The sequence below is a fragment of the Manis javanica genome, chromosome 7, assembly GCF_040802235.1.
Source record: "Manis javanica isolate MJ-LG chromosome 7, MJ_LKY, whole genome shotgun sequence".
NCBI classification, from domain to species: Eukaryota; Metazoa; Chordata; class Mammalia; order Pholidota; family Manidae; genus Manis; species Manis javanica.
In genome coordinates, this window is record NC_133162.1 from 106,180,637 (window position 1) to 106,324,815 (window position 144,179).

Consider the following 144,179-nt stretch of genomic DNA (forward strand, 5'->3'; position numbering starts at 1 on the left):
TCACACTCAATAACTCACCCACAGCAATTACAGGTCTTTGCAGGTCTCCTTAAGTGTCCCCTTGTGTTAGGAAATCAGAACTCCAGAAGTATCAAGGGCTGTTTCCAGGGCCATGAGGTGTGATGATAGTGTAGTGAGGTGAAAGCAAATTACAGAGTCTGCAGTTCAGGGGGATATAGGTCATCAGTGGAGTACAGGCATACCTCGTTTTACTGCACTTTTCTTTATTGTATTTTGTAGATGCTGCATTTTTCTTCTTTTTTTAACAAATTGAAGGTTTGTGGCAACCCTACATCGAGTAAATTATTGGGCACCATTTTTCCAACAGCATTTGCTCACTTTGTGTCTCTGTGTCACATTTTGGTAACTCTCACAATATCTCAAACTTTTCATTATTATTTTATTTGTTATGATGCTCTTTGACCAGTGATTATGACTCTGAAAGCTCAGGTGATGGTTAGCATTTTTTAGCAATAAGGTATTTTTTGATTAGGGTATGCACATTTTTTAGGTAAAATGGTATCGTATACTTAATAGACTATAGCATAGTGTAAACATAACTTTCATATGCACTGGGAAACCAAAAAGTTCGTTGTTGACTTGCTTTATTGTGATTTTCACTTCACTGTGGTGGTCTGGAACCAAACCCGCGACAGCGTTGAGGTGTGCTTGTAATGGCTGCTGAGGAGAGCTGGCCTCAGCGTGAAGACGCTTGTGAACAGAGAGACGGATGTGACACGCTAGCCTTCGAGAGTTTACCTGTGCATGGAATACTGGTGAAACACGTTGAAGAATGGAGAAACACAGAAGCTTGGACCCTTACAGTCCCCACCAGACTTTGCACCAGCTTTGGTTTCTTGCTGCATGATACACATCACCGAGTCAGGAGAAAAGCAAAAGCTGGAGCCTGCCTGCTGCTTAAAACTCTCCAACGGCTTTCCAGAGTCAGTAGAATAAAAGCCAAACTCTCGCTCTAGCTAGTGAGATCCGTTATTATCTGACCCTGCCTTCCCAGGTGCTCTCCTTTTTTCCTCTGACTCCACCTGCTGCTTCAGCCGCTCGGGTCTTCTTTCAGTGCTGGAAGCTGGCTCTTGCTCCTTTGCATTTGCTGCCTGGAATGCTGCGTCCCAGAACTGTGCTTGGCGCTCTTGCCGTTCAAGCCTCAGTCAGAGGCCACCTGCTCTAAGCAGAGATTCCAAAGCCTCACTGCCTGGCTTCCGTTCTTGGCTCTATCATGTGCTGGCTGTATACTATTCAGCAAGCACTGAACTGTTCTGTGCCTCATCTGCTCAGCTGTGAATGGGGATTGTGATAGCCTTATATCATGTGGTTGTTGTGCAGTTTATGGAAGTTAGTATAAATGATGCCCTTAGGACAGTGCCCGAGACCAGTCAGTGCCACAGAAGTGCTAGTGTCCTTGTTAGAGGAGCCCTCACTCACAGTGACTGTCACTGAACCTGGTATGTTTTCTCTATAGCAGTCATCACTGTTTGAAATACTTTATTTGCTTACTTATTGTCTCTTTCTTCCAGGCTATATGCAGGATGAATAATTGGAACTACGCAGAACTCAAAGTTAATTCAGTAGATAGGGGAGTCTGGAGTAAAGCCTCACCAATGGCATCCTCACAGCCCCCCTCCCCGACCTGTGTGATGGAACCGCATCAGGGGCTTTGTTGGGTATTTGAACCACCCAGGGGGCCTGTAAAAACCAAAGGTGCCAAACAGAGCTACCATAGAGTCCAGCAATCCCACTTCTCGGTATATCGCCAGAATAATTGAAAACAGGTCTTGCAGAGATATTTGCACACTAATGTTTACAACAGCCAAAAGCAACCCAAATATCCATTGACAGACAAGTGGGTAAACAAAGTGTGGATTATACACATGGTGAAATCTATCAGTCTGAAAAAGGAAGGAATCCTGTCACATGCTACAGCATGGGTGAACCCTGAGGACATTATTCTAAGTGCAATAAGCCCGTCACAAAAGGACAAATCCTACATGATTCCAGTTATTATGTGGTATCTAAAGTAGTGAATATAACTAACACTACTGAACTGTACACTTAAAAATGGTTAAGATAGCAAATTTTATGTTCTGTGTTTTCCTACCACAAAATAAAAACTTTGCTTAACCTAGATTCTGTGTAAATAGACTGTAGTGGGTAGGGCATTTGCATTTTTAAACTCTCCCTTGGACAGCCTGACACCCACCAAACTTTAAGAACCCTGGGTAACATCATCTTTAAAGATGCATCTGTGGTTTGGATTTAGAGCCTTTAAAACTTGCACCATCCCTCATATAAAGCCTTAATTATTTGGAGGAAAAAATGATCCCCGAATCCTCCTCATGGGTTCTCTTTAATTCTGCCAAATTAATCTGCTTCTCATCTGTGTTCATCACTCGCTTCTGTCTGTGGGCACATGGCATCTGGAGCCAGCCTAGGGTGTTTTCCTTGTAGTGTCCACCAGGTGGCAGGCCAGGCACTTGGATCGCACAGCCCAGGGCGCGCGCGCCGACTGCCTGGAGCGCCCGGGGAGCTCGCTACTGGCCTGCCAGGGACCCCACCCACCGTGGGCTGTGGGGTTCCCGGTGCTGCGCAGGCTGGAAACGAAGCCGGCGGGTCAGGTTCCCGGGAGCAGACGTGCGTTTGTTCTCTGGGAAAGGTGAGCAACTCCCTGTCCCTAGGCCCGCGGACGGCCCGACTGCTACCCGCTCTGGGGCTCAGGAGCCTCTCTCCGGGGAGGTCGGCGTCTGAGTGTGTGCGTGTGTGTTGGGGAGTAAATGTTCACAAGCTGTTCTTTTTATTTGGAGGGAGAGCAATGTTTCAGTGATATTTTCTTTCAGATAATTAAAAGGCCTGAGGTAGAATAGGAGATGTTCTGAGTTGTCTGAAAACTCCTAAGTGATGGGGGAGGGTGACTCCAGCTAACACGCACTAGCTGTGGGATATTTAATGGACATCTTAAAATTATTGATTTGCTGACCCACTGCAGGCCTAGCAAGGGGTCACAGTCCACAACAGTAAACAAGTTAGGGTGGTTTGGTGACACGTTGACATGAAAACGGGGGGGCTTTTGACTGTATCTCAAGTCAGGACTATGGTTTTCAACAATTGCCAGATGTTTGCAGGTGAGGAGAAAACACACAGGGGAGGAGGCGGTGCCCTGCAGCATGAGTGGGAATTGGGGGTTTGGGACAAGTCCCCTCACACTCTCTCTGGATAAACTGAGGGTTCCCAGGGCCAGGATTCTCACCTGGCCCTGGTCGGCTTGCTCACTACACACATGTGGGCAATAGTGACTCTATATGAACAGCTCCATCCAGTGCTCGGGGCTGCACAGCGGCAGGAGAGCAAGGGCTGAAGTGGTGGCAGCAGCGAGGATGGCTGGGGGGCAGAGCAGCCCAGAGGCAGAGACCAGCCTGCTGCAGGCAGGCTCTCTCTGAGGGGGGTGGAAAAACCTTTCACTCCAAGAGCGTTCCATTGTCATCTTTCAGTATCACCGAATCAAGAGTGAACTTGCCTGGGGCTGAAACCCACTGGCAAGACAAACTGCTACTGTAAAGTGTCTAGAACACACAGTAGGTACTTAATACCTGCTGTTTCCTTTCCTTTTTGAGAGCTGAAGTCACTTCACAGACTGTTTGTCCAACAGTGACAAACATCTTTGAAGGGCTTAACTACAAGAATGAGGGAATGAGGACACTCTTCAGAGGAGGCACAGGTGTAAAGTCAGCATTCAGTCTGCTGCACTTTTTGTTTCATTTTGGGAGGTCTTGTCACATTCAGAGTGAAGTTCTAGCTGCAGCAGCCCAGAGGCTGAAGTTACAGTTTGTATGCAGGCTTTTGACTGTCAGCCTTGCTTGGCTCATTCTAGAGAACCACATGCAAATCCCTCTCCAAACTACCATTTCCCCACAAATAATAGAGAACTATTGTTAGGAGGATAGTGAGCCTGGAGTTCTATAATAATAGCATTTTCATGAAGGAAAATTACATCCCCACTGTGAGCACAGCTGAGAACATGAAACCTACCATTGAGACATTCTGGTTAAAATGAAGCATTATCCCACAAGATGTGCCTGTCCATAGGGATCTGTGGGAAGCCAGGTGAGAGGGCTTTGCAGGTCCTGTTGGAAATAAGTAGGTAAAAAACAACCGTCCATTTGAGGGTGATTAATCTCAATCATGGGACTCTTAGCAAGCTCTGGCCTCCTCTTCCTGGCAGGAGGCAAAAGTAGATAATTTCTGTCACAAAGAGGCAGCCTAGGGAGAACGGTGTGGGGGTGGCAGAGTAGAAGAGGTGGGGGGCTGCAGTGTTAGCTCCACACTAGAGAACTCAAGGGAATGGCCACATTCAGGGACCTTCCTTCTAGGGGCTTGAGGGTGGGGCCATTTGTAGTAATACAAGGTTGATATGGTGGCACCATCTCCAGTACCTTATGCAGGCTCCCATCCTGCTTCAGGAACCAAGAGATGGGGAGACAGCTTCAGTAGGGGTGGCCTGGGACTAAGGGACTAAGTGGGGACTGGAAAGTCCTCCATCCCCAGATGTGTGGGGGTGGAGTGGGTCAGGGCTGGCCCTTGCCCTCATATGTAAAATGACATCTGTCCCCTTTGCACTTAAAAAAATCCACTTTCATTCTGCAAATTTTCAGATATACTCAGAAGTAAAGAGGTGTATAACCCATTTATTTCAGCATATTTGAATCACTTGGGATCTTTTAAAAATGTCAGTGCCAAGCTAGCCTCCCAGACCATTTAATTCACAATCTCGAGGGGGCTGAAAATTAGGTATTGGTATTTTTGAAGCTCCTTGGCTAATTGCCATGTACAGATAAGTCTGGGAACTCCTGTGTGGATAAAATGAGAGGTCCTGTGGCTAGGATTCTCACCTGGCCTTGGTTGACTAGCTCACTGCACACCTGTGGGCAATACATGGCTGTTGACTCTATAAAAAGAGCTCCACCCAGTGCTCTGGGTGCCACACGGTGGCAGGGCTGCAAGGCTGCAGGAGAGCAGAGTAGAGGCTGGAGTGGTGGCAGTGCCGAGGACAGAGGCCCAGAGGATGGCTGTGCGGGATGACTATGCAGAGAGGCCCAGAGGATGGCTATGCAGGACGACTGTGCAGAGGGGCCCAGAGTATGGCTGTGCAGGACGACTGTGCAGAGAGGCCCAGAGGACAGCTGTGTGGACAGAGGGGCCCAGAGGCAGAGACCTGCTTGCTGCATAGAGACTCACTCTGAGTGAAAGGGATTTTAGTGACTGACCTACCACCTTCAAATAAAGTTGGGTATAACCCTTTCACCCCAAGAACGTTTTGCTGTCAATTTCTTTGGTCACATTGAATCTGTAGTGAACATGCCTGGGGTTGAAACCCATTGGCAAGACATCCAGGTCACCATGTCACCTGGCTTCTGCAAGTATTAACAGGTGGCCAGATTTGCTGAACCAGTCACCCTATGTCCTAGATCCCCAATTTTCCATTGCCCTCAGATTATTTTAAAACAAATGACAGATTATGTTAGTTCATCTCTAAGTGCTTCAGTGTACAACAGGAACTTAATGAAACATAAGCACAATAACATTATCACTGCAAAAAAAGTGATTCCTTAGTCTCATCTAATATTCACAGGTGCTCAGTTTGCTTTTGGGACATTTCTTTCTCTCCGTTATCTTTGATTTAATTTGATTCCAAAGGGATAAATAATGCCCCATTCCCACTTTTGAAGTTACAGAGTTGGTTAAAGGGATGTACAGCTGGCTTATGTGGTTACCCATCCCTTTTCTTTAGCATGATCCTGGGTTCTGAATCCCTCAGGGACAGCCCTGCCCATGTTTGTAGGTGGGGGGACAGTCACAGTGGAGGTAGATGCTCATATGTTCATTCAATGACTGTTGATAGGAGCCCCTTGTATGTCCAGGCACTGTGTTAGGTGCTGGGGAATGGGAAGGTCTGTCTTTGTCACCATTATGTTCTGTTTAGCACAGAGTCTAGCACATGGTAGGGACCTAAGAAATATTTAGTTCAGTGATGAAAGGGTGTGTTTTGTTACCATTACGGTGAGATGACCTAATGCCAGTACCTTCGGTCCTGGTATGCAGCACCCCTTTATGAATCATATATGCACCAACTTCTCCACCTTACCTCTTAAGGATCTGGGAATGATTTTTTTCTTATAAGTTTCACTGCAACATCAAAGAGGTTCCCCAAACAAGATGAAACAGCGTGGCAGAGTTAAATCTTAGTAGCAGAGAGTAGGGCAACCCGAATAGTTGAAATGCAAACGTGCTTTCTAAGCTTCATTTCAGCTGCGAGGTGTCAGCCTTCTTTTTCTATTGAATCCTTTCAAAAGACTGCTAACGGGCAGCAGAACTTGACTGGTTTGAAGCTGACCTTCTTTTATTTCCTTTGCCCAGGCTTGAAGTGAAATATTTGGAAACCAAACCAATAAAATGTCCAGAAGGCAACCAAAATAGCCAAGGAAGACAGGGGGATCTCACTGACCCACACATTTTTGTAAAAGAGTATTTTTCTACTTATTACACTAATATATTTACTATAGAAAATTTGAAGAATATAGCAGACAAATATGAAGAAATGAAATCGCCCATATCTTACCATGCAGAGATAACCGGCATTCTCTGCCAGAGATAATGGGTCCTTTTGGTATACTTCCTCCTAGTGCTTTCTTTCGTGTGTGCCTGAATACACAAAATATACTCTCACTTAGTTATTGTTAATTTCTTTAGCTTAAATGTGCTTAGGCTTTTAAAAACAATTTTTAGTCTGTTTCCTCCTTGGTTTCTCATTATAATTCTGTAAAGGACCTAGGGATGATGTTACTTGCATTTTACAAGTGAGAAATTAAGGTCTGGAAGGTTAAGTGATTTTTCTCAAGGTCACACAAGTGGCCCAGTACTCTCATTTATAATCTTCCTGATCTCAGTCTTCCCTGTGTGTAGAGGTATGACCTGTCTCTGGGGTGGCCCTAGGATTATTTGTGGCCCTGGGACTGACTGTTATTTCCTTCCCCATGTCCAGAGGATTTAGGTCAGAGGCTAAAGATCCACAGTCTAATTATGGATGCAGGGAGGAAGGGTATAAGAGATTAAGTGCCATCATTTATGGGGCAATCCAACATGCATTCTGGATAATGTTTTTGTTAGACACTTATTGACTATTCAATATATAATGATCTTTGACCTCCAAATCCTTACCTCCCCGTGCCCCCTTCTAAAGGAGGCTGTGCAGCCATCACTGCTGCTGCCTCAATGTCTGGTGTACCCTGTCCTCAGCCCACCTTATCGGTGGCCTGGAGATGGAGCCTGACACAAATGTCACCAGGCCATGGTGGATTTTGGTGTGACCTGGTGGTAAAAAGATGAGTGAGAGCAACTGGATGTTCTTTCTCAGGAAAATAAACTACTAAGTATGTGGAGGATTTACTAGTGATCTGCTGTGTGGAGTCAGGACACAGTCATGGCCACAGCCACGTTTAAAGGGAGATGACAATGGAGCAGAAAATATGAATATGTTGGCAGGGGGACAAGAACTGTGTGTGTGGCAGGGAGGATCAGAAGTGCCATAGAGGAGAGAGAGAGAGAGACCCAGAGGCGAGCCCCACGCTACTGCTTCCTGGGGTTTCTGGGCTCTGTGGATCTGACAGTAACTCTCTTCACCCACCCTGTCCCTGGAGATAACTTGCTTGGATCTCTCATCTTTGCAACCAGATGAGACACCTGTCTGAGCAGTCACAATTCCACAGCCTGATGGGCTTCCAGAAGGCCTCCCTTGCCCTCCCAGTTTTGTGATGACAGAGCTGAGGACTTGCCCACGGTCAACAGGTCTCTTGACTCCAACCTGGGTTCCCTGCTGTCTCCAGGTCACATGCTTCCTTGATTTTTTTCTTGCATCCCAGCCTTGGCTTCCTGCCATGTCATTAAGCTTGAGGGTTGGGTTCATGCTTCCAACATGCATTTCCTCCATTTCCTCCATTTCCTTTTGCTGTGTATGTTGCTTAACACTGAGTAGGTGTTCAATAAATACTCGTTAAATCGAATCAGAGGATGCTCTAGATTTGAGGCAGTGAGGAAGGCAGCCATTGGTGAATGCTCCCTTGAATGATGGGCAGGTGGGCATTTCAGATAAGTTTGAGGCAGGACCCCTCAGATCCTAGGCAGCCATTAGTCTGTGAGGTTGGAGGAGGCTCTTCATACTATGGATTTGCCACAGCAAAACTGAACAAAGAGGATGGTTTCTCCTGTGCTTGACAGGTCAGAATCCATTGCCAGCAGCCATGTATCCAAGAGAAAGCAGGTCCAGAGAACTTGTGCGCATCTGACTGTATATCTGCTGGGAAAAAATGCATGTGGTACATTGCAGTTATTGGTGGCTTGGATTCTCTGTATCATTTTTTTTCAACAGTGTAACCGGGATTTGACCTGGGGGGACTAGGAGGGGAAAAGGAGATCAAAATGGTATTTTAGACTGATGTCACATAAGCCTTCATTCTTTTTTCAACAAACATTCATTGAGTGTCATTTATGTACCAGGCATTATTTTAGATGTGGGAATACAGTAGTGGTCTTGAACCCACAAAATCCCTGCTCTACTTGAGCTTACATTCTGTTGGAGTTGGAAGGATGGTTAAGGGAAATGTGGCATGTATGAGTTTGCCAGGATTGCCAAAACAAAGCACCATAGACTGGGTGGCTTAAACAGCAAATATTTATTGTTTCACAGTCATGGGGCCTAGAAATCAGAGATCAAGAAATCTGAGGCTGGAACTCTAGAAATCTGGGCAGGATTAGTTCCCTCTTGAGGCCTCTCTCTGCACTGGTAGATGGACATCTTCTTCCTGCTACTTCACAGGGTCTTCCCTCTCTCTGTGCCTGTGTCCAAATTTCCTCTTCTTAAAGGGACACCAGTGATATTGGATTCGGGCTCCCCTAATGGCCCTGTTTTGACTTAATTAACTCTTGAAAGACTCTATCTCAAAATGCTGTTACATTCTGAAGTACTGAGGGTTAAGGCTTCAACACAACAGGAGGGAGACAAGTCAGCCCATAAAAAGGCATAAATAAAAAAGTGATATTGATGCATCATAACTCAGCATAAAGATTTTGTGTTGCTTTTCCAAACTGGGAAGGGTTGCTTGTTCGTCCATGGTGCCTGTGGCCAGTGTTGGCTTGGAGGGACTGCTGACTGGGCAGCAGAGTGACCTGAGGTTGTGCACTGAGTTGCCTTCAGTAATAGCACCCAGACCACGTGAGAACTGAACCACTGGCCTGTACTTAATTAGTTCAATAATCTAAACAACTTAGAAGAAAGCCCAGGCCTTCTCTCTATATATATTTTAGCATAGCTTGCTGGAAATGATTGGAGAAAGACTGAAGCCATTCCAGGCGAGAGCATTAAAGCAGTTTGTTTTTCTTTAATCACATCCTATTTTCCTAATGGAATTGGAGTGTGTGTGGTTCCTGCTGTTTTATATACTTTGTTCCCATGTAGCCATTGCTTTCTCTTTTCATTTAAGCTTTTGTGGTTTTACTGAACAACGACCTTCTGTGTCATAATGAATTCCTGGATCTCGACATGCTGAGCATAAATCTGCCAAATCTGGATCTTTTTGCTATGGGAGATTCAGTGTTGCTTTTGAAATAAGGTAAAGGTGCTGAAATATTGGTCAGGAATGTAGGAGAAAGGCTCATGGTCCTCCAGGGGCTCTGATGCAACAGGTGCCTGGCCCAAGTGGTGGTGCGTGGGGCTCAGTCTGTCTGTCAATTCAGAAAAACCTTCCATCTGCCAATCTGACCATGGGGACATTTCTCATGGGCACCTGGGAACTGTTAGAAAAGAGCTTTGCAGGCCAGAGTCCCAAGGAGAGTTGGGGAAGCATTCAGAAGGGTACAAAGGCTGTGTCAGGTTTTTACCAGAGGAACCCGTTGAAAATGAAGGATTTAGAAAAGCAGGGGAAGCAGCTGGACTGTCTAGAGGCAAGATTAGGGAAAGAAGTTTTTCTTAATGATTTCTTTGCTTTTCTTTTCCAGTGCCTTAAGAAAGTATTTGTAGGAAGTTCTCTCCATGTTCATTGACTGATTCCCTCATTCCTATATTTGTTAATTTACTGAACATCTATTAGGGGCTGGGGTAGTGTATGATCTCTTCTTTTAAGAAGCCTGCATTAGGAGATGACATTACCAAGGTGGTGGAGTAGGAGACCCTGGCCTTCATCCCTCCACAAAGATCAACACTCAGGCAACTACCCAAGAAAAAAAGAAGCCCTGGAAGAGTTGTGGCGTCCACTTAAGAAACTTCAGCAACACAGGAGAATAAAAAACCTGAGAATAGCAACACAAAAAGGGGTGGAAGAATAATCATTTTGTCTGCATCATTCCATCCTCCAGGCTGAAACTGCTCCGCACTAAGAGAGACATCCCCAGCTAGAAAGAGCTCCCCTCACTGGTAAAGGGGGGAGTGAGGTTCCCAGTCTTTTAGAACACTGCACAAAGGACCCACTTTGGTTTTATCCTACCCCAGATCAGCAAAGTGAGTTGTATAGACACAGTTGGGAACAAGGAAGAGAGTAGAGGTTACCAGTGTCAGGCACACAGCAGGAGACCTGCTCTGCAGTGGATCCTAAGAGCTTTTGCCACAGAACAAAGAACACGGAGCTCTTTGAGGACCATGAAACATGTCTGTATCCACATGTTCTACAGGTTAGGGTTGCATTAAAATGTAAGTGACAGAAAATCCAACAACAGTGTTTTAAACAAATAGATATTCGCTCTGGCAAGAGACTGTAGAGGGGGGATAGTTGGCAGGTTCAGTGGCTCATGCCAGTGCTGGATTCTCTGCAGTTCCCTCGGCCATTTGCTTAAGAGCTGACAATGGTGGCTGCTGTTCTGGCCATTTCAGCTGCATCGGCTGCAGGAAGAAGGTAGAAGGTGAAAGGCAGCACGGGCAGATATTTGGTTATATTTCATTGGCTAGAGCTGTGTCACATGACCACTCCTCATGGCACGTGAAGCTGTGAAATGAACATTTAGCTTTGATACATTTATTGAACAGCAGGCAAGAGAGAGAGGCCTGAAATTGGTGTTGGGTAGATGGAACTTAAATGTCTACCACAGAAACAATGATGCAATTAGTATTCAATATTCATGTAGAGTTAGGATTACTTTCTTAGGATTATTTCTAGATATGACATTTATGGCTTAAAGTCATTTAACCTAAAAATGGTTTGAAGAATTACTTTGGGACTATGTTGATAGCAACAATGAAACATGGCTTTTATTCCATGTTCAACAAACCTAACATTGGTATGTAATAAAATGTAGTTTTATTTTCGTCCCTTTTTGTCCCTTTAAATTTTATTGGGTGGAGTCGGGGGATGAATTTCCCTTGCCTGTGATAGAAACTTTGGTAGGTCCATGGCTTTTCTGCTCACTCTTAGGCAGCAGACAGGCCGATGGTTATGTTAGTTGCAAACACATTTCAGAAACTAGGTTATCCAGACCCCAACAGTAATCAAATCTCTGAATGTAATTAACATGCATGAGGTTGTATGCCTCTCGAAGTTGGACCCTCACTGTGGCTGACCCCTTGCTAGAGCAGTGGTATGTCCTTTTTCTGTCTGCATGGGGTGGGACTCCTAGGATCTGAACAATTCTCTTCAAAGTAATTGCTTCACGAATTATCCCTTCCTCCACACTTACAGAATTTTATAATCCCAAAGAAATTAAAGGCCTCTGGGTGAGGGGTTCAGGAGTCATGAAACTGGTTCCTAACCATTTCCTATAAATTCTGTGCTGGAGGCTCATCTTAGCCCATTTGAGCTGCTGGCATAGAATACCACAGACTGGGTGACATATGAACAACACAGATCTGTACCTCAGAGGCATGAAGGACAGAAAGGCCCACAGTCAGGTCGCGAGCAGACGTGGTGTCTGGTGAGAACCTGCATTCTGGTTTATAGATGGTTGTCTTCTCTCTGTGTTCTCACATGGTAGAAAGGACAAGGTTACTCCCTGGGGTCTCTTGTATAAGGTACTAAGCCCATTTCTGAGGGCTCTGCCCTCATGACTTAAGTGCTTCCCAAAGGCCCCACTGCCTAACAACGTGTGTGTCAGGATTTCAAAATATGAGTTTGGTGGCGCACAAACATTCAGTCTATAGCAGGGCTGTTTTACACTCACTCACTCTATATATGGCTGTTCAACACCACAATCTGTGGTACCAGCCTCTTGGTTGATATAGATGGGGAGAATTCCAGCCTAGCATCTTCCAGATGAATGCAAAGCTGTGCAGTGGTGAACTTCCCCTCAAGGCTTCTCTAGAATCAAGACAAAGTTCCCACTCTCCCTGGAACTGAAAAAAGAAAAAGCTAGCAATTGTTCTGGTAGTAAAAGTATGTGTAGTGATTTGCATAATCCCAATGTCTGTGAGAGCTGAAAGCTGGCTGGTACAAAGAGGTTAGGCAAATCCTTGCTAAGGAATATAATGCTACGAACTGTCACTGTCTATTTAAACTCATGGGGAGTGCCTTATGGAAGAGGCAGCTGGAATTGCTATGTTCTTTCAGAGAATAGTGTGTGATGGCTTCTCCTACTTAGAGCTGTCCAAAATGCAAATCCAGTGGCTGCCCTGGTAGCTCTGTGCTGGAGGGTGTGCTGAAGGCCCAGTAGTGGGTCTCTGCATCATGAAGAAAGATATGATCTGGTTACAAGATCAGTGGCCCTGCCTAATGGCAACTCTTGTAAAGTCCCCACTATTGAGTTTGGGGAACTTGCTCCATGCAGGACAGAAATGCTGCCTATGGGCTTCTGTGGCTATCCTTGTGCCAGTGACTTGGGGGAAGCACAGCCTTTGTGGTGGAGGGCTGAAATTGTCTCTGTTAGCTCATATTCCTTTCCCTCTCCAGGAATCCTCCCCTTTTCTCCCTCCATCCATGCAGCCCAGCTGTCTTCTGAGCCTTGGCTTACAGCCTCCTCCTCCATTAAGCCCTCACTCACTTGCCTGCAGGCCATCTCTCCCTGTGGTTGTGCAGCAGCACCACTATTTACTTCCTGGCATTGTTGCTATGGATGCTGTGTGAGAACATCTCTGCCGTTACCTTATGTGCCTTTAGGAAGAGCTGACAATGCTCACATGAAATACAAGAACCCCAGGGTCCTCTCATGAGAGATAAGCCCTAAGAAACCACCATGGGGCTGGGACCCTCCTCTGTGAAATTCATCCTTGTTGAATAATTGACCACTGTCCATCTCAGCTTGAAGGCTGCTGATCATGCCTTTCATTTCTTTACCTTCAACAGGTATTGAGTTCCAACTATGTGTCAGGCTCCCGGCTCCCAGGACACTTTAGGAAGGGCTGTGGTACTTGTTCCTCCAGGTACCCAGTCTTGGGGAAGCCTGGCAGGTGGGTGCGTGTAATTAGGTGGAGAATTCCATTCACTCAGGTCTAGAAGGTGCTTTCTGGCCAGATGAGTGCTCAGAAGCTCAAGAAGAGCTACCCTTTCCCAGGGGATGGGTGTGGCAAGGAGGGTCTCGCATCAGAAACCAGGGCACTGGAGCAGAGAAGGCTGGTGTGCATGGGAACCGATGATCTAGCAGGGAGGCTGGTGAGAGGAGGGATTTTTGGCAACTGGTAGTTGCCAAACTAGTTAGTGGGAAGCTTTGAAGAGGACAGATATCTAAAGGGCATTTTTCTGATGCTTTTCTATGGATCGTTCTGTGAAATCCTCACCCTAGCCGTGTCCTTTAAGGAAAACATGGTGGGTTTGGGCAATGGCAAGTCCTTGGTATGACTGTGCTTAGAGTGCTTGACAGTGGCAGTGGGAAGTGAGGTTGACCAGGAGGCCTGGCCAGGTCACGTGTGTGTCAGCATCCATATTGCAGCCTGTAGTTCTCCGTTCACCCTTTGGTTAGATCATGCTTTTGGCAAAATATATGCATCCTAAATAATTTTTATTTCACTATTTAATTTTTTAATATGTTCCATTAGCTAATCTTATTTACTTTTGCCTTTTTATTTGCAGTTTTTTATTGTATTATCTGTTTTTTTTATGATATAATCTTGCTGTTTAGTTTACCTTGGCCATCTTTTATAGTTCTAACACTTTAAGTACACACTGTTCAACTCTTCGAATTTATTTTCCAGCACAGTTTTGTTGGTATTCTTTCCAGCATATTTTAAGCTCATGTTTACTTATGGCTTTTACTTTTTCAGAACTATTTTTGTCGTTTTAGCTTGTTCCACCTTATTACTGTCATAGATAGTGGTTCCAATGTCTGGCCTCATGTCACAACTGCTTGGTCATCCCCATACAGTCCCTGCCATGCCACAGGCAGAGTGGGTGGCCCTAAGTCTTTACAGAGGGAGTGATTGAATTCATGATTCATTTGTGTTGAGTCAATTGCCAGGTCCTGGCCATTTTACCTCCTGAACATTGAAAATCCACCCCTTCATCCCCTCTGCCACTGCGTCAGTACAGGCTGCCCCCATCTCTCACCTGGGTCCCTGTACAACCTCCTAATGGCCTCCTGTTTCTTCTCTTCTAATTTACTTTCCACCCTGCATCACAGTGACATTTTCAAAATGTAGAAAAGATACATAAACATGCTCCCATTTATTTTTGGCTGATGACTTAGGATATATAACATTTTTTAAAAATTGCAAGAATTAAATAAACATGCTTCTGATTTAAAAAAATAATTCATGTTAGCTTTAAAAAATGTTTCTACTATGGAAAATACCAAACCTTAATGAAAATAGAGTAGTATAATGAACCCCCATGTGCCCATCACCTGCCTTCTACTGTTATCAACAGTTCACCATTTTCATCAATCTCTCTTTTTGTATTTGCATTTTGCTTGAACAGCAAAGTTTTATTTTGTAATTCCTGGTCACCATGTCATTTCAGTGCAGTTGTTTTTTAACACAAACCTGGAATTGTCACCTGCCTACCTAGAACCTTTCATTGTCACTCCAAGGTTGCTGGATTGGGTGTAAATGCTGCAGTCGGCACTCACCTCCTGGCCTTAACAGCAGCCCTATCTATGGTTTCTCATCTCATCTCTCCTACTCCATGGAGCCCCTTGCTTTTCCTGAGCCACCTTTTCTCTCTGCCTGCAGACCTTTGTACTTGTTAACATCTTTACCTGGGGTGTCCAGTCTCTCTACCCCACCCCATACCCTGTAAACCTCTCATTTCCTCCTTGCATTTTAGATCCTGAGCTCTGGGAAGCTATCCTGACTCCCCTTCTCTGACTCCTCTCCTACTGACTTGTCCACCCATAGCCCTGTACATTCCTGTCATAGCATTACCTACACTCTTTTGGAATTGTCTGTTTACATATTTATTTTCTCCCTAGTCTCTAAGCTCCTCGAGGATAGGATGTTTATTCTTCCACCCCACTTTTAATTATGGGAAATAGTGAATGAAGAGGTATTTGACCTTGTCCTTGGGAATGTTCTGACTGCCTGGGGTTGGGGTACTCCTGACACCCCTCTCTCAACCATTCCTTGCTCATGTCACCATTCATTGTCATTCACGTGTCACCGTCTTTTGTACTCACTTCAGCTTGGGACAACTTTGGGGAGAAGTGAGGGCAGAGTCAGAGCATCCAGGAACTCGTACTCCCTGTTTTTATGCCAGATTGGGGGCTTTCTAAGAAATGGGAGTCTGGGCAGCCCTGAAAGTATGGGGCTGCTCTGTGCCAATGCCCTGTCCTTGTCCAGGACCTGGAGACTTGGGCTTATGGGCCACGTCTACACACGCAGGTGGCAATGGACAGAGACACAGGCTGGCTCTTCACTGAAATGTCCAAGGCTGCCGGCACTCAGGAAGTTGGTCAGAAGTCTGATAAAGGGCTCCAGAGTCTCTGTGGGACTGCTTTTTGTTAGGGGCATACACGTTAGACTGCTTACTGCTTTGGCCTTTGTGTAAGAGCAGAGCTGGGTTCTTCAGTGGGCTGTGTCCTACCCATTCGCCTTGCACACAGTTGTATCTGGATGGATTAGGTGAGTCCAGTGAATGGTCTTTCTGCTTCTCTGAGATAGGGCAGAGTTTCACACCCACAAGTAATCTCTTTTCTGAGAATATTGTCCAAAAACTAGGTCATCTATTGTAAAAGAAATTAGGCAGTAATTAAATTTAACTGGAAGTTATAGTATTGGTGGTTTCATTTTAGAGGGAGTGTGCCTCTCTAATTACTTTATTGCTGCAGTTACACTGGCTGGGCTTTTTTTTTTTTTTTTTTTTTGGCAAGGAGTGGTGGTGGAGGAAAAGGTTGTATTTAGTAAATTATATGGTGATTATTTCTGGACTTGAAATTTCAGTCCGCAGAGTCCCTCTTCACTGTGGGTGCTGCTTCCTTGTGGCCTTCTCAGGTCTGCCTGGTGGGAGCTGGTTCCCCTGCATAGGCCTTCAGCTCGCCTGCCTCTGGATATCTTTTGGCAAAAGAGCTTCACAGACAGACAAGACCAGGCTAAGGAAAAAGCAGCTATTTTTTTTTTCCATATATGTGGTTAGTTGCCACAGCTGGATGGGATATAAGTGATCTCCCACTGTTCCCCCTCCTTTTATGTTCTGATTGAAAAGGGCCCAGAGAGGCCAGTCCTGCAGGAGGCCAGCCTCCTAGTTGAGGGGCAGAGCTGGCAGGAGAACCCAGGTTCCATGACTCTTATTCAGCGGCCCGCCACGTGCTCCCTTCCCACAGGGAAGCCTGAGGTCCGGGCAGGCAGGGACAGTGGGGCTCCAGCTGGAACTGGGTGCCGTCACATGGGCAGAGAATGCTGAGTTGAATGCATGCTGAGTGGTGGGGCCACTGGGGACTGTCTGGCTGCACCCTCGGTGTGTGGATCATGGGGCCTCCTCACATTTCCTTTAGACCTAAGATCCATGTAGGTCATGTGCAATGATCATCCATTCCATCACCTGGGCCGTAGTCCCATGGTGCTCTCAGATCACCACCAGCTTTCCACCTTGCTCTTCACCAAATGGCTTTGACACAAGCCTCCTCTCTTTCCTTCTGCTTAAACATTCTGGACAAATCAACCAAGACCCATAAAGTTCCCAGAGGTTGCCATTCCTGTTTTCCTGTGACTTCTTTACTGGGGACTGTTATTAGTGTTTGCGAGGAAAGCCCACCATTACATCCATAGCTTGCTATGTTCCTTAAACAAATTTATTTCTTCTGAAGGCCCACAGATATGGTCCAACATCCATTCCCTAATAAGTATTTTTCATGCTAACTGTTCCTTAATTAGAAGGTACAGACGAGTGGGCAGCCAGCCCAGCAAAGTGTGGCATGTCTTTGTACAGACCTCGCTGGCTTTGGCTGGGCACCTTGCCAAGGAGGATGATACCAGGGTTGTGCCTCAAAGCACCATCTTGGCTTTGTACATGTGAAGTTCTCATAGAGCTGGACAATTTTTATGAGCAAGAAGAAAATCATAAGCAGTGAAATAATAGCTCAGCTCTGGAGATTCCTTAAAGAGCAAAGAAAGATCCCATGGAGCACATTTCAGCTGGTTAATAAGGAAGGGTCTGTATATAACCAGCTCCCAGATTCTATCAATATATAATTACTACATATTTTCCAATCTGCCTCTGGGAAACGTGGCAGGTAAAATAGGTTGAGAAGAAAATAATGGTGCTTGTTGCGCCGTATATTAGATTGATACCTGCTAGTACTTGAGCAGGCTCTGCAGGATGATTGGAGGGCCCCAGCACTCTCAGGGCAGGCAAACCAAAGTAACTCTTTAAGCTCTTTGATCTTTTAAATACCTCCATACACACAGGCCTCTGCAGCATTCAGAGCAAGCAACTTCTTTAAGATTCCCTGTCTTAGGGATTGGAGGTCTTGCTAGACCTGACCAGGGGAAGCCTATGGGTTATGTGGAAAAATGATTTGTGTCCACCTCTCTCCACTGCCCCCCAGTGCCAGGGGCAGCCCTGCAGGCTTTTTCTTCCCTGTTGGGGTTGGTGGGAGCCTTGGGTGGGGCCCTGTGATGCTGGAGTTGCTGTCATGCAGGTTACTGTCCAAATAGTCTCTAGTCTCAATTTTTCCCTCTTTGTCATTCTTCCTTATTTAAAAACAAAAAATTATTTGAAAAATGAAAATACAAATCAGTCACCTTGAATTCAAGGATTTTTTTTCATATTACCTTTTGGTTTTTGTTCTCATAAACATAGTATACATATATGTTTTTAAAATTATATTTAGTGTACACTTACTTTCTGGAATTATCTTTTTCCCCACATACCATGTTTTCCTCATGTTTTACTCAGTTTTGACATCAGTGATCTTAAGTTAAGGCTACCTAACATTTCATCATGCTGACGTGTCAGAATTTAGGTAAGCACAGATACACATATGAAGTACCCAGCATGATACTTGTGGTTTATTTATTAATTCATTTGTTTATTCATTCATTGACCAAATACTTATCAAACATCTGTTTTGTGCCAGCATTGGAGAAAAGGAAGTAAATTTGACATAGTTGGTGCCTTTAAGGGGTTTCTAAGCTAGTGATATAGAAACTAAGGAAGGCCATTCAAAGTAAAAGATTTTTTTCTACTTAACATTAGTTTGACACCAAATGTGTGGGAGGTTTTCCTAAACCAACCAATTTACAGCTCTCTGGATGCCCACTGGGTTTCTTATAATTCAGTTCTGACACTACAAGGAGTTAGCATAGACCCCACAGATTAGGGGCTCAGTCCCATAAATAAGACTGCCCCCACTTCAGATGCCAATCACAAAAACAGTCCCCTGCCCCCACCACTTCTGACTGACCAGCTGTGAGTTGAGAGTTCCCGTGACCCACTCCTCAGGTTTGATAATTTGCTATAATGGCTCACAGAACTCGGGGTAACACTTTACTTACAATTTCCAGTTTATTACAAAGGATACAACTCAGGAACCACCAGATGGAAGAGATGCATAGGGCAAAGTATATGGAAGGAGCCTGACCATTCTGGGCATGTCACCTTCCAGCACCTTGATGTGTTCACCAACCCAGAAGCCCTCCAAGCTTCTGGTTTAGAGTTTCCACTGGAGGTCCCATATATAGGCATGATTGATTAAAACACTAATCATTGGCTCAATCCCTAGCCCTTCTCTATTCTTAGAGGTAGGTCAAGGGTGGGGCTGAAAGTTCCAATCCTCTAATCATGAAGTTGGTTGCAGCCTGCATCCTCCAGGAGTCACCTCATTTTCATACACTCAGAGATGATGGAATGGGGCTGATGTGACAGACAGAAGGCACTCCTCTCACACTACCACTCAGGAAATGCCAAGGGTTTCAGGAACTCTGTGCTAGGATCTAGGGACAGAGACCAAATATACTATTCCTTGATATGTTACAACATCACAGCTATCCACGGGGGTACAGTTGAGAACAGCATTATATACTCTCTGTGGCCACAGGTCCATGGTTTAAAAGATGGAGGAATTCTCTCACCTGGAGTCATCAGAAAAGGTCTGCTTGAGCTGGGCCTTGGCAGACAAGTGGGGGTTCAGCATATGTGGGGGTGGGGGAGCAGCATGTGAGGAGTGTGGATGACTGTGTACTTCACTGTCCAAATGGGGGCGCTCTTGATAGTGAAGAGCTACACCTATTAGTAATTACAGGGACACTGGATGTGGTAAATCAAGCCTGTTTCTGGCAAATCAGATGTGTGGTCATTCGTAGTGGAATCCTCTTCTTAGAACCATGGGTGTATTGGAGCTTGGGGTCGGATGGGGCTGTTGGTTGAAGAGCAGCTTCCAGGCTACTACTGCCCTCCTCCCAACAGGTCAGAGGGTAATTCTGATGCTGGAAGTTCATGGGCTACATTTTTTAAAAAATTAAGAGCCTATTTAAATTGATTTTTAAAACCTTTTTACTATGGAAATCTTTGAAAATATATAAAAAAGAGCAGATTAAAGAACCCTCATAAATGTTCATTTAGCTCCAACAATTAGCAACACATTTTCCTAATGTTGTTTTATCTGCTTATCCCTGTATGATTTTGATTTTTAGGCTGGAGTGTTTTAAAGCATTTTTTTAGACATTATTTGGACTTTCTTTTTTTTAAATAACCACAATCCATTATTACACTTAACAAAATGAGTGGTAATCTTTAGCATCCTCTAGTACTATACCATTGTTCAGTTTTCCATAATTGTCTCAAAAATGTCTCTTTAGAGTTGGTTCATTAAGACCTAAGATTCACGCACTGTTTTTGGTTGTTTCATTTCTTAAGACTGAGGTCTTTTTATTAAAAACCTGTGCTGTATATTTATTGAAGAAATGAGTTGTGTGTGCAAAATTTTACAAATCACATCTTGAATAGCACTGATCTAATCAGTCTTATTTAAGTTATTAAATTTCTACCAAGGACTTGTTTAGCCCCTTGGACAGATGCACAACCATCATGGGTGAGAACTTGGCCACAGGGAGAACAAAATTTCTTAGGAGACTTTGTTCACTCATATTGATTCATTCCATTGTTAACTCATTTTTTTCAATAAACACTATTAATATGTGCCATTCACCCTATAGATTCAATGATTTAAAAGAAAGTGCCTGTCTCCAAGGAGCATGAACATGAAGTCTAACTGGGCCGGTGAAAGTGCAGAAAAGAACTCTGGATGCTGGGTCTCATCCACACAACTGGACAGAGGAGGTACATGGGATTAGACATCATTTCCCCCATCTTTACATGTTTATTCCTTTTTGACTTTATCATAACTTATCATGAAACTATTCATGGAAAGTAAAATGGTACAGAACCGAGTAAAACAGAGTTGACAATTTCTCTCTTATCCTTTTAACCTCAACTTCAGAAGTCATCAGCATGGATAGTTTTGGTATATGCCTGCCCACATCACTGGGCAGAACCTTGTAAGCTGAGAGGGCCTTCTTCAGGCGGCCAAGGTGGACGAGGGCCTTAGGGAGAGGTTCTTGCTGAGGACAGTTCTCTTGGTCCTGGGGGCAGTGGGGAGCCCCTGAAGGACTCCGAGCTAGAGAGACGCATGCTTAGACATATGGTCAGACTCCTATGGCCATGCTGTGGTCCAAGGAAAATGAGGAGTGCCTGAGCTAGGCAGTTAGTTGTAGGAATGGAGAGAGGAGACACCTGTGACAAAGGGGGTGAGGAGTGTCCTTTTCTCACTGGGGACCTCATGCTGGCCATCATGCTACTTGAGGCGCTGTGCTCACCAAGGGTGTCCCCTTGGCTTGCTCATGCAGCCCTTGGCTAGGTTGACAGCAGCTGCTTGCAAGCACCACCTCAGCAGTATTGTGTGGCAGAGGCCAGGCCAGCAGGACCCATGACTATTAATCAGTGACAAATAGGAGGGAAGAGGGTGGTAGCATGTGTGTCCAGCTGCCATGAAGGGTGGTAGTGGGGAGGGCCCAGGCAGCTTGTGATATGAGAGCTGACGCAGCTGCATCAGGGATAAACACATAATCTCTGGAGATGGAAATATCTGGTTTCCCAGCTTTACTGCCTATGTGATCTTGCAGTAGTGACTAAACCCTCTGACTTCCTGCTTCTGCATCTGTGAAGTGGGATGGATGATCTTTGCCTAATTCCACCCTGGGATAATGAAAGGAGAGAATAAATGCAGAGCACCTAGCGCAGTGTCTGGTGCATGGTGAGATGGTTCTTGTACTATGACATTATCACCTCCCCCACGGCTGGGAATTAGGATGCTTTTGAGGCCCCATGACCCCTGGAGGAGCTGCTGAGTTGTTGAAGGCCAGCAGGTGGCCGGGAACAGTTCCTGGCTGATGCTAGCTCCCTCCTGTCCTCCTTTCTTACTGTCCAGGCTGGCTGTTGCTGTTTTTTCACTAAGCGCCCCTGTCATGTGATCTTTGATGTGTGTTTTAATGAGATTTCAGGGCCTGGCTGCGAGGCATCCATTTCATATTTGCCTGTCAATCCATCAGGCCTGACAGCCATGGGAACTCACCATGTGTCCCACTTAGCTCTTGGCTTGTCATGATCCATGCCTTGGTACCCCAAAGGGACACTGTATTTATAACATTGTGTCTGTCTGTCTCCTGCCTTACCTTGAAATGGGGGCTTTAATTTATTTTCTTAACCTTGCCTGGGAAACAGTCAGCTGATTCTCAGCCTCCCTTTCCCATCCTGTTCCATCTCTCTGCAAATGATACCTCTTTGTCTCCAGGGAAGAAGTCTCTCATCTTCATTCGTTCATAACCTGATTGGCAACATTGCCTGTGGAGGTGGCAAGCTATCTGGGAGCAGAATATGCCAGCAGTTCCTGCTCTGTTTTTCCTGATGCAGTTATTTGTGCATGGGATTGAGGAGAGGAGGGACCACTAAATAGCCATCTTTTTTCTTTGGAAGGAGGGGTGTCTGCCTTGTTAATATTAAATCACTTGCTGCAGCTCCTTGAATGACATTTTCTGGTATTCAGCAACTCTTTCTGGTTCCTGAATTCTGGGATATTAAATCAAGGTTCTTGTTGGATTTGCCCATTTATATGTAAGGATTTGCTGGGACAATGTAGCTAAAGGGAAGGTGGGAGGGGATAGACAGTGCATTCTCTAGTGGCCTCTTTTTTGTAATTGTTTTGAAGGTCATGTGCTGGCTTGATGGTTAAGACTATGTTGAAAACATTTTTGGAAGTAGTGTGAAAAAAGTAATTGAAACATTAGTGGGCAGATGGTCATATGAGAGAAAAAGGTAGCCCACAGAGCACACCATTTTTATGTGCTAGTTCACCCCGCCAACCAAGGGAGCAGGCATGACCTGCTCCTGGCTCATGCTCTCTTCCTGTGCCTTTGCAGGTACCTGTGGTTCACAGTGGTCTTTTATCCATGTGTTTGTCTAAGTGTTGAGACACTGTAAGCTTTTTTTTTCCTTTACTTTCGCAGCAACTTGACTTACACCTGACATTTTGTGTCATCCCCATGTGCTGGAGAGAAAAAATTCAATGGAGGAGAAGAAGGACACAGGAGCAGGGAGAGGTGGGAGATCTAACTTTGATTACTCACAGTATAGGGTGGTGGTCTGTGCGCAAGGGCTGCTAAATATTGGGATAATTTGTTATCCAGCAATAGACAGCAGTCACAATGTTTGTTGAGTAAAAGGCAGATTTTCCGTCTTAGTCACACACTGTGCTCAGAGATAGCACTCCTAAACCCTGCCCTAGCCAAAGTCAGTAATCTATATTCCCTCCTCCTTCAAGGTGGGCTCCCCTTGGCAGTGGAATCAGTGATAGTTGTTCTTAGTCAGTCAGGGTAGGATAGGTTATGCTGTGGTAACAAACATCTCCTAATTTTCAGTGGTATAAAATAACAAAGGTTGATTTCAGTTCTTGCTCATGATGCATGCCCTTTATGGGTCACAGAGGTGGCTCTGCCTTTAGTGTAAATACTCAGAGCTCCAAGCTGACTGAGCAGCCAACATCTAGAAGTTGCTGGTCATCAGTCAGAGGGAAATGCACTGGTAATTAAATGTTTCATCTTAGATGTGAAGGGGATCAAAATATGCCACCCCACAATAGGCTACTTTAGCATAAGATTATTTTGAACTGAAGACAATTGAAAAGCAGCAAATAGAGAAGGAACACTCTGTCCTCCCCCTTTCTGCCTGAAAGTGGAACATACATTTCCCTTTGTGAAGGCATTCCCCCCTTCCTTCTCCTATATCAGAAAAAATGGCTTTTAATCACTAGATGATTCATCACTGGAGATAGAACTGATGAGTCTGCATAACAACCTTACTAAAAAAACCTTATCTTCCATTAGCTTCCTGCATACATTTCTCTTCCCAAAACTTACTACCCCTAGAAGCCCAAACCCCTTTTCCTTTGTCTTGCCATTTCTCCACAATGTACCATCCTTTGTTGAAATGGTATATAGCTCTTAAGCCTAATTACTTGAGTTTTCACTTCCTTACTGTGAAGCTCCCAAGCATGTACAAAATAAAGCTTTTCTCTGTTAGTCTGTCTTTTGTCACTTAAACTTGTAGGCCAAAGTTACTGAACAGGAGAGGATAGAGGAAAAGTATTTTTTGTCTTCTACAGAAGTGACACATATGTCATTGACTGGAGCTGGTCACATAGCATACCCTATTCAGAAGTTTTACTAAGTGTTATTATATGTCAAACACTGAAAACTGCTTGATATAAATTGTCTGCTGTATTTTGCCAACAACCTTATGAGGTAGATACTATTATTACTATATCTCCCATTTTACAAAGAGGGAAACTGTAATACACAGAGATTAAGTAACTTGCTGAAGGTGAAACAGTAAGTGGTAGAAACTGGATTCAAACCCCATGCTCTACCTTTGGAACCGTCACCACAATTTACTGCCTCTCTAATCTGGAGTCATGAAAACTACCAAGATGGCCTAAAAACAATGAACCTCATCTTTACACCTTCTGTCCCAGGAAAAACCTTGGTTTCTATGCAGATTTACAGCATTTCTATCCAGAAGCCTTCTAGCTTCACATATAAAGGAGATTGTACTGAGTTCTGGCATGGCTATTATCAAATCCAAAGAATATTTTCTATTGTTAAAATGAAGCAACAATAGCATATAACATTTATTAGGGGTTTATTATGTGCTAGTCTTACTGTTAAGTCTATTACATTTTTTCAGTCCTCATGATACTGCTATGAGGTATAGGTAGTGTTATCCTTATTTTACAGATGCGGAAATGGAGGCACAGAGAAGTAAACAAAATTGACTAAGGTCACATGACTGGTAGGTATAGGAGCCAGCAAATCTTTGGAAAGGTACGGGATTGGAGAGTGGTTGGATTTTATGTTCTTATCCAGCCCTGTAACATGGCATCAGTAATTTTTAGGATGGGTATCAACTGTTTCATTAGATGTTATATATTAATCTTTTAATTTAGAGCTTGAGGCAGCAATAAACTGGAAAAGGGGAAATTTGGAGATGTGGAGGGAAATGGCTGCTGAAAACTCAGAGGATCTTAATAAAGGACATCTAGTTTAGTGTTTAGAATGGAGTGTTTTGCATATCAGTTGTCAATGCATGTTTTTAAGAATTTGAAAACACTTGGCTCTCTAAGTGTCCTAAATGGTCCCTTTCCTATCTTACTTACCTTACTTTGCACTCCTCTTTCAGAAAGGGTGTACTGGGCACTGCCAAGTCACAGCTGCCTCACTGCCCCATTACCCTAAATTCTGATTTGGTGTCTTTCGAATCAATGAGGTTGTTTATTTATTAAAACATTTCAAAATCAAAGAAAACTTCCAAGTATATTGCAAAAATTGTTTCTTTTCCAGATCCAGTGAGAGTAAGTCTCCTTGCCCCTGAATACTTTAGTTTTTTTTTTCTATAAATGAGGATATTCTCCTATATCAGTGACTCTCAAGTTGAGGTCTCTGAAGTATTAGCCATCAGCATCTCCTAATAACTTACCGGAGATGCAATTTCTTGAGCCCCACTCCAAAATCAGAAACTCTGGAGTAGAGTCCAGATATCTGTATCTTAGCAAGTCTTTCAGAGGATTCTGAAGAACCCTCAAGATTGCATGTCTTGTATTTTGCGGAGTATCCTATATTAACCTACCAAAATCATGCAAATCTGGAAATTAATACTGATATATCACTACTATCTCCTCACAATCCATTTATATTTTGCCATTTTTCCCCAATTTTCATGTCCTTTATGGCAAAAGGATGTCACCCAGCCAGATTCTTTTCATTTGTTGGTCATGTTTATTAAAAATGTTCTTCAGTTTGGAGCAGTTCCTTCATTTTTCTTGGATTTCCATAACCTGGACACCTTTGGAGATGACAGGCCAGTTATTCTGTAGAGTGTTTCTCAATTTTCTTTTGTCTGATGTTTTGTCTTGATTACATTCAGATTATGGATCCTTGTCAGAAATATCACAGATGCAATGCTGAATTTTTCTCATTGCAACTCATCAGATGGTGCAAAATTTCAGTTTGTTCTGTGTCTGTTGATTTTACTTTAGTTACTTTAGTTACTTTAGTTACTTTAGTTACTTGATTAAAGTGATATCTATCAGACTTCCCCACTGTACAGTTCTTCTTTCTCTATGTAATTAATAAGTATTTTATGGAGAGAAACTTTGAGATTATATCAATTTACTATTCCTTATCAAACTTTCCATTTATGTATTTATTTATTTGTTCATCCAGCCATTCATCCATTTGTTGGTATGGATGTGGACTCATGGATTGCTCTTTTATTAATGGGTTGTAATCAATTACATTCATTATTATGCTCAAATCATCTCAATTGTGCCAAAAGAAGCCCTTCCAAGGTTCCTCTGTGTCCCTTGCCATGTCCCCATCATTTGCTGAGTCCTCCCATGCTTTTTGGTACACAAGGCTCATCTTACATTTTCTCTGCCCCAGCCCTGGAATCAGCCATTTCTCTAAGGAACCCTAGAGTCTTTCTTCTTCTAATTCTACTTCTATGCCTCCACTTTCCTCTTCCTCTTCTTCCACCACTACTACTTTTCCTCCTCCTCCTCCTCCTTCCCTTCCCTCCCTTCTCCTTTTAGTGGCGAATGGTATTTAGGAATCAAGATCTGGCTACTAGATGTGCTCATTGCTCCTGGGATGTCACTGCTTCCCTGAGCTCTCCTTGGACAGAGCTAGGGATTGTGTGTGTATGTGTGTGTGTGTATGTGTGTGTGTGTGTGTGTGTGTGTGTGTGTGTGCATACACATACACATTTATATCTATATTTATTTCAACATCTAGCTATAATATTAAAATCCATGAGTTCAAAGTCATAATCTCCAATTTTGGTCCAACACTAGAGTTTATTCTAGATTTCTCCCTCTCAGTAATTGTAGCTCCTTGCTCTGATGCTGAGAAATCTGATTCCCACTATCTTTACTACTTTATGTATTAGGTCCACTTCCTTGTCTGCATATCCAGTTCTCCTCATTGCTGCCACTCCACTTCCTGTGTGGACACCCTCCCCATCCTGCTTGGGCTCTGACACCCATGCCTACACAGATGCTCCTCACCTAATTTGGGCTTTGAGACCGCCGTGTGGGCCACTTTCCTACACAGATGATCTTACCCTGCTCAGATTCTGATGCCTTGTCCTAGGCTGCCCATTACATGTACCCATGGATCACCTCTTCATTTAGCAATAGCTCTGATATCCTGCATCATTGTCTTCTTTTTCCTACTCAAGCTCCAAAATCACATGCTGGGCTGGACCACTAACCCTTCTCCATCTCTTAAGAATCTCTTGCCTTACTGCAGCTGGGTTCCAACAAACCATCTTGGGCTTCTCTCCTCCATCTTCTCTCTCCTCCCTTCCTCTCATGAGAATGCTCTTACCCTGGTACGGCTACAACACCCCACTCTGGACCACTGCAAGTTCTCCCACCACCCAGGACTTTTGGAATGAATTGTTTAGGAAGGAATGGGAAGGAGAAGAAGAGGAAGAGGAAAATATACTGAGGTTTTCATGTACCTTTAAAATCAGTTTATTTATCCATTGTGTCAGTAGATTTACTTTCAGCCTTTGTTAGACAGAGTACAAAGTCATTTCTGTTTTATCATAAACCTTTTGAACTATGTACCATTCTAAAGTAATATCTTTATTATATACATTAAGTTCCTAGAGTCATTCCAAATATTTTGGGCTCAGAGATTTGGCAAACATGGTAGGATGAAAGCATTTTTCTTGGTTCTCTGGAATCCTTGGTTTTGATATCTGTGCAGTATGGTTACTCTTGTTATTTTTGTTGTTCATAGTTGGTTTGTATCTGTGTGTTTCTCACCCTCACTAGACTTACTAATGTCTGACTTATGTCCTGAGGGCTTTTCCCTTCCACAGCACTCTGATCTGTGGGCTTGAGTCACCACTTCAGAGGCCATAACCAAGAGCTTAAAATGCGAAGAATGAAGCTGCTTGTAAAAGTGTCAGATGCAAGACTTGTAAACCATTTTGCCAAATGATCTTTCCTATTTCTATAAACTACATATGATGGAAGTGGGGAAGGAGGCAGATGGCTTGCAAGGACCGGGGAAAGAAGAAATTGGCAAAGGAGATTCTCCAAGTTTCAAAATTATGCTTTAGTTTGTTTCATATTGGGAGTAAAACTTTCCAGAAACACATATTTGCTTTACCTAAGTTTATAATTGCCTTCCTTTTTTATTTTTTATTTTTCTCATTGACTGGAGGAACGTATGTCTTCTTCATCATATACCTAAGCGAATTCAGCTTTTTAAAGCAAACCACTTGTTGAATTACCTAATGTCCCTAGGCCTGCATTCCACATATGTCAGCCTGGGATTTCTTTTATTGTATTTTAAGTTGATTATTCTGTTTTTAGTACCTTATATCTTACTTTTTCTTTAATTCTTTTTCCATACTTTGTTTTAGTAGAGTATACTCTCAATAAATTTTTCCCAAAGTATTTATGGAAGTCAAACTTTCTAAATCAAAGCATGTCTGAAAGATGTCTTTTATTTTGCCCTTGAACTTGATTGATGGTTTGACTCAGTATAGAATGCTATGTTCAAAATCATTTTTTCTTCTGAACTTTGAAGGTATTGTTTCATTGTTTTCTTGTATCTACAATAATTATAAGATATTGTCAGTTAAAAAAAGTCCATCCATTGCAGGTAAACTGTTTCCCCTCATTCTGGATCTTGCATTTAGGTTTAGTGTTCTTAAATGTGATGAGAGTTGTGGGGGCTTGAGTGTTTTTATCAGTTTTTGGAAATTTTCCTTGATTATTTCTGTGGTTAATTCATTCCTTGCATATTTTTGGTTCCCTTTCTGCAACTTCTATTGAATATATATTTGACTCTCTTGGATCAATTCTATCTTCTCTCTCTTTCCTTTTCTCCTACGACCCTTCCCTAGGTTATTGAGATATAATTGGTGAATAAAAATTGTTTATGTTTAAGGTCTACAACATGATAGTTTATGTATACAGTGTGAAATCATTACCACAGTCAAGCTAATTAACACATCTATCACCTCACATAGTTACTCTTTATTTTACATTTTTTTTTGGTGTAGTGAGAACACTCAAGGTCTCCCTTAGCAAATTTCAAGTATACAGTACACTGTTATTAACTATATTCACCACACCTTGTATCAGGTCCCTGGAACTTATTCATCTTATCACTGAATGTTTGACTAACTTCTTCTATTCCTTTCTCCCTCTTCCTCAACCCCAGATAGCCACGGTTTTACTTTCTGGTTCTGTGAGTTTGACTTGTTTGGATTCCACATATAAGCGGGATCATATACTGTTTGCCTTTCTCTGTCTGACTAGTTTCATTTAGCGTAATGTCCTCCAGGGTCATCCCCTGTTGTCATAGATGACAGAATTATTTCCTTTTTTATGGCCAAATAAAATTCCACTGCATGTGCCTGTGTGTATGTATAAATACATGTATATATGTATATAAATATATGTATACACACACACACACACACACACACACACACTACATTTTCTTTATCTATCAACAGATGCTTAGGTTGTTTCCAGTCTGGCTATTGTGAATAATTCTGCAATGAACACAGGCATGCAGATATCTTTTAAGATCCAGTTTCATTTCTTTTGGATATACACCAAGTAGTGGGATTGCTGGATCATATGGGAGTTCTATTTTTAATTGTTTGAGGAAATTCCATACTGTTTTCCTTGACACCTGTGCCAATTTACATTCCGACCAACAGTAAAGAAGGACTTCCTTTTCTTCACACTCTGACCAACACTTGTTATCTCCAGCCTTTTTGTTGTTAGTTTTTTTGCTATTGAGTTGTATGAATTTCTTTATATATTTTGAATATTGATCCTTTTTCAGATATATGATTTGCAAATATTTTCTTCCATTCTGTAAGTCACATTTTTATTTTGTTGGTAGTTTTTTTGCTGTGCAGAAACTTTTTACTTTGATACAGTCCCACTTGTTTTTAATTTTTCAGATTTGAAAATTTTTTCTTTTGTTGCTTGTGATTTTGTTGTCATATCCAAAAAGTCATTGCAAAGACCAATTTCAAGGAGCTTTTTCTCTCTGTTCTCTTCTAGGAATTTTATGGTTTCAGTTCATATGTTTAAGTCTTTAATTCAGTCTGACTTGATTTTTGTATATGGTGTAAGATAAGGGTCTAATTTCATTCTTTTGCATTTGGATATCCAGGTTCACCAGTACCATTTATTGTAGAGACTTCCCTTTTCCCATCTTGGCATCCTTGTGGTACATTAGTTAGCCATTCTGTTCCATTGGTATATATTTGTTTTATGCCAATAGCATACTGATTTGATTATCCTAGCTTTGTAATATGGCTTGAAATCAGTAAGTGTGATGTCTTCAGCTTTTGTTCTACTTTCTCAAGATTGCTTTGGCTATTCAGGTATACTGTTTCCATACAAATTTTAGTTTTTAAAAAATTTCTGTGAAAAATGCCATTGGGAGAGGCTAAAAGATGGCAGTGTGAGATGTGAGACAGAAACTCCCTCCCAAAACCACATATAATATGAAAATACAACAAATTCAATGAATCCCGAAAGAGCAACCAGAAAGAAGACTGTGACAGACTACCTATATCTGGGAAAAAGAGAATACCTCACAGAAAAGGGTGAAGTACCAAAGACATGATCCAGCAGGACTCAAGCCCTCCCGCAACCCCAGCTCACCAGTGAGAGGAACAGAAACAGAGCAGTGAAGGGGTAGAAGCCTAGGACTACTGAACACTAGCCCTGGAGATCTGCTCTGGGAGCATGAACCAACATTACATGGTGCTCTGGAGATTAATGGGGTTGGAAAGCAAAGACAAGCAGAATACTCAGTGAGAGACTGAGATTCCAGCCACTTGTGAAGAATAGGAACCCACAACTGGCCGCCCTGGGACAAAGAAAATATGGATGCTTTAAAAGACTTCCAAACAGTGAGAGGGCTGCTAAAGAGGCAAAGATTACACAGAGCTTGCTGCTCAGGAGAAAGGACAGGTGGATAAAATTGTCCTGACACACTCAGCCCAGCAGATCAGGAACTTTCAGGAGCTTCAGGAGCTCCATCCCCTGTGCTAGTGATGCATGCTAAGGCCGTCCACAATGATAGACAGCCTGCTGCTCTTTCCACAGAGACAGCATCAGTTCACAAACCTGCTGCACATGCCATTGCTCCAGGCCAGCCAGAGGGCTGCTCTGCCTATGGCAGCTACAGGGGCATAATGCAGAGGCTCCTCCCTGTGCAGTTGGCCCAGTGGCCCTGGCAGGGGAGGCAGGCACTGCAACCAGGATGCAGGAAAGAGCTCTTTCCTCCCGACAGGCATCAGAGCCACTTGCCTGTTACCACCACCATTGGTCCAGGTGCTGGGCAGCTCCAGAGAGTAGAGCTTCTGGGCACTAGAGTGCACTGCCTTCACAAGGTTATTATTATAGAGTAATCAATACAGATATGAAATAACAAAAGAACCTGGTATAAGGCAAAATTCCTCAAACACCAGAAAGAGAGCTAAGAGAAACTGAAATCACAAATCTTCCTGATAAATATTTCAAAATAAAAGTCATAAACATGCTCATGAAGCTAAAGAAAAATATTCAAGACCTCAGGGAGGATTTCAAGAAAGAGATAGAAACTTTAAAAAGGGCAGTATCCAAAATGAAACATAGAATGGAGAAATATAAAAACAGATTAGGTGAGGTAGAGGAGATGGTCAATGGAATAGAAATTAGAGAACAGGAATACAAAGAAGCTGAGGCACAGAGAGAAAAAAGGATTCCTGGGAATGGAATAACATTAAGAACTGTGTGACCAATCCAAAAGAAACAATATTCACATTATAGGGGTACCAGAAGAAGAAGAGAGAAAAAGGCATAGAAAATCTCTTTGAGGAGGTAATTGCTGAAAACTTCCCCAATCTGGAGAGGAAGATAGTCTCTCAGGCCATGGAGGTGCATAGATCTCCCAACACAAGGGACCCAAGGAAGGCCACACCAAGACACATAATAATTAAAATGGCAAAAATCAAGGACTAGGACAGAGTATTAAAAGCAGCCAGAGAGAGAAAAAAGATCACTTACAAAGGAAAACCCATCAGGCTCTCATCAGACTTCTCAACAGAAACCTTACAGGTCAGAAGGCAGTGGCATGATATATTCAATGAAATGAAACAGAAGAGCCTTGAATCAAGAATACTCTATCTGGCAAGATTATCATTTAAATTTGAAGTAGGGCTTAAACAATTTCCAGAGAAGGAAAAGTTGAGGGAATTTACCATCCACAAACCATCTCTAAAGTGTATTTTAAAGGGACTGCTCTAGATGGAAGTGTGCCTAAGACTAAACAGCTGTCACCAGAGAAAATAAAACCACAGCAAAGGAAGTAGACCAACCAAATACTAACCAAATGCAAAATTAAATCAGCAACCCACAAAGTCAGTCAAGGGATACACAAAGAGTACAGAACATGACACTGCCCATATAAAGAGTAGAGGTGGAAGAAAAAGAAGGGAGAGAAAAAAGAATTACCAGACTGTGTTTGTAATAGCATAATAAGTGAGTTAAGGTAGATTGCTAGATAGTAATGAAGCTGTCCTTGAACCTTTGGTTACCATGAATCCAAAGCCTGCAATGACAATAAGTACATAATCACCTTAAATGTAAATGGACTGTATGCACCAATCAAAAGATACAGAGTTACAGAATGGATTCAAAAACAAGAACTGTCCATATGCTGCCTACAAAAAGTCACTTCAAACCCAGAAATACACAGACCAAAAGTGAAGGGATGGAAAAAGATATTTCATACAACTAATAGGGAGAAAAAGCAGGAGTTGCAGTACTTGTATCAGACAAAATAGACTTCAAAGCAAAGAAAGTAACAAGACAAAGACGGACATTACATAATGATAAAGGGGTCAGTTCGACAAGAGGATAGAACCATTCTAAATATCTATTCACCCAATATTGGAGCAGCTACATATGTAAAACAAATCCTAACAGAATTAAAGGGGGAAATAGAATGCAATGCATTCATTTTTAGGAGACTTCAACACACCATTCACTCCAAATGACAAATCAACCAGACAGAAAATAAGTAAGGAGGCAGAGGCACTGAACAACATACTATAAAAGATGGACTGAACAGACATCTACAGAACACTCCACCCCAAAGCAGGATACACATTGTTCTCAAGTGCACATGGAACATTTTCAAGAATAGATCATGTAGTAAGCCACAAAAAGAGACTCAGTAAATTCAGAAGGATTGAAATTGTATCAACCAGTTTTTCACACAAAGGTATGAAACTAGAAATAAATTATACAAAGAAAACACAAACACATGGAGGCTTAATAACATGCTCCTAAATAATCAATGGATCAATGACCAAATAAAAACAGAGATCAAGCAATATATGGAGACAAATGAGAAAAATAACTCAACACCACAAAATCTGTAGGATGCAGTAAAGGCCATGCTAAGAGGGAAATATATTGCAATACAGATTTACCTCAAGAACAATCCTATATGAGCAGTCTGAACTCACAATTAATGAACTAGAAAAGAAGAACAAAGGAGGCACAAAGTCAGTAGAAGGAGGGACATAATAAAGATCAGAGAAGAAATAAATAAAATGGAGAAGAATAAAACAATAGAATCAGTGAAACCAGGAGCTGGTTCTTTGAGAAAATAAGCGAAATAGATAAACCCCTAGCTAGACTTGCTAAGAAAAAAAGAGAGTGTCCACACATGAACAGAATCAGAAATGATAAAGGAAGAATCACTATGGACACCACACAGAAATACAAAGAATTATTAGGGAATACTATGAAAAATAATATGCTAACAAAGTGGACAAACTAGAAGAAATGGACAACTTTCCATAATAATACAACCTTCCAAGACTGACCCAGAAAGAAACAGAAAATCTGAATAGAAAAATTACCAGTAATGAAAGTGATGTGGTAATCAAAAAACTACCCAAGAACAAAACCCCTGGAACAGAAGGCTTCGCTGCTGAATTTGTCAAACATTTAGTGAAGGCCTAATACCCTTTCTCCTTAAAGTTTTCCAAAAAGTAGAAGAGGAGGGAATACTTCCAAATCCATTCTACAAGGCCAGCATCACTGTAATACCAAAAAGAGGCAAAGACACAACACACACACACACACACACACACACACACACACACACACACACACGCACACACAAAGTACAGATGAATATCCCTGCTGAACATAGGTGCAAAAATACTCAACAAAATATTAGGAAACCGAATTAAAAATACATCATCCATCACGATCAAGTAGAATTTATTCCAGGGATGCCAGGGTGGTACGATATTCAAAAATCCATCAACATCATACATCACATCAACAAATAGAAGGACAAAAACCACATGGTCATTTCATAGATGCTGAAAAAGCATTTGACAAAATTCAACATCCATTCGTGATAAAAACTCTCAACAAAATGGGTATAGTGGGCAAGTACCTCAACCTAATAAAGCCATGAATGACAAACCCACAGCCAATATCATACTTAACAGTGAAAAGCTGAAAGCTTTTACTCTAAGATTGGGAACAAGACAAGGATGCCCACTCTCCCTGCTTTTATTCAACATAGTACTGGAGGTCCTAACCACAGCAATCAGACCACACAAAGAAAAGAAGGCATCTAGATTGGTAAGGAAGAAAATTAAACTGTCACTATTTGTAGATGACATGATATTATACATAAAAAACCCTAAAGAATTCACCCCCACATTATGATTAGTGTATATAATGTGGGGGTGGGGACACAGGGAGGGCTGTACAACACAGAGAAGACAAGTAGTGATTCTATAGCATCTTACTACTCTGATGGACAGTGACTGAATTGGGGTATGTGGAAGGGATTTGGTGATGGGGGTAGTCTAGTAAAATAATGTTCCTCATGTAACTGTATACTAATGATACCAAAAAAAAAGAATCCACCCCTAAAACTATTAGAATTAATTGAATTCAGCAGAGTTGCAGGATACAAAATCAAATCACAGAAATCTGTTACATTCCTATATACTAATGATGAACTAGCAGAAAGGGATATCAGGAAAACTATTCCATTTAGAATTGCATCAAAAAGAATACAATACCTGTGGATAAACCTAACAGAGGAGATGAAATACCTTTACCCTGAAAACTACAAGACACTCATGAGAGAAATTAAAGAAGACAACAATAAATGGAAATATATTCCATGCTCATGGATAGGAAGAATTAATGTTGTCAAAATGGCCATCCTGTCTAAAGCAATCTACAGATTCAGTACAATCCCTATCAAAATACCAATAACATTCTTCAATGAACTACAAAAATCGTTCTAAAATTCATATGGAATCACAAAAGACCCCAAATAGCCAAAGCAATCCTGAGAAAGAAGAATAAAGTGGGGGCAGTGGGGGTAGGAGGATTTTGCTCCCCAGCTTCAATCTCTTACTACAGGGCTACAGTAATGAAGACAACATGGCACTGGCACAAGAACAAATCCATAGATCAGTTAAACAGAATAGAGAGCCCAGATATAAACCCAAGCATTATATCTCAATATATTATATATATATATATATATATATTAGTTAATTGTGATAAAGGAGCCATGGATATACAATGAGGAAATGATAGCCTCTTCAATTAATATACAATATAGGAGCCATGGATATACAATGAGGAAACAACAGCCTCTTCGACAACTGGTGTTGGCAAAACTGTACAGCTGAATGTAAGATAATGAACCTGGATTATTGTGTAACTCTATACACAAAAGTAAACTTGAAATGGATCAAAGGCCTGAATGTAAGTCATGAAACCATCAAACTCTTAGAAGAAAGCATAGGCAAAAATCTCTTGTATATAAACATAAGCAACTTTTTCTGAACACATCTGCTTGGGCAAGGGAAACAAAAGCAAAATGAACAAACGTGACTACATCAAACTAAAAAGCTTCTATATAGCAAAGAACACTATCAGTATTATGAAAACGCATTTCACATTATGGGAGACTATATTCAGAAACGACATATCCAGCAAGGGGTTAACATCCAAAATATATAAAGAGCTCACACGCCTCAACACCCAAAAAAACAAGTAACCCAATTAAAAAATGGGTGAAGGATCTGAACTGACAATACTCCAAAGAAGAAATTCAGATGGCCAACAGGCACATGAAAACATGCTCCACATCGCTAATTATCAGGGAAATGCAAATTAAAACCACAATGAGATATCACCTCACTCCTACACTGTTGGTGGGAATGTGAATTGGTTCAATCGCTGTGGAAAGCAATATAGAGGTTCCTCAAAAAAATTAAAAATAGAAATACCATTTTACTCAGAAATTTCACTCCTAGGGATTTAACTAAAGAAAACAAGATCCTAGATTCAAAAAGACATAGGCACCCATATTTCTATCACAGCACTAGTTAAAATAGCAAAGATATGGAAGCAACCTGTGTCCATGAGTAGTTGAATGGATAAAGAAGATGTGGTACATATACTCAATGGAATATTATTCTGCCATAAGAAGAAAACAAATGCTACCATTTGCAACAACATGGATGGACCTAGAGGGTATTATGCTTAGTGAAATAAGCCAGGTGGAGAAAGATACTTACCAAATGATTCCACTCACTTGTGGAGTATAACAACAAAGCAAAACTGAAAGAACAGAATAATAGCAGACTCACAGAGTCCAAGAAGGGACTAGTGGTTTTTCAATGGAAAGGGTGTGGGGAGGGAGGGAGAAGGGCATTAAGGGGCAGTATGATTAGCACACATAATGTAGGGGGGTCATAGGGAAGGCAGTATAGCATGAAGAAGACAAGTAATGACTCTGTAGCATCTTACTATGCTGATGGATAGTGACTGCAATGGGTTGTGTATGTGGGGACTTGACAATATGTGTGAATGCAATAACCACAATGTTGCTCATATGAAATGTTCATAAGATTGTATATCAATGATACCTTAATAAGAAAAAAGATACACAGTCCATAAGGCAAAAAAAATGCCACTGGAATTTTGATAGGATCACATTAATTCTATAGATTGCTTTGGGTAATATGGACACTTTACAATTAATTCTTCCATTCCCAGAACACAGGATACTTTCCCATTTTTTATATCTTCTTTAATTAATTTCATTAATGTCTTATAGTTTTCAGTGTGCAGATATTTCACTTCCTTGGTTAAATTTATTTTTCAGTGTTTTATTCTCTTTAATATTAATGTAAATGGAATTTTTTTCTTAATTTCCTATTTGTATCACTATTTACATATAGAAATGTAATATTTTTTGTGTTGATTTTGTATCCTGAAACTTTACTGAATTCATTGATTAGTTCCAACAGTTCCTTGATGGAGTCTTTAGGGTTTCTTATCTATGAGATCATCTCATCTGCAGATACAATTTTTACCTCTTGTTTTCCAATTTGAATAACTTTTAATTATTTTTCTTGCTAATTGCTCTGGATTGGACTTCCAGTACTATGTTGGATAGGGTTGGTGAGAGTAGACATTCTGTCTTGTTCCTGATAATAGAGAAAAAGTCTTTCAACCTTTCATCATTGGATATATTAGCTGTGACTTTGTCATATATTATGTTGAGGTATGTTCCTTTTATACCCAATTTGTTGACTGGTTTTATCATGCAAGGATGTTGAATTTTGTCATATGCTTTTCTGTCAAATTTCTGCATCTACTGAGATGATTATATGATTTTTATCTTTCATCTTGTTAATGTGATGTATCACATTTATTGATTTGCATATGTTGAACCATCCTTGCATGTAAGGGATATATTCCACTTGATCGTGGTGTATGATACTTTTAATGTGGTGTCGAACTTAGTTTTGTTGAGAATATTTCATCTATGTTCATCAGAAATACTCGCCTGTAATTTTTCTTTTCTTGTAGTGTCCTTGTCTGGCTTTAATATAAGGGTGATTCTGGTCTTAGAAAATGAGATTGGAAACTTTCTCTCCTCTTCAATTTTTTGGAAGAATTTGAGAAGGATTGGCATTAATTCTTCAAATGTTTGACAGAATTCATCTGTGAAGCCATCTGGTTATTGGCTTTTTTTGTTGTCGGGAGGTTTTAATTTATTAATTCAATCCCCTTGCTCATTATTAGTCTGTTCAGATTTTCTATTTTTGTAATGATTAAATTTTGGTAGGTTGTATATTTTTAGAAATCTATCCATTTCTTCTATGTTGTCCAGTTTATTGGTGTATAATCGTTCATAGTTGTCTGTTATGATTTTTTTGTATTTCTGTGGTATCAGTTGTAATATCTCCTTTTATTTATAATTTTGTTATTTGAGTCCTCTTTTTTCTTAGTAAATCTAGCTGAGTTGTCAGTTTGTTTTTTCAAAAAGCCAACTCTTAATTTCATAGATTTTTTTCTATTGAATCTTTCTAGCCTGTTTCATTCATTTCTGCTGTAATCTTAATTTTTCCCTTCCTTCTGCTAACTTTGGGCTTAGTTTGTTCTTCTTTTCTAGTTTCCTGAGGTGTAAAGTTAAGTTGTTTATTTTATATCTTTCTTTTTTCTTAATGTAGAGAATTTATTGTTATAAATTTACCTCTTAGAGCTGCTTTTCTTCATCCCATATGTTTTGGTTTATTGTGTTTCCATTTCCTTTTTCTCAAGACACTTTCTGATTTTTGTTTTGATTTCTTTTCTTTTCCACTGGTTGTTCAGGAGTGTGTTAATTCAAGTGTGTATTTGTATATTGTTCTTCTATTATTGATTTCTAGTTTCACAGCATTGTGGTTGGAAAAGATGCTTGATATAATTTCAATCTTAAATTGTTAAGACTTGCTCTGTGGCCCAACATATTATCTATATTGTACACTATTCTGTGTGTGCTTGAGAGGAATGTGCATTCTATTATTGGATGGAATATTGTATGTATGTCTGTTAGGTCCATTTGGTCTTTAGTGTTATTCAAGTCCACTGTTTCATTTGTGATTTCTGTCTGGATGTTCTATCTGATTTGAAAGTGGGTTACCAAAATTCCCTACTATTATTGTCTTGCTATTTCTCCCTTTAGTTCTCTTAATATTTGCTTTAAATGCCTAGGTGTTCCATTGTTCATATATAATATATAATTTTTATATTCTTGTGAATTGACCCCTTTATGCTTCTATTGTGATGTTGGACTCTTGTGACTGATTTCTGACTGAAAGTCTATTTATGTAAGTATGGCCACTACTGTTCTCTTTTGGTTACTATTTGCATGGAATATATTTTTCTATCCGTCCACATTCACCCTGTGTGTGTCCTTAAAGCTAAAGTGAAATCTCTTGTAGGCAGCATATTGTTGGATCTCGTTTTTGGTCTATTCAGTCACTCTGTGTCTTTTGACTAATAATTTAATCCATTTACATTTAAAGTAATTATTGATAGGTATGGACTCACTGGTTGACATTTTAATTTTTTTCTGTTTTATAGTTTCCTTTTTTCTTTCTTCCTCTCTTGCTGATTTCTTTTATAATTTATTTTTTTCAGTAGTGTCCTTAAATTCCTTTATCTTTATCTTACGTATTTCTGCTAGAAGTTTGTTTCTTTTTTGTTTACCATGAGGCTTATAAAATATCTTCTAGCTATAACAGCGTGTTTTAACAACTTACGTTCAATCACACACAAAAGCTCTATATTTTGACTTCCCACCTTTTTATGCTATTGATGCCACACTTTACATCTTCTGATAGTATACATCCAATAAATTATTTCAGCTATAGCTATTTCTTTTTAAAAAATTTTAATAAGGTATTATTGATATACACTCTAATGAAGGTTTCACATGAAAAAACAATGTGGTTGCTACATTTACCCATATTATCAAGTCCCCACCCATACCCCAATGCGGTCACTGTCCATCAGTGCAGCAAGATGCCACAGGTCTACTATGTGCTTTCTCTGTGCTGCACTGTTCTCCCCGTGATCCCCCACACCATGTGTACTAAACATAATACCCCTCATTCCCCTTCTCCCTCCCTCCCACACCCCTCCCCTTTGGTAACCACTAGTTCCTTCTTATAGTCTCTGAGTCTAGCTATAGCTATTTCTAATACTATTTTATTTTAACTTTTATACTAAAGGTAAATGTGATTTTCACACCACCATTAAGTATTAGAGTATTTTTGAATTTGACTATATATTTTCCTTTACAGTGAGTTTTATACCTTTACATATTTTCATGTTGTTAACATCAGTGTAAAACTCCCTTTTAGCATTTCTTATAAGGCATGTCTAGTGGGACAAATTGTCTTACTTTTTTTTGTCTGGGAATGTCTTTATCCTTCACTTCTGAAGGATAGATTTGCTGGGCATAGTATCCTTGCTTGACAGCTTTTTCCTTTCAGCAATTTGAAAATATCACCCCACTACCTTCTGGCCTGCAAGTTTTCTGCTGAGAAATCCACTGACAGCCTTTGTGTATGATGAGTTATCTTTCTTTTATGATTTCCAAATTCCTCTCTTTGCCTTTGCCTTTTAACATTTTGATTATAATGTATATTGGGGTAATATTTGGGTCTATCTTGCTTGAAGTCCTTTGAACTTCCTGTACCTAGATATCCATATCTCTCTTCTTCCTATATGTGGGAAGTTTTCAGCTATTATTTCTTCCCCTTTTTCTATCTCTTCTTCTTCTGGAACTTTCATGGTACAAATGTTATTTCTTTTGGTGGTGACTCATTGGTCACACAGGCTTTTCTCTCTGTCTTCCATTCTTTTTTCTTTTCATTTATCTAACTGGCTAATTTTAAATGAACTGCCTTTGAATTTGCTGATTCTTTCTTCTGCTCTTCCAAGTCTCCTATTACAAAGCTTTTAGTTTGATTATTCAGTTTTGTTATTGTATTTGTTAGTTCAAGGATTTCTGTTTGCTTTTTTTAATGGTTTCTATTTCTTTATTAAAGTTTTCATTTTGTTATGCATTGTTTTCCTGGCTTTGTTTAAATGTTTACCTGTGCTATCTTGCATTTCACTGAGTTTCTTTAAAATTATTATTTTGAATCATTAGTCAGGCAATTTTTAGATCTCCATTTCCTTGGGGTCAGTTATTGGAGTTTTATTGGTTTCCTTCAGTGGTGTCTTATTTGCCTGATTCTTCATAATCCATGTAGCCTTGCTTTGCTGTCTGTGTATTTGAAGGAAAAAACACTTCCAATCTTTATGGACTGGTTTTCCCTTGTTCTGTAGTAATTTTTCATAAATCTCATTTTTTTTACCCTGCTGTTTTATCACTCTCAAACAAGGAGGGATCTAAATAGAGTTAGTATTTATCTACAGAGAGGTCAGATGTTGGCCCTACAGCCTGTCCACTTAGTGCTGGTCATATCTCCTTCTCAGGGGTATATGCACTGACTCTGTCCCCAAATCTGGTGTTCTCATGGTTTTTGCAGCTTCTCCTGGGTTGGTTGGGATGCTTTCCTTCCTTCTCTATCTTACCTAGTAGCCACCTGGGTGCACTACCACTAATTTTCTTTTCTCTATTATGTCCTTGATATTTCACTTAAGCTACTTTCATCTCCCAAAATTTAATATGCTAATGCTACCTTCCCTACCCCAATTTCCTCTATCTTCTCTGTAGCTGTTTTTAATACTATTTTGAAGATAAAATAGTGAAGATAAAATATATTGATGAGATATATTGAGTGTCTAAAGTGGCCACTAACCCAATTTGTACACCCATGCTCACAGAAGTGTTATTCACATAATAGCCAAATGGAGGAAGCAACCCAAGTGTCCATCAATGGAAAAATGGATAAACAAAATGTGGTGTATCCATAAAATGGAATATTATTCAGCCCTAAAAAGAGAGGAAATTCTGACACATGCTATAACATGGCTGAGTCTTAAAGACATTATGCTAACTGAAATAATATCATAACTAAAGGACAAATACTATCTGATTCCATTTATAGAGGGATCTAGAGTAGTCAATTCACAGACAGAAAATGGAATGGTGGTTGCCATGAGCTGGAGGGGAGGAAAAAATGGGGAGTTTTATGGGCACAGAATTTTAGTCTGGGAAGACAAAAAGCATTTCAGAGATAGATGGTGGTGATGGCTGCACAACAATGTGAAGGCACTTAATGCCATTGAACTCTAACATTTAAAAATGGTTAAAAATGTACATTTTATGTTATGTATATTTTACCACATTTTTTCAAAAGGACCACTAATTTAGATATGGGGGAAGAGCTGTGGTAGTTGCAGAAAGTGGTACTCATGTTTTAAAGATCTGTTTGGCACAAACTGAGTGTTGGAAACTAGGGAACAATGAAGGATGAGGGAAAAAGATTCTTTAACTTTCTCAACTCCTCTACTTGGTATCAGTGGACAAGTTTTTAAATATGGCCCCTCATTTTTGTGACTCTTGGTTTTGGTTTCAGTGTTGAGAGTCTTACCTTTTCTTGGAGTGTGTCTTCAGAATTATTAGCTTGAAAATATTTGGGAGGCCATTTTCACTAGAAGCTCCATTTTCTTATGATTTTGGTAATTTGGACATTTGAGTAATTTCTGGAAACATCTTGGCTACAGGGCTATGAAATATATTAAGACTTTCTCTTACCTAAATAAAACACCTGTAAACCTGTACTCAGTCTCTACCTACAATGTAGATTGAAGAAACCCAACACGGTTATTCCTGACTCAGCCTTTGTTTTTGTGATGCACTGTTGAGAGATATAGGTAAAATAGAAGGCATACTTCTTGCATTGGAAAATCATTTATATGCTTGGTAAATAGGATATATATGTTTAGAAGAAATCAGACCTAACTGTGGGATCTTTGGCATGTGCTTAACCTCTCCAAGTCTGCATTTCCTCATCTGTAAAATGTGTGTAGTGTGGTGAGTGTGAGGGCTAAGGAATAACAATATGCTCCTTGGGGAATTGCTGTTAAGATTAAGTGTAATATAGGTAAATGATGTGTATTTTGTATACAGTAGATGCTCAACTAGTATTATTTTTTCCCTTTAAAAATGAGATTAAAAAATGAGAAGCTGTAACTGAAACTAAGCAGTCACTTTCAGTGTGACTAGGGTGTACTCTTTCTCCTAAAAGGCAAATATTCTGAAATAAGAAAGGCTTAACTGAAATAATCTGTGAGTGGATTTTGCTGTGGATTCTTGCTTGTGTGGGCAGATTGCTGATTATCTCTTAAGTCTGTGAGGAAACTAATATATTACACATGTGTGGGTTGTAGTGCTCATTCAATTAATTCTTTGTTAACCTATGATTTAAAAGTACAGTAAAGTACCTATTATCTAAGACTGCATTTACCAAGTATTCCTGTGTGTACACCCCTACCCCCAACCAGAGAGTTTTCTTGCTTTGATGATTTTAAGCCTCATATATTTTTGCTATAATCTTGATTATCCTGCCTTCCAAATATCATTTTTATGTTTTGACTCATCATAAATTACTATGCCTTTTGGGCAAGAATATATATACTGGCCAGGTAGGGAATTTGAGTAACAGTTCTGATTCTTACTAATCTCTTAAGATTCCTCCTTTGGGGTCTTCCACATGTTTCCATATCATTCTGTACACATCTATTATTTTACCTCCAAATTATATTTGATTATTTATGTGAATGTGAATGTTTCTCCCAATAGATTGCAAATTCCTTAACTGCAGGGACTGTCTTATGCATTTCCATGTCTACACAATCCTATACAATACCTGATTATGGCAGGCACTCAGCAAGTGTTTGGTGAGCTACATTGAACCCTGGCCATTAACATTGAATTAGTGGTCTCACTTTTTACCTGCTGTTAAAGATGATTACCACTACACTTTGTAAACAAAGGTAAAACCTTGAGTATAAATTAAATGCTTCAAGTAATCTTGGGTGTGCTTGAAAAAAATGCTGCTTAGAATGCCCCAAAATTCACTTAGGTTGATGGCATTTTTTTTCTCTCAGACCCTCCAGAAGAAGATAGGGATTCATCTTCCTCCAGAAGATCACATTTCAGAACTTCAGGATCCTGATGAAGGCGTAGTGTACACTGTCACTTTTCAGTAATGAAATCCCATGGGATATAGTGTAGGCCAGAAATACCTCTTCAGTTTAGACCTCTTGTTACCAGTTTTGTGGTGAGGTTATTCTCAAGTCTTGGCACTGAGGACTATTCAGGATGGTTTGATTCCCTTTTTCCTAGTTGTTCTTCTTGCAGAATTAGAAGGGGGTTTGTCAAGGATGAGTATCAGCTGGTGACAGTATTATGAGGAGTGCTTTCAAACGGATTGGATGAGATGGGCTGAGATGTTTTTAGCAAAGGGGATGAGACTGTAAATAGTCATCAATAATAAGGCAGTTTTTCCATTGCTTTCTTTCAACATGAAACAAGTGTTAAGCCTGCAAAGTTGAGCAAAAGCAATTGAACAAAAAAACAAGACCAGAAAACCCTCAGCAATTCATGTTTTGAATTCACAGAAGTAAGAAATAATGGCATTCAGTGTCAGCTAGGAAATAACTTGTTTTGTCAACATCTGAAGTAAAAAGGGCCAGCAAAATAGAACCCAACTTTGCGGTGTCTACGAAATGTGTTGGAGAAATTTACTATTGAATTGTAGGTAGGAACTTCCATAAATCCCAGTCTCTCAGCCTTTTCAACGCCGTATTGACTACACAGACTCAAGTCAGAGAAATGAGACATTTCCCTCTGAGAATGCAATTTAGGGAGAGAGCCAGTACAATTGTAGGGACAAGGATTATTTACTGCATGCCATTATATGCACAATGAAATCACAATTGATCAAGGGGAAAAAAGTTCTATCAACAACTCAAAGATGCAGGACAGGGTAAAGGTCAGGCAGCAAGAGGAAATAATCATTCTTTGCCGGAGAACACTGTGATTCAATACATGACAAAATGAAAATTCCAGACTATTGTAATATAGATGGTGTGGTGTAAACATTGAGGTATCTCCAGAGCTGTGATATAAGCCAGTGGTGATATCAGATATCTGTAAAGGCATCTTAAATAAATAACCAGAAGAGAGGGGCATAGCTATAGCCAGAAAGATGGATTATCTAGCTAAAGAAGACCTAAGAGAATGGGGCTGTTGTCCTGCGTTTAATGGAAAGGGGATGCAAGGAGTCAGAATTTGGTTGGTTTACCCATACTGTACAAGAAATAAAGATAGAGCATCAGGAAAACTTCAGTGTTTAGTCTACTTGGAAAAGCCTGCTCTGTCATGGGCAAGGCTTCATGGGGCCACACCATAGCCTGGTTGGTGTTTTAAGGGAATGGTGTGTTCTGTGGTGGCTGGTCACCTGAGACATCCAGGTCTGTGAAGCCTCAATCATCTCACCCTGCCAATCATCCAGCCAGGATTTACTAATCATTTCCCATTCATCATTGTGTAGGATCATAACATTTCCCCTTCATCTGCTGTTCTTAATATAAATTATAAGACATTAAAGACACAGTTTTAAAATTTTTAGTGTTTTACAGTGTAGTTTCTTCCAGAAGCCCTCCAAGAACTGAGTAAATATGAGTATTAATTGCCTTTGCCAAAAAATTATAAGAAATGATTCATTGGCTTATTCTTTCATCAAACATCTATTAGCTGCTGTTGTGTAACCAGGCTGTGTTGGAGATTAGGGATATGGAAGTGAAAAGCAGAGGAGATCATGATCCAGTGTGGAAGGCAGACAATTATAGTAGAGTTTTATAAATATTCTGATTGAAGAGAGAAGATGATGATGAGAGGAGGAGAGTTCAGGTGAGATTGCTGGGAAAGCTTCTTGGAAGAGTTGATACCTGAGCTGGTTTTGAGGGACAAGTAGGAGTTGGGTGAAGAAGGGAGGGAAGGATATGCAGAGGGAGCCACACATATTAATTTAACCAGTAATCATGGAGCATCAGGTATGTGCCAGCCACCATCCCAAGTGACGGAGATATAGTACCTGCCTTCAGGAAGCTTATGTTCTAGTTGAGCAGTGGGGCAAGGGAGACAGCCAATAAATATTTAAATCAATAACTGATACAATTTTAGATAGAGGTACTAAGAAAATAAAATATGACATAGGAAAGAGAATGATTATGTGGGGTGGCAGGGAATAGGGGCTGGCACTTTGGCTACAAAGGATGGGAGAGGTTTCTTTGTGATGACCTCAGTGATGAAAAGAGAACCTGTGGGAAGAGTGTTCTAGGCAAGTAAGGAGCAGTAGTGTGTTAGAAGGGGGTGGGAGAAAGCCAGTGGATAGGACTACTGGGGACTGGGGCGGGTTGGTGGGATCTGAGAAAGGGCAGGGATAAGGAGATGGGTCAAAAACAGGGGTCTCTTGGAATAGGCCCATGGTCAGATTTAGGATTTTATTCCAAAGTCAATGGGAAACTTGGAAGGTTTAATTAGAATGGTAAAATCTGATTCATGCTTTATGAAGATCACTGTGGTTGCCTTATGGGGAAATGTCGGGGACAAGAGGGTGTAGAGAGATCAGTTGGAAGGCTGCACTGCAGTCCAGATCAGACGTGATGGTGGCTTGGATAAGAATTTGAACAGTGGAGGAGGAGCATTTTGGAGGCAGTGCCAGCAAGATTTGATGACTGAATATATAGTAAATAAAGGCAGGAATCAGAGATGACCCTTGGGTTTTTGGCCAAAGTACAGAGGCAGGCAATAGTAGGGGCCCTAGGGATTAGTGAACACTAAATTTAGGGTACAGAATAAGATACTAATTTTGGAATCACAAAGTCCATTTTAATTCTGACTTTGCCACTTCTCAGCTGTGTGCCCTTGGGTAATGAACTTACCCTGTCTGGGCTTTTATATTCTCAGGGTGACAGTATGTATGCCCTCTCAGGATTTTTATAGGAGTTCAGAAAACTAATACATGTCAGCTTTAATGGCATCTGACATGTAGCAAGTACCTAATAAATGGTCTTATTATCACAGGTTTAAAACTACCCTATGTTTTATGCTCACAAAAATCTTGTACATTAAATTACGAATGTAAACATATATCCAGATTTTCTAGAGTCTTTGTATAAGTGTTTCAGTTAGATGCTCAGTGAAGAATCAGCTCTCTAGGACTCTTGGCCATTTATTATAAACATTCTTTCTTTTTGTATACTTGAATATTCTTCCTAATTCTTCCCTTTTCTTCTTCATTCCAGCATTCATTTCTTTGATTGGCAATTATTGACCTCACCTGGAATTAAATACTTGTTACGCATTGAACAGTCACAGGTGTGTTCCTCTCGTCCACTGGGGATAGGGGGCCAGTGCTGACCACAGCTCAGCCATCCTGATACTAAGCCTAATTCACAAAGGAAAAATAGTCCTTTTTCTTTATTATTCATGGCTGAGAAGCAGTTTATAAAGGCAGTATGATGAGAAAGCAGAGTGGGAGGGGGCTGCTACTGGGCAGTTGGCAGGCTCTGAAAATGTTGGTCTCTAGATAGTTGAACTTAACATAGGTTGAGGGCCTACTGTGCATGCATTGTGTGGGGGCAGGTGTGAGGTTGAAAAGTTAGATTCTAGACCTCAGAGGAGTTTGCCAGAGCAGGAGAGGGGCTTTGGGTGGGCAGAGACCAAAATGTAAAGGGCAAAATACAAGGGAGACTGAAATGAGGGTTCAGGTAATGGGCCAAGAAAAGCTTGTGGGGATACAGACAAGAGGGCCATTCCTTCCAACCTGGTGATCTCAGAAGCTTCTTGAAGGACAAATAGGACAATGGCATTTTTGACTGTGGGTCTGGACTGAGCACAGGCATGAGGTGTTTTTTGTTTTTCTCCAGCACCTAGCACAATGCCTGACATGCATTAGGCTTTCAAAAAATACTTACCTGTGGGAAGAGTGTTCTAGGCAAGTAAGGAGCTTCTTGGAAGAGTTGTGTACAGAACAGCATGTAGTCCAGAGGGGCTGGGACTGTGGTGGGAAGGGATATGCTTTGCTCTCTGTAACTCTGTATTTTGATTTTCTTTTCTATTTCTGTATTGTGGTAAAATATATATAACATAAAATTTGTGATTTTAGCCATTTTTAAATATACAATTCAGTGGCATTAATTACATTTACAATATGTGCAATCATCATCACTGTTTCCAAAACTTTTCATTTCCCCAAATTGCAACTCTGTAACCATTAAGTAGTAACTCCCCATTCTCCCCTGCCCTTGACCCCTGGTAATCTCTAATCTGCTCTCGGGTCTCTATGAATTACCTGTTCTAGGTATTCATATAAGTGGAATGATACAGCATTTGTCGTTTTCATCTCTTCCTCTTTTATTCTCAACCTGGAAATATAAGAAGTCTTCTGACATCTGCTTTAGCATGGTTTCAGGTGTTAACTAAGTCATGCTGGCTTGTACTATATTGTTTCTATTTGATTTTACAAAATTAAGTGTTATAAAAAGCTGAGCTTCACTTCTTCTAGCATAGTTATTGTGTGCTCATCTTATCTCTCCCCTAGACTGTAAACCCTGGGCAGGCAGATGCTTTGCTTTCAACATGTCTAGACAAGTCCATGCACTCAGGCCTGTTTGCTGAATACATACTTAAGTCAACACAGGAAACAAAAGGTAGAAACAGCTCTTTTTGTTAGAGAAGGTTTAATGGTGGACCCAGAGGGACTGGTGCTCAGACGAAAGGTATGTAATAGCCTCCGGCAATAAAGAAGAGAAAGTGCACAGGGAAATATGCAGAGCGCAGAACAACACTAAACTCATCTAAACAATGGGCAATAAGAAAAGCCCTTAGCAGTACTTTATAAGGCAGGACATTGACAGAAGTCAGTGAGGGCAGGTGTTAATGATGCAACTGATTAGAATAAATGCTGCCTTTGCCTGAGGTCTGCTATTGGCTGGAACCTCCAACATCGTATCTCTTTTTGTTGCAGCAATTTTGTGATGTGCTATTTTCATCAACTAATTGATGATGTAGTTGAATCTTAGGATGAGTTGCGCACTGTAACTCATCCACCTAGTTCACCAACCAAGGCAGTAGAATCAAGGCATTTGACTCTGAAGTCCAGTTTTTTCCCACCATGAGAAAAGCTGCCCTTCTCATGTGGAATATGGAGTGGAGGCAGAGATAGATAAAATGACAGCTCAAGAATGGAATTATTAAAGAAGCATGGACACATTTCCCCCCCAAAAAAAACAGGTCCAAAGCTTCCCACAAGGGTCTAAAGAACTATGGGATACTATAGTGAAGGATATTAGGAAAAATAAGACAAGAATGAAAATATCCTTGTGCCCACAGCAAGGCTTGAGGAGGAATGCTTATGAGCCCAACACTAGTATAAACGCTCAAGGGGTGGGGACTCATAACAGCACCCACCCCTGCATGGTCATTGTCGTCATGTAGTGCAGAGGCAACACAGATTATTAAAAAATAGTTTTAAAGCCCATGGTAGATCAGCCACTTCTCTCCTTTTAGGTCACCCAGGGTGACATAATAGCAAAAGAACACTTGACAATTTATTACAAAATGCACAGCAGGCATTTATACTGGATATTTTAAAAAACAGAGATATGTGTACTTAGAGGCTATTAGTTGCTATAGAATAAGGCCTGCCAGGGCTGCTTTTTCTATCAGAGGAATCAAATTTCTTATTGTGCTATCAGCCTCCCGCCATATCATTTTTAAAGGTGAGCCATAAAATGTTTCTCTCTGCTTTGGCAGCAAGGAGGAAAACTTTATTAGGGAAAAAGTAATGCAGTTTGAAAGAGTCCTGTAAACCAAAATCTGTTTAGGGCAGTCAGTTCTGAGCTTTACAAGGCAACCATGTCATTCTTTGCAAATAAACACACAGCTCTCCAATTCACATGCCAGGCAGAGAGAGCAACGCTGCAGTGTTTGGACTGGACTAGTTTCATGGCACAGTGGAAAATTTGGGGAGGGAGAAGGAATGGAAGGTGAGATAGTAAAGTCCACCTCCCTCCTGCTGTGACCCACAAAGGTGCAGAACTGAGAGCTGAGAAGATGGCTGGGATGATGAGTTTGATCAGGCCCTTCCTTTGCTGTTCACCATGTGCGGTTGGAGTAGATGTGGGAGCAAAGTGTCCCTGAACGTAAGTGTGCCTCCATGTCTCTTTCTTGCCTGTCCCAATTAGTAATAAATAACCTGGTGATATCTGATTAGTGATTTTGGCTTGTTTTTTCCCTCACCACCAAAATAACCACAAAAATATCCCCTTAAGCATCATAAAAGTAATATACATTCATCATAGAAAACCTGGAAAATAATGAATCTTATCAGAAAAAGTAACTGTTGGTTTTCTTAATTAAAAAAACATAATTATCATATTATGTATATATAATTGTATGTACTATTTGAACATCTATTTTTGTGGCTCTGAAAGTGTTATATAAGTTTTTCAGAAGACTTGAAAAACATTAAAGTGTAAGGAAAAAGTTAGACAGAATGTTGTCATCCAGAGGTAAATGCTATCGCTCCATGTTACTGTATGCATTTAAAAAGTGTATTTGTTTCAGAGTTTAAAATATAGTAAATGCAGGGACATTTGTAACTATTAGGTGGAAGATGATAAAAAGAGTGAAGAAGGTGATATCTGCTATAGGCTAGTTTTTTATTTCATTTTTAGCAATTAACAAATCAAAACAAAACTCAGACTTAGATCATTCAATGAGTTTTGAAGTTGCAGGAAAACATTTGAATTCTCTAGTGATAAAAATGGTTATTATGTTGCTCTATACAGCTACACTTTTATGGAAGAAGAAAGAAAAAAATACTTCAATGATTCTCCCAGCACAGCATCTTAACCATGTAAATAGTTTATCTATTATTAGAGCAAGTGCTGGAACAGAATAAAATAGGTTATTTTAAGTGAAAATCAAACATGGCAAAGGCTTTTTTAAAAAAATTTTTATTAAGATATCACTGATATACAATCTTATGTATATCCTGTTTTCTTCATGTAAATTCTTAGGAGTAAAATTCCTGAGTCAAATGGTATTTCTATTTTTAGTGTTTTGAGAAACTTCCATATTACTTCCATATTACTTTCCACAATGGTTGAAAGTTGCTCAGGTTTCACATGAGCAACATTGTGGTTACTACATTCTCTCCTATTATCAAGTCCCTACCACATACCCCATTACAGTCTCTTTCCATCAGCAGAGTAAGATGCTATAGAGTCACTACTTCTCTTCTCTGGGCTATACTTACTTTCCCATGCCACACGCACCCCCCCACCAATATTATGTGGACTAATCATAATACCCCTTAATCCCCTTATCCCTCCCTTCCCACCCACCCTCCTCAGCCCCTTTCCCTTTGGTAACCACCAGTCTACTCTTCGGTTTTGTGAGTCTGCAGCTGTTTTGTTCCTTCAGTTTATGCTTTGTTATTATTCTCCACATATGAGTGAAATCATTTGGTACTTATCTTTCTCTGTCTGGCTTATTTCACTGCGCATAATACCCTCTAGATCCATCTATATTGTTGCAAATGGTAGGATTTGTTTTCTTTTTATGGCTGAATAATATTCCATTGTGTGTGTGTGTGTGTGTATATATATATATATATATATATACCACATCTTCTTTGTCCCTTCATCTGCTGATGGGCATTTATGTTGCTTCCATTTCTTGGCTATTGTAAATAGTGTTGTAATAAACATAGGGGTGCATATGTGTTTTTGGATCTGTGATCCTGTTTTCTTCATGTAAATTCTTAGGAGTAAAATTCCTGAGTCAAATGGTATTTCTATTTTTAGTGTTTTGAGAAACTTCCATATTACTTTCCACAATGGTTGAACTAATTTACATCCCCACCAGCAGTGCTGGAGGGTTCCCCTTTCTCCACATGCTCGACAGCATTTGTTGTTGCTTGTCTTTTGGATGTTGGCCATCCTAACTGGTGTAGGGTGACATGGCAAAAGCTTCTTTCTGAATTCTGGGATACAGAAGAGGATTCAAGAAACTGCTTTTTGGTATTGGTAAGATAGAAAAAGCAGCCAAGATAGCATTGTAGGGCCAACTTATATCCTGAGATGTGGAATCTATCTGGGAACATAAAACCCAACAGACATTCTCATTTGAGTAAGGGAAGACTGGTTAATCATTTTATACCACAACTTACATATTTTTGATCCTTTAAATGTGACTCTTCTATTGGTTTCTGGAGCATATTTTTAAGTTACTTCTTTTTTCCACAGGAGAATATGTGTTAGCACATTTTACCTTTACATTTCAGAGACAAATTATCCAGGTATAACATTCTCTACTAAAAACCTCCTCCTTCAAAATTGTAATCATAAACTAGTTTAATAATTAGAATTCTAATATTAATGCTCATAGTAAACCCACTAGGTTTAATATTTTTTTGCTCTTCTTTACCTTTAGAATATGCACTCTAAGGAGGTACAGAATTTTATATTCAAAGATATTTTGAATACTGATTTTCTCTGTGGTTACCAATTTTATATGCAGTTAGGTTCATTTCTGATTATGTACAATTTTAAGACTTAGTTTTGGATTGATATTTTAAATATGTAGAATAGTCACATACTTCAAAAATCAAAATTATGTACAAGGGTATATTTAGAGGTGATCCTATCCCTATCTTCTTTATCCTATTATCACCACCCTCTATAACCACTAGCTAATTTTCATGTTTCTTTGAAAAATAATGTATCTGTGTATACACTTATTCCTCTGTCTTGATTACATAAAAAATGTCAAACTGTAAAATTGGTTAAAAAAACGAAAGAGTGGAAAAGAGGGTCATTGATGGCAGGAGTCATCTAAAAAAATGTGTGACTTAGAGGCCCTTTGTTTCTTGTCCTACTTCTATGTCCTACTCACAGAGTTTCTATAAAGCAATTTATTTTGCCTCTCATCTGGAGTATTAATCAAGGCCTGTGTATGGCCCTGGAACATGCAGAATCAACTCTGGATGATTCTACTTGAGGGAATACTTCTTCTGGCCTCAGAAAGCCTAGAAGGGCTGTCAGGAAACACTGCGGACTTTGCAGGGAGTTAATGTGTGGTCTACAGCAGGTAACTCAGGACTGGCAGTTAGATCTTCAGAGGGTGCTGCCAATGAAACCAGGGTAAAGATCAGGAGTCTAAGGCTGAGAAACACCAAATGAAATGAAAAGGGAGGTTCTTAACAGGCCAAACATAAACTTTGGAAGTGATATCAAAACTGGAAGCTGAGGAAGAAAGGAAAATTCCAAACTACAAGTTTAAAACAGGTGACAGGAGCAGGAATGACCTGTCATTCACAGGAGAGTGTGGCTCACAGACAGAGCCAGGTGCTCAACTCGCATGCCTGTTTTTGTCACCTTTTCCAAAAGGATACTCATGTAAGGCAAGGGGCGGTTAAATAAAAAAGCAAGGAGAAGAAAAGAGTACATATGGGATGGAATGTATATCCAGGGAATTAAAGCATTAAAATACAGACTATGATGAATGTTTTAGAAGAGTGGTTTTGGAACGCTGTTATGTAGAGATACTGTGGTGTTCCCAGGCCAGTGGGTGGGTGCCTTCAGTGCCCCTGGCTGTGAAAGAAAGGGGAGAGGGCAGGAGGAGATGGATGACCTGGGTGGGAGGCTACTGGCCCCACCCCTGTTTTATAGCAGTGGTTCTCCTTGGAGGTATTTTGCATACTGGGGGCTGTATAAGATTTCATTTGGATGAGTGTTTCTGCTACATATTAGTTTCCTGTGGCTGCTGTAACAAGTGCACCAACTTGGTGACTTAAAATAATAGAAATTTATTCTCTTATAGTTCTGGAGGCCAGAAGTCTGAAATTAAGGTGTTAATGAGACCACGCTCCCTCTGGAGACTCTGGGGAAGAATCCATTCCTTGCCTCCTCTAGTTTTGGGGGTTTCTGGCATTTCTTGGTTTGTGGCTGATTCTCAGTTCCATCTTGACATCACCTCTGTAAATGTGTTTCTGATCTCCTTCTGCCTCTCTCTTGCAAGGATACTTGTGAAGGCATTTAGGGTTTATGAGAAATCAAGGATAATCCCTTAATCTCCAAATCTTTAAGTTATAAAAAGTAAATTAAGTTAATTAACTTAATTATAGCTGAAAAGACTCTTTTTCCAAATAAGTTCACATTCACAGGTTATGGGTATTAGAGTGTAGACCTATATTAGGATGTAGGCTCTTTAAGAAGCCACAATTCAGGCCATAACATGCTGCTAAAAAAGTCTGAAAACTTCTGATCTTAAGTGATAAACATGAAAAATTGGTTAAAAAAATAAAAGAATGGGAAGAGCCTCAACTTTTGGTTTGTGGGGGGGAGGCAGAGAAAGACAATTATGCTGCAGTTTGATGTTGAAATATTAGGTAGCTCAAACAGGAGGCCAGTGATTTAAGCAGCACAAAGGGATAGCATGCATATTCATTAACGGACTGAATGTGATTATGCTCGCCTGGGGCCACAGGCTGTGTTAGGCTCAATCAGTAAAGGGTTAGTTCATACAAATTCACTCATTGTCTTCTGTTGCCTCAGAACTTTGAGCACTAACGATTTTGAAGAATGATCAGGTGGGGCTCACCTAGATGTGGCACCGTTTTCTAACAAAATTTAGTCTTTATGAAAAGAATGGAGGGAGTAGTAGAGAATGCCTCTGTGCCTGTGTACATGTAACCAGTTTGTTAATATAAGCATAGCATCTATCTTAAAGATGTATGTGGTACAGTCAGTGAGATTCTGATCTTATTTCTCATTCCTTTCTTAGGAATAAGTGAGAATCTTTGGGCATATTTAAGGGGATGGTCTTTGTTTTGTTCCATTTTTTCTCTACTGTACAATTACTAATTTTCCTTTTGTAATTAATAAGTAATTTGTGGGAAGTTACTTTGAGCCCATTTAAATATCCCATTCCTCATCAAACTCCCCTTTCTAGATTTAGCATCCATGGATGATTTTTGTGCCTCAATTTTTACTACGATTTTTAAAAATAAAGTTTTACTGATTTATCATTCTTTCTATATTCACTATTTAGTATTCCATTAAAAGGAAGAGCTTTCCCATTTCTTATGTTTGTTTATTTCCTTATTATCTACCTAGAGTCATGGATTCTTGTTTTATTTGGTGGGTTACAGTCTATTAATGTATTTATTTACATTGATTTTCAGTGGTCCCAGATTTAGCCAATGGAAACCCCTTCAAGCTGCCTTGTGTCCTTTTAATATGTTCTGATCATTCTTTGAGCACTTCCTCATTTTTCAGTCCAATAAGATACTTTATGATTGTCTTGTGCCTTCCTTGTCTCAACTCTGAATCAGCCTTTCCTTCAGGGAGCCCAGGTCCTTTTAGGAAGCAGTGGTAATTATAAACCATGATCTGGAGCCGATTTTTTTTGTTGTTGTTGCTGCTTTGCATTACATGAATACTATCTGAGAATTCAAAAAAAAAATCTGTCATGGGAGCTGTCTTTGTCCATTCAGGCTGCTATAACAAAATACCATACATTGGGTGGATTATAAACAGCAGAATTTTATTGCTTACAGTTCTGGAAGCTGAAGTCCAAGATCAGGGAGCCAGCATGGTCGGGTTCTAGCGAGACTCTTTTCCAGGTTGTGGACTGACGACTTCTTGCATCCTCACGTGGTGCACGGTGCTGGGGAGCTCTGTAGGGTCTGATTTATGAAAGCATTAATCCCATTCATGAGAACCCACCCTCATCACCTCCCAAAGGCCCTACCTCCTGATACCATCACCTTTGGGTGTTAGGATTTCAACATAAGAATTTTGGAGGGACACAAACATCCAGACCATAGCAGGTGGTCTAAGTTTGAGTCCCCAGAAGCAGACCTTGAGCCAAGAACTCAAGACCAAACTGTTGATTGGGAAGAGCAGTGCTAGGTGAGGGTAGAGCGAGTCACCAAGAGTCTATCAGGCTGCCAGCCACAGTGGGTCACTTTGGAAAGTGGTACAAAGCACATGCCTCCACACTACTCTGGGCACGGGATGAGAAAGTTGGAGTGTTTACGCCCCACCTGTCAGGCATTGATTGGCCCAGGGCTGCTGTGTGGGGTACGGTGGTGGGTTAGGCAGGGATGAGGGTTGTGGGGAGGCACTCATTCCCAGTCTTCTCCAGTCTGGAAGCATAGCTGGAAGTCAGGCGGGCTTGCAAAGACATGGAGAGGGACCAGAGGGTGTGGGCACCAGCCAGTGTTCACCACAAGGTCTGGGCGCCACCAGGAAAGGGCAATGAAGCTGACTGAGGAATAAAGAGAGAAGAGCTTTGGATTCTCTGAAGGCTGGCGCTCTGAGAGGCCTGGATGTTGTGGCTGGGGCATTTTAGAGAAGGGGTCCTCAGAATATTCCACACACAGTCTGCCTGGCTCGGCTGTTACGACTGCTGTTGTTCCCCCCTCAGGAGCTCCCCAGACCACAGGCTTGGCCTCATCCGCTCATGGATACGCTAATCTACATCTATTCGTCCTGCCGGGCAAGTACCTTTGAAGGGGGTGGTGGTAGGAGTGTGGGGTGTGGAGGCAAGAGGAGTTAGTACTTTTGGCTAGAATATAGGAGGAAGGGGAGTAGGGGCCATCTTTGACTCCTTACTTTGTTTAACCTCACGTTCAACACCTTGGCAGTCTTTACATCCCAATTTTGGGTGCTCTTATCACGCCCACTGCTCCACACCAGTCCTGGTGGCCGTCAGCTCTCACGTGGATCATGGCAGTTCCCTTGTACCTGCTCTGTTGCTGGCACTCTCGCCCTCCATTCCCCACACAGCAGGCTGAGGGTGGAGTCCGGGCCTGTCACTCTTCTGCCCAGATCTTATGGTGCCTTTCTGTTACACTGAGGAGGAAATCTAGTTCTTCCAGGGCTGATGAGCCCCATGAAGCCTGGCATCTGGCCTGCGGTGACCTGTCTCATCTTCTCACTTGCCACTCTCTCCCTCCTTCTTTCTGCTCACTAAATCTGGAGCACGCCAGCTTGTTTTCCCACTGGCCTTTGTGTCGCTGTTCCCTCTGCTTGGAATGCTCTTCCACCACAGTCATATGGCTTCCGTCATTCCTCCTCCTCTCTTTCTCAGGACTCGACTCCAATGTCATCTCCTTCCCATCCACTCATTACTCTGTCCCTTCTTGCTTTGCTTTATTTGGCTTCAAAGCCCTGTGGAAATAAAGACTACCCAAATGAGAACCAGCAAAGGCTACTCATTCAGAGCTTGCTAGAGCAAGGGAGTAAGCCACCATCCCTTGCATTTGGCAGGACTCAAAGGCAGGCAGAGGAGTGGGAAAGCTTATAGCAGAAAAAGGGAAGGCTTGAGAACTGCCCTGTCTGGAGGCTGCTGGCCTCAGGAGGCTGTAAGTGGGCTCACCTGAAGGGGCTTGCTGTGTGATTGGTGGGGGGCATGCATCTGTCTTTCTCTGGTTGGCCCTAAGTTGGAAACAGCTGCAACCATCAGGGAAGCTGCCAGTTATTAATCAAATTCTGGCCATTTGGGGTTGATTGTTACTAGGGTTATTGTTGGGATTCCTGGACTATCACTAGAGGTAGTAGTCTGACTTCCTACAAGTCTGACTTACAGCAGTCTGGCTTCTAGGTTGATTTCTGGGGCAGGTTGCTGAAGGCTGTGGGTCAGAATTCTATTTTTATAGATAGTCTGGCCATCACCCATTTGTATATTCAGTCTCTCAGCACTTGCTGTTAACTAAATGTGATATGCATTTATTTTTCTAGTTATTGCTTGTCTCACAAGAGAAGGAAAACTTGGTAAAGGCATGGATCTAGTTTTGTTACTAATGAATCTCTAGTTCTTCAAATTGTATCAGGCACATGGTGGGTGCTCCAGAAATATGTGCTGAATGAGGGAATGATCCTTCTTCTATGTAAGTTTCTATAAATAAAACCTTCTGAGTAAAGCATATGCTTTATACATTTTTCTCCTTTTATGGGCTGATTACCCCTGGCATTTTGGACAAGAGCAGCCACTATCTGGAGAAACTTGGAGAAAAGTCCATGTAGAGAAGCCTGGGTTTTATATTCAGGAGAATACTCAAGTATCTATAGGAGCTGGGTAGGTAAGAGAATAAGCTGACTTGATGGAGTGGGAATGATAGAGAAAAAGGAATCTTGTTTTGTGGAAAGATGGGTGCCTCAGTTCAGCACTTACCAATTTTTCACACATCAGAACACAGGCCTCCTGTTTGTAGAATTGTATGAATTCAAAATAAGCCCCCCATCTTGCAGTTTTATGTAAATAACTTCATTATTTGAATGTTAGCCTCTAAATACTAATGGGGTGGAAGAAGAAGGCAGGAAAAATTAGAATGTTTTGAATACAAATTCAGTCCTTGGGTGGCCAGGCGTGGCCCCTGGTCTTGGCTGTCTCCTCAGATCCTCTCTGGAAGTCTCTTTGGGTCTCCTTTTCCCTGCTTTGTCTGACCAAGATTGAGACTGGACAGTGAGAAGAAGAAGACAGTGGGGGTGAGCCCCTGAGCTCCGGCCATTAGACACTAGTGAACTGGGTCTCAGCATACTAGTTGCCTTGCAAATGTGTTTCTTTGTTAGGAGTCATCTGTGGATTTGGGAGGGTGATTGCATGAGGCCCTTTTGGTATCAGGCTGATTATAAGTGCAGCGCAGGAGCCATCTCCCTGATTAGAGCCAAGATTCTGAAGCCAGATGAATTAATAATGAGGCAATGGGGAAAGGAAGCAACTCTGACAGTGCTCTTGTTTATGTTGAGAAGTTTTAGGCACTTTGACTGCAAAAGAAAGAAAGAGATTATTCCTCTGAACTTTAAATAACTGATTAGTATCTGATATAATTAAGCTCATTTTCCCAGAAAGTGACTCTTCAGGAAATCCTTTCCTAAGCACCCTTCATTGCAGTTTGCACAGGATTAAAGCCAGGATTCTGGGCAGTGCAGATAATGAAACAGGAGAGGAAAGGGAGCACAGAGGAGTTATTAGATCTTCACAGCTATCACTTAAGAGCCAACAAAAATTATATTCAAGTTGCCTTTTTTTCTTCCAATTCCAGGAAAACACCAAAGTGCAAACCACCTAGGTTGATATTATTTAAGAGCTATTATCCTTGATTAAATCTAAACACAACAAATAAAGCTATTCAGTTTCTTCAGAAATGGGAGATAAACTGTGTTTGGGTAAGGTTAGCATTTCGCCAGATTTCTTAAGGGTAGCAACCCCACATTTACTTGAAATTGCTTATAATTTTATTCCCCCCAGCCCTGATAGAGCTAATTAGACCCCGCAGGGAATTATGTGGGCAACGGTGGGAATGGGGGAAGTATAAAAATGCGATGAAATTAGTGCCTGCTACTTTCCTGTGTGATGCAATCTGGGAGCTCATGGGCTTGCAACAATACGAGCCATTGATACTGAAGTTGCTCCGGGAGTCCATAATTATGATATAATGTCTTGCCAGCCTCTTGCATGAGCAGAGGAGAATGGAATATGAGTAAATAAAACCCAGCAATTTTTCCATCTGTAATCCTCTATATCAATAGCGTATTTCTCTGTTCTCTCTCTTTATATTTTTTTTCCAAAGAAGATAGAAACTTACTTACTGAACATTTTATGTACTATTGAAAGACTTTATCTCCATGGGAATAAATTTGGTTTGCAATCAGCTAAATGAAAGATTTTCTTGGTATTATTACAAGTTGAAGAAAGCTATTCCACAAGGCCCTCTGCCAATCACAAACGGTTTTTCTTGACTTTTCTTGTTACTGTTGTGTAAGCTCATGCCAGAAGAGAAGTTGAATTTTGTCATTTATTCCTTAATTTGTTAGGACTGTATTTGTTCTGGTCCGACTTCATGGTCATGTGGTTTGCGAAGTCTCTTATAAATGTGTTTAAAGCTATCATTGCACAGTACAAAGATGAACAAGATTCTTAATAATAATTTAAATATTTAATTTTTCTTTATTTAAAATGCCATTAAATAGCAAATAAAAGGTACCATGACAAATGAAGAGGGAGATCACAGAACAAAGGGGAAACCTGGTGTTTTAGTACCTTTGACATAACTTTTTCCCCCTGCTTTTTTTTTTTGTTTTTTTTGTTTTTTGTTTTTTGAGAGGGCATCTCTCATATTTATTGATCAAATGGTTGTTAACAACAATAAAATTCTGTATAGGGGAGTCAATGCTCAATGCACAATCATTAATCCATCTCAAGCCTAACTCTCGTCAGTCTCCAATCTTCTGAAGCATAACGAACAAGTTCTTACATGGTGAACGAATTCTTACATAGTGAATAAGTTCTTACATGGTGAACAGTACAAGGGCATTCATCATAGAAACTTTCGGTTTCGATCATGCATTATGAACTATAAACAATCAGGTCAAATATGAATATTCGTTTGATTTTTATACTTGATTTATATGTGGATCCCACATTTCTCCCTTTATTATTATTATTATTATTTCTATTTTTAATAAAATGCTGAAGTGGTAGGTAGATGCAAGATAAAGGTAGAAAACATAGTTTAATGTTGTAAGAGAGCAAATGTAGATGATCAGGTGTGTGCCTGTAGACTATGTGTTAATCCAAGCTAGACAAGGGCATTAAAACATCCACGGATGCAGAAGATTTCTCTCAAAACAGGGCGGGGGGTGAGGTTCTAAGCCTCACCTCTGTTGATCCCCAATTTCTCACCTGATGGCCCCCCTGCGACTGTGCCTGTCTTAGGTTGTCCCTCCCTTGAGGAATCTTACCCGTCTCTGGCTAACCAGTCATCTTCTGGGGCTATACAGGGAGATGTAAAGTTGGTAAGTGAGAGAGAAGTCATATTGTTTGAAAAGGTTAGCTTTTTACTTCTTTGCAGATTTATGCCCTGTGGCTTCTATGCCCAGCATTTGTCTTGAGGTATCTTTACCACTTGGAGGAATTATGATACTCGGTAAATTCGATATGAGGCATGAATTCTCTTTAAGGGTTGTAATTAGGAAGGAAGAAGAGAAGCTATAGAGGTAGCAGACGGAAGAAAACATGGGAGGGTTGATTATTTCTTTGACATATCTTCTTGTAGAGTCACTTAAGCACGTATAGGTTTTAAACTACTAATTCAATTGCACACACACATTAACATAATAGGAATACAGTTACATAACCAAAGCAGATCTATAATTACCAGCCATCTCCAGTGAAGCCAAAAAAACCAGTTAGGCACCCTAGGCATTTGTGAAAATTTGTCTTTGATATGATGGATATTGTCCAACTGTACTTGAACAGTCTGAGAGAAATCAGACAAATTAAAACAACCCATTCCTGGGAACTGTTCACATCCCATATGTTCTTTTAACATATAGTCTGTAGTTGTAAGATTTTGGAGGGCTGCAACTTGCACTTCTCCTAATTCTTGGTTGAGTTCCAACAGTACAGATCCAGTCAAATTTGTTGTTTTACTGGAAGCACAGGCCAGCTTAGATATCTCCTTCTTCATTCCCATGGCAAGTCCAGGAACTGGTGGGATGGATGCAGCTACAACTGCAGCATCGCCTGGATCTTTGTTGAGGATTTTTGATGATCATCTTCTAGTATGAGTCTTCCAGAGAGTGCTGATGTTGGAAGTTCTTCTTCATATCGTATCTTAGCTCATTTTTTGGGTAGCCAAATTAGGCTTTGATCCTCTGTATAAACACAAACAGACCCTTTGCCCACACTTTGATATGCCCTTTATACCATTGTGTAGAACTCATTGGAGGTCACCACACAGGAACTGCTTTTTTTTTTTTTAAGAGAAAGGAATATTATCAGAAAAGTGTACCTCCATAGCTGATCATCTGATACCCTTTAAGTGATCAAAATTAAGGATATTTAAAGCATGCATTAATCGTTGATTTACAGTTAGTTTTATCCTATCAGGGAGTAATCCCCCTTCTCTTTCTTTCTTTTTTTTTTGTTATCCTTAATCTACACTTACATGAAGAATATTATGTTTACTAGGCTATCCCCTATACCAGGTCCCCCGTATAAACCACTTTACAGTCACTGTCCATCAGCATAGCAAATTGTTGTAGAATCACTACTTGTCTTCTCTGTGTTGTACATCCCTCCCCATTCTCCCTCCCCCCCATGCATGCTAATCTTAATACCCCCTTTTTTCTTCCCCCCACTTATCCCTCCCTACCCACCCATCCTCCCCAGTCCCTTTCCCTTTGGTACCTGTTAGTCCATTTTTGGGTTCTGTAATTCCACTGCTGTTTTGTTCCTTCAGTTTTTCCTTTGTTCTTATACTCCACAGATGAGTGAAATCATTTGGTATTTCTCTTTCTCCGCTTGGCTTATTTCACTGAGCATAATACCCTCCAGCTCCATCCATGTTGCTGCAAATGGTAGGATTTGCCCTCTTCTTATGGCTGAGTAATATTCCATTGTGTATATGTACCACTTCTTCTTTATCCATTCATCTACTGATGGATTTAGGTTGCTTCCAATTCTTGGCTATTGTAAATAGTACTGCAATAAACATAGGGGCATCTGTCTTTTTCAAACTGGGCTGCTGCATTCTTAGGGTAAATTCCTAGGAGTGGAATTCCTGGGTCAAATGGTAAGTCTATTTTCGCATTTTGAGGAACCTCCATACTGCTTTCCACAATGGGTGAACTAATTTACATTCCCACCAGCAGTGTAGGAGGGTTTCCCTTTCTCGACAGCCTCTCCAACATCTGTTGTTGTTTGTCTTTGGATGACAGCCATCCTTACTGGTGTGAGGTGATATCTCATTGTAGTTTTAATTTGCACTTCTCTGATAATTAGCGATGTGGAGCATCTTTTCATGTATCTGTTGGCCATCTGTATTTCTTTTTTGGAGAACTGTCTGTTCAGTTCCTCTTCCCATTTTTTAATTGGATTATTTGATTTTTGTTTGTTGAGGCGTGTGAGCTCTTTATATATTCTGGACGTCAAGCCTTTATCGGATCTGTCATTTACAAATATATTCTCCCATACTGTAGGGTTCCTTTTTGTTCTATTGATGGTGTCTTTTGCTGTACAGAAGCTTTTCAGTTTAATATAGTCCCACTTGTTCATTTTTGCTGTTGTTTTCCTTGCCCGGGGAGATATGTTCAAGAAGAGGTCACTCATTTTTATGTCTAAAAGGTTTTTGCCTATGTTTTTTTCTAAGAGTTTTATGGTTTCATGACTTACATTCAGGTCTTTGATCCATTTTGAATTTACTGTTGTGTATGGGGTTAGACAATGGTCCAGTTTCATTCTCCTACATGTAGGTGTCCAGTTTTGCCAGCACCATCTGTTGAAGAGACTGTCATTTCACCATTGTATGTCCATGGCTCCTTTATCGAATATTAATTGACCATATATGTTTGGGTTAATGTCTGGAGTCTCTAATCTGTTCCACTGGTCTGTGGCTTTTTTCCTGTGCCAGTACCAAATTGTCTTGATTACTATGGCTTTGTAGTAGAGCTTGAAGTTGGGGAGTGAGAGCCCCCCTACGTTATTCTTCTTTCTCAGGATTGCTTTGGCTATTCGGGGTCTTTGGTGTTTCCATATGAATTTTTGAATTATTTGTTCTAGTTCATTGAATAATGTTGCTGGTAATTTGATAGGGATTGCATCAAATCTGTATATTGCTTTGGGCAGGATGGCCATTTTGATGATATTAATTCTTCCTAGCCATGAGCATGGGATGAGTTTCCATTTGTTAGTGTCCCCTTTAATTTCTCTTAAGAGTGACTTGTGGTTTTCAGGGTGTAGGTCTTTCACTTGTTTGGTTAGGTTTACTCCTAGGTATTTTATTCTTTTTGATGCAATTGTGAATGGAATTGTTTTCCTGATTTCTCTTTCTATTGGTTCATTGTTAGTGTATAGGAAAGCTAGAGATTTCTGTGTGTTAATTTTGCATCCTGCAACTTTGCTGTATTCTGATATCAGTTCTAGTAGTTGTGGAGTGGAGTCTTTAGGGTTTTTTATGTACAGTATCATATCATCTGCAAATAGTGACAGTTTAACTTCTTCTTTACCAATCTGGATTCCTTGTATTTCTTTGTTTTGTCTGATTGCCATGGCTAGGACCTCTAGTACTATGTTAAATAAGAGTGGGGAGAGTGGGCATCCCTGTCTAGTTCCTGATCTCAGAGGAAAAGCTTTCAGCTTCTTGCTGTTCAGTATAATGTTGGCTGTGGGTTTATCATATATGGCCTTTATTATGTTGAGGTACTTGCCCTCTATTCCCATTTTGATGAGAGTTTTTATCATGAATGGATGTTGAATTTTGTCAAATGCTTTTTCAGCATCTATGGAGATGATCATGTGGTTTTTGTCTTTCTTTTTGTTGATGTGGTGGATGATGTTGATGGATTTTCGAATGTTGTACCATCCTTGCATCTCTGGGGTGAATCCCACTTCGTCATGGTGTATGATCCTTTTGATATGCTGTTGAATTCTGTTTGCTAATATTTTATTGAGTATTTTTGCGTCTACATTCATCAGGGGTATTGGTCTGTAATTTTCTTTTTTGGTGGGGTCTTTGCCTGGTTTTGGTATTAGGGTGATGTTGGCTTCATAGAATGAGTTTGGGAGTATTCCCTCCTCTTCTATTTTTTGGAACACTTTAAGGAGAATGGGTATTATGTCTTCTCTGTGTGTCTGATAAAATTCCGAGGTAAATCCGTCTGGCCCCGGGGTTTTGTTCTTGGGTAGTTTTTTGATTACCGTTTCAATTTCTTTGCTCGTAATTTGTTTGTTTAACTTTTGTGTTTCTTCCTTGATCAGTCTTGGGAGGTTGTATTTTTCTAGGAAGTTGTCCATTTCTTCTAGGTTTTCCAGCTTGTTGTCATATAGGTTTTCATAGTAGTCTTTAATAATTCTTTGTATTTCTGTGGAGTCTGTCGTGATTTTTCCATTCTCATTTCTGATTCTGTTGATTTGTATTGATTCTCTTTTTCTCTTAATAAGTTTGGCTAGAGGCTTATCTATTTTGTTTATTTTCTCAAAGAAGCAGCTGTTGGTTTCATTGATTTTTGCTATTGTTTTATTCTTCTCAATTTTGTTTATTTCTTCTCTGATCTTTATTATGTCCTTCCTGCTGACTTTAGGCCTCATTTGTTCTTCTTTTTCCAGTTTCGATAATTGTGATGTTAGACTATTCATTTGGGATTGTTCTTCCTTCTTGAAGTGTGCCTGGATCGCTATATACTTTCCTCTTAAGACTGCTTTTGCTGCGTCCCACAGATGTTGGTGCTTTGTGTTGTTGTTGTCATTTGTTTCTATATATTCCTTGATCTCTATTTTGATTTGTTCATTGATCCATTGATTATTTAGAAGCATGTTGTTAAGCCTCCATGTGTTTGTGAGCCTTTTTGTTTTCTTTGTAGAATTTATTTCTAGTTTTATACCTTTGTGGTCTGAAAAATTGGCTGGTAGAATTTCAATATTTTGGAATTTACTGAGGCTTCTTTTGTGGACTAGTATGTGGTCTATTCTGGAGAATGTTCCATGTGCACTTTAGAAGAATGTATATCCTTTTGCTTTTGGATGTAGAGTTCTATAGATGTCTATTAGGTCCATCTGTTCTAGTGTGTTGTTCAGTGCCTCTGTGTCCTTACTTATTTTCTGCCCGGTGGATCTGTCCTTTGGGGTGAGTGGTGTGTTGAAGTCTCCTAAAATGAATGCATTGCAGTCTATTTCCCTCTTTAGTTCTGCTAGTATTTGTTTCACATATGCTGGTGCTCCTGTGTGGGGTGCATATATATTTAGAATGGTTATATCCTCTTGTTGGACTGAGCCCTTTATCATTATGTAGTGTCCTTGTTTATCTCTTGTTACTTTCTTTGTTTTGAAGTCTATTTTGTCTGATATTAGTACTGCAACCCCTGCTTTTTTCTCACCGTTGTTTGCCTGAAATATGTTTTTCCATCCCTTGACTTTTAGTCTGTGCATGTCTTTGGGTTTGAGGTGAGTTTCTTGTAAGCAGCATATAGATGGGTCTTGCTTTTTTATCTATTCTATTACTCTGTGTCTTTTGATTGGTACATTAAGTCCATTTACATTTAGGGTGACTATTGAGAAATATGTACTTATTGCCTTTGCAGGCTTTAGATTCGTGGTTACCAAAGGTTAAAGGTTAGCCTCTTTAGTATCTTACTGCCTAACTTAGCTCACTTATTGAGCTCTTATATACACTGTCTGGAGATTCTTTTCTTCTCTCCCTTCTTATTCCTCCTCCTCCATTCTTCATATGTTGTGTGTTTTGTTCTGTGCTCTTTTTAGGAGTGCTCCCATCTAGAGCAGTCCCTGTAAGATGCCCTGTAGAGGTGGTTTGTGGGAAGCAAATTCCCTCAGGTTTGCTTGTCTGGGAATTATTTAATCCACCATCATATTTAAATGATAGTCGTGCTGGATACAGTATCCTTGGTTCAAGGCCCTTCTGTTTCATTGTATTAAATATATCATGCCATTCTCTTCTGGCCTGTAGGGTTTCTGTCGAGGAGTCTGATGATAGCCTGATGGGTTTTCCCTTATAGGTTACCTTTTTCTCTCTAGCTGCCTTTAAAACTCTTTCCTTGTCCTTGATCCTTGCCATTTTAATTATTATGTGTCTTGGTGTTGCCCTCCTTGGATCCTTTCTGGTGGGGGTTCTTTGTATTTCCGTGGTCTGTTCGATTATTTCCTCCCCCAGTTTGGGGAAGTTTTCAGCAATTATTTCTTCAAAGACACTTTCTATCCCTTTTCCTCTCTCTTCTTCTTCTGATACCCCTATAATACGGATATTGTTCCTTTTGGATTGGTCACATAGTTCTCTTAGTATTGTTTCGTTCCTGGAGATCCTTTTATCTCTCTCTATGTCAGCTTCTATACGTTCCTGTTCTCTGGTTTCTATTCCTTCAATGGCCTCTTGCATCTTATCCATTCTGCTTATAAATCCTTCCAGGGTTTGTTTCACTTCTGTGATCTCCTTCCTGACATCTGGGATCTCCCTCCAGACTTCATCCCATTGCGCTTCCATTTTTCTCTGCATCTCCATCAGCATGTTCATGATTTTTATTTTGAATTCTTTTTCAGGAAGACTTGTTAGGTCTGTCTCCTTCTCAGGTATTGACTCTGTGATCTTTGTCTGCTTGTAGTTTTGCCTTTTCATGGTGATAGAGGAAGTTTGCAGAGCTGGTATGAGTGACAGCTGGAAGAGCTTTCCTTCTTGTTGGTTTGTGGCCTTCCTCTCCTGGGAGAATAGCGACCTCTAGTGGCTTGTGCTGGGCAGCTGCGTGCAGACAGGGCTTCTGCTTCCTGCCCGTCTCCTATGGAGTTTATCTCTGCTGTTGCTGTGGGCGTGGCTTGGCTCTGGCTGCTGCTCCAAAATGGTGGAGCCCCATTGGAGGGGGAGTGGCTGGGAGGCTTTTTATCTCCGTAAGGGTCCTCTGTGTTCCCTTCTGCCCACGGTGTTAGAGTCCCCAGAGATCCCCAGATTCCCTGCCTCTGGACTAAGTGTCTGTACCTGCCCCTTTAAGTCTTCCAAAAAGCACTCTCCAAACCAAAACAACAACAGCAGCAAAAAGAAAAAAAAAATTAAATAAGTAACTAAAACAAAAAAAATGCATGATTTTGTTTGTCCTCAGGCGCCAGTCTCAGGCACCCGGTCACCGGTCTTGCTGCCCTGTTTCCCTAGTATTGGGGTCCCTGTCCCTTTAAGACTTCCAAATAGCACTTGCCAAAAAAAAAAAAAAAAAAAGAGGGGAAAAAAAAATGGCCGCTCCTGTTTCTTTGTTCTCCGTCGTCAGCCTCAGGCACCCGCTCACCGTTCCTGCCGCCCTGTTTCCCTAGTATCGAGGACCCCATGCATGCACTGTGTCTGCACTCTGGTCTGGATGGCTGGGGCTGGGTGTTCAGCAGTCCTGGGCTCCCTCTCCCTCCCTGCTGACTCCTCTCCTCCCTTCCGGAGCTGGGGGGAGGGCCACTTGGGTCCCACCGGGCCGGGGCTTGTATCTTACCCCCTTTGTGAGGCACTGGGTTGTCGCAGGTGTGGATGTGGTCTGGATATTTTCCTGTGTCCTCTGGTCTCTATTTTAGGAAGAGTTGTCTTTGTTATATTTTCATAGATAAATGTGGTTTTGGGAGGAGATTTCTGCTGCTCTACTCATGCCGCCATCTTGGCTCCACCCCAAAAGTTCCCCCTGCTTTTTGAAGAAGGGACCTTGAACTCACATTTTGCACTGGGCTCCATAAATTATATAGCTGGCTATGTACTTAGGCACAGATTAATGGAAATCAGAGATTCATTCACTCAAGCAGCAATCATTTACTGAACATTTGCTCAGTGCATCACAGTGCTAGGTATAGGAGTGGTCTCTGCTCCCTGGGCCTTCACACGAAGTTTTGGCAACATACGTACAGTCAGGTCATATCGATACTTATGGAATGGTGAGGCCCAAATCTGGGAGCAGGAGTGAAATCCCAATTGTACCTGGTAAGGCGAGAGGTCAGAAAAGAATTTGTAGGAGAGGTATTAATTCAGATCGAGTATTCCAACTTGTAAGACACTTTAGAAATACTCTCTTTGCTAAGACAAAACTGAATAATTAGAACTAGCATGGCTGAAATTGGAAGTTCTCTCATCTTGTACTCCGATCTCACCACTTAGGAGGGATACCCTGCAGTCACCTTAACTCAAATCCGGGATGGTGACTGTATTGTCAAAGGGAGGGCTGGAACTTAGGTTATCTGGTTTCTAATTCTTCTCTGCATTCCAATTTTCTGCTCTTCAATCCTTAATTTGATGGTCCTTAAATTGTTCTTACTTTCCTGTTACTGATATTAAGAAATTAGGAAGTAATACAGTATTTTTCAGAAGATTTTATTTTGTTTCACTTTTTTGCTTCATATCAAAACTTATGTAAGAGGTCTTTTAAAGAGGAAATTTTTCTAGTGCACTTAAACTGTAATTTGTTTTATAGAAACCAACATCTCCCTAGCCACTGTCACCTTGAGTGAGGAAACCCTGTGCTCTGGAGCCTGCCTTCTGGTGTTGAAGGCACGTAGGCTTTGTAGTCAGGCCTGGGTGGCTTCTAAGTCTGCCTTTGAGGAGCTGTGTGCCTTTGGGAATGTATTTAGTCTCCTTGAAAAATGGGGCAGTAATGAATCCTTCATAGTGATATTGGAGGGATTAAAGAAGAGCAGGTAGAGTATGCAGCACCTGCTGGGAGCTCAGGAGATGTGGTTTCCTTCTCTTGAAAGACAAAACAATTTTCCGTCTTCTTTCCACCTCTTTTAAGGCATTTGCCATATGAAATTCCTCATTTTATACCAATGGCCTATTTCAGCTGTGTTGGATACTTGAGAAATTTGTTACTTTTAACTCTCTACTAATATATTGATAGAGAAAAATAGGACTCTTCAATTTCAATATTTTCTTTGTGTGTTCACTTTCTATCCAGCAGTGAAATTCCAGAATACTGTGAATTTGGGGGAAGGTATCAGAGCCATAACATTGAATAATTATAAAATGACAAGGCACTTTGAGGATAACCCTAATAGTTGACATTTAAAGAAAGCTTTGCTCTGAGCACTACACATGCGTTAATTTGGTTAAATCTCACAAGGGGTCTTTGAGGGAATTCTCTTATTGTTCCCATAGCACAGATAAGGAAACAGCAGCGAGGAGTTAAGGAACTCATCCAGGTCAACTTGGCTGGCCCAGAACTGATACCCTAACCAATATGCAAACCGCCTTAATTAGGATGTATTTCAGACCCCCAATTCTACAAATGCTTGAAATCTGCAAAATATAATTGACTTGCCCATGGTCATGTAGCTGCTTAAATGAAGGGACAGGACTGGAACCCCAGGATCCTGAGCACTGGGGTCCTAGATCCTGACTCCCCAGTGCATGGTACTCTTCATCACTCCCAGAGTTACTGGCAGGGCAGGTTCACAAGAGGCTCAAACTGGGAACCAGCCGAGCTAGATAATATTTCTATTCCTGTGCCTTTCATTAAAGATGCATGATTTTTATAATTCCTTCCTTTAATAGTAATTGCTATGTTTTGTCTTTCAGGAACCTGAGGCAGAAGGACATAAGCCAGTGTATCTGCCTGTTGAGCCTACAGTTAAAAATAATTATAGAGAACATGGTGATGTTTCAGAAACTGTCAGGTGGTACCTTTTCAAATCATATTTTTTTTACATTATTCACTTCTAGTCTGGAGGAAATACCTATGGGTAAAATGGAGAGAAGAGTGAGAAAAGAAAAGCCAAACCTTGTTCACTCATTTCTTCCATGGAATTGAAACATACCTGACCATTATTATATGAAAGTAGATGCAGATGAAATTTCAATATATATAGATTAACCAAAACTCTTTATTGGCGATACTTACACTTTTCCAGAAGGTGTTTGTGTGTACAGTGATATTAATAAACCCGTTTAGTCTTTAGTGCAGCCATAAAATAAGAGACAGCAAAGACACCAGCTGTAAGAGTCAGTGCTGTCGCTGTGGTTCAGCTGAAACTAGTGGCTGAGCTTCCTGGCCGCCACTCTTGTTAGTCAGAAAGAAAGAAATGTAACAATGGTGTTTACAGGAGGCAAAGTTTATTTGAATGAAATTCACAAAGTCATTTATCCCATAGGGAATAGTAGCCAGTATAGAACAGCCCCTGTACTAGTAGTCAGGGTTCTCCAGAGAAACAGAACTGATAGGGGGGGATCAATTTCTCTAGATCTCTCCTGCTCTCTCAAAGTGTGTGTTATAAGGAACTGGCTCCCTAACTGTGATTTTGGAGGCTGACAAGTCCCAAGATCTGCAGTCAGCAAGCTGGTGGTCCAGGAGAAGCCAGTGGTGTAGCTCTAGCTTGAAGCTGATATCTGAGAGCCGGGACACCTGAGGTTGTGAGTTCCAGTGTGAGTTGAAGGCAGGAGAAGACGTATACATCCCAGCTTAAGGACAGGCAGAGAGAGAGAGAACTTGCCTTTACTCAGCCTTTTTATTCTATTCAGGCTTCCAGTGGATGGATGCAGCTCATCCACACTGGGGAGAGTGATCTGCTTTACTCAGTCTACTGACTTAAGTATTAATATCATCTAGGAACTCCCTTACAACATACTCAGAATAAACTTTAACTAAATATCTGGACACCTTGTGGCCCAGTCAAGTTGACACATAAAGTTAACCATCATAATACTCTTTTTCAAACATAATCTTCAGTTCTCTAATTCATGATGTTAGACTGTAAGAATCAGGATGTTGTGTTAGTATTAATCTATATTACATTGAGTTCAATTCTAAAATTTGCTTATAATGAACAGCCATGAGGGAAAATGAGACTGTTTTGCTGAATACGTGTGTCTTGCCAATGGGTTTCAGCCCTGGGCAAGTTTGCTATGGATTCAGTGTGACCAAAGAAATTGACAGCAAAACATTCTTTGGGGAGAAAGGGTTTATTACCAGCTTGTTCTCCTGGCAGTAGGTCGAGCTCTAGTGTCTCTGCCTCCGCCCAGAGCACTGGGCCAAACTCTTTATATAGCACAATAATAGGTTATTGTCTAAAGGTGCGGAAGCAGTAGCCTAGCAACAGGTCAGTTACATCATGAGGTGGTTTAAGCTCAGTGAGGATTCTGGCCATAGGAACTCCAACCTCCCCACAACATGCAATAAGGGTTTATAGATGGCAGTTGCAATCTTGGATTCAGCTTTAGTTCCCAAACTTGTGTATTGCCATTTGTTTGCACAATACTGAGATGAATTCACAGATAGTTAGCTATAAAGTGTAATTTTTTGTAGCTTGCCTTGATATAACAGAATATATTTCCATTACCCTCATTTGGAAGTGGAAAAGAGTAGCTGCAGGAAATGTTTGTATTAATTTTAAATCAGTGATGATATCACCCCATTTTTGACTTATAATTAAGAGAGAAAAGCACTAAGGATTTAGAACTAGCTGTAGAAAGACTGCACATTATTACTCATGATGGTTCAGCTCTTAGGGTCTTATCTGTATCTGATGAGATGATTCTGGCCAGCCTGGCATTTCAGTGGTGTACACGTGGACCGTGACATCCTATATTTCCTCTTAGGGAGACTTTGCATCCACAGGTCTGAGTTTTTAAAAAATGTGGTATAAAACTATACACTTTCTGATTAATAACATATCTCCTACTTTATTAGCAATAGTTAAGTGCTACTATTTACATGGGCTGGGTGCCTTTTTGAGTGGTGGTGCCCCTCTCTGTACACACACACACACACACTAGGACTGCCATAACAAAGTACCACAAATTGGGTTGTTTCAACAAAACAAATTTATTTTCTCATGGTTTTGGAGGCTAAAAGTCTGAAGGTGTCAGTGCGGTTGGTTCCTCCTGAGGGCTGTGTGGGAAAATTTGTACTCAGTTTCTTTCCTTGGCTTATGGTGGTCATCTCCTCCCTGTGTCTTCACATTATCTTCCCTCTGTACATGTCTGTATCCAAATTTCCTCTTCTTATGAGGACACCAGCCTTATTGGATTAGTGCCTCTCCTAATAACTCCATTTTAACTTGATTACTTCTGTAAAGACCCTATCTCCAAATAAGATCACATTCTGAAGTGCTAGGGAATAGGGCTTCAACATATAAATTTTTGGGGAATACAATTCAAGCCATAACTATACATGTATAGTATATATGTGTATGATTATATCTATGTACATAGTATATACACAATATGTTTATGTGTGTATATATATGCACATATATATGGTGTATATACATATACACACAGACTCATTTAACCCTTGAAACAAGGCTATGAGTTAGGTATTATGATTAACCTTTTAAATATGAGGAAATTGAGGTACAAAGCTCAATGCCCCCACAGTTATCAAATTCTGGAGCTGAGATTTGGACCCAGACCCCTGGCTCCTAAGACTATGCCCAGGTCCATACGGCAGTGGGTTTTCCTGGCAGCACAAGGTAACATGTCAATAGATGGTAAAGGATTAAAAGTAGGGATGTATTCTTTTGAATTTTTAAAGAACTAGTTTACTGAATTGTGAAAAGTTCTAGAAATGATACCTGAAGGAAAATTCTGCAGCACTCCCAGATCATAATTTGGTTTGGAAAACCTAGTGTCCTTGAGATGCTTATTTGAAGGCAGTGAAAGCTTGTGAGGTATCTGGGCTGAGCCTCTGCTTAACACCTGGCCTGGCAGCAGCCTGTGTGCTCAAGGTCAGCTGGCTGTCTCATACATGTGCAACCCTAAGTGTTCCTGAAAACAAAAGCCAGAAGAAGATGTGAAGACCCCATTTGGAACATGGTAGGTGGGGTCATGGGGTGAGAGCAGTGGGGCCTTTATCTGGCCCAGGGATGGCATCACAGACAGAGGCTCATCCACAGGCCTTCCTCCCCTCTCCTTCCATGGCTAAGTGGCTCTTCCCACCAAAGGCCCTCAGGATGCCACAGCCACAGAGCAAGCTACCAGGAATGTGACCTGTTGGGCCATAATCTGCCTCCCTCTTGACTTTCTGACCTCACACAAACTGTAACATCACTATTTTTTAGTTCCCTCATGTGCAAAGTGATACTTGTTGATGAAATCATTTTTTCATTGACAGGTCTTTGTTGATGGCCTGCCATGTGGTGGGCATTGTGGGCCTCTGTGGATAAAATGAGAGTTCCTGTGGCCAGGATTCTCACCTGGCTGTGGTTGACTAGCTCACTGCACACCTGTGGGCAATACATTGCTTTGATTCTATAAAAAGAGCTCCACCCAGTGCTCTGGGCACAACATGGTGGCAGGGCTACAAGGCTGCAGGAGAGCAGAGCAGAGGCTGGAGTGGTGGCAGCGCCAAGGACGGAGGCCCAGAGGACAGCTATACAGGACAACTGTGCAGAGAGGCCCAAGGACGGCTGTGCAGGACGGCTGTGAGGACAGAGGGGCCCAGAGGATGGCTGTGCAGACAGAGGGGCCCAGAGGCAGAGACTGGCTTGCTGCATACAGACTCGCTCTGAGTGAATGGGATTCTAGTGACTGACCTGCCACCTGGAAATAAAGTTGGGTATAACCCTTTCACCCCAAGAACGTTTTGCTGTCATTTTTTTTGGTCACATTGAATCCATAGCCAACTTGCCTGGGACTGAAACCCATTGGCAAGACAGCCTCCTAGGTCTAATCTATGGGGCATCTGGTGGTGTGGCTTTAAAGCATTTACCCTGTTGTTAGGTTGGGAAAATGTATACTTGTGAAATAAGACATAATTGCTCTACCAACACCATACTGTTCTAGGAGAGGCTGTGAGTTGGCAGTCTGGAAGAGTAAGGGGCACCAAGAGAGCCAGAGGACAGAGAGAAAAACGTCATTGAGTGCTCACTGTGTGCCAGTCACTAAACTAAGGACTTTGCATGCATTTCTTCTTAATCTTCAGTATAATCTTGGGGAGTAAATTTTGTCTTCCCCATTGTACAGCTGAGGAAACGGAGGCTTTAGGGAGGACAAATCTGGGACTAAAATTTGCAAGTGACAAAGCCAGGATTCATTTGGGGCTGAGTCCAGGAGGAGGGCGTGTGCACCTGATGGAGGCACCTGTGTGGCTTTCTATGCCGAGATCCTATTTCTGCATCTGGTTTGGGTCTGTTGAGGACAAGAACAATGTCTCATGCCTCTGCACAATGGGCAGTCTAAAATGTCTGTTGTCAGTGATGTCTTAGACTAGGTGACTGTCCAGTCCTTGCATTACCTACCTTCCAGTGGAAAACCTTTCTGGATAAAATGAGAGTTCCTGTGGCCAGGATTCTCACCTGGCCCTGGTTGACTAGCCCACTGCACACCTGTGGGCAAGTTGACTCTATAAAAAGAGCTCTTCCCAGTGTTCTGGGCATGACATGGTGGCAGAGCTGCAACGCTGCAGGAGAGCAGAGCAGAGCAGAGGCTGGAGTGGTGGCAGCGCCAAGGACAGAGGCCCAGAGGACAGCTGTGTGGGACGGCTGTGCAGAGAGGCCCAGAGGACGGCTGTGTGAACCGAAGGACCCAGGGGCAGAGACTGGCTTGCTGCCTGCAGACTTGCTCTGAGTGAATGGGATTCTAGTGACTGACCTGCCACCTGGAAATAAACCTGGGTATAACCCCTTCACTCCAAGAACGTTTTGCTGTCAATTTCTTTGGTCATACTGAATCCATAGTGAACTTGCCTGGGGCTGAAACCCATTGGCAAGACAACCTTGGCTCTGCTTGTGAAGAGCTCTCAGTCCACTGGAAGAGTCACACAGACCTGTATATATAAGTTACACCCCTTTGATGGAAAGGATTACGAGCTTTGGAGTCACACTGGCCTAGAATCCCTTGCTTCTAATTTATCTTTTAAAAAATCATGGAAAAATTTATATCACTTCTCTGAGTCTCATTTCATCAACTGTAAAACAAGCATGTCACATTACTCAGAGCGTGCTTGTGGTTGTGAGGATTAGGTGTTGCAACAGTACCTGCCACACAGTTAGTACCAGTAAATGGAATCAATGAAAATCACACACCAACCACACAAAACATAGCAGGAATAGACAGTTTAGTGAGTGTGGAGTTGGAAGAGAAGAATGGAAAGGGATGAAGTAAGAGCTGGAACAGTTGGGGCACATGGAACTTTGGGTCAGGAAGTCCGGAAAGACTGACTTCTTAGCAGATGGGGTGGGGAAACAAGGAAAAATGTCTTTTATTTTTTGAGTTTCCATCTTGTGCAGTAGGTATTTTATATAGTGCACTTAACTGAGTTCTCAAAGCAGTGCTGTAAGATATGTATTTGTTCCATAATTTATAGATATTGTCACTTTCCTGTAGGACTCATTTCTGTAGTCAGACTGGCAGGTAGACTACCCGGGGAGAGGACTGAAATTCTCAGTATGTTACATCTAGTATGGTTTGGAAAAGACTGATCAGAATGGATATTAACTATAAACAACAGTAAGTCTGTCTGTTGTGTACAAGCTGGTATCAGTCCTAGATAGCTAACCACAGTGTGGGTTTTCCTAAGAAGGAGGAGAGGAATAGATGCTATGTGAGCAGCCAACAATGACTGCTAAGACTGCATGTATCTACCTGAGTGTTAGGCTTCACGGACAGCTAAGGTAATCCCCAATCCCAGTTTTCTAGTCTGAAAGCTCAATATCTGTGGCCTCAGTGACTAGGTAATCTTCTTACTTGCTGTGTTTAAATTTGTCTCATTCAGAAGGTTAACCTTCATGTGGCCTGACACAGTCAAGTCCAACTCCTTCCTATGAAGGGACTGCTAGCAGGTCAGTCCAAGCTGCATCTCTGTTTAGTGCCAGAGCAAAAAATGTAACTCTGTTTAATACATATGCAAAGTGAGCAAATTAGGCCCTGCCTAGAGATTTCCCACTCCAAGTAAAAGCTTTAAAAGTCCTTAAATGTACTTTTCTCTGGTTTACTCAGTCCTTACAAATCTGGACTAATGGGAATCACAGGCAGCATAGATCAGCTACAGGTCTGATTACAGAAGATTTTAAGAGATGTACAGTTATATGGCTTTCAAGTGTAGATGGTAATTCAGTTTACAGAGAGATGTCTTGTAAAGCCCCTAATATATAGATATAGATATACATATAGATAAAGATATAGATAAGAATGATTTATAATGAGTTTATCAATTATTTGGATTTAATTCTTCGCTCTAAAAGTGCTTATGGTGTCTTAACACCAGTGTGTTCTGCCAATTACTTTAACCTTTCCCCTAGAAATCTTGTTTGCACTATTGATTCAAGCTTTCAATGCAGAGTCTGAAATAATAAGGTTTTGGCCTATTTCTGATTTTGCAAAGAAGATCGAAATCTTATGTGTTCACCAGGTCGATTTTTTATTGGATGCACAAAAGGGTGCTTGGTCATTGGGTGCTAGTTATTTATAAAGTCAGCTGGGAAGTAGAATGATTCTTTTGCTATTTTTTTCTTTAAGATGTGGGAACTCAATCACTAGGATATATTACATGGAAGTGCAGAGGGGCAGTTTGCACAACTGAATGTGAACAGTCACGTCAGTCTAGGGAAATAAGCTGTCTGACGGCTGGCAGCGTGGCCAAGTCGATGGAGCACTGGATCTCAAGAAAACCTGTGACCTGCTCCTTGCTTTGTACTAGCTGGCCGTGTGACCTTGGACAAGTCACTTAACTTCTGTGAGCCTTAGTTGACTCATCTGGGGTTTCACTAGGCCATCAGTTGCAAATACTCATGGCCACAAAGAGAAAACAGAAAATACCTGTGCATAAAGAGATCTTGGAAGAAAACAAAACTAAACAATGAAATAGAAAACCAACAAAACCCCACCTTTCATAGGAAACTGGTAGGCAGTGGGAGATGGTGGGGACTGTGGCAGAGCACAGCCCCATCTAAAGGGAGCAGCCCACTATTCAGCTTCAAGTTGAATGCAGGCCTCATTTGACTAGATCTTTTCATTTTCTTTTTCAGAGAAGCTGAAAAAAACAGATTTTTATTTAAAATTTTTTAGTTCTTAAGTATTGGATGCCACAGTAAACCTGGATAGACTGTCTGTGAACAAAATGAATTTTCTCCTGAATTCAACTTGTGGCTGCTTAGTTTGCAATCTCTAGACAAAGATGAACTCAGAAATCTGTTCCAGGTGCTGTAGCTCTGAGGAGTTGATGTAGAATATCTTCTTGGAGTCCAGCTTGGATTTGGAAGAGGTCTTAACAGGTATCTGATTTGCCTTTTGTGCACCATCCCTGGCAGTTGTTACCTAACCTCTGTTTAGCTGTTCCACAAGACAGACTGCTCTGAAAGGGCCTCTGTTCGAAGCTCTTGTATTGAGAAGAACTCCTCACTCAACAACTTCTGTTCTTGGCCCTAATTCTGTCACGTGGAGCAACACAATATTTCTTTGTTCTCTTAAAGCTTTTAGACACAGGTGAGTCTGCTTGCAGTCCCCAACACATGCCAGAGAGCTGCTTCTTGGGCAGAGTCAGGGTTTTGAAGAGTCTTTTGAGAGCAGAATCCTATATGAGGTAGAAACATTTTCCTAAAAGAGAATTCAAATGGAACCCTGCCAACATCACTGTGTGCTGTGGGTGGAACACAAGTTTGGACTGTGCATGGCTGAGCCAAATTTCCCTCATTTGGGGGTAGAGGGAGGGGACTGAGGGGTATGCACTGGAAAGCCACAAATAGCCTCTTGGGAGGCGTGAGAAGTGTGACACATCTTCGTTGGTGAGTCACTATCGGGAGATCTGTGCTTCCTAGGCCAGGTCAAATGGAGGTGTTGTTTGTCCCAGTGGGGTGGCCCTGTGGCCTGTGTCCACTTCTCACCTCATTGTAACTTGAGGACCCTTTCTTCCTACATCAGACTGACCTGGAATCACTTTTCACTGTCTAGCCCCTTGCCAGGCTCTGTAATATAGCGCAGCAAAGATGGAGCTTTTGCCTGTCTAGAAGGAGCTGGGGGAAGCTGCTATGCTTGTACTTTCGTGCGTGTAGTTCAGGAGCTACTCAGACTATGTGCCTGGATGTGGGGGCAGAGTCTTGAACAGAAGCAGAAGGGCTCAGCTATTGTTCAGAGCTATTCTGTGTGTGTGGTGGGCTTCTTTCTGAATGTGACTCTGCATTATAGGAGAGTCTTCATGACATATTGCAGGGATAACTTTTCACATGCTCCGTTTTTCGACCGATAAGCCCAGAACAGAAATTAACTAGTTATAATAAATAATATAGAATCTGGTGAATATTTAGGGTCTGGTAATGATGATAAATCAGGTTTGAAATGTTTCTTGAGGAGATCGTGAGATTCTGAGAAATGAAGCCAGGAAGATTGATTAGGACCTATTGCTGTTCAGAAAATCTACTGCAAAATAATACAGGGAGGTATTGCTAGGCTAATAGGAAAGGTGAATACAATCCACCTTGGCCTCTAAAAGCCAAATAGGTATAATCAACAAATGTCATCGTTCTTATGGGAAAATGCATAGGAGAGCAAGAGACACCCCAGAGCACCCAGGTGGTTGTTGATTTGATTGGAGACAGCAAAGAAAGAACATATTAAGCTTTCACTGTGGTCTTTATTTCCTTTGAAGCCTTATTTATATATTCATTCATCATTTATTTATTTGTTTGGTTATTTATCTGTCCAATTTTAAGGCGAGACCTAAATTGAAGAAACAAAGGTTATGTTTTTTAAGGGTTTGTGCCATTATAATTTATTTTTCTTAGGGGTATATAGTTGTTTTTAGCTTTTGGTGTGAAGATTCATATGCTACATTTTGTAAAGCTGCATTGGGTGGGGGTTTATGTTAAATGCTTTAGTGATGCATCATCTCATTTTCCCAAAATCTGCCCTGTGTGTTGGGTGAACTTAGCCATAACATAAGATATCAACCCTTCTGGAAGTTATCTGAGAAGAGAGTAGCCCTAATCCTACAGTATTCTAAAACAAATGCCAGAGAAAACATTGACTGTGAATGGAGGAGGAAATGTAAAGAAGTCACATGGGGAAGAGCTGTAGTTAATAGCAGAGCAGGAATATTTTGTGATATTGTAGGAAGACGACAGGCTTGGATTCACAAATTGGCTGTGTGACCTTGGGCAAGTTATTTAACTCTGCTGAACCTCAAGTTTTACCTGGGTAAAATGGGGGAGAACACATTTGTACCTTACGGGAATTAAAGGAGGAAAAGTGTGTCAGTGCCTAGTACTGAGAGTGGCACCTGGTGGCTCCCTTCTCTTTACTTGGTGGCCTTCTGTCTTCACACATTCATTGTTCAATCCCTTGTGCATAATGATCATTTAATATTTGTTGGTTCTTGTTTAGAGGCACAGAGTCAGAAAGTATTGCCTAGAACCCTAGTGTCAGATGGCTTGCCTCAATGCTGTTCTCTGATCTTTTGTTTGGAATCTAGGGTAAATTATGGGAGCTTGGCTGAGCATCATTCTGCAGGAAGATGTATGGTGTGAGAACATCTTTCCTCTTCTCCCACATGCACATGCACACATAGGCTCAGCATGCCAGGCAGACCTTGGTTAGCATAAGCTCTAGTACCTTCCCTTCTTTCTGCACCCACTCCCCAGAGTGAAGAGAGTTGCTGGTGGAGAACTAGGTTAGAAGTTTTTCTTTCCTCTTTATTTTTCTTAATGTGTGGTATTAATAGAAATGTCAATCCTGTGTAAATAAATTATTTGATTAAAAAGAACATCAGTACACTCAATGGTTAGACTTGCCAAGAAACCCAAAGCAAGCTGGTAATGGTTGTCCTAATTTACTTGAGGATAAATAATGCAGGAAGCTTATTTGTCAGATTCATCCATAGATGAGTTTGAAAGAATTGGATCCCCCAAGGTGAGGAAACACTGAAAGAGGAAAAATATTGCCACAAAACTGGTTTTACTGCCAGAAAAATCTGGAGCTGTATCCATGTTAAAATCACATCACATATCTGTCTTCAACTAGAAAAGGATATTGAAAGTTTAAAGAAAGTTCCCTCTCAGTTTTGGTTCTACGTATCAGCTGCCATGCTGGGTGATCTGTTTAAAGATTGACCCATTAAGGCTAGTGTGCATTAATGAGGTCGTTCCCAGTAGGCCATCCATGAGACTACTTTCTGTCAAACAGTGGAGTCACATAGGAAGTGGATTATCATGAGAAGTAGTCTCATGGGTGAACAGTGGTATTCACTGTAAGGGTTTCTAAAAATATGCATGCTGCCTTCAATTGGCTTCAGATTATGGCTAACTGAGGGTACCAGGGGCATTTTATAACAATAAATATGCAGTTAAGATATCCCTCTGTGCCTGAAAGGGGATGAAATAGACAACTGTCTTTGGAATGTGAATCAGCACATCACAGTCCTAGAATATTTCTGCTGGCTGCTACTTTGAGGTGTAAAAAGGATGAAACTTTGATCACCCGTCAACATTAGAGCAGCTTCATTGATTAGTTCAGCACTGTCCTGATGGAAGACCATCACAGAATATCATCTTCTTCCCTCCCTCCATTCCTTGCTCCCTTCCTTTCTATAAATTATCTGTATATACACACATACACATATATATGTATATATACACACACACATATATATATACATACATATATTGTACACATAAGTGTACATGTGTCTTTTTGACATTTGAAAACTGATCCTGTGACCAATTAGATATTAGAAGACTAAGAAGAGTCGTTTAAGATACCAATGATTTTTCTGGATGTTCTCCACTGTCAAAGAGCAATGAAAGGGGACAAACCGTAAAGTGTCTGTTCTTTGATTTTCATATATATGGTCTCTGGGTCACCTCTGGATAGGAGAGTCAGATGGCAGTTTGGGGGACAGAGACAGTCAAATTCTAAAGCATTCCTGAAGAATTGAAGGACCTCAATCTAGGAGATAGGCAGTTTTTTAATGCCAAGAAGACATCTAGAGTTTGTTTCAAAGTAAGTGAGTACTGTAGGCCCTTTGAGACTTAACCTTACCTTGATTTGGGTCAGTAGTTCTTAAGGTGTGATCCACTCCTTCAAAACTGGAAGAGGTAGCTCTTTCACCTAATAAACAGAAACAAACAAACAAACAGAGAAAATCAGGCAAAATGAGGAGACAGAGTAATAGGTTCCAAATGAAAGAACAAGACAAAATTTCAGAAAAATGCCTTAATGAAATGGAGATAAATAATCTATCTGATAAAGAGTTCAAAGTAATGGTCATAAAGATGTTTACCAAACTAGGGAGAAGAATGGATGAACACAGTGAGAACTTCAACAAAGTGATAGAAAATGTAGGAGGAAAGCACCAAACAGAAATTACAGAGCTGAAGAATAAAATAATTGAACTGAAGAATACACTAAAGGAGTCAACAGCAAACTGGATGAAGGCAGAAGTATAATCAGCAAGCTGGAAGATAAAGCAATGGAACTCACCCAGGCAGAGCAGCAAAAGGAAAAAGGAGTTTAAAAAGCAAAGGTATCTTAAGGGACCTATAGGACAACAGAAAGTAAAATAATATTTACATTATTAGTCCCAGAAAGAGAAGAGAGAAAAAGGGACAAAAAACTTATTTGAAGAAATAATGGGTAAAAACGTCCATAATATGGAGAAGGATGAAGGACACAGACATAGAGGTCCAGAAAGCCCAGAGAGTTCCAAATAAGATGAACCCAAAGACATCCACACCATGAACATTATAATCAAATGTTAAAGAGAGAATCTTAAGAGCAACAAGAGAAAAACAAATTGTTATATACAAGGAAACCCTATGAGGCTATTAGCAAATTTTTCAGCAGAAACTTTGCAGGCCAGACGAGAGTGGCATGACATATTTAAAGTGCTGAAAAGAAAAAAAAAAAAAAAACTACTAACCAAGAATACTCTACTTGGCAAAGTATTCATTCAGAATGGAAGGAGAGATAAAGAGTTTTTCAGGAAAGCAAAATTTTAAGAAGTTCATTACCACTAAAGTTACCTTATAAGAAATGTTGAAAGGACTTCTTTAAGCTGTAAAGAAATCATACTAATTCATGACAAAACATATGAAAGTAAAAATCTTATTGGAAAGGTAAATGTATAGTAAAGTAGTCGATTAATCACATATAAAGCTACTATGAAGGTTAAAAGACAAAAGTACTAGAATGAACTAAAACTGTAATAATTAGTTAAGGGATACACAAAATGTGAAGATGTAAAATGTGACCCCAATAATATAAAATGTGAGAGGCAGAGTAAAAATTGAGTTTTGGAATGTATTCAAATTTAAGTTGCTATCAATTTAAAATAGACTGTTAGAAATATGTGTAGAGGATGTTATATGTGAACCTCATGGTAACAAAGCAAAACCCTACAGTAAATACACACATGCAAAAAATGAGAAAGAATCTAAATGCAACACTAAAAAAGTTATCAAACCATAGGGAAGAAAGAAAGAGAAGAAGAAAGGAACAGAGAAGAACTATAAAAACAACTAGAAAACAATGAACAAAATGGGACCTATTAATAATTACTTTAAATGTAAATGGATTTATTCTCCAAAAGAATGCATAAAAATACAAGGCTCATTTATATGCTGTCTCAAAAGACTCACTCCAAAAGTAAAGATACACACAGACTGAAAGTGAAGGCACAAAAAAAGATATTCGATGCAAATGAAAGTGAAAAGAAACTTGGTGTGGCTATACTCATATCAGACAAAATAAACTTTAAATCAAAGACTGTAATAAAAGACAAGGGCATTACATAAGGTAAAGGGGTCAATATAAATATACATGTTTATAAATATGTGTGTACCCAACATAGAAGCACCAAAATATATGAAGTAAATATTAACAGACCTAAAAGAAATATTCAGCAATATAATAATAATAGGGGACTTTAACAACCCACTTACATCAATGGGTAAGACATCCAGACAGAAAACATTTCTGATAAGGAAACATTGGCCTTAAATGACACATTAGACTAGATGGACATAATAGATATGTATAGAATATTCCATCCAAAGGCAACAGAATACACATTCTTTTAAAATATGCATGAACATTCCCTAGGGTATATCACGTTAGTCCACAAAACAAGTCTCAGTAAATTCAAGGTGATTGAAATCATACCAGCCATCTTGTCTGACCACAATAGCATAAAACTAGAAATCAGTTACAAAAAATGTGGAATTAAACAACATGCTACTGAGCAACCACTGGGTCATAGGAGAAATCAAAGGAGAAAAGAAAAAACACCTAGAGACAAATGAAAACAGAAATATAACACAGCAAAATCTGTATGATTCAGCAAAAGTGGCTGTAAAAGTGAAGTTTATAGCTATACAGGCCTGCCTGAAGAAACAAGAAAATTCTCAAATATTACACTTAAAGGAACTAGAGAAAGAAGAACAAACAAAACCCAAAGTTAGTGGAAGGAAATGAAGATCAACATAGAAGTAAATAAAATATAGATTAAAAAGGCAATAGAAAATAAAGATCAGCATAGAAATAAATGAAATAGATACTAAAAAGGCAATAGAAAAGATCAATGAAACTAAGAGAAGGTTCTTTGAAAAATAACTTGACAAACCTTTAGCTAGACTCACCAAGAAAAAAAAGAAGGTTCAAATAAATAAACTCAGAAATGAAGAAGTTATAATTGCTAACACAGAAATGCAAAGGATTGTGAGACTATAATTATATGCAAACACATTGGGCAACCCAGAAGAAATAGATAAAGTTGTAAAAACATACAATCTTCCAAGACTGAATCACGAAGAAAAAGAAAATATGAATAGACTGATTACTAGTAAGGAGGTTGAACTGGTAATAAAAAAAACCTCCCAACAAACAAAAGGCCAGGACCCGAAGGCTTACTGGTAAATTCTACCACACATTCAAAAATTTAATAGGTATCCTTGTCAAACTCTTTCAAAAAGAGAAGGGAATGCTTCCAAACTCATTTTACTAGGCCAGCATTCCCCTAATATCAAAACCAGACAAGGACACCGCAAGGAAAGAATATTACAGCCCAGTGTTCCCAATGAAGCGTAGTAACAAAAATCTTCCACAGACTATTAGTAAACCAAATTCAGCAATATATTGAAAGTATCATATACCATGATTAAGTGGGATTTATTCCAGGGATGCAAGGATGATTTAATAGCTGCAAATCTATCAATGTGATACACCACATTAACAAAATGAAAGGTAAAAATCATGTGATCATCTCAATAGATGCAGGAAAAACAATTGATAAAATTCAATATCCATTTTTAATTAAAAAGTCTCAAAAAACGTGTACAGAGTGAGTGTATTTCAACATAATGAAGGCCTTATATGACAAACCCACAGTTAATCCATGTTCAATATGACAAGCTGAAAGCTTTTCCTCTAAGATTAGAAACAAGATAAGGATGCCTACTCTTGTCAGTTTTAAAGCATAGTATTGGAAGTCGTAGGCACGGCAATGAGGAAAGACAAAGAAGTAAAAGGCATCCAAATTGGAAAAGAAGAAGTAAAATTGTCACTATTTGCAGATGACATGATACTACACACACACACACACACACACACACACACACACACATACATATAAAGCCCCCAAAGACTCCACCAAAAAAACTGTTAGAACAAATAAACACATTTGGTAAAAATTGGAGGAGAAAATATCAATATACAATCTCATTTACAATTGTATCAAAAAGACTAAAACACATAGGAATACATTTAATCAAGGAGGTGAAAGACCTGTATATTGAAAGCTATAAGACAGTAGGAAAGAAACTGAAGAAGACACAAATAAATGGAAAGATATTTAAAATATTGGAAGAATTAATATTATTAAAATGTCCATACTCCCAAAAGCAGTCTACAGAATTAGTGCAATTCCTATCAGAATACCAAAATACTGATGATATTTTTCACAGAAGTAGAACAAATATTTCTAAAGTTTGTTTCTATCACAAAGAGCCCAAATAGCCAAAAAAAAAAAAAGAAAAAAGAACAGAGAGTAAAACTGGAGGTCACACTCCCTAATTTTTTCCCCTTTTTTAGTGTATAATTCTTCAAGTTTTGACTAACATATACATTTGTGTGCATAGTCCCATCACAATAAAGAATAGTTTCATTAACCCCCCCCGCCCACCGTGCTCCGCCATGCCTCAGGCCAATATTTAGAGGAACCTGTACTCCCCAGTCTCTGCAGATCACACTCCCTGATTCCAACCTATCCTATGAAGCTATAGTAATCAAAACAGTATGGTATTAGCACAAAAACAAATAGATCAGTGGAACAGAACAGAGAGCCCAGAAATAAATCTATGCATATATGGTCAATTAATTTATGACAAAGAAAAAGACAATAATATGCAATGGGGAAAGGATGGTCTCTTCAATCAGTGGTGTTGGGAAAACAGAACAGCCACAAACATAAAAATGAAACTGGACCACTATTTTATACCATATATGAAAGTTAATGGAAAATAGATTAAAGACTTGAATGTAAAACCTGAAACCATGGAACTCCTAGAACATAGATGGAAATATCCTTGACATGAGTGTTAGTTACGTTTTTTTCAGATCTGACTCCAAGAAAGGCAAAGACAACAAAAGCAAAAATAAATGTGACTATGTCAAACTAAAAGCTTCTGCACAGCAAAGGAAACCATCAAAAAAATGAGTTGGCAACCTACTGAATGGGAGAAGATGTAAGCCAATTGCATATCTAATAAGGGGTTAATGTCCACAATATATTACATATCTATTAAATGCAAAATGTGTTGAATATAAAGTAGAACTATTTTTTTAATTAAAAATGGGTGGAATATCTGAAGAGACACTTTTCCAAGGAAGACATACAGATGGCCTACAGGCTCTGAAAAGGTGTTCAATACCACTAATCATCAAGGAAGTGCAAGTTACAACCACAATGAGGAGATGTCACCCCATACCAGTCAGAACGGCTGTTATCAAAAAGGCAAGAAGTAACAAGTGTTGGTAGAGCTGTGGAAAAAAGGGAATCCTCATGTGCTGTTGATGGGAATGCAAACTGGTGCAACCACTATGGAAGGTACTATGGGGAGGTTCCTCAAAAAATTCAAAATTGTATTACCATATGATCCAGCAACCCCACATCTGGGTATTTATCCAAAGAAAATAAAACATTAATTTGAAAAGACATATGTATCCCTATGATCATTACAACATTATTTATAGTAGCCTAGATATGGAAACCCTATTATCCTTTGATAAATGAATGGATAAAGATGTGGTATAGCCATAAAATAGTATACTACTCAACCTTAAAAAGAATAAAATCTTGCCATTTGTGGCAGCAAGGATGGACCTCGATGGTATTATGCTAAGTGAAGTAAGTCAGAGAAAGATAAATCTTGCATGATTTAACTCATATTTGGAATCTAAAACACAAAACAAATAAAACAATACCCGAACTTGTCACTACGGAGAACAGAGTGGTGATTGCCAGAGAGAAGGGGAGCACCAAATCAATGAAGGGGATCAAGAAGTACAAACTTCCAGCTATAAAATAAATAAGTTCTGGGATGTAATGTACAGTATGGAGAATACAGTCAGTAATGTATTAACTTTGTATGTTGACAGATGGTAACGAGATGTACTGTCATCTGTTCGTAACACATACAAATGTAGAATCACTGTTGTACATGTGTACCTAAAACAATATTTTATGTCAACTGTACTTCAATTTAAAAAAGGAAAAACAGAAAAAAATGGGGTCTGCCCCAGCTCTGTGTGCTCTAAAATTCCATATCCCTCAGCATTTAAAAAGCTGTACATAAACGTTCATAGCAACCTCATTCATAATAGCTCCAAACTAAAAATGACTCAAATATCCTTCAATTAACCATCTAATCCTTAAAAGGCTAAATTATAGTTCATCCATACTACTTAGCAGAATCTACTCAGCAATAAAAGATAAAAACCAAGCTATTGATAGATGCAATAGCTTGAATGAGTAGCCAAGGCATATTGAGTAAAAAAAGCTAATCTCAAGAAGCTGTATACTGTATAATTCCATTCATATAACATAAATGACAAAAGTTAGAAATGGAAAACAGATTTAGTGGTTGCCAGGTGTTGGGGTAGCAGGGGAGAGGTGGATGTGATCATAAAATTTGGCAACATGAGGGATCCTTTGGTATTGCAACAATACATTCTCTTTACTGTTGTGTTGGTTACATGAACCTACACAGGTAATGAAATATTATAGAACTTAATAGATACACATGCAAGTGAATACAAGTAAAATGGCAATCTGAATAGGGCTGGTGTATTGTATAAATGTCAATATCTTGATTATGATAGTATAGTATAGGTTTGCAAAATGTTAACATTGGGGGAAACTGGGAAAAGGATAAAAGGGTCTCTCTAGGGTTATTTCTTTTTTATTAAAGTGTCATTGATCTACAGTCTTATGAAGGTTTCACACGAACAACATTGTTGTTTCAATATTCATCCATATTATCAAGTACTCACCCCCACATTGTAGTCATTGTCTATCAGTGCAGTAAGATGCTATAGAGTCTTTACTTGTCTTCTCCATGCTCTACTGCCTTCACCATGACCTACCTATATTGTGATTGCAAATTATAGTGTCCCTTGATTCCCTTCTCCAACCACCCTCCCCAATCCCTTCCCTTTGGTAATCACTAGTCCCTTGTCAGAGTCTGTGACTCTGCTGCTATTTTGTTCCTTCAGTTTTGCTTTATTTTTATACTACACAAATGAGTGAAATCATTTGATACTTGTTCTTCTGCATCTGGCTTATTTCAATGATCATAATACCCTCTAGGTCCATCTATGTTGTTGCAAATGATAGGATTTCTTTTATTTTTATGGTTGAATAATATTCCATTGTCTATATATACCACTTCTTCTTATCCATTTATCTATTGATGGATGCTTAGGTTGCTTCCATATCTTGGCTATTGTAAACAGTGCTGTGATAAACATAGGGGATACATATGTTTTTTTGAATCAGGGATCTTGTTTCCTTTGGGTAAATTCCTATGAGTAGAATTATTAGGTCAAATGGTATTTCTATTTTTTTGAGGACCCTCCATATTGCTTTCCATAATGTTTGAACTAATTTGCATTCTCACTAGCAGTGTAGGAGGGTTCCCCTTTCTTCTCATCCTCACCAGCATTTGTTGTTTCTTTCTTTTGGGTGTTTGCCATCCTAACTGGTGTAAAGTGATATCTCATTGTGGTTTTAATTTGCATTTCCCTGATAGTTAGTGATGTGGAGCATCTTTTCATGTGCCTGTTGGCCATCTGAATTTCTTCTTTGGAGAAGTGTCTGTTCATATCCTCTGCCATTTTTTAATAGGGTTATTTGCTTTTCAGGTGTTGAGGCATGTGAGTTCTTTATATATTTTGGATGTTAACCCCTTGTCGGATATGTTGTTTATGAAAATATTCTCCCATACTGTAGGATGCCATTTTGTTTTACTGATGGTGTCCTTTGCTGTACAGGAGCTTTTTCACTTGATGTAGTACCATTTGTTCATTTTTGCTTTTGTTTCCCTTGTCCAAGGGGATATGTTCATGAAAAAGTGGCTCATGTTTATATTCAAGAGCGTTTTGCCTATGTTTTCTTCTAGGAGTTTTATGGTTTCATGACTTACATTCAAGTCTTTGATCCATTTTGAGTTTACTTTGTGTATGGAGTTAGACAATAATCCAGTTTCATTGTCTTACATATAGCTGTCCAGTTTTGCCAAAACCATTTGTTGAAGAGACTGACTTTTCCCCATTGTATATTAACTGGCCATATATGCTTGGGTTTATATCTGGTTTGTCTATTCTGTTCCATTGATCTATGGGTCTGTTCTTGTGCCAGCACCAAATTGTCTTGATTACTGTGGCTTTGTAGTAGAGCTTGAAGTTGGGGAGCATAATCCCCCCAGCTTTGTTTTTCCTTCTCAGGATTGCTTTGGCTATTTGGGGTCTTTTGTGGTTCCATGTGGATTTTACAACTGTTTGTTCTAGTTTGTTGAAGAACTCTGTTGGTATTTTGATAGGGATTGAATTGAATCTGTAGATTGCTTTAGGCAGGATGGCCATTTTGACAATATTGGTTCTTCCTATCCATGATCATGAGATATATTTCCATTTATTGGTGTCTTCTTTAATTTCTTTCATGAGTGTCTTATAGTTTTCATAGTATAGTTCTTTCACTTCCTTGGTTAGTTTTATTCCTAGGTATTTTATTCTCTTTGATGCAATTTCAAATTCTGCATTATGTCTTATAACTGCATGTGAATCCACAATTATCTCAACAAACATTTTTATTAATAATATAGAGCCTGGACTTCACCTTTGTCACCTCATCTTTGCTGTCCCTCACTCATTCAGAATAGATATTTTTTAAGTCACCTTTCTTATTTCTTCCTCTACAACCTCTCTGTGTAGTAGGTCTTGGTTTTGGCTAAGTCACTTTCCTCTTTTTACAGAAATTGTTCTCTTCAGGTGACTGCCAATCTTGAGTAAGAATTTTGGACACAGAAAACCCAGAAAGCTGAGACATGAAGTTTCATGGGTGGTAAGTGAGAACCAGCCTCTACTTACCGCAGGGCCACATCCTGCAGCTGCAGTAAATCAAGAGCAAAAGCAGTACTCCAAAAGCACACCGCTATATAGCTCTCCCTTACTGCCCACTGAATATGCTGCTCACATATGGTAGACTTGTTCATACTGTAGCATCATCACATCAGGTAGCTCTGTGGTTGGTGGTATAGTTAGATCAAGAAATTAAAGGCCAGTGGCACTCTGTCCTGTTCATTTGTATCCCCCTAGTATGCATGTCCAATGAGCATTCATTGAATGAACAAGTGAATGCTGAGCATGGCTTTATTACTCTCCAGCTCCACTTGGAGGAGGAAGAAAGTGGTTCTCTGAGAAATGTTAAGTGGCTCCTCTTGTTCAGATTTATTTCTCGACTGAAATCGGTACATCATGATATTGTTTATTTTTTCCCCTGATTTGCATTTTGAAGAGTGTGTTCTGGTTGAGCACTTCTAAAAAAAAGTTAAGAGGAATACTGGGTTAGAAATTTCATGAAAACAGTGAATTTAGCAATTTGAATGAGGACGGTTGTCCCCTGGCTTTTGAATATTGGGAAAACAAAACTGGAGCAGGAGCCCTTGTTTAGCTGGCAGCCTCACCATTCTTCTCAGGTCCACTGTGCACCTGCCATGCCCCCAGTTTTTGAGCTGTCTTTCCAGGGAACTGACTTAGCCAAGATGTTTTTCAAATTCTTCTGATTGATGGATTGGAGTTGCCCCTCATCTCAGCTTCTCTGTAAAGTTAACTCTGTAGAAAATTGCTTCATTCCTTCACGGTTTCAAAAGTTTCACTTCATGAGTTCGTGAACAAAAAGCCTTTGAGTGAAGAATATTATTAGCAGAGGTATCAAATGGAATATTATATAGAAGAGGGAAGGTTGAGTTTGAGGGGCCAAAGGATGAGTGATCCGAATATCAGAGTTAGATCAGTGGCAGGGTTAGCCCTGTATCTTCTCTGTGAGCAACCAGCATAACCAGGCTAAGTTTTGGCCTCAATAGAAGATTAGGCCACTGGGATTTCTTACCTTGATTATCACTAGGACTATTGGTACTGTGGGCTAATTGGTTTTGAGGGACCAACCTCTAGCTTAAAAGGTGCCCTTGTGTGTGTGTGGGATATGCTTGTTTGCCTTCTGGATTTATGTAGATAGGGCACTTAATGGTGAAAAATCTTAATAGTATTGTGGGATGGTGATGATGGTAGAGACTATGGGTGAAGTGTTAGGAACCAAAGTACCAGATATGCACAGTGGGCAGTTGGTGGACTGTGGTACCCAGTGGGGTTGAGGAAAGGAAAGTAGGTTGCCTGTAAGGAAACATTACCGACCAAATTGACACTTATGTCTCACATACACATGTATGTCTTTTAAAATCCTCGTGTCCAGAATAACTGGAATAGGAATTTGAGGCTTCTGCAGTCTCTTTTGAAATGCCAAAGGATGGACTGTGGAGAAGGGAGCAAATCTGGCCAGAACACCTTGCTCTTTGCTGTCTGTAAACACCCACAGTGTTTCTCTGAGATTTAGCCTAAAGAAGTTCTTCTGTCCCCAGTCTCTCTTTCTTGATCAGCTCTTCCCTGTGTATATTAGTGTATCCTCTCTGCTTCTTTGGGCAAGTCGGCTGCAAACCCCCACCATAACTGATTACTGGGGATCTGCACTTCAGAAGAGAGCACAGCAACTTAGAATCCAATCGTTCCTCTCTGGAAGGTGCATGGGCTAGGATCTAAGACAGGGAGGAAAGACTGTAGCTTGGGTAATTTAAAATGTTTTATTATATCCTTGTGACACATGCTTTGTTGTATCTCAAGTGTTGTGTAAAGCAGTGTTATGATCAACATGATATTAATCTGTTTAGGTCACTGAATTCATAGGAGCTTTTCATCATTTACACTTTCCTAATCCATAGGTATTAAAAGGATAACTACTGTCTAGGAGACTGTGAAATTTTTAGATATTAAAACAGGGTTCTTGTACTCAAAAGAAGTGGAGGAATCTCTAGGTTGAAAACTGCTTCCCTGCCTTTGATAACTGTTTCAAGTGTGTTTTGGTGCTTTAAGAAAATGTTTTGAGCTTTAGTTTTTCTAATTTAGCTTACCCGATACAGGGGTCAACAATCTCACACTGGTATATTTGCAACAGAAAAGGATTGATTAATTGAAATAAAATCTTTCATGGAATAGTGGTTCTAGGCAATGATTATCAATGGCTACCACAGATACTAGACAAAAGTTCGTGTGGAAACTTTTTAGTGGGTGGATCAGACTGCATCACCTGAACCCACTGATTTCACAAAAAATGGGATAACTAGGCATTCTCTGCCTCCTGATGTGATACACACGATAGGAAGTCACAGCATTATCTATTGCATCTTGTTGCTAAAACTTACTTTACCTAGATTTAATCAAGTCTCTAGATCCAACTACTAGTTACAGAAATTACAGAGGCAAGGGGAACATATTAGAGGACATCAAAGATACATTCAGCCACTGGACAAATAACTAATTTTCTTCAACAAATAAATGGAGAAAGAAGGGAGAGAAAACTGTTTTGGATTAAAGGAGACGTAGATTAATCAAACAAATGCTATTTGTGGACTATGTTTGGATCCTGATTTGAACAAATTTAACAAATACATTTTTGAGACAGTCATGGAAAAATAAGGCAGGTTATAGGTCATAATAGGAACTTCTTGTTAATTTTGGTGGGTGAGATCAAGGCATTGTGGTGAGTTCAAAAAAAGTCACAGTCACTAAGAAATATAAGTATTTATGGGTGAAATGGTAGGAGATCTAGGGTTGGCTTTGAAATACAAGAAGAAAAAGACAGAGAGCAGAGATGAAATAAAAAATGGCAGACTTGTTGGTAATTATTGAAGCTGGAGATAGTTACTTGGGGTTCATATTCTGTTCTTTCTACTTTATATATCTGAAAATTTCCATAATAAATATTCAAGGTAAAACTTGAAACACATTCTGTTTTTATTGAAGGCTCCAGAGAAATGAAACAGAGGACCCAGGATCCAGAGGAGGTGATATTTTCTAGTCAGATGGGGGTAACATGGGCAGGACAGTGTTAATTTAACTAAGGGTTGCTGGATGTTTTGCTCTGAATATTTGTGTCCCCGCCCCAGATTCACACGTTGAATCCTAATGTCCAAAGAGATGGAATTAGAGAGTGGCGACCTGGGGATCAGACGATTAGGTGATGAGAGTGAGCCCTCAAGAACGGAATTAGTGCTCTTAAGAAGAGAGACTCCAGAGAGCTCCCCAGCCCCATTCCTCCATATGAAGATACAATGAACAATCTGTGACCCAAAGAAAGCCCTCAGTTGCCCATGCTGGGTACCCTCATCTCAGACTTCCAGACTCCAGAACTCTGAGAAATTAATACTTGTTCTTTATGAGCTGCCCAGCCTGTAGTATTTTGTATTAGTGGACAGAATGGACTAATATATTGGGCCATGTTTATTTCTAACGTGTTTCCCTTTTCTGCTAAATGTGAGACCAGGGACTATGTCTTAGCTATTGACCTATTCTTAGTGCCTGCCAGAAAGGTTGGGTGCTTAGTAAGTGTTGACTTGATGAATTAATTGAATTTCAATTAATTGGCACCAACTTTCTGCATGAGTGACTTAGTTAAGACTTGAGCAAATAACCAATGCAATGAGTAAGTTGATCTAAACAAATCCTTCATCTTGAAGAGATGACCACTATTATTTGTCAGGAACATTATACCAAATATATACATTATACCAAATATATACAAATCATCTTTATTATAGTTCGGCACTGGGCTGTTTTGGAGATGGAGTCACTGTACCTGCTTTTCAGCCTCATGAATCCTCATTATCATCTCCCAGGCTGTAACAAACAAGCATAATGCTAAAAATACTACTTTTTTAGGGGTAGAATTACAGGCATGGAGACACAAGATTACTTGCAAATGAGGAAACAAAAGTGGCTTATATAAAATTACTTCCTATCAGGTGTAATACACATGTGCAATAAGTTGTTATTAAGGACCTTTGAGGCAGGCCACATTGAGATATGGAGACAACTAAAGGAGGTTTTAAGTAAAAAATCAAAAAACAGAAAACCAAAGAGAGAGAGTGAGAATAAAGATGAATGTAAAGAAAAGAGGAAAATGAAAAACGGAGAAAACAAAGAGGAGCAGGTATGACGAAAACTCCCTGCCATTCTGTGGCAGGAGTGAAAGCAAATCTAATGACTTTTTCTGCTTTCAGTTTTAAAAATAAGACACATTTCTCAGATATGAAATGTGGTCCATTACCTGCCAATGGTGTTCTCAGTTGTCTCCAGGCAGCAAATACATGCTGTAAAAAAACTTCAAACTCCCCACCTCCTCCTCTTTAGGGGTGGCACAAATCTAGCCTGTTGGGAAAATTGGTTCTTGATGACAGTTTTTCTGCCCTAGCTAGAGAAATTCATTGACAAGTGTGATGTGTGTGCGCACATGTGTGTACGCTGTGGTTCACAGATTTTATGATAAACACTTTTGTTTTTTTACATTTCAATATCTCTGAAATCAAGGTGTGTGTCAGGATTTAATGGGAAGTACTTTTTTTTTCTCTTTCTTGATGGCTCACAAAATATTATTGCATATTAATATCAGCCATATCACAGCTTGTAAATTTGATTTATTTAGGGTGGGACATGGCTGGAGAAGGAGGAAGAGGACAGAAGTGGGAGAAAATGTGATGCCTTGTGTAATGGCATAATTTTAAAAAAGTTTTTTTTTTCTTCCATTCCTATTAGTTTGTATGACCATGTGGGAAGAAAAAATGTCATTTATTTATATTCTTTGGGTGAATCCATGAAAACTGTTGAACTCTTGCTTCTAAATTCTCCTTTACTCTTTTTTCCTACTCCTTCTCCACTCATCACATACTTATGATTTTGGCTTGGTGCACGCACCACATTTGCAACTTTCCAGAGTGCACGTGACTTAGATCAACTGTTGGTTCAAGAAGGAGGCATGACAAGATCTGAGAACAGCACCGTCTGAGAACAGTACCAAAGGTGGGGCACAGAGGCCCCTTAATACCTTAGAGAATTACACTTCTGCTAAGTCCAAACACATTGATGTGTGCCCAACCTGTGCTGCTTTTATTTTCCTTTTATGGTTTCCTGGGCACAAGCTCATGCTAGGTGCTAAGCAACTTCCTAATTCAGCTCAGCAACTGTGAAATAAAGGGGCTTTTATTGTCTCCCATTGCAGGGAATTACTTCTAAGCCTTTGGAGCAATTCTCTTTGTTCCTTTCTGCAGCTGTAGGTCCTGAGGAGGTGAAGACATTAACTGTCATGGGCTCAGTTGGCATGTCATCCATCACACAGAGGAAGAGTAAGTGCAGCTGGAAACCCAGCGCCTGGCATCCTCAGGTCGGGAGCCTTGAATGTTGAATTTTCAAGCAGAATCAGGCGTCTTTTAAACTCATTTTGATTTTGTGATACAACTGAACTCAGATGAGTAGGTGATAGACTGTGGTGCTGGTTGCGTTATCAAGATAGTTTGGCTAAAAGTAATGGGGGAAAGAGCAAAGGTGTCCTCCAGGATATTGGCTACTGACAATCAGGTCATGAGTTTGGATAGTAGGTAATAGAGACAAAGCAGTAGCATACAGTCTCTGGCTGTATCTATCACCCAAACAATGAGCAAAAATTCAGCAAAACATATTCGTCGAGTCAATTGAGCCAAGTTATTGTAGGCAAAATTTGAGAGTTCTGGGCATACTCATTGCAGACAGCAGAAAGCTGCTGATGTTCACTTGTGTCCTGTGAAAATGTTTAAGCATCCATATAGTTAACGGTTTCATCAGATCCCATCTTTCCTTGCCAGAAGCCAGTCAAAATGTCACCTCCGTTTTGGAGAGATTTCATCTTTGACAGAAACATAATTTCACTTATCCAGGGAGAGAAATGTTGACACTGACAAGAAGATAGTACTTTTTACCTTCAAAACTGTTTTATAGGAAACAATTTAAGCTAAAATAGCTTTTTCCTCCATTTTCTCAGTTTTATCAGCAATGGCTACTTGCTTTGCCATTCTGCCTTGTCAACCCACATCCAAGAGCGCTTAAGACTGATCTGATCAGTTTCTGATTTAAAAGGAAGATTTACTATCCCCAGGCCAGGTCTTGGGGTTGGAGCACCTGTGGCAACTTTGGGCAAGGTTTAGTGTCCTGGATAGGTCAACTTTATAACTGTGAGTGCATGTAGGGGACATGAGAGCCCCGGTACTGGGGCTGCCCCTCTGCGCACCATCCCCACATAGAACAAGGTGACTGCAGGGAGAAGAGCCATCCCAGGTCCTGAGCAAGGACGTGCATGGGAACAAGGGAGAGGAGTAGGTTGGGTGGGAAAGAGTCAAGCAAAACAGTCAGGGAATGTCTATGTCCCCAGTTAGAGGTGGCCACCTTTGTGATGAGCAGTGTACCTGGGAGGCACACTGCCTGCCTTTAAATCCTGACTCCCCCTCTTATAGCTCCGTGACCTTTGGTGAACTACTCTTTCCAAGCCTTAGTTCTCTCATCTGTAAAATGAGGATAATAATGATTCCTATTTCACCAGGGGCTTTGATGCTAATGTGTGTAAATCATTTAGCTTAGCTCCCGTCACTTAGTAAGTGGTTAATAAATATTATACTAGATTTTTATTTCTTCATTAGTCAAATCGGTCTTTTTCATCAGACTGTGAACTTTTCTGGGCTGAGAATTCTATCTTATCCATCTTCTTACCCTTGCATCTTCCTACACCCGTCAGCAGCTTTAGAGTGGCCCTAAAAGCAGTCTTGCCTTGCTTCCACGGCCTTGTCTCCTCCTGGTTCTCCTCGGACCGCCCTGACTGCTCCTTCTCCGTTTTCTTGACTACATCTTCCTCCTCCACTAGATCTCTAAACACTGTTTTCCTCCTTGGGCTTCTCTCTTTATTAGTTCTCCCAACTCCAAAATTGATATCTTCTGAGCTGACCTCTCCTCTGAATCCCGGACTTACATCTCCAATTGGGTGTCTCCTAGATAAGCTGAATTTCAGAAACCAAGAATTCAAAATAAAAATTACTGATTCCCTTCTTCCCTTATCAAATCAGCTCAGTATATGACTCCGCCATCCATGTAATTTCTCCAGCAGAAACCCAGTGGTCACCTCCTTCTTACTTCCCACATCTAATCCATTAGCAGTCCTTTTGCTTCATCCTCCGAGAGCTCTGGGATCGGAGCTGCGTCCCTGCCTGCTGGGCCACCACTCCAGTTCAGGTCATCTTGGTCACTTTCCTGGACCGCTGCAGCCTCCTGGCTGTACTTCCTACTTCTGCCGTTGGCCTCTGACAGCCTGTCCTCCCTGTACATCTAGAGAAATCTTTAAAACAAAACAACAATTGGATCACATCCCTTGAAATCCGTCATGGCTTCCTTTTTACATACCGTAAATCCCCCAGTCCCAAAAGCGCCTACAGAACACTGCAGGATGGGACCCTGCTTACTTCTCAGACGCCCTGCATACCCATTTCCTGCACTCACTGTTCTCCATCGGACGAGTCTTCTTTAAGCTTGTTCTGTGCTCCAGGAGCTTTTCCTGGGTTGTTCTTGGAGTCCCCTTCTCCCAGCTTCCGTGACTAGCCCTCTCATTCTTTAGAGCTCATTTGGTACTGTCACCTTCCCTTAGTACCCTCTGACCCAGCCCCCTTCATAGCTCCTTAATAGCACATTGTAAAGTCTGCAATTTGTAATTCTTTTGTTTAATGGTTTATTCCAACAGGGCCCAGGGATCACCTCCAGGTCATTTGTTGAGGTATCTCCAGTGCCTGACATATAGTCAAAGTCAGTAAATACCTGGCGAATTCAACAGAGTGCCCAGGAGATGTGCATTGAATGAATTAGTAAAGTTGATAGCATCTAAAAATGTGTGATTTATTTTAGGGGTTGTGGTGGTGTTACCAAGGTAAAGTGTTAAGTCCAAAGGATGCAGCATGGTGTAAAGGGAAGACTGGGGGCTTGGTGGTGTAAAGGGAAGACTGGGGGTTTGGTGTAGTTCGAGTTGTGGCTCTGCCTCTTATTAACTGTGTGACCTTGGAAGTGTTTTTTAAACACTTTCAGCTGTAATTTTCTTACTGTAAGTGAGGATTAAACGTTTTTACCTCAGAGGATGTTGTGAGGTGCAAATGAGATAATGTATGAAAATCTCCTGGCATAGAGCTAGCATAGGATAGGCACTCAACACTTGGTCATTTCTTTCTGCCAAATACAAACTCTGTGGAATTCCAGTCATTGGTGAGCTGGTGAGAAAGGTAGTTTTGGAGGAGAGAGGCCTTCGAGGAGCAGGCTTTCTCCGCTGCTGTCACCCCCAATCACAGGGCATTAGGAATCTCAGAACAGTGTGGGAAGCATTCTTTTTCCAGCAGTAGAGGTTGCCAGTGATGTGGGACATATGGGCTTAATAATTGCCTTTGCTTCTCCTTCCTTGAAGTTGCAAATTTAAAATTCTCAGGCTGTACTTTTGGGTGAAGCCCAGTGTCATATTTTTTCCTAATTTTCTCAACTGTCTTTCATAATATCCTCCTGACTCCCACCTCCATTATCTGACAAGTCCCTCTGAGAGATACTTGAGGCCTCTCAGAGCTCCTAACCCCATTTCAATAAGGCACTGTCTTAGTTGTCTGAAAATCTGTTCTCTGCTCTTCATTCTGTTCCCCTGAGCATGTGAATTGAGTTTTTCCCGGGATCCTAACTGCTCACTCTCACTTGGCTTCTAGACCCCTTCCTTTCCCTTTTCCAGCTCCTTCTGTCCCTGTTTCTACCATCTTTTTTGCTCTTCTTTCCTCCATCCCTTTCTAGTCTCTTGTCCCCACTGTCTTTGCATTTGATGCTCATGTGGTCATCCTTCTGCTCTATGGCCCTCCTTAAGCAGTACAGTTGGTGGGGAAGACCTCGTTTGATCAATGCTGCATCCCTGGGTCTACCTGTAATTTCAGCCAGTTATGGAGAAGAGTTTCAGGCCCTCCTTGCTTCTCTGCCTCAGAGCCTTCTCCACCGCCAGGACAGCCTGGAAGTGCAGGGGAGTTACTGTCCCAGGGGCAACTCTCAGCCAATGGGCAATTGGAGCATTGACCGTGGATGTTGGTGACTAATTTGATTTGGCATCTGATGGATCCAGAGGAGAACAGTATGACAGCCAGGTTGTTAAGGTCAGAGAGACTGGGAGAGACCAGATGATTCTAGCTGTTGAGGTAGAGGATACAGGTGAAATATCTAGTAAGGGTGAGGCACCTCAGTGGAGGATCCTACTTTATTTATCTTTGTGTTCCCAATGTTTAGCATAGTACCAGCATCTGAGTGCTCATGAGATGTTTGTTGAAATAGCAAACCCTTTTCTTCATGTGCTAGTGCCTTTAGGGAAAGTTGTTGTGTTGGTATGGATTTCTTTTGAAAGCCGGTTGCAGCTACCCAGGCACCATGTCATCCTGGAGATGCTGATAGATTTTTCTTTTAATATTTGTTCCATTGTCGCACAAACCATCAGTGTGAGATTCATAAAACTGCATTTCCTTGTCATTTGTCAAGCCAGTCAAGAAGTCATCTTGCTTTTGGAGGGGGGATTAATCTTCTACAGTATCAGCATTGCAAGATATTTCAATAAGCATCCTAAGCAGTTCAGCAAACATAAATTGTTTAGCATTTATATATCATTTAATTTCTCCAGGAGCTCAACATTGGTTAATTCTCATGATATTCTGAGATAAGTGTCATTTCATGTCATGATTTGTATATTTTTCAAGTTTGTAAGTGTTCTCCTACTGTTTTTTTTGTCAGTAGCTATTTCACTTTCCATCACCAAGACTTCTACTTAATTTTGTTTACTGCACTCATTGTTGGCTGGGACCACAAGCTGATTTTTGTTTGATGTACGACCACTCTGAATAACTTTAGGCTCAAAGCTTGACCTCAAAGGTCAGCTGGATATGTTCCTTAGACTTAGGGGTTAATTCCAGGAAAATGCAGAGATGGGGGATAAGCCAGCAAGGTGCTTCATGACTGGCAGAGTTATCCTGAGTTCTAGCTGTTTCCACCCTTGGGAGAATATCCACTGGGCTTCACAAAGTTGCCCATGCCCAACCCCCTGCCCTCACCCCTCTGCTCACCTTCACCCCAGCTCCTTGAGTGGAGAAAGTGTGAGCATTAGCTCGGGAGTGAGTGCCAGTGTTCTGCCCTGGGAGATGTTTGACTGAGTAACAGAAGACACAGCAGGGAGGACACTACAGTGGCCCACGTGGCCCTGGTGGCAGCCACAGGAGCCTTGGTTGCCCCTTGGAGGGTCTGCACAGTGGGAAGCTGGGAGGCAGAGGAATGCTGCTAGAGAAAGCTGGTCAGCACCTAGGACAGGGCCTAATAGCAGAGATCTCCAATAGGAGATCAATGCGGGTACAGAACAAGCCTTGTTCTGTCCCCTGCTGGCTCTAGGCTGTGGTCGTGCTGGGACGGACACTCCCAGGGTGAAGCCCGGACTGACGGATGCAGCCCCAACAGGGGGCAGACTTGATGGCACCAGTCCATCCTATGCCATAAAGGAGTCCCGTGAGACTCAACGCCTTCTAGCTGCGGGGAAGTTTGTGGGGCAAACCTTGAACTGAAGTCAGTATTTACCCCAGAGAGTCTTGAATTAAGTCAGCCATGTCATACTGAAGGATTAGAAGTTTTCCACTACCTGCAGAAATAGAAGTCCAAGAGCTAAGCCAAGATTGGTTATAAATAAGTTTTTGAAAGTCAGTATTTCAAAGTTTATCAAATCTCATGACTATCAAACATTCTATCAACTACTTTGTTATTATCCCATTCAGAAGTGAGGCAATTGAGGTTGAGACATATTAAATAGCTTGCTCACTCAAAGGCACCCAACTGACAAAGTGGGTGCTGTTTTCCGAACCAGCTCTATTTGATCTCGGTCAACCAGACTCCAGGTCTGTCTGATCTTTGCTCCTAATCTTTCTCTGATGGATTCTTAGTGCTTGCTAAACTTTTCCACCAAAATGTTCTTGAGAGGCAGACAAGCACAGATGCATAGCCCTCCCACAGTGGGGTTTGGGTGAGGGAAGGTGGGAATTTATTAAGGGTTAAATCAGATGCTGTAGGCAACTTAGAATTTTCTTGAGTCTATTTTTTTCCCCTAAATCATATTTGAGTTGGAGAAGTCATATATTTTGTATTCTACATGTTATATGTTTTCTCTACTTTTAAAATGTTTTAAATTATGTAACATTTAGGAAAACTGAATTTTCTCAGATAAACCATATTTATCCTCTGGCTCTGACTATAACTCAGCAAACTGTGGCGACCCCTCCAGGGCACCTATATCACAATTTGAGAGCCAGCAGGTGGTCTCAGGCAGGTTTAGGCTGGGGAGACAACACATGGATTCATGTACTAAAAGAAGGCTAAAGCAAAATAGAAAACATTTGTAGCACTGTGTGAGAAAACAAGGAAATAAGGAGCATGTTGTGTGTGTATGTGAGAGAGACAGAAGATATTGACTGATTGATTGGCCCAGAAGGTTAGAACAGGGTGTTAATGGAGGCTATTGGTTTTGTGCGCATGGACCTATGAAGCTGATTAACTTTGTAGGTCAGAACAGGAGGTGACTGAGACAGAAGTCGTTTGTTTGGTCATTATGTGGGTCGCAGCCCCATGTCTGTGAAGGGAGCCGGTCTCTGGATGGGTTTGGTGAGAGTAACTGTCCTCCAGACACATGGAGCTAGAAAAATAATTCTCGAGTGGGTGGGACTCTGTCTGCAGATACATTCTGGTCTCTAGAAATGCTCTCTTGCTGCTCCTCTCTGTCTCTGGAGATTCGTTTTTATTCACCAAGTTACCTTCTAATTTCCAGTTTGTTTTCCAGAAGGGAGTATCCTACATATTGGACATGAATAGTCCCATGGTTAGAAAGATTATTCTTCGAAAATTATAAGTTGATAAATTAGCCTCTTGGTTACCAACCCATCTCCTGTGAATTTTCTTGCAAACATCTGTTCCCAGAGCCAGGCCCTTGTAGGTGATCAGAAGCCAGGTTTTGCATCTGGAAAGCTGCTGCACTCTCTGGGGCCCCTCACAGAGCCTGCAGCATGAAGACAAAATCTCTCTGAGGCTGGGTCTGAGCATCTGGCCACCTGACTGTACCCACCCCCTTCTATGCCATCTTTCTGCAGGGGGATCAATCTTGTGCTTAGGAGTCATGAATACAGTTATAAAAATGTTCAGCATCTTTAATAAGCAGAGGAAATGCAGACTGAAAAATAACATAGCATTGTTACTTCACAAATTGACGGGATAATAATAATACCCAGTCTTGGACAAGGTGTGGAGCACACTGCCCTTTCATACTACTGGTGAGAGGGTATAGTAGTGTGGCTTTTCACTTTGTTTTTTTCTTACATAGTAAAAGATTAAAAAGTGCCATTGTCCTTTGACTTATCAATTTTACACCTAGGAATTAATCCAAAGGAAACAGATAATAATTACTGTATTGCTTATAACAGTAAAAAAGCATATATCCCTACCATACATGTCCGTCCTTCTGTAGAGAGTTGCTAAGTAGGCTCTGGTTCATATACATGATAGAATACAGCAAGACCACTGCAATGACTATGCAGCAGTACATTCCCGACCTGGAAAGATGTTCCTGATCTAGTTTAGTGAAAAAAATATTGGACAACATGTATATACTGTAATCCCCTTCCTAAATATCTGAGGATACATATGTGTGCATGTTTGTACCCGCGCACATATATATGTTTGTATACACTTACAATGGTTGTCTCTGAGAAGTGATATAGGGCTGCTACTAACAGAGATCCAGCTGGTCCCTCACCCTTGTGAAGATGTCAGAAGACCCCTGGGTTTCCCAACTTTGTCCCCTATCGCTATGTTAGTGATCCCTTCTTCCTGATTGTTAGACTTGGCCAGGCTGGCTTCTGGCTGCTGCTCTCAACTGCCACCTGCTCTGTGTTCCTGATTATTCCATTTCTGCCCCGTACCCGCCTCCCAGAAATTCTGAGCCCCTCCCTCACTGAGGTTTCATTCTTTACTAGTCCATGAACTAATTTTAGTTTCCTGGCTGTGGTTCTTTGCCAAGAATGGCACCTTTGGGACTTGACTTCTTTTCCCCTCTTCTGGTTCTCTCAGCCATACACATGCCTACTTAGGCCACTTGATGCTGTAGTTTCTTTGCCACCTGCAGTGAGGCCATACCATCTGTTTGGATTTTGCTCATCCCCTATGTGTTTCTTCCATCTCCCATATGATGTCCACTACCCCCTTGTCTTTGCTCACATGGAAGGACCTGCCACTCACTCCTGGAGAATGTCCAGAATGGTGGGGTTGTGTAGCAGTGAGTTCACCGTCCATGTGGGAGGATTGGCTGAGATCCAGGTGGCTTTGCTGATGACTCTGTCCTGTCATTCTTTATTAAGTCCATGACTTGTGCTTGAGATAGATGACATTGCCTTTCTGTGGAGAATTGGGCTTAACATGTACATGGAAAATGGCTTCACTGATAGGCAGAACAAAGGGATTTAGGGGAAAAAAAATTCCAGGAATAAGGAATGATTTAGTACTGTACTTCGAGAGTATTACTCTAGCTCCTTTTCTCTTTCTTATTTAGAATCTCTATTCTTTGTTCAGACAGACCTAACACATCATTGGAAAGAAGGGGCCAGAACCACAGATAGTCTTAGATGAACCTGAGTTTGAGTACTGATTCTATTACTTCTTTTATGATAATCTTGGGCCAGTTGCTTTGCTTACCCTTTTTGACTATTAGTTTCTTTACCTGATAAAAGGAGGTTAGTAATAACAATAATAGTTATAATTACTTATTATGCATTTACTGTAAGTCAGCTACTATGATAAACCCTTTAATCCTCCTAACAATATGATAGGTACTATTAATTTCCATGTTTATAGGTTGGGAAAAGGAAATTTCAAAGAGCTTAGATATCCAAGTTCAGGCAGCTTCTAAGGCACAGAGTCAATATTCGAACCAGTCAACTATAAGCTTACACTCTTTGCCTCTCCTATGAACTGATGTAAGTAAAGTATCTCATTCAGTGCCAGCATATACTGAATGCTCAAAAATTGCCCCCTCTTAAGGGTATCCCGAGTTGACATGAGATCAGGCTTTAGAGTCACAGGCTCTTTTTATGGATCTCCCAGGACTATATAACTAAAACCCAGGATGGGGGCTGGCTGCATCCGTCCATCTCCTATCTCAGGCTGTAGGCTGCATCTTTCATTCTGTATGTGACAGTGGGCAATGAAACTGCAGTTTATGATCTCCTGCTTCCTTTATGGAGCCTCTGTTCCTATGTCCCATCAATCATTGTCACTTTGAATTCTTGTAGTGTCTTACAAAAATCAAGTTATGTTGATCTTTCTGTTGGTTCAAAGCCCCTGCCATGAAGATCTATGCCTAGCTTGTCTCCCTGGAATAGGCATTGTACCACACAGACTCTTCAACAGCCTTCCACAGCAATGAGGACAATAGCAATGACATCACCCACCACCATGATTAATGTTACCCCAGGCCCCACCCCAGAGGGCCCACTGTTTGATGCAGTAAATGCTGAGCTCAGGGGTCTCAAACACAAATGCCTACTGGGCCAGTAGAGCTTAAGTGAGGATGCAGGCCAGGTAGATGGCAATGAACCTAGAGCCTGTGGCCTCACCAAAGAGGAGACTGCTACTTAACTCTGGCCGAATGTTTCTGAGGCTCACTTTTGTCAGATTTTTGTATGTCTCAAGAGAGATTGTCAACATGAGTTTTTATGTACAATTTCCCAATTATTATAAAAATGTTGGCAAATGATTCATATTAAAAAAAAATCCCCATCTGTGGACTGCATAGCATTTGTTTTTATATTCACCAACCTAGACCTTTCAGGTCACTGAGTTAACACCATCCAGTAATAAAAGGATAAGCCATGATCATGGGAAAGTGGGTATAATCAAAGATTTATGTATTAGAGGTCTCCAAAGACCCACTGTAAGGCCATTACCATTTTAAGAGTTAGCCTAGGACTCCAAAGGGCTCATTGGTATGACTATACCGATTGTGTGGCTTCCATGCCCATTTTAGGCACCCATCCTAGTTTCCTGTTTTTGCTTTTTTGGCTTTAACAGTCTTTGTGCTCTCTCCTGGCTTGATCGCCTACTGATGGAGAACAGTTGTGTTGAACACTGACACTGTGCCAGAGATGAGGCTTTCTCCAGGTGGGCTCCAAAAGAGCCCTCAGAAACCAGCTTCCGATGCCTGTGCTGCCTACTGGGCCGGCTTCACCATCTGCTCCACTGGGAATCTTTGAGGTGGAAACATATGTGTGGATTCTAGCCTGTAACTAATCTCTGTGTACACACCCTGGCGAACGGACACCAAAGGTCCCTGAGCAAAGATCCCACCCAGTGCTTCCGGTGCCCATGGCTTCTCATGAGTCCAACCTCCCAGCTTCAGTGATCCACATCATGCACTTGGCCATGGAGCTCTGCACAGCTGGTCTAGGATGGGACTGTGGGCACAAATGCTTCGTGATCTGGGACTGAGATGAACACAGTGGGAACACTGACATTAGAGCCTGTGGCAGTGGACTTGGCCAAGAGGGGAGGCCAGATTATGTTCTGATGGAAGAGATGTCCTGTCAGAAGCCTGTGGGGTCAGGGGCTGTTTGGTTCTGGTTCACTGGTGGTTTGAAATAGGTGGCTACGATCAAAACTGAATAATCAGAGAATATTGGAGGTCTATGTTTATGGCAGCTTAAGGGACCTGAGCCAGGCAAACTTTAAAATTCTCTGTTCTGTTAGAGTCGATTACATCATTTCTGTTCATTTTCTGGCAGATGAAACTTATGTATTGAAGTGTTCTGTTTGAAGAACAGTTACAGCTTTTCAATATCTTTGTTATTTTGCTTTGTGTCTGGACCTCTTACAAGTATTGACCAGCACTGAAGTTGGCAAAGTGAAAAGTCATGTTAGTTGATACCCATGGAACTCACAGTTTCTGGGAAAAGACAAAACCACTGATACATACTGTTTTTAACTCTGAAGACTTCCAACAAATAAAGCCCCTTTTTCTTCCTGGAAAAGTCTCAGGAGACCATCAAAGCTTCTGGCCCTGGTGACGTGGCACAGGGAGAAGACCATTGCTTCTTGCCTCTACTGAGCTTGGGGGTTACAGTAGCCTGTGAGTGTGTGCAGTCTGCGCTCCTGGAGGGCTTCCCCAGCGATCACATCTTAACTCTGAGAGGCAGAAGAGCTGGGAGGGACAACATCTCCGTCCTGCAGAGCCTTTGGGCTCCAGGTTTGCATTGACTACAGCCAACAGTTTTTATTTTTGACAAGTCAAGCAGTTTTATTGGTGTCCTGGTGATTCATTACAAGGCATTAGCACCAGTTTGTATGGGACACAAAGTTCAAGGCATTGATTTACTGAAATGGGCTAAGGGAAATGTTGGGTCCTCAGAGGAGTGTCTTTAGGGGCTGTAAAACTGCTGATCCTGGGCCCAGGAGGGGAAGGGTATTGAACTATGTTGAGTGGGACCTGGGCTTTCAAATTATTTTCTGGAGCCAACCTCATTCATTCCTCAAACATCTATATGTTCAGGGACTTTTCTAGGTGCTCGGGATACAGCAATGAGCCAGAAACACTGTTACTGTCTTGGAACTTTCATTCTAGTTTTGAAAGGCAATAAATGCCTAAGTAAATGATGTTGTACAATAAAATATGCTGTAAAGAACATTAAAGAGGTGCATGGGATAGAGAAAGATGGTGGGGGGCTGCTTTCTAAAGTTGGTTAGTGAAATGCGTGCCAAGGGGCTGACATTTAAGCTGAGCCCTGAGCCCTAAGGACAAGGCGTCCATGTGGAGATCAGGGGCAAGAGCCCCTTGAGGAGAGGCCCAGCAAGGACAAGGGCTCCCAAAAGACAATACCCTGGCCATGTTTGAGGGAAGAAAGGACCTGCGCAATCCGCACAGCGTGAGCAGAGGGAGAGAGCAAGGAAGCGAGGTCAGGAGAAACTCAGTTCACGTGCAGCCTTTGGGAAAGGCAAGGAATTTAGATTTCATTCTAATTGCTTCTTTTTGTTTCTTTTTTAACTGCAAATTTGAATGTGCAAAGATAAAACTTTTTTCATTGCTCGATCACTAAAATTTCCTTAGCTTTTGAGGATCTGATTTCTTTTGGGTGGTAAAAAGCAATCTTGCCAGGTTAGGGTAAAGTCAGTAGCTTCTGGTTTAACATAGTTAACTCCAGCTTAACTCAGACCCTTGGGTAAATAATTAGTTCTTTGGAGAAGTACCCAATCTTGCCATATAGCTCTTCTGACCTTTTTTTCTGTGGTAGAGGTAATTGGTGGAGATACCTAGGTATTTTTCATGGCATTGAGATGGGGGCATCTTATCTTTGTGCTAAGTTGTACCTTGACTGTCTTAGTCTTGAATAGCACTGTCTGCTCTGCTGCATCTGAGGCTGATGTCCCTGCTCCCACCATGGCCTCTGGTCAACAGGTCTGTGTGTGGTAGATCCACTTTAATCCAGGTTCTTCGGGGTCCACTGAACCAAAGCAAACTTGTTAATGGTTTCTGCCTCATGCAGGCATGCTTGTGACTGAGGCAGCTTTTCAGGAATATGGTCTGGGGATGTCGCTGACTGTAGCCACCCTGCCACATTGATATAGTATTAGATGCAAGGTTTTGCTAAGAAACTTGCAGTACCCTGGACCATAACTTGGGAAAGGGAAACATAATTATCTTCTATTCTGTGTCTTTTCCCACAAACATATTGGAGATTTTTCTCACCCTTCCTCACCCCAAGACTTTGCCCCAAGTGGGAGGGGAAGTGAGAATTCTGAACTTACATCTAAGCTGTCTTATTAGCACTCTTTCTCTGTGCAGTTCACCCCAAGTTTTTTTGTTGTATCATTAATGTACAATTACATGAGCAACATTATGGTTACTAGAGTCCTCCCATTATCAAGTCCCCACCACATACACCATTACAGTCACTGTCCATCAGTGTATTAAGATGCTATAGAATCACTACTTGTCTTCTCTGTGTTATACTGTCTTACCCATGCCCCCTACCCCTACATTATGTGTGCTAATTATAATACCCCCTTTTCCCCCTTATCCCTCCTTTCCCACCCTGCCCAATCCCTTTCCCTTCGGTAACTGTTAGTCCATTCTTGGGTTCTGTGAGTCTGCTGCTGTTTTGTTCCTTCAGTTTTTTCTTTGTTGTTATACTCCACAGATGAGTGAAATCATTTGATAATTGTCTTTCTCCACCTGGCTTATTTCACTGAGCATAATACCCTCTAGCTCCATCCGTGTTGTTGTAAATGGTAGAATTTGTTTTCTTCTTATGGCCGAATAATATTTCATTTTGTAGATATACCACATCTTCTTTATCCATTCATCTACTGATGGACACTTAGGTTGCTTCCATTTCTTGGCTATTGTAAATAGTGCTACGATAAACATAGGGGTGCATCTGTCTTTTTCAAACAGGACTCCTACATTCTTAGGGTCAATTCCTGGGAGTGGAATTCCTGGGTCAAATGGTATTTCTATTTTGAGTGTTTTTGAGGAACCTCCATACTGCTTTCCATAATGGTTGAACTGATTTACATTCCCACCAGCAGTGTAGGATGGTTCCCCCTTCCCCACATCCTTGCCAACATTTGTTGTTGTTTGTCTTTTGGATGGTGGCCATCTGTACTGGTGTGAGGTGGTATCTCATTGTGGTTTTAATTTGAATTTCTTTGATGATTAGCGATGTGGAGCATCTTTTCATGTGCCTGTTGGCCATCTGAATTTCTTCTTTGGAGAAGTGTCTGTTCAATTCCTCTGCCCATTTTTTAATTGGATTATTTGCTTTTTGTTTGTTGAGGTGCATGAGCTCTTTATATATTTTGGATGTCAACCCTTTATCGGGTATGTCATTTATGAGTATATTCTCCCATACTATAGGATACCTTTTGTTCTGTTGATGTTGTCCTTTGCTCTATAGAAGCTTTTCAGCTTGATATAATCCCACTTGTTCATTTTAGCTTTTGTTTCCCTTGCCTGGGGAGATATGTTCATGAAGAAGTTGCTCTCTCATTGCTTGTTTCAACCAACAGGAAGGAAGGTGCTGGGCTTAGAAAAGCAATATTAACCATAGGTTCATGGATGGAACCAGACCAGATGGAACTCTTGTTAGTCACATGTCCCAGGTTTATACCACAGCTTGACTAAAACAGAGTCCAGACTCAGGCCTGTCTACCCCAAAGTGTGTGCCTTTATGACCCCGCCCTGCCTTCCTTTCTACCTGATACCAAAGGCAGAGGCTGTGTGTGATAGCGGCTGTGGTTCTGGAGCTCATCTTCCTCCACTAACTGTGATCACGGCCTCTAGGCAGTAGGGTCCTCATTGTACAGAGAGGCCTCAGGTGAGACCAGAGACCTCGCGGGACTTTACCTGTGAGGAAAAGTTTTACAGCCCAGGGGTAACAGGACTAAGGGAGGATATCACCATAGTGTCAAAATAATTGAAGTACATTTTATGAGGAATAGTAGGTGTTACCTGTTTTAACTGGGTACAGAACAAGACCACAGATTTCCTTTAAGTAGAAATTCTTAACTGATTTCCCTAGACTTCTGAATCATCCATGAGGGCAGTAGGAGGGTCTGTAAACTATTTTCCACATTTCAAAGATTGCTAATGCCTAATGGAAGCACTTTGGCAGACGTATTAATAAAACTGACTACACACATACCTCATACTTCCTCTACTAGGTATAGGTACTAGACAGAGAAATGCTTACATATATTTCCCAAAAGACAGGTGCCAGAGTGTTCAAAGCACTATTAACAATAGCCAACACCTGGGAATTACCCAAATATCCACTGGTAGAACTGATAAATTGTTATATCCTATAGTTTATTTTATTTATTGGATTTTTATAATACAATAAAATATTCACTAGGTACTGAAAAACAATGATCTTTAGTTATGTTTAACATGGTTCTTAGCTAATGTTGACTGAAAGTAGCTGGAGACAAAAAATACATCCTGAAAGAATCATTTGCATGTTGCTAGAAGTCAGGATAACCATTCCTCTTAAGGGATGAGTGCACAATGGCTGGAGGGGAGGTTGTGGGTGATAATAATCAAGGGTGCTGATGGTATTCAGTTTCTTGGCGGGTGCTGGTTATGTGAATGTGTTTAGTTTGTGAAGATAAATTGAGCAACACACTCTAGATACATGCCCATTTCTATAGTAGCACATTATGCTTCAATTCAAATTTGAATAAATATTTAGTGGAAAGGGTATGAAAGCTATTTCTGGTTTTTCATTGCATGCCCAGTTAAATATGTTTTTTTATAATGTAAGATGGGTAAGGAAACTAATTGTTGCTGGAAAACTTGCTTGAATTTTTAAAATGTAGCCTAACCAAGGGGGAAAATGATGAACCATTTCCTTGAGGGACCAGCTGTGAGAGGCTTCAGAGCCAGTGGGCTAAACTTTTAAAACAAATCCCTCATCGGTGGAGTGCTCCTTACCAAGTTTGTGGTATTTTCATGAACTTATGAGAATGTTGCCATTCCAGAATGACTTAAATTCAGACTTTGCAAGACTCTGGGGTAGGCTAACGATCTTTTCCTGCCAGCATTTTTAGATTGGCTTATTATGAGTTTCTTGTTCAGTGAGAGTGAAGTGAGGGCCCCAAGTTCAGCTGGGTGGTGCCCCTTTGCCCCCTCTGGAGAACAGCAGGCAGATGGCTGGGTTGTCAGTGCTCTGATGCCATCTCCCGGTCAGTCATAATCAAGAAGAACCTCAGGGAAGGGGTAGAATCCTATGCTGATTGAGATGCTGATTGAGAGTGACTTTGTGGTATGGGTCCAGGAGACAAAGGGCTTATGTTCTGCTGGGACCAGGGTTTACCACTCCTCTTGGCAACTGGGCAGTATTCCACCATCTGCCAGCCACCCCTTGCACCATCTGCCAGCCAGCCAATCTAGCCTTCTGCTTGTGGATGGCTCAGTGGGGGGAGTCAGGCAGTCCATGTAACTGATCCAGTTCACCCTGGTTTTGCAAAGACACAACCAGAGCCGGGGTTGCTGCTGGTAGCTGTGGGGAGGTGAGAAACTGCAGCCATTATCATCTTGCTCCATTGAAGCAGTTCTAGGACCATGGTGATGATTTTAATCTGGACGTTGGGAGAAGCTGAGGGACACTGTCTTACCTGGAAGGACATGATAAACCAGATGCTAAAAAGGAGGTGGAAGGGGCAGCAGCTGGAATGCAGCTCTCTGATGTAGGAGTCCTGGGACAGTGAGGAGTGCATCAAGGGCCATCTCCCCAGACATGGGACCCTGATTCAAGATGGCAAGGCACCACTACTCAGCAGCCATTCTTCTCTGTCATCTGAGAGTCTACTTCTCTTCCTCCCAACTCGGGGCATAAACCTGGATTAGTCTAAGCCAAATTTAGGAGTCAAATTTCCTTGCCAGTGATTGGTTTAGGGAGAGGAATTTATCCCAAATTTAGCCAAAGAGAAGAGAGAGGAAATATATAGGAAGATACCTGGTGTTTCCTCACAGGTAAGAGTGGCCTCATTGTTATGCTTTGCTTTAATCCCTGAAATGGCTGCAGCCACGTTGTGACCATGAGGATAGCAGGTTTAAGGGTGAGCTGACATGTTTAGGTTGCTGGGTGAAGGATGGAAAGAACCTGGACCTCTCGGGACACCACAGAGCCCTTAAAATAAATAATTCTGAGCTGTCCTACCTCTGGACTACCCATTGTGGGAGATAATCTATTTTCTTTATTGTTTATGCTGTTTTCGTTATTGTTTATTTTGAGTTTGAGTTTTTGGTTATTTGCAGCCCAAACTTTCCCAGTTAATTTGAAGCTTCAGTCCAACTTTTCCCCACCTGCATGCACATATTGGCAATTTCTAGCTAGAAAATTTTACTTGGCTATATCCTGTGAACCATTGTTTTTCATACTCAAAATATCAAGGACTTAATTACTTATCTTTTCCTCAAATCTGTATCTCAAATTTGCATTAAAATTAGTAGTTTTTTATATTTTCTACTTCTAATCTGTCAAAATACTACATGCATACACATAATCACACTATTTTAATAATCATATACAGTAAAGTTTTATATCATTTATGAAGTGCTTACTGTATGGCAGGGCCTGTGTTAGAAACTTGATGTGGATTTACATAAATTATCATAAATCCTTACAACAGCAGTGCAGAATAGAACACTGTATCCACATTGTGCATCTTAGGAAAATAAAGCAACAGAGCTGCTAGGTGATGATCCCCAAGCTTATCTCGGCTAAGTGGGTATGTGAACACAATACGGGCTTTCCCCAGTGAATGCTGTTCTCTCATTATCTCTTCCTTCTGACCCACCTTGCATTTTCATTTCCTCTCCCTCTGTCTCTCCTCAGGTTTGTGACCAAGTTTGCCTCAGATCCAAGCTGCATGTTCCTACAGCACAAATTTCCCTACAATTGTGGTCATTCCACTTTCCCACTTCCAAATTGTCAGCGATTTGTCATCATCTGTGGTAGCAGTCACAGTGGCCGGCAGGTAATATAAATGTGTCAAGTTCTACTGAAAGTTGCAAGACACTAGGCACTAAACTTCTTTTATTGGGACCAAGTGCCTTTTACAATGCTGGGCAGCTCAAGTAAAAAGATATTGGTTGGCTACCAGTTTGTAAGCAATAGACAAAACCCTTACTTCTTATCTTGGCATTCAAGGTCATCTAAAATGGAATCCCCAACTAACTTTTCCCTGTCATTTCCTAGTCACCATCCTTCTGAAGCCTCTTATTCAGACACATATACCTAATCCCTCCATTATCCCCAAATGGTCTCCTATGCTCTCCCAAATGCCTTTGTCCCAGGTATTTTGTTCATTCATTCTTACCTATTATTCAGTGGCCATAGCCCAGCTTCAATCTCTTATCCTTGACAAAGCATTCCTGAGATTGCACAGCAGAGACACTCTCTAGGCTGAGAGAGGCTTTATGGCCTTTCAGGCCAGGCTCCTAGATCAACCTTGCCAGGCATTTGCCACTTCCTAGCCTGAGCTCTGCTGGTGACAGAGAGCTCACAAGTTCCTAAAGATGGCTCATGCCACCCTGGGCAGCATTGCCTGTTCAAAGTCCTACCATAGCTTGAGCCAAATATTAGCATCCTAACTTCTGCCTTTTGACATCAGACAGGACAAGCCTGCTTTTTCCTTTTAAATATTTGAAGAATAGTTCATGTCTCTTTGGTCATGTTCTCCATCTCAGAATCTTCCATTTTCAAAACTTTCTGAGTGCCTCTCAAATCTTGCCTGTATTCTGTAAAACAGCAGATACAGTGTTTTGATTGTTCAACCAAGTTCTAAAGCCCTATAAGGAAGCATTTGTCTTTTAGCAAAGAGCAAGTGGTCAGACCTAAAGGGAAAAAGGTGGAGAAAAATAAAAGGTGCAATGCACAGAGCAGGAGCCATTCCATTGGAAAACCTTCCCCACAGAGTAATAATGTGTGTGCCAGTGTGTGTGTGCGCATGAATGAGTGTGTATGTGGGGGGTGCTGGTATTGGGGGTGGCACCAGGGACTGGAGAGTTGGGTGGAGGTTTTTCTGAAACATCTGCCTGGGGGAATCTGAACAATCTGTTTTGCTGATAGCATATTTAATCTAAATCTGCAGATTATACAGCAGCCAAAGTGGATTTTAGTATATTTATCCATCTGTCTGTCCTTAGTCTGTGGCCCTTTTTTGGCAATCAACCTCATTCCTCCTTGAGACACTGTGAGCTCTTGTGTCATTGTGGATGACATCATTGGACTTCCCATGGGCGCCTGTTGTTGGCTCAGGTAGAGGGTAATCCCTTCCAGGACTGTGGTCCTGAGTCTGTGGTCCTCATAGCTTCTAGCTGAATATGGGGGCAGAGTACAGGTGCTCACAAGTATCTGTTGTCAGACCCTCAGGTAGCAGAAAGAACCATAAATACAATGGGCCAGTTGCCCAATGGGCTCTTCAGGTTAAGTCAGGCTATTACCAGTATCATTACATCTCAGGCTAAGGGTCTTTACAGGCAATCTATTTGAAAAGTATTCCATTTAACTGAGAAATGTTTCCTGTGGCTTCTACCAATTACTCTATACAGAATAAGGATTTCTATTCCTTAGAGGAGCCCTTAGAACAGACAGCCATTATATCTTTTCTCACATATGTAGTGTGTGTGTGCATGTGTGTGCACCTGCCTGGGCATGTGTGTGAGTGAAATGTGTGTGTGTGTGTGGTGGGAACATTATCTTACCTATTATAAAGCTCTGTAATAATGGTCCATGCTAATCTTTGAAATTTGGCACAGAGAAGTGGTCTGCAAGCAGTGAGAATTTCTACATTACAAAAACAAATTTAATATGTTATTAATATATTTGTAAGAGGAGTGTGAAAAAGAAGTAGATATGATTTTGCAGTTAGTCAGAGTGGGTTTAGTTGTGAGTTTTATTTGCATTTCCTCTTTTCCATATCTGCTGGTATAAATAGAAATTATGGACTTTTCAATAAAAATTTTAAAAATCTCACAAAAACTCTTTTGACCTGAGTTGATGACAAGTAAACACATTTTGGCAGAGAGAGATTCCACTCTTTGGAGACCCCATCTCCAGAAAGATCAGGTTGGGCAGTAATTTCCATGTCCTGCATCTTGTTGTCCTCACCTTCTGGAGGCTCCTAGGAGAATCCTTTGCCCTCTTTGGACACTGAACTCCTTAAAGACTCTTTATCGCCAAACCCCTGCTGAGCTAGAAAGGTTATTCAGAAACAGCGTCCAGCCCTCTGAAAGAAGGGCAGAGTCTATACATTTGAGCTGTGATTTTTGCATCAAGTGTGAGTCAGGGCAAGAAAGGATGTAAATTAAGGACCCGTAACTAGCTCATCAGTGCATTCCTTGTTCAACTGATTGCCATTAATTGAAAAGTAACTTTATTTTTCTTCTGAATACTTTTCTGTGCTTTCTAAATTTTCTTTGGTAAACATATATTCATTCATTCATTCATTCATTCATTCATTCATTCATTCATTCCTTTGTTCCTTCCTTCCTTCCTTTAGTATCCATTGAAGTACCAGTGTGCTAGGCATGTGCTAGGTATAGAGTAAACAGTGGGTCAAAGAAAGTCCCGGCCTCAAGGAACTTATTGCCTGTTCATTTTAGTGAGCAATTACCATGTGCCAGGCATTGCACCAAGCATTTCACTTATATGAAATTATTGAATCCTCAAAATAATTCCATCATATAGGAACAGTTATCTTCATTTAATAGATGAAGACTTTGAAGCTCAGAGAATATAAGCAACTTTGTCAAAAACTGTGAAGTAGCAGGACCAGGATGGAAACTGAAGATTTATTTTTTCTGGTCACCAATATTTGTGGTCCCTTCCCCATCCTGTTGACCTCAGGCAAGGCCATATCACTGACTTTGATCAGTGAGAGGAGAGTGGAAAGAGTGTCCTTTCTGAGCAGAAGCTTTAAGATCAGCATGCAGCTTGATTGTTTTCTGCCATGATAGTCCCAGGTAGAAACTGCTCAGTTAGCCTGGGTCCCAGAGTGAAGGTGACACAGACTATGGCCATAGCCCACACATAATGAGTTTGTAGAATGAGTGAGAACTATTGCTCTTGGAAACCACTAAAATTCTGGGGTCATTTGTTCAGAATGTCAGCATGACCTGGTTGGTACAAAATGTTTGACCTATTGTACCAGAGTGCCTTCTTTTACGTTATTTCTATAATCAGAATAAAAAACAATAGGAATTGGAGAAGAATTATCTGGGAAGGATTTTTCAGTGTAAGATGTTTATATGAATGTCCCGTATTTTTTTCCTGTACCGTATCTGCTACCACTCTTCCTGTTAAAATCTTCCATACCAGAGACATTGGCTAATCAGCCACAGGACTCATCCTGCATTTGCTATCTTGATGCCTTACTAATACCTCTTCCTGGAATGTTTTATAGTTGAATTCAATTCCACAAGCATCTTTGGAATATCTGTTACCTTCTCCTTCAAAGTCCCAACTTCTACCTCCTTCATGGAACCATCCCTGATAATCTGAGACCCATGTGATCTTTTTCACTCTACCCCAGACTCTAATACCATTTTTTACCAAACATTATGTTACCCAGAGCTGTTTACTATCATTTTTAATTGAAATAAAATCCACACAACATAAAATCTACCATTATAACCACTTTAAAGTGGACAATTCTGTGATTTTCAATATATTCATAATGTTGTGCAACTGTCACCACTATCTAATTCCAGAACGTTTTCATTACCCCCAAATAAATTTCATACCCATTAAGTAATCCCCACTGCCTCTTTTCTCCCAGCCCTTGTTAGCAACTAATCTCCGTTTAATTCTCTATGGATTTACCTATTCTCGATGTTTCGCATAAAAGGAATCATACAATATGTGATGTTTTATGTCTAGATTCTTTTACTCAGCATAATGTTTTCAAGGTTCTTCCATACTGAAACATATATCAGAACTTCACTCCTTATTATGGCTGAATAACATGCTGCTAAATATTTACACCCCATTTTGTTTATTCATTCATCTGTTCATGGACATTAGGGTAGTTTCTATTCTTTGTCTATTGTAAATTTTGTGCTGTGAATATTGGTGTATGTAAGTTTTTGTGTGGATGTATGTTTTAATTTCTGTTGAATATTATACCTAGGAGTGGAATTGCTGGATCATATGGTAAGCCTATCTTTTCATATCTGTGCATTTCATTTTTTTCTAAAAGAGAATGAGTTCCTAGGAGCAAGAGTTTTTTAACAGTGTCTGTGCTGCTGCGTTACATTCATTCTCTTGGCAAAGGCATGCTGTGGTGAGTGCGTGCTTTGGTGCTTGGTACTTTCCGAGGCATTACAGTCGGGCTGATTGTCACAGAGTCCTAGCCTGTGATCTGAAAGGTCAGATAGTTCAGCTTTCCATCTAGTAGAAGAATCCTGTATCTAGGGGGTCTGGGCTTTGTATAAACATTCATCTTCAAATGGTATGGCTCAGTTTCTTAAAAATAATTTCTGTTGCATTTTGTGATTACAAAAACAGTATATACTCACTGTAGAAAACTTAAAAGTGCAAGAACATATAAAAAAAGAAACAAAAAATTATCTGTAATTCTATAACTCAAAGATAAACACTGCTAGCATATTCAGTTTCCTTCCAGACCATTTTTTAGTCCAGTACATATGTTTTATGTAATTGAGATCATCCTATATTTATCAAATACCTGTTGTGCATTGTTTCAGATCTCCTCATTGCCAGCCTTGCCTATGCAATATTCAGCCAGTTTCCCACAGGTGTAACCCAACAGTGCCTCACCTCAGGACACAGCTCTTGCTTCTCTGACACAGCAGTGTCAGTGTGACATGACAGAGAACAGCTCAACATATGTGCAACCTAAACGTTTGACCAAAGGTTTTGTTCCTTGGACTTCTGGGAAGGAGTGGAGCAATCAGTTTCCCCTTGTAGTGGCCAACACAGTATTTCATCTTTATGTTCTGTTTCCCTCCTCTGCTCATCCTCCCACTTCTCCACCCTTGCTCTTGGGATCATATTCTTCAATAAACCACCCACACATCAAACTTTGGTATAGATGCTACTTTGGGGAGAACATAGGCTGAGGCACTATATATGGAAGTTTAAACACAGATTTAAACATTATACCATGAGTTTAGGATACATCTGTATATCTATCTACTCCTAAATGTATATATTTTACACACACACAATTAATTTATATATTATAATTTATATATATACTTGTGTATGCACATATATTAATATTGTATATGTATATAACAATATAACTAAAACAGAATAAAATAATAGAAAATCAATGCTATAATTATATAATTTATAAAAAATATTATATATTAATATATGATAAAAATAATTAAAAAATATAGGACTTCATCCCTACTCTCTTCTATGATGTTTCTTTATCTTTCTGTATCAGGGGCTGGAAGCATAGGACAATGTGCCCCAGAAACCTTTGCCAACGTGGTTCTAATTTAGACTCTCTTAGTGATTAGATAGCAGAGAGTAGCAGAAGGTAGCATTGCTCTTGTAGCACTGATGAACTAGTGTGTGTAGGTGAATGTGAAGTTCTGCAGCAGATTCTGTAGATTCACCTGCAGTTCAGATCCTGTGTATGCTTTACTATTTCCCCCAATGGTAACATTTTGCATAATATTACATTAATAGTGATACAATACACTTTTACTCTTCAGAGTCACCAGTTTTACTTGTACTAATTTGTGTGTCTTTATATTTAGCTTTATATAATTTATTAACTTTTAGAGTATACAATTCAATGGTTTTTAGTATATTCACAGAGCTGTACAACCTTAACTACTATCTAATTCCAGTACATTTTCATCAATCCAGAAAGAAACTCTGTACCCATTAGCAGTCAGTCCCCATCTCTCCCTCCAGTTCTAAGTGACCACTAATCTATTTACTCTGTGGTTTTGCCTATTCTGGATGGCATATAAATGGAATCATATAATATGTGGTCTTTGAGGAATAAGACAAAAAATCACTTTTATTCAACATAGTACTGGAGGTCCTAGCCATGGCAATCAGACAACACACAGAGATAAAAGGCATACAAATTGGTAAGGAAGAAGTAAAACTATCCCTATTTGCAGAGCACAATGTACTGTATATTTAGAATACCCTAAAGACTCCACCAAAAAACTATTAGAACTCATAACTGGATTCAGCAAAGTTGCAGGACACAAATTAATACACAGAAATCTATTGCTTTCCTATACACTAATGATAAACTAGCAGAAAGAGAAATCAAGAAAACAACTCCATTTACAATGGCATCAAAAAGCATAAAATACGTAGGAATAAACCTAACCAAGGAGGTGAAAGACCTGTATTCTGAAAACTATAAAACCCTGATGAAATAAATTAAGGAAGACACAAATAAAAGGATATCTATTCCATGCTTATGGATGGGAAGAATTAATATTGTCAAAATGGCCATCCTACCCAAAACAATATTTTTCAATGAACTAGAGCAAATAATCCTAAAATTCATATGGAACCATGAAAGACCATGAATAGCCAAAGCAATCTTGAGAAAGAACAAAGCTGGGTTTATTTCCCACCCCCCACCCCCACCCACTTCATGCTATACTATAAAGCTACAGTAATCAAAACAGTGTGGTACTGACACAAGAATGGTGTGCCCATAGATCAATGGAACATAAAAGAGAGCCCAGATATAAACTCATGCATATGTGGTCAGTTAAAATATGATAAAGGATCCATGAATATACAATGGGGAAATGACAGTGTCTTCAATAACTGGTGTTGGAAAACCTGGACAGCTACATGCAAGAAAATGAACTGGATGAATCCCATACACATAAGTAAACTCAAAATGGACTAAAGACCTAAATGTAAGACATGAAACCATAAAACGCTAAGAAAAAAACATAGGCAAAAATCTCTTGAACATAAGCATAAACAATTTTTTTCTGGCATATCTCCCTGGGCAAGGGAAACAAAATAAAAAATGAACAAGTGGGACTATATCAAACTAAAAAGCTTCTGTACAGCAAAGGACACCATCAACAGAGCAAAAAGGAAATATATTGTATGGGAGAATATATTTATAAATGATTTATCCAATAAGGGATTAACCTCCAAAATATATAAAGAATTCAAAGGACTCAACACTTAGAAACCAAATAACCTGATTAAAAAGTGGGTGGAGGACCTGAACAGACATTTATCCAAAGAAGAAATACAAATGGCCAACAGGCACATGATGAAAAGATGCTCCACGTTGCTAATTATCAGGGAAATGGAAATCGAAACCACAGTGAGATATATCTCACATTAGTTAGAATGGCCACTATCCAAAAGACAAAAAATAACAAGTGTTGGGTAGGATGTGAAGAAAAGGGAACCCTCCTACACTGTTGGGAATGTCAATTGGTGTAGTCATTGTGGAAGGCAGTATGGTGGTTCCTCATAAAACTAAAAATAGAAATATCATTTGATCCAGTAATTCCACTTCTAGGAATTTACCCAAAGAAAGCAAAATCCCTGATTTGAAAAGATATGTGCACCCCTATGTTTATTGCTGCATTATTTACAATAGCCAATATATGGAAGCAACTTAAGTGTCCATGAATAAATGAATGGATAATGAAAATGTGGCACATATACACAGTGAAATATTATTCACCCATAAAAAATGAAGTTCTGCTATTTGCAACAACATGGATAGATCTAAAGGGTATTATGCTAAGTGAGATATGCCAAGTGGAGAAAGACAAATACCATATGATTTCACTTATTTGTGGAATTGAGGAGCAAAACAAAACAAAATGAACAAAACAGCAGTAGATTCAGATGTTGAGAAGTAACTGGTTGTTGGTTGTTACCATGGGGGAGCGTTTGGGTGGGTGGTTGAGAGGGAGAGAAAGGGGCACAAAAATTGTCAGTCAGAATATAAGTTGGTCACAGGGATGGTAGGGAAGCATGAGGAATACAGCTAATGGTTCACCTTTCTGTGTTGACAGATAGTAACCGTACTAGTTGGGGTAGGGATTTAATAATCCCTGTAACTTAACTGTTGAACCACTGTGCTGTATACTTGAAACCAATACAATATATTATTGTACATCAACTTTACTTCAATTAAAAAATATGTAGTCTTTGTGACTTGTTTATTTCACTTAGCATAAGTAACATTTTCAAGATTCATTCATTTTATAGCACTCCCCAGTATTTCATTCCTTTTTGTTGCAGAGTAATCTTCTATTGTATGGATATGCACCTATTTTATCCATTCATTAGATGATAGTATTTGGGTTGTTTCCAGTTTTGGAAACTTGATTAAGCTGCTATGAACATTGATGTGCAAGTTTTTGTGTGAACCTATTTCATTTCTTTCTGGTGTATGCCTATGAGTACAATTCTGAGTCATACAGTAACTCTATGTTTAACATTTTGAAGGGCTTCCAAACTGTTTCCAAAATACCATTTCATTCCTACCAGCAATGTTTGAAGGTTCCAGTTTTTCTACATCCTAGGCAAAACTTGTTATTGTCTATCTTTTTTATCTATACAGTTTTATTACATTTGTAGCTCTGTATTCACAACCAAGTCAAGATATGGGAGTCCCATCCCCACAAGGATCCCTCATTACGTCTTTTATAACGATATCCATCTCCCCTCTATGACATTTCCCTCTTCCCACCAACCACTGGCAATCACTAATTTGTTCTCCATTCCTGAAATTTCATCATTTCAAAAATGTTATATAAACGGGATCATATGTTAAGTAGCCTCGTGGAACTGACTTTTTTTCACTCAGAATAATTCCCTGAAAATTCATCCAAGTGGTTGCATGTATCAATAGTTCATTTCTTTTCATTGCTGAGTAGTGTTCTGTGGTCTGGATGCACCATGGTTTGTTAAAGTATTCATCCATTTTGGGACAACTGGGTTGTTTACAGTTGTTTTCCTATTATGAATAATGCTATTATAAACATGCATGTGTAAGTTTTTGTGTAACTGTAAGTCTTCATTCCTCTGGAGTTATTGCCCAAGAGTGTGATTTCTAGGTTATACAGTCAATGAATGTTTGGTTTTGTAAGAAATTGCCGAGCTGTTTTCCAAAGTAGCTGTACTATTTTATATTCTCACCTACCATGTATGAGTAATCCAGTTTCTCTGCATCTTCACTAGCATTTTGTGTTGTCACTCTCTTGTTTATTGGTCTTTAATCCTTGTTTACTGTATCTTTCTCTCTGCAAAATTTCAAAAGTTTACCTCTTAAGAAGTCCTCTTTTCATATATGGCAGTGACTTTTATGTTATGGTTAGGGAAATCCTTTTCACTCTGAAAAATACTTTTTGTTCCTTTATAGAGAGGCAACGTAGGATAGAGTAGCTAAGAATGGTTGGAATGCTTTTTGTAGAGAGAGATGCTCCATTCCAGTTTGGCCCCACCACTTGCTGCAGTGTCCATTTTGGTATGCTCCTCTAAACTGTTCTCTTTTGTTGAATGATATCTCCTGCCCTTCAACTGTTACTTAGGTGATGTTTTTTTATGCTGTTTCATCCTGGCCAGTCTCTACTGGAAGTTCTCCAATGTGGCAATGTTTGTCTCAAGATGACATACCCAGACTGAGCATTTCACTTCAGATACGTTTTGACAGGACAGAGAAAGCGGCTCTTAACTCAAGTTGTTCTTGCACACTATCAATGTCCTCCAAGATCTCAGTGACTTCTGGAGGCAGCTGTGTTGACCCTGTCTGTGTCCATTATTAAACTTGTGAGAGCAAGACCCTATCATTTTCACATAAACTATTATTAAATTGCTCACTTCCATTCTATATCTTTGCTTGCTGTTTAATGATTGTTATCTATTCCTGAGATAGTTCCCTTGATTAATATATTAAGGACTCTATTTATTCATATGAATGCTTTTCACCTTAAAGCTTATTTTGTTTAATAAAAATATTGCTGTATAAGAAATTTTCTGCCAAGATTTTTTTGCATTCTTTTTGCCTTTAAATTATTTTCAATATTCCAAAATTTTTAGGTTTATCTCCTGTATATAGTATATCACTGTTTTTTTAAAATCCTATTTTACACTCTGAATTTTAACAGATGAGCTTATTCATTCATATTTGTTGAGAAAACTGACATAATTGAACTCATCAGTGCTATTTTGTACCCTTATTTCATGATTCCTTCTTTGCTGTTTTCTGCTTGATTTTAAAAGTTTCCATTTTTTTTTCATGCTTGCAAATAATAGAGTATAGTTCCAGTTTCTAAGTGCTTATCACTAACAATTTTAACATTCCTTCCTAATTTTTTTAAAGCCCAAATTTATTTAATATTTGTATCCTATTCCCATCCTATATTTTATTTCTTCTGGTTTTCTTTTAACCCTAGGGCAGAAATTTATATTTTAAAAATTATTATTAATCTTATTAGCTTTAGTTCATCCTGCTAACCTGTTGAGTGATTTGGAGGCCCTGACCCCTTCTTTACATTCCTAAGTTCTCTTTCTCTTCTCTATGTTCTCTTCCTGTTTTGTGTCATCTTCAATTTTAATATGCATGAATTTATCCAAATCATAAATAGTAATAGGAATTGTTACTATTATTATTCTAATAACCAGTTAAGCAGTCAGTCCTGGGTTCAGGGACCTATGTTTTCCATTTAGTAACTCCATGATTTGGGAATAGATGGGTAGGGAGTACAACATAAAAATCCACTCTCCTAAATCCTGTGAGTTGTGTCTGACTATGGCCAGCTTTGTCTTCCTTGACTATTACAAGACAATTTAATCACTTTCCCCCAAAGTTCCTATCACTTCCACTTCATCATTCAAGGCTGACTGTTGATTAAAATTAATTGAGGAAAAGCTGCTCCTCTGGTTGCTTCCTCAGCCTTCTAAGTGATGAACTTGTCAGTGATGCAAGACAGGAATCTGTGAGATCCTTAGCCTTTAGATGAACAAGACAGTGGGCCATTGTCTAGATAAGCGTTCTGTATCTGTGATGGGGTGGGGGTGGGGAGAGTAAGCGGACACAAAAAAGCCACACCTCTTTCCGGCATGGTGTGGTGGAATCATGACAAGTGACAGGCAGGAAGCCTGGGCTCTGGCTTTGGCTCTGCGACTGATGGTTATCAAACACCAGGAATTGAAAATTCTGCACATTTATGCACATGCGAAGCTGGTCATGACTTAGCTACCTTGGAGATTTTCCCCATTTTATCTCATTCACTTCTAAAAAACCACTTACGATCTTTTTTATCTTCACTCTTCTGTTGAAACTCCTTGACCAAAACTCCAGAGCCTGTCTTGCGTCCTAATTCTAGGAACCTCTCTTACATTCAGTACCATGGGCTCTCTGCTTCTTCCTGCAATTCCTTTCCTTTTTTGTTTTTCTGCACTGTCCCAATGCCCACCTGCTCTTTTCCTTTGCTGCTGTCTCTCTTTCCTTCCCACTGTTACTTAAGTGTGGAGTACAGCACCAACTGCCTGCTGAGTGTCTTCCTTTTGCTCTAAAAGTCAGTGTGCCCCATGTAGAATTCTTTATATTATACCTAAAAGGAGTTTACCCTTGATTTCTCTGTTTTTCTTAATAGTACTATCATTTCCTCAGTGACACTGACTCACTTCTTGAGTCCCAGAGTTGGGTGCTGAGATGTCTCCAGTCGCCAAATTAAATAAATATGTACTGAGTGCCTGCTGGTGTGCTGGGCTGTAGGCTTTCCCATTGAAGAGCTCAGGGTCTGGAGGATTGGAATGAAGACACCAATGCTGCAACCAACAGGTTCATGTGCTCTGGCAGCCCAGAGACCGGAGGGAGGGGACGATGACCCATAGTCATGGAGGACCTTCCAGGTACCACTTCCTGCACTATGCTCTTCATCTAGATCTTCTCAGCTGAACCTTATGACCCTCTGAGGTATATATTAACAGCCAAGGAAAGGTAAGTTCAGTAAGGTCAAGGTCACATAACTGTTTAATATCTCCTGGAACGAGGGTTCAAAATTGGAGCTGTTATTTTTTCAGGGCACCACATTGCTCCCTGGGCTGTCACAGAGGAGGTGACAAGTGTACGAGTCATTTACAGATGGACTTTTCTCAGTGGTTCATATATAGGAAAGAATTTCTAGCATAGGAAATTAAACTACAAAGGTACTGAGGTCTGAAAGAGTGTGTATTAGAGTTCCCAGGAGAAAGAAGGAACATGCGAGGAGGAGGAAGTTTGGGGAGAAAGAGGATATGGCAGCTTTCAGACATGTTGAGTTTGAGGTGGTTAGAAGCTGTCCACATTGGAGGGTCAGTGAAGAGCTGGAAAAAACTTGAGTTTGGAGACTAAAAAAGAGATAGGGAATTAGAAATTTTAATTCATGTAATTAGCACAAGGTAGGAGTTGGAGTCATGAAGGTGGTAAAAGTATCTAGGGAGGGCGTGTCGGGCCAAAATACAAAAACTGGGGGTAAGGAACTATGGAGAACAGGGTTTAGAGGAAACTGTCAGAGAGACAGGGGAGCAGCAGGAGAGAGCAGGTGATGAAAACCAGAGAAGAGTTTCAAGAAAGTCAAGGCCAACAGGGTTTGCAAAGAGATTATTTGGGATCAGGACTAAAAATAGCAATTGAATCTGTCAACAAGAGGGTCACTGGAGAAATTAGTGAGAACAGTTATAATTCAGAGGTGGGAGAGGGAATTTAAGTTTTAAGGGGTTGGGACATGAGCAGGGGGTGCAGAGCAGAAAAAATATGCTGGTGGGCTAGATTTCTAAGATAAAAATGTCTGAGTTTTTTATGTGGTGTCTCCTCCCATCTTCAAGGCCCAGGTTAAATGCATGTATTAAAATCTCATGTGTTAATGTTCCCTCCACACAGCCCATCCTCTCTGTGTGTTTCCAGGTCATTCTCTCTCCCACAAGGATCACAACCAGATTGTAACCCCAAGCACAGTCCAGACTGTGTTTGTTATTTGAGTACAGCTGCTAGAACTAGCCTGTAAGCCCCTTGAGATGTGGGACCCTCTGGCTAGTGTCACCCGTATCATCCAGCCTTGAACACAGGGGGTGCTCACTAAGCATCATGCACACAAGAGGGACTCAAGAAATATGTGCTGAATTAAGTTATTGAGAGACCAGCATCACAGAAAGCAATGTAAATTCTTGGAATAATTCTGGTGAGGTTTACTTTTTTCTTTTTTGAGGAGAGAGAGTATGCTTAGCAAATGAAATGTAGGTAAGTTTTCTGACTAGATTTTTCTCCCAGGCAGATGGGATCTGTATTCTCAAGTTAGCTCAATCAAGGATTCTTTCAGTACTTTTAAGTATTCGGTGTATATTGAAGCACACAATTAGCATGCATTTCCTTCAGCTTGATGTTTTGCTTAGTTTGTTGAGGTTTTTAAAATTGATTTATCTGGGAGTTTTAACTGTTCATAAGTGAACTTTCAGGGTATCTTAGCAATCTCAGTGTTTTGAACAGATGTGGGGTCATGAAATGGAGAAGAAAGGATGCTAACAAGAAAGAGGGGGAGTATTGCTATACAGTATTCCAGAAAGAAGACTGAATCTAGAGTCAGAACATTTGATTCCTGGTCCCAGCGCTGCTCCTAATTAGCAGTGCTGTCCTACTCAACCACTTCTCTGAGCTGGGTCTCCACATCTGAAAAATGAGGTGGTTAGGCAAGTTGTCTCTGAGATCATCTTTCCTATTTTAACATTTTATGAATCTAAGAAAAACATTTATATAGTCATATTCTACAAAATAATTCTCCTCTCTCTACTCAGGCTCTCTACTTTCCAATATCCATTTGGCAGTGAACACAGAATTATTGAAGGAAAGAAGCTCAAAATTGGCTCTTTACCTCCTCTAGCCCATCTTAATCCTGCCTTGCTGTTATTATAAAGAACTAAATGCAGTTTGGTGGCCCTGGTTTGATTATTGACTCTAAGCTCTGTAGGGAAAGGGCCATGTCTGACCTCCTCTGTGTGTCACCCCTGAACTGCAGTTCTGGAGCCTACACACCGCTCTGCCTGTTTGCTTAACTGACCGTTTGAGTGCTTGGCTGTGTTGAATCTGTGCAGTGACCTGGTGAAGGTGAACTGCTCAGCTTGGCAGGTAATTCATGGTTCCGATTTGTTGTTATTGATTTTGATTATGTACTGTATTTCTATAAATATCCTATGTAGACCCAGAAACTGAAAAGCACATGGGATATATGTAATACATATTATTATATTTTATTTATATCTATATAAATATACATATTTAGGATAAAAAATGAAAACCAGCAGAACAGAAGAAAATCCCCAGCAGTAACTTCATTGTTACCTTTTCTATCATAATTTATATAACAACTTTTGTTGCTTCTGGCTTCCTGATTTCTGAGCAATTTCTCAGTTGGGTTCTGGGAATAAGGTAGGGGTGGGTGGATGGTAAGAACTTTCTTCTTATCTGATGTGACAGGACTGGTTGTTTAATGTAAAGACTAAAAGAGTTAAAAATGATAATCTGAAAAAATGATTCATGTATAGCTCAGACCTTTTACTTCAGTCTAAAAACATGCGAATTCATGTCCTTTTCCCAGTCTTTTGATACGAGGTTGAGGCCTTACTCTCACACACACATTACCAGCCATGCCCAGTTTCTCTCTCTCTAGGTAGAGGGGAAACTTAGACCCTTGTAAAGCGACCTGAGCACAGAACACTTCAAGGTATTTATAGTAAATTTCTCAGGCTTTTACAATCCCTTGCTCCTACCTAATTTAACACAACTTTGGAATCTTTCTATAGTATTCAACCTATTTTTCATAAAAGTATCTCTCTTTTTTTCACTCATATTTCATCAATTTATGTAATATTTACTTATATAATTTCAATACCATGTAAAATTGTTAACAGGCTCAGAATAAATTCAACATTCTCTTGGCAGGCAGAGAGCACAACTGGTGGGTGCAAAAAGCATGAGGGCTTCTACAAGTGGCCTCTTGGCTGTGTGCCTGGATTAGACCATAGGCATCAGACACTGTGGGTTTTTTTTTCTTTTGCATTTGTTTTTTTATTTTATTATGGTATCATTAATATACAATCACATGAACAACATTGTGGTTACTAGATTCCCCCCATTATCAAGTCCCCACTACATACCCCAAGGCACTGTGTTTTGCAGGATAAACTTCTAAGAAGTAGCAGTTCATCTGGTGGTTTGGTTAATGGAGATCCCTTACAAGAGCACTGACTATATTTTTGAAGTATCTCATCAGCCAAAAAGTCAGAAGTATTCTTCATTGTTTGCTGGTTGTGGCCAAAGCTGATTTTTGTCTCATGCTTACCCTGTTGATTGAGCACATTCGTGGGTTGGTTGCCTTCCTTTTATCTCTGTAACCTGCTCATGGGCGTGTGCAGCTGTCTCAGTGCTTATTATGCACTGAGATCACTGAGGTATCATTGTCACCCCTGGGAGGAAATATGTTAGCGCACTTACAAATGGGAGGTAGGTAAGATGCTGAGAATCCAGAATATGATCTGTGGTCCCTGTTCTTAAGAAGGAAGATCTTGGAATCTAATTGGAAAGGAAAGATGCTTGTATGTATGTAGGAACATAGTATCTGGAAAGATAATGGCATGGAGTAATATATGTATATTACTGGATGAGTTGTATAATACAAGAATTCAGATGGACTGAATGTTATAGTTTTAATCATGTTTTACACAAAGGCGTATTTGGATCTAGGTAACATAACTGGTCTTGGACAGGAACATTCTAAGAGTGAACTGACATGGAAATGGATGTCATGGAGACAAATGAGCTCCCTTGCATGTGCTGGGAAAAGCCCAGCCCAGATGGCAGTGTTCTGAGCAGCTGCATGCAGGCCAGAGGTGCTAACACACAGGGTCCTGTCATGGGGCTTCTGGGGGGGCCAGTATCACCATGTTAGGGCAGGCAGGTGAGACAGTCACAGGAGGCAGGGCTCAGGCCACACTGTAGGGGCTCATGGGGGCTGCAGCCAAAAGGTAACTAAGCCCCACACACTGACCGAATTGAGCACTCTTGACATTAGATACTTTACCAGGGAAGAGAGGCATACTTGTTTTGTAACTAAAGTGGCACAAAGTTCACATTCTCCCTTTCTCCTGCTCTTCTAGGAAATGAAACTTTCACAATTTGACCTTTCCCCCTGAGGATGTATGTGACCAGTGGAGTATGTGGTTCCTTTGGAACAAAAATTTGTCTGCTCTGGGCCCCTGACAAGTCACCTGCCTAGGGAAGAACTTAGAGGCACTGTGTGCAGTCTCAGAGTGTCACCCAAAAAGGATGGGTACAGCATGTCATCCTTAATGGGCTTCTCCACGATGAGTTGACCCATAACTCCTGTCCTTCAGAGCGTAACTGGCCAACCCCTCCTCAGAAGCAAAAACAAACGCTTAAGTTTATTTCCTTCTAGACAGAAGAGTGGTTATTTAATTATTATTGTCTTAGCTAGTTTATCTTATTCAACAAAGTCTTTGTCCTGTACTAGATATCAAAACATATTTCTAGTTGAGTCCTGTTGATTCATCTACACTTGAGCTGATTCCTTGTATGTTTTAAAGCAAATCAGAAGCTTGATATCTAATTCTAAACAGTGTTATTATTTCTAAAGTGAAATAGCAATAGTGATAATCAGTAGAAAATGCTTTCACACAGGTAATGTCTGGTTTCCTTTTCCTGAATCTCTCCTGAAGGTGGTCACAAAAAGAATATTAAGAAATTCCCCTATTTTAGGAGCAATTCCAGTCAGGTCTGAGATTAGGTTCTGCTAAAGAATACTAAGCCTAGAAAATTGAACTTTGTTTTCTTTTGTAGCTAATGCCTATGGAATAGTCTGGGTGACCTATGAATGGCAAAGGGGGCCACTTTGCTGGCATCCTCACACCCCCATGGGTGGGGTCACCAGTACTGCACATTCCTGGGGCAACTTGAGGGTCCCATTTACATGTGGGAGTCTGTTGAGTTGTTTCCTTTTTGGTGGTATCTCCGTGAATTTCCCTCTCTGCTGTTAAAAGTGCTCTACATCTGTCTTCCCCATGAGAATATAAGTCCATGACTTTTCATAGATGTGTCCGTAGTGTCTAGAATAGAGTCTTCCCATAGAGGGAACTTCTTAAACACCTGTAGGATGAATGTGTTCTCTCATTGTGTCTGGTGGTATTGCCATCAACCTATGGTCTCTTTGTGTCAAACACACACTAGACAACAGTCAAGATGTCAGTCACTGGGGGGAAAGAAAAGGTTAGGTGAAATCACTGATAGTAGTAAAGCTGGGCCCAAGTGCTGCAGGATTTGGGATACTGGACTGGTTATCAAAGGTGGGTCAGCAAGGATTCTGTTACCAGAACCAGGACTAGAGTTTCAATTCTCTATTACCTCAGACTCTTCAAATCCTGGGGTGGATCCCAGTCTCTACAGTAGAGTCACTGACCCCAAACTAAGAAGGGCTGAGTGTTTCAGGGGCAGGAATTGAGGCAAAGCATGACAGCACTTCATCTCCTGAGCTCCTTTGGTCAGTGCAACGCCTGTGAATCGACTGGAATCAATTGGTCCTTGTGGGGCTGAGTGACAATTTAATTGTTAAATAGCTGAATTGTGGACAAATAATTGTTATTTAAATGTCTTTATTAAGAAAAAATTTTGAATCACCTTATTATCCATTCTGCTTGCCTTTGAAAACTGAGTGCTTAAGAGCAGAAAAAAAACCCTTTTCCTCCCTACACGATTTCCCAGAATACTGTCAGAAGAGAGCACACAACCTCCAAAGAATGAATTTCAGGCACATAAACAGTCACGCAGGCTTGTGGCATGGGGCCTCTCCTCACGTGTACTCCACTACACAGAGGTCTGAGGCATCTGCTGTCCTGTCAATCTTCTCTGCTCCTTGGAATGCAGCTGCTCCCCTTTTCCCCACAGGTTTGGTGTCTCTGTTCCAATGCGATCTGTCTCCCAGCTGTTGAGAGCCCAACCCCTATTGATTTGGCCTGAATTTATTAAACTCCGTCATTAGGGAATTATATATCACAGGGGCACCAAGGCCATATATAGTGAGGCCTGTCCTGCATTTCCAACTTCCCCTCTGTGTTTGCACCTCTCTCTGCCCAGAATGTTTTTGTTTCTCTGAATTTCCGAATCACCAGCTTATAAAGTGCCCATTTCTCTTTCCCAGTTGCCCCCTTAGGTTGTTTATAATAGGTCCAGGAGGAAATGTTCATTCAAATCAGAGAGATTATGTCAGAGAGAGTTTGGCAATGCTATTCAGAATGGAAACCTGTGACACCGAAAAAATAAAAAGTGCTGAGCAAGGGCTGCAGTGTAAGGTGACTATTGAGCATGTGGCAGCCAAGAGGAAAGTCTGGGGGCATTATTGAATGTGTGATGCAGAGCATTAGGAATTGATTGTTTTTGTGTGAAAGAATTATGTAAGAAAAAGCAAGTTAAAAAATTTTATTGTCACCCATTTTTTACCAGGGCTAAAATAATTAAATGAATTCTCTTTTGAGAAATATGACAAAGAAGTAGACACTTGGGGGAAATGAAAGCTTTCTGCTTGATATTGTCCAATCAACACAAACTCCAGGGGTCCCTGCTCAATGAAAAATTTCAAAAGACCTCTGGCGTCCTCACAAGCTTTCTGAAAATCTTAACATAAATTCTATAGCAACTGATGGATTTGTTTGCTCTAGAGCACTGGCAGTGTGATTCTACATTTAAAAGGACCTTGGGACATGTGCCCAGGACACAGGTGGATAGATCCCTTGTTTCCAGAAGTATTAACGGTGCCAGTAATAATTCAGAAATTGCTGGGACTAATGTGCTACCTTCAAATTGGGATGGCTGTTTCCCATAGACTATTTCAGTTTTCAGATCTGCAAAACTCCTTACTGGCTTAAAATGGAAGATGTCCTATTTTTAGGACACCAAGTCTGATAATATTCAGTATCATAACCTCTGCTCACCCATCCCTCAGCCCTCAGAGGTGCTTCTCCTCCAAGCTACAGCCTCTCAGTGTGTGCCCTTGCCACCGACCTAAGCCCTCAGGCCTATAACCTCTGTGACCACTTGGGTTCCTCTGTCTTCCTTAGTCCTCACACCTGTCTATCACCAAGTTTCTTCTCAAATATCTGTTGAATCCAGTTTCTTCCCATCAGCCTAGTGCAAGCTGCTTCTCTCTCTTCTATACTACTGCAGGAGTTGCTAGTGTCCTTGCCTGCTATCCGGCGACTCCCCCACCCCAAGTCTTCCTACAGCAACCTCTGTGATCGTTAGTAATGCAAACTGTTGATGTCAAATCCCCCACTTGAGATATTTTGTGGCTTGAAATCCCATATCCTCAACATGGCTTTCAGCGTTCTGCTTGACCTAGCCCCTCCCTGCATCTCCAGCCTCATCCTATTCCATCTCTAGTTTCTTGCCACACTGGCTCTCCTTCAGCAATGTGCCAGGCTCTTTCCTGCCCTTAGTCCTTCGCAGATGTACTTTTGTCTGCTGGAAACACTTTCCCATTCTCCCTTCTCCTCTTCACCTCGCCAACTCCCATTCAGCTGGAAAACTCAGCTTAGATTTCTCCATGGCATCCTCCCTATCAGGCTAGCTACAGTGGGATCGCTTGCTTTAAGCCTTTGTAAAGTACTGTACTTCGGAGGAGCACAAATCTCTCTGACTGCTAATGCCTGTTGGGTTGTACGTTGAGGGTAGGGGTGAGGTCCTTCTTGTTCACAGGACCTGGAGCAGATCGGATGTGCGGTAAACATTTCATTCATGAGGAATCAGAAATGATTGATCAGCCTTCAATAAATGTGTTTTACATGTAGAGGAAGCCCAAGTCAACAAAGCAAAATGCAGGGCAGAGGCCCGACCTACTCAGGATAGATCAGTCCACGGGGATGTGACGGTGACTTTGATTTATGCTAATTTGATTACCAAAGTGAATTCCCCAGGGGAAGTAACAGCAAGACCCATTAGTCCCATATATATATATTTAACATGAATGTGACATCTGCATGCTGGGTAAGTTTGGTTTTAACTAGTCTCTCTGTGCTAATCCTTTTGGGGTCATTTGTGCTCGGATGGAAATGAAAATGTAGTTGTCTTCCAGGCTGTGCCCTTTTTAATTTTTTTAATGTATTTTTCAGAGTCTCTGTCTTTCTTCTCTATTTCCATATGCTTTTCAAACAAACACATACAAGGATGTTTTTGTGGGGTAGAAATGGCTTAGAGGCATGCATTTATACTGTTTTGGTACTTACTCTTCTCAAAGCATTTCTTGGTAACATGTTGAAATTTACAACCACTCCAAGTCATCATTCCTTTCAGAAAATTTGCTGAGCAAAAAAATCCGAGAAAAAGATGAAAAAGTTTGTTGGCCTGCCACATAGTCTAGCTCTAGAATTGCTCTTGCTGACTTGCCTTGGGCTGAATCTCAAACTCTATATTTATGAAACTTTGCCACTATAAAAATGACCAGGCGGGAAATGGCACTGTGCTGTGCTTGTGGGGTTTGCTTCAGTGACCTGGAAAGCATTTCATCCCACAAAATATCATGGATTTTGGCATCTTCAGATAGGCATAAGTTCAGCTTTCTATCTTGATACTTGGCATGTTCGAGTAACTGTTATTGCTTTGGTTTGATAGAAACATCAGCATTGTTCTTGCCACGGGCAACATCTCCTTGGGTTTTCCGTGAAGGATGCGTTGCAGTTTTACTTAGCCTTTTGAAAGACAGATGGAGGTTTCACATGGTTGTGTTAAAACGGCATCCATTACGTTCCTGGAAGACTTCAGTGTTTTCATTTATTACCAGCAGGGGCAATCAACATCACCAGCATGTCTGAAAATATCTCAGTAATGAATTTAATTTACCTTTGAATTGAGAGTGATTTGGGGGAGAAATTTTTATTTTATGATTTTTAAAGTTCATCATTTTATATTTGATTTAAGGCAATATTCTATGTCTACTTGCTTTTCCTGGAACTATTCTTTACATTAGGTTTGCTGAATGAACGTTTAACAATCATCACCGTTCTCAAAACAATTTTACAGTAAACTGCACTGCCATCTACATATTTTTTCCTTTACAGTGAATTTGGGGTTATTTAGACCTTTGTCCAGTTGATTGTTCAGTTTCTGGAGTATCTTGGTCTTTTTCCCCCTCATCTCTCAATTTTCTTTTCCTTTTTTCTTTTTTTTTGGTCTCTCTCTTCCTGTCTTTTGACCTGCTTATAACTCCTCAGAAAGAGGAATAGGACCATTGGGTCTAATCTATGATGCAATCAACAAATGCCCTTACTGTCTCAGCTTTATGGGAACTTGCGGTTCACCTGGGCAGGTATGGTATCCATGAAAAAGTTGTGATCCATTCAAAATGGCTTATTAACAACTTTTCAGTTGGTGGTTCAGGCTGCAGGAGTGGGGTTGGTGAGACCTGGAATCAGAAGGCAAGGCTGCGGAGAGGCAGCATCTGAGTTGTAAAGTCTTCAGAGGATGAGGAGGATTTGGGCAGAAATGAGACAAAAAGGAGGGAGCATCACAGACCTTCAAAGGACCGGTTTTCAGCCAGTGATTTGTGATGGGCAAATAGGAGAAATGACTTTGGGGTCAGAGTGGGCTGGATTATGGAGGACTTTGATTGTTGGACAGGGCCTGACTTTGGAGGGCCATGTAAGAGGATTTTTGGCTTTGTGTGGTAGGTGATGAGTAGGCATTGATGATTTTGACCCAGTCTCTGAAATTCAAAAGAATTAGCATGATTCTTTGTAAAGAGCTTTGGTTAAAGGCTTGACAAAGGAAAAACTGAATGAAAGTTTAAAACTAAGTTTGAGGAGATTTGTCAATTAACTATAAAAGTTTTAATCCCTGTAGTTTTCAGAGATGACTGAGAATTAGTTTGATGTCATTTTCCTCCCTTTCTTTATCCTGCCCCTTTATATGTTCACTGATAGGAGATTTGCATTTGAAAAGTTTTATTATACATTCCGGTAGGAAAATTGCACATTGTTGATAAGTGTATCTTTTATAATCCTTGCTGTTATTGGGACACTGGTAATTTTACTAACACTTTCTCAAAGGCAAATGAAAGTGAAATAAATGCCTGGGCACCCCCATCATTATCTTGTCTGCCCTTGCCTTACTTTGCTGGGATTCTAATGGAAAAGAAAGGGGGCTTCCCAGTAATTTTCTTTTCATATGACATTTCAGCACTCCTCCAGTCCATTGCTATAATGAAAATTGGCAGCTCTTGAGAAAAACAGTAAGCATTCAGAGGAGAGCTCATAGACCATGAACTGCAGAGGAACCTCTCCAGCCCAAATAGGGTGCTATTTTTCAAGTGCATTAGAGGCGCCCTGGTAGATGCTCAAAGGTCAGTCAGTCTCAGGGTAGAGATGGGCAGACCCATTCTCTCCCAAATGTCCAGCCATCCCTCATATGGCTCACACAATCAGAAGTTTGAAGTTTAAAGGCAATAATGCTCCAAGGGCATTATCATTTCTCTTTGGACTGACTTCTCAGCAAGAAGTCAGGGCACAAGATGTCTTAATAGCATTAACATCAAAGATTGCTATGCCCAATCCAGTCTTTTATTTATTTTTTAATGGGACATCCTATTCACCAGTAGTTAAAGCAAGATGGGATTGATGTGCTCTAATGCTAAAGTATGCTTTTATTGTCACAAGAATGTTGTTTTAACAAATATACCAGTTCAATGTTGAACTTTGAAGGGGCTCTCTTAGGTCTTTGTATTTATTAAAGTGATGGGACCATTGATCAGAATCTGCTAGCAGCTCTCCTTTGGGCATTTCTCTGAGACAGTAGGTAAGACACACAAAATAATCACACTCTTTTTCCTTAAACCTCATGCACAGTTTTTAAAAAGCAGTGCTCTGAAGGACTTTTGGCTGTTCCCTAAATAAACTCCACACTTAATTATGAGGAAATGTCATCAACAAAGATAATCAAAAGAATGTGCTTAAGGCTATGATGGAAGTTTCAAAAGTGGGTCTCCAGGTGGTTTCCATCAGTGGAACATCACCGGAACAGCATCATATCTGAAGGTGACTAATTTGAACAAGAAGATATACAATTAGGTGTACACATTTTTTGCCATTTGTTGCAAATGGTGTAGTAATTAATAGCATGGGATTTGGAGCCAGATTAATTGGATGTAAATTCTAGTTCTGCTACCCCAGAGAAGTCACCAGTTATAAGAGTTGCAGATTCCTCAGGGTAAAAGGGGGATTGGAATAGGTGTTTAGGATTAATTTAACTGAAAGGAAGTTAAACTGAATTAAATGTATGTATATGTACTATTTATCTGTCTCTCCATCCATGCCTCCCACACAGTAAAAACCCAATAAATACTAGTTAATATTACCAGTGTGAAATTGTCGCTGAATTGTCACTCAATGCCCCCTACCTCCTACCCATCATTCTCTGTGGTTTGACCTTGTTGGATGCCTCTAGCCGGTGCTCTTCCCTTCCTCTCCTCCTTTCCCCTCAGACCTTTCTTAACGCTCTGTGAGTCTTCTTTCTCCTCCTGTTTACTATTACCCCCCTTTCTTTTATCATTCTCTCATGTAATCCTTCTCTCTTAGAAATAAGAGGGGTTCAGGAGTGAACCTGCTTCCTCAGCACATGGAAAGAGTGACCGTGAACAGGGTTTGTGGAGATCACCACTTTCACGCCCAGTGTACATTTACTCAGTTCCCTTGGTTAACAGGGCCAAGTTCTGAGGCCTTTCCCACCTGCCTCCCCACCTTCCTGGCACTGCTGCTCTGAAGGGATGGTCTGCAACCTCCTTCCATTTCCGTCATTGGCTCCTCTCTCCTCAAGTATTTTCTCTTCCCATCAGTGTGAGAGAAAAGATACCAATCATGATGAAATTGGACAGTTTTCCTTTCTTGTTTTTGTGGTTAATTAAACTTCAGGATCTCAACTAGGGTGCTAGGGCGCCAGGACCTACTAGAGGGAAAAATCAGGAGTTTTCTGAGGAAGGGGCGGTGCGTTGTGTGTAGTATGAGCAGAGTATTTATTATTATGATTCAATGTTAGGATGATGCCAAACATGTCTGATCATTATTTTTTTTTTGAGGGGGAACTGCATGAGAATATTATATTCACGAAATGGGGTATAAATTTTTAAGAGGTACAAAAACTGTTGAGAAACACTGTTTGGTTATGAAGTTAGCCAAAAAAATCACAACCCAAGCAAGATAGTCTGACTTGGGAGCTCCTAGGAGACCCATTCCTGTGTTTAATGGGGAGCTGATCTATGAGAAAACAGCTAAGACTGACATGCCCATGTGATTGGAGAGTTTTAATTTGATGTTAACTTGCTCATCACAGAAAACTCACATGTGGTCTCAACCATAATGAGCATCACTTTATACTTCAATAAGTAGAATTAACAGTCCCTGCATGAACTGGAGATGTGAAATTGATGATAATCTCTCTTGGGTTTTTCCATTTGCCTATGTCATCATACTCTAGGAAAAATGAAACACCACTAGTTGTGCTCAAAACCATAAAAATCTCTAGTTTCACTAAAGTGAATCTCCCAGAGACCGGTACTTTGGGTATTCAGCTTTGGCTGTTACCCCCTACTTACCCAATAGCATAAAATTGATTGACTATTATCCATTAAAGGACAGACAAGTATTTGGTATGAGTATAAACTCCAGAAAACACCAGCTCCTGACTGTAGCTCTTTCGATTGACATTGTGAACTCCCCTTTACCTGACATACCTAGGGTTATGGGGAGTAAACGTGTTTCTATCATATAATGGAAATCATGTTGGACTTAAACAGAATGGGTTTGAATCTTGGCTCTGACATTTAATAGCTGGGTGGACTTATGTGATATAGCTAACTTTTTTGAGTCCAGTTTTCTCCTCTATTAGATAAGGACAATATGATGTTCTTTGCAATTATTTTGTGAGGTTTAAAGACATGGTTGGAAAGTGTCTAGCAAAAGCATCTAACTACCAGGTGGTATGGAACACAGTTCAGAGGCTCATTTTATCATTATGTATATTGGCTAAATTCTTCAGCTATTGTTAGAGTTTAACCTGTTGAATAGTATCAATATACATTACTAAACACACATGCATATTGCTGAATACATATTCTTGCACTCTTCCCAAAGTGTTGTCTCATGTGTCCTGAAACCCTTGGCTACTGATGTGCATCGTCGTAACTACTTCCTGATGCAACCATGTGTGTGTATATGCTCTCACAAAAATCAGTTCTACACCTTCAGATAATTATATATAAATACATATAAACCCACTCATTTGAGGGATAGACTGAATCTGTTTTCAGCACCTACTAATAAGATATGGTGCACAAGGGGATGGGAGGTGGGGCAGAGAAGCCAGTGTCACTTTACAGTAACCCCCTAGGTGACGATGCTGATACCCTTACAGGAGCTGTCTTTGGCCCTGCATTGGTGTCTGCTCCAGCAGGTATGGATGCAGCCTGGCTGAGCTCCAGGATTTTGGAGCCTCTGACATTGCAAAAAGCCATACTCTTTAACCACAAAGTAGTTGCCATGATATGAAGATAGGGAAGCTGACTTGATTCCAGTCAGAGCTGGGTTGTGAGAGTCCTGGGATTGGTTATTGGCTCCCACACACTCCCAAAGTTCTGCTGTGTGTTTTTTACATCACCTTAATAATGTGTAAACTCATTAAGATTAGGGCTTGTGTACTCTGGCTCTGTTTTGTCTCTGGGAACTCTTTGGCCTCAGGAGAAAGTTATTGACTGGGAGAAGGGAGAGGAGCCTGGTCATGGAAGCTGGTCAGTCATCGATTGCTAACCAACTCTGGCTGTTGGGTGCTGAGTCTTTAGCTGATTTGCTGTCTGAGCTCTTGCTGAGACACACATGCCCTCTTTGGCTCTTGGTGAGGAAGGCTCTCTCAAGGTTGGGCAAGGGAAGACAGAAGAGGGAGGTGGCAATCAGTTACAGTTGTCTTTGTTAATGGCACAGGAGTAAGGTTTGGTGGGGTGACCACTACATCTATTGTTGAAGGTCATATATGCGAATTATGTACTGACTTTTCAAAATAAAAGTCTTTACTGTACTTCTCTGATTATGTAAATAATACACATTAAGTTTAAAAGTTTTCACAATGCCAAGAAATATAAAGAGGAAGGTAGAAATTTACCTGGTTTGCTGACACTCTGAGATTGCTCCTATTAACACTTGGCCACCTATTCTTCTGTAAAATTTTTATGCATATAGATACAGAAATATCTGATTCAATGCAAATCACATCACAATGCTGTTGATTAAATTCCTGTGCATTTCTTCACTGTCATATTAAAAATTGTATATGTACATTGCTGTGCATCTTGCTTTTCTCAGTTAAAACCATGAAAGTCTCTTCATGTTACTAACAAATCTAACTCATGGTTTCTCAGCCTCACTGCTATTGACATTTGGGCTGGATAATTCTTTGTTGTGGAAGGTCTGTCCTATGCATCACAGGGAGTTTAACAGCATTGCTGCCCACTACCCAGTAGCATCTAGCCCTGTCCCTACCCTCAGGATGTGACACCAAAAATGTCTCCAGACATTGCCAAAAGTCCCTGGTTGAGGACCACAGACTGATCTTTTTTAATAGCTGCATAATATTCCATATACTGATACACCAGTTTTTGTGCAATCATTCCTTTCCTGGTGGTTATTCAATTTGTTTCCAGTATTTTTTTTTTTTTTTGCCTATCAAAACTATGATTTATATGGGTGCTGCCCTTGGTCATGATTATCACTCAGGAACCTGGAAAGTTTGCAAAGACAAAACCTATGCCTGTGCTTCTGCAGACACAACATTGGATGTGCCTGAAAACATTAACTTTATTCCTAGGTGAGCCTAAGGAGCAACCATAAATAAGTGACACTGATAACAGGCCTGTGACATGCTGGGGAGCTGGGCCCCATCTCTCATGGGCAGGTGTTTTTCAGCCCCAGAGGATGGCAATCAGGTAGGAATGAAGGCCCAGTGCTACCAAACATTCTAATATTTAGAGAAGCTAGAAATTTATATTTTTATGTTAAAAAAAACTCCCACTTTTTTTAAAGGTTGGAAACAAGTCTAGTGTTTTGGAAAATACTGTATAGGCTAAACAAAGCAGGTCTTCTGACAAAATCTGCCCGGTGGTTCCAGTCTTCAACCTTTAGCACAGGTATTTTTACAGGTATTGTGATCTCTGCCTTCTTGAGGTTTCAGTTCCCTGAGTGGCTAACAGTGAGGATCTAGTACAGCTTTTTGGTGGTGAGTATTGAGGTTAACCCACCTTGTCTGCAGTGATTCTTGCCTCTTGCCAAGTTCCTGTCATCTTTTGGAGAGAGCCCATGCTCCCAGAGCCTACACCGTGTCTGTGTCTAACGTTGTCTGCTGCACCCTGGGTGTCTGGGAGCTGCTGACATACATGTTCTCAGGAGAAGCAGGGTCTCTGTGTTCTGATGCCTCAGACTCTTTCTACCTCCAGCTCCAGAACATATCTGCACGGTGCCTGGGGTAGCTCTGTGGAAGGAGACTTTCTGGGACGTGGTGGCTTTTAGTAGAATCTGTTGTTCGTTTAGAGAGTTTTTGGCTAACTTATTTACTTGGCTGACTTCCCAGGGAAAATGTTAGAATAGGATGGGATATTGGAGATCTCTGAATGCCACATTATCATTTCACGGCTAGGGAAAGCAAGGCTTGGGGAAGGGAAGTGATTTAGGAGCCGAAGCCAGGGTGGCCCTACTGCCTCCTACCTCTCTTCTAGGGTGTTTTTACCATAGCCTCTAGAATCTGGCTTTTGTAGACATTCCCTTTTCCTATTTCTGCTTTTCAGCTGATTTATCTGTTAATCCATGTTTCCATGATCCATCTCTGGGAGGCTATGCTTAAGTGCTGTGTGTTAATTTGAGTTTTTACAAAGCTAATCTTCCCCTCTGCCCCATGGCCAATACCAACAAATCTTTCAAGACAACAACCTTGTTCTTGTTCTTCTAAATTCAGGCATTATTTTAAGGAGGAGGATTTTGGCTTGGGAATACTTTAGAGGAAGATTTTATAGTGTTCTACTAGCTGAAAGACTAGATTATAGCAGATTTGCAGATGCTGCCTCAATAAATTAGATCTTGGGCTAGTGATTTTAAAGATAGAGCAACTTGTGGTAGCTAGTAAGCCTTAAGTGGAATTGGATTGATGGACAGCTTACCCCTTTGGCCGGAAATGTGTTGCTCTGTGGTTCTATGGATTCAACTCACTGGCTTTCTGTACCCACAGCTGCCAACAGCTTTAGCTGCTGAAGAAGGCAGGCAGATCTGGCAGCTGAGAGGAATGCCATGTGTTGAAACAGGCTTTTATCCCAGTACCCATTCTGCTGCCAGGCTGCTGTCAGCACAGTCTGAGAAATGCTATCAGGACTGCCCACCAGCTTGACACCTACCTGTGTTGGCCAAAGTCAGAATCCTCATGAGTCTGACTGCTTGTTGGCAGTTTCAGCAGCAGAAGTGATGGCATTAGAAGAGACACACTCTCCAAGAGAGGAGAGTATGCTCAGCTCAGAGTCTAGAGACCTGGATTCCTCTGTCTTACCTCCTCTGAGTCTTACTAGTCTCATCTGGATCATGGGACTGAAATAAATTGCCTTTCCCATCACTTAGAGATGTTGTTAAAGTCAATTGTGCATGCGCACACACACACACATACACACACGTGCACATATGGTATGTGCGTCTTATTATGCCCCTCCAAAATTCACATGGTGAGCTCCTAACTTCCAGTACCTCAGAATGTGACCTTATTTGCAAATAGACTTGTCCCAAATGCAGTAAGTTAAGATATGGTCATACTAGAGTAGGGTGGACTCCTATTCCAATATGACTGGTATCCTCATAAAGAGAGGAAACTTGGACACAGACACACACAGAGGGGCAACTATGTGAAAATTGAAGTTCTGTCACCACAAGCCTAGGAACCAACAGAAGCTAAGAGGTGGGGGGGCATGGCCTTCCTGACACCTTAATCTTGAACTTTTGGCTTTTAGAACTGTGAGACTTTCTCTTCTTCAAGCCACTCAGTTTGTGTCATTTTGTCATAGTAGCCCGAGAAAATGGATACACTATGAATATATAAACATATACATATACATATACACACACACATAAAGTGATTTGAAATGGTGAAGGCTCAACAGCAACCTCTAGCAGATGTTGGGCCAGTGCAAACCTGGTCATTGCAGTGTGAAGTTAATTGGCTCATAATAGTATGCAGGGCTGATGGCGGGGCTTAGATGAATGGATGGGAAGACTAGACGTAGTAAGATAGTAAGATCCTTGAGGGCAAGGATTGTGTTAAGTATTTGACACTTTGTCCTCAGCACCCAGCACAATATCCAGCCCATTTGGGGTGCTATTTGTTGAGTGGGTTCAGTATTGTAATCAGAGAAATTACTGTGACTAGGTTTTCTTTCTTTCCTTTTCTTTTTAGATACAATTTACATTAACAAAAATTTACCATTTTAAAGTGTATGACTCAGTGTTTTCTTAGTCTAGTCACTAAATATTTGTTCATATATGTCCTCACGAACACTTCTTATTTTTTTTGTACTAGCCATCCTAATGGGTGTGAGTTGGTATCTCATTATGATGTTGATTTGCATTATTGGAATGATTAGTAATGTTGAGTATGTTTTCATGTGCTTGTCCATTTGTATATCTTCTTTAGAGAATTGTCTATTCAAGTCCTTTTCCCATTTTTTAATTAAATTGTTATTTTTGTTTAGGAGTTCTGTGTACATTCTGGACATGAATCCTTTATCAGATTTATAACTTGTGAATATTTTCCCCCATTGTGTAGGCTATCTATTCACTTTCTTGATAATGCCCATTGATGCACAAAAATTTTTAATTTTGATGAAGTCTGATTTATCTATTTTTCCTTTGTTTACTTGTGCTTTTGGTGTGATTTTAAGAAACTCTTGCCTAATCCATGATCACAAATCTTTATACCTTTGTTTTTTTCTAAGAATTTTATAGTTTTAGCTCTTATATTAGGTCTTTGATACATTTTGAGTTAATTTTTGTATATGTTATGAGTACGGTCCAATTAATTATTTTGTGCATGACTATTTAGTTGTCCTTGTGCCATTATTATTTCCCCATTGAATGAGGTCTTGGTCTTCATGTTAAAATCACTTATTTTGGACTCTTAATAAACACATGGGTTTATTTCTGGATTCTTAATACTATTTTATTAATATATCATTATGTTTATCCTTATGTTAGCACCACATTCTTTTGACTACTATAGCTCTGTAGTAAGTTTTGAAATTGGGAATTTTAGTCCAGTAATTTTCTTCTTTTTTCAAGATTATTTTGGTTGATGAGGTTTTTTTAACCAGCAAGGATGCTAGGACTTGGTCAAGAATCTGAGTTCAACAAATTCGTAGCAAGATAACCATGCCCTTTAGAACTAAAGACCTCTGTCTGCCCTTGAAAATAGCTCTGACCTGGAAGAGAATCTGATCACACCAGAGTGGTGGAGCTCTTGACGACTGAGGTAGCTAGTCAGTTTTATTGTTTTCCTTGGATTTGTGTCAAGTCACCATGAAAATCAAAGATATCATTTCACTTTATTCCTCAAATATGTATCTTAAGCAGGTAGAGAAAATGTGTTTATGTCTATTATATAAGTGGGCAGAGTGAATGACAGTTAAAAGACTTTAGATCATAGAGTTAATTCGTGGTATAATATTCACTAGACGCAGTTCCCTATCTCTCAATGTTGTGCACTTATTTTGTAAAAAAAAATCTATTAAAAAATTGCAAGAACAGTAAATGTTAGCTATTAAAAAGCATTATAGATAAGGAGGAGAAGAAGAAGATAAGTTATTTCTAATACAATTACTGAGAAAGGAGCCAGAAATTGTGGGATTCCCCATTGGAACATGAGCAGTGATAAGCTGGTAAATATTCAACAACTGACTCTCCAGAAATAGTAATGCCAATGTATCTGTATTGTTCGCCAATTTCTATTATATAAATTCTCCCACCATGGCTGATTTAAAGCTACCATTATGACAACACTGAATGTGGATTTAGGGCGAGATGTACATAGTCAGCTGTCATGAACTAGTGCCAACACACCACTGAAGGGTATTCTAGTTCCTTGCTGCTCAAAATGTAGTTCATGAATTGTTAGCATTGGCAGCTCTTGAGAGCTTCTGAAATCCAGGATCTCTGGCCCTACCCTGGCCTTATGGAATCAGAATCAGCATTGAAACAAGATCCTGAGGTGATTCCTCTCAACAGTAGAGCTGTAGAGCTGCACCCTCCCATGTGGTCACCACTAGCCACATGCAGCTATTGAGCGCTTGAAATGTGGCTAGCCTGAATTGAGATGGTTTGTAGGTGTATAATATATACTCAATTTTGAATACTGAATGTGGGTTTTAGTTCATGCTGCTGTAACAAATAACCATAGAATGAGGCGCTTAAACAGTAAGCTTTTACTTCTCACAGTTCTGGTGGCTGGAAAGCCCAAGATCAAGGTGCT

The 144,179-nt window shown here is 40.5% G+C and overlaps 1 long non-coding RNA gene across 2 annotated transcripts; it reads left to right on the top strand.

The window, feature by feature from the left end:
* Positions 1-2,538: 2,538 nt before the first annotated feature.
* LOC108401363 (uncharacterized) lies at positions 2,539-73,953 on the top strand. Of its 2 annotated transcripts, XR_012133370.1 has the most exons (6): positions 2,539-2,668; positions 20,561-20,684; positions 22,907-22,999; positions 24,692-24,746; positions 49,944-50,055; positions 69,963-73,953. It is a non-coding gene; the product is annotated as an uncharacterized lncRNA (long non-coding RNA). The 2 variants fall into 2 exon arrangements; XR_005061979.2 differs by lacking the exon at positions 49,944-50,055.
* The last annotated feature ends 70,226 nt before the right edge of the window (positions 73,954-144,179 follow it).